This window comes from Bacillus rossius, assembly GCF_032445375.1.
Source record: "Bacillus rossius redtenbacheri isolate Brsri chromosome 4 unlocalized genomic scaffold, Brsri_v3 Brsri_v3_scf4_1, whole genome shotgun sequence".
NCBI lineage: Eukaryota > Metazoa > Arthropoda > Insecta > Phasmatodea > Bacillidae > Bacillus > Bacillus rossius.
Window position 1 is genome coordinate 5,381,344 of NW_026962010.1, and position 144,179 is coordinate 5,525,522.

At 39.7% G+C, this 144,179-nt stretch overlaps 2 protein-coding genes across 7 annotated transcripts in view; both read right to left on the bottom strand.

The window, feature by feature from the left end:
* Positions 1-9,353: 9,353 nt before the first annotated feature.
* On the bottom strand, positions 9,354-101,427 carry LOC134541481 (ero1-like protein). Of its 6 annotated transcripts, none has more exons than XM_063384962.1 (12): positions 101,349-101,427; positions 64,858-64,935; positions 57,546-57,665; positions 55,424-55,507; positions 28,756-28,827; positions 23,384-23,460; positions 19,669-19,907; positions 16,229-16,321; positions 14,340-14,595; positions 14,095-14,248; positions 11,890-12,038; positions 9,360-9,755 (listed from the first exon to the last, which is right to left on the bottom strand). In XM_063384962.1, the coding sequence occupies exons 1-12, from the start codon at positions 101,349-101,351 to the stop codon at positions 9,704-9,706; spliced, it is 1,377 nt and encodes a 458-aa protein (XP_063241032.1). In that variant the 5' UTR covers positions 101,352-101,427; the 3' UTR covers positions 9,360-9,703. The 6 variants fall into 6 exon arrangements, with proteins under 6 accessions (XP_063241029.1, XP_063241032.1, XP_063241030.1 ...); XM_063384960.1 differs by lacking the exon at positions 101,349-101,427 and adding an exon at positions 69,541-69,674; XM_063384959.1 differs by lacking the exons at positions 64,858-64,935; positions 101,349-101,427 and adding an exon at positions 60,528-60,957 and having other exon boundaries at positions 9,354-9,755.
* Positions 101,428-107,325: 5,898 nt separating this feature from the next.
* LOC134541655 (dystrophin, isoforms A/C/F/G/H-like) overlaps positions 107,326-144,179 on the bottom strand; it is a 935,715-nt gene continuing 898,861 nt past the window's right edge. Inside the window, exons 65-73 of the mRNA XM_063385245.1 lie at positions 140,058-140,242; positions 136,398-136,540; positions 130,451-130,562; positions 128,782-129,038; positions 121,882-122,019; positions 119,376-119,619; positions 117,830-117,944; positions 117,204-117,329; positions 107,326-110,435 (exon numbers count right to left, since the gene is read on the bottom strand). Of these exons, the coding sequence (XP_063241315.1) occupies positions 110,320-110,435; positions 117,204-117,329; positions 117,830-117,944; positions 119,376-119,619; positions 121,882-122,019; positions 128,782-129,038; positions 130,451-130,562; positions 136,398-136,540; positions 140,058-140,242 (1,436 nt within the window). The 3' untranslated portion in view covers positions 107,326-110,319. The remainder of the gene's footprint in view (positions 110,436-117,203; positions 117,330-117,829; positions 117,945-119,375; positions 119,620-121,881; positions 122,020-128,781; positions 129,039-130,450; positions 130,563-136,397; positions 136,541-140,057; positions 140,243-144,179) is intronic.

Below are 144,179 nucleotides of genomic sequence, written 5' to 3' on the forward strand. Positions count from 1 at the left end.
TCCTACACAAGACTCAGTCTGTATTTTGAAGTGAATGCGTATCCAGTTTTCTCAGTTGCCGATGAGCGACATCCACAATGTTTTTGTTTAGGCTGTTTTCGTATTTTAGTGTGTATTAAGCCAAGATGGAAGTAGCTCTGAAGACGTGACATTTTCGTACAGTGGAACAGGTATGGTTGGTTTAAATTTTACTCATTATGCATGGTTGGTTAAAACATAGTCAATTTATTGTTGCACTTGAATTTATTAATTTATAACATAAAGGTGTGCCGTTGGTCGTGCTGGTTTTCTCGGGGATCTCCCCATTTCCCCCAACCCTTTCATTCCAGTGTTGCTCCATACTTAATCTCATGTCACATCACACCAGCAATACAGGCCTAAGGCCTGCCTCCCTCGTGCTGTTTTACACGTTGGAGGCTCAGATGCGAGGCAGCAATAAGAACCACCCGACGCGCGCGCCTAGTGTCATTTCGCCCCTATGCGCCAGGTGCTAAACTGGCACGCAGTAATGCCATTGTATCGCTGGTAAAGCGGTCATACCATAATTTTATTGCTGGAAAAAAAGTATGTACTAAAGTTCACTGTAGGTTTAAGTTATTTCGTATCAACCTGAATAAGATATTTTGTGATATAGCTGTGCGAAAGGTAATTTTTAGTCATGTTGGAGGGCTCGGAAATAGCATTTCCAATGCCCATTAAGTTTTTTCAATGTACTTAATAACCCTTCTCTGGAATGTGTTTTTTTTTTATATACAGGTACATTGAAAAAAAAGTATAGCAACTCTCCAAATAAACTGATATTCCTAACCAACTGCAACGCAGTTCAAAAGCAAGGGAGACGGGCCGCTTAGGCACTGACCAAAATCTGTCATTCACTCACATACTTAAATAGAGTTAATGTTTTCTAGTGGAATATTTTTTAAATAACACATTTATTTCATTTTCTGTTTCTAAGAGGGAGAGTCGGTATAATATTGTGATTTTATACAGTTTTAAACTAACGTTAAGGTTGTTGGAACATGAAAAATGGATCTTTTTAATTTTGCACGTAATCGTGTTAGTTTTGCAGTCGTTGCTAGTGACTGCGATACTCCGAAAATTTTTAGCTTGCATATTATTCCCGTAAAAAGGCATATGTCAAAATCTAAATTCGCTCATTACAGCGACGCACCTCCACCAAAACCCATTGGCTTCATGAAATTAAATAATTTAAACTAGTATTAAATCTTATGGACTGTACGCTTAAAGTTAAAAAAAAAAACTCAAAAGAATATATTTTTGTAATTGTTAAAAAAATGTCTGAAAAACAAGTAAAATATTCGATATTTAGCAAATTTTTGCAAATGTCAAATCATCTAGCAGCTTGTTTTTATTACTTTTATCAAATAGCCTGTGTCATTATTTAAGTGAAAATTATTACAAACCAATTGATTATATTGGGGAAAAGGGGGGGGGGGGAGAATTAAGTCACCGTAAGGTACACATTTTAACTTTGACATGCCTTTACGATAAAAATAAAAGATCCTTCCTAATTTCTCTCAATGTAAGTTTTTTTCTCACTTAGTTCTACATTATTAGGCCCCTATTTAAAAGTTTTATAGAACTACTTTCTTGCACAAGGAAAGGATAACCTTTACAGAGTAGGTAAAAGTACTTAACATTTTTTTTTCAGTATGTGTTTGTTATCATATTCACAATATTTAAAAGCTATGTTAGCTTGTCTGTGTGTGGCCATCTATTCATAAGGAATAGATGCCGACCTCTGTGGTGCAATCCATGGCTCGTTGGTCTGGGTTGCCAGGGGTCCCCGGTTCAAATCTGAATCCAGGAAACAATGTTTGTGTTGTCCTTCACATTTTTACCCTCACAGGCTCTCAAGATATGGATTTGAATGGGACGTGAAACATTATTCTATCAGGAACATATTTAAAAGAGTAAAAAATATTTATTTATATAACTCGTGTGCGGGGGGTGGGGCCGGCAGGGGTATGAATTTTGGACACGGGCCTGCTGTTTTGAGTTTTCCATTGTTTATGACTAATCTATTTAAGGTCCATGCATTGTAGTGAAGAATGGAGAGATTTGGGCAGACAACTATTATTTCTAGAGCCTATGATGGTGATTGATATGTAGGATTTATTGTATTAACTTTTGAGCTTTGTAACAATTACCTAAATAAGTAGCTTTTTTATTTGTTTATAGGTGCATACCAATAAATGGCTGACAGAAAAAAACTTTCTGGAGCAGTTTCGTAAAAGAAAGGCCGAGAAAGAAAAATCAGCACTGAAGCAAGAAGGCTCATTTCTGAAGTACCTACTTACATCGTGAAATTTCAGACAAAGAGCATGAAAATTTAGATAAAGACTGTCAATATTCAGATCAACATAGTAAGCATTTAGGCAAATGTTCTGAAAATTCCGACAAACCCATTGTGGAATATACGAAGAAACCTAGTGATAACACTGGAGGAAATGATGCTGCTGTCTTAGAAACCATTGAAACTATGGCATTTGAAAATGAAAATGAAGAAATTTGTCACGCAGTTCATGATGAACAGAGTAAAGAAGAAATGATGGAATACCGTACCAGTTTTTCAATAGACTTTTGTGATCCTGCCACATGGGGAAAGTGTGATAATGGGTTGCGTCAAATTCTGGTAGAACATGGACCCGAACAAGTTAAAGAGTTCACATTTCCGCTAGATGGCAACAGAAGTAGGTTTTCAGTTGTTCACTACAAAAGGCGACTAATCAATGACGAATCTCTTCATCGTCCATGGCTTCAATACTCGCTTTCAAAGGATGCAGTGTTCTGCTTCTGCTGCGTAATATTTTTGAAAATCGGTACCGGTGTAAATGATTGGAAAAATTTGTCTGCTATCTTGGCAAGCCACGAAAAGACTAATGATCATATGACAAACTTTCAAGAATGGAAAGAACTAGAAACCAGATTGAAGAGAAGGAAAACTATTGATGAAGAACATTTGCGCCTGTCAACATAAGAAGAAAAGTTCTGGCATCAAGTCTTAGAAAGACTCATTGCATTAGTAAGGGTGCTTGGAGCACAAAACTTAGCATTTCGAGGTACACAAGAAAAAAATTTTTCCTATGGGAATGGAAACTTTCTCAAATTTGTGGAATACCTGGCTTTGTTTGATGCTATAATGCATGAGCACCTCCGAAAAGTTCGTGATAAGGAGACTCATATTCATTACCTGGGAAAAGATATACAAAATGAATTGATCCAAATTTTGAGTAATGCTGTCCAGGAAAAAATCCTATCTGCTGTCCAAGGTGCTAAATACTTTTCTATTGTGCTTGACTGTACATCCGACGTGAGCCATATTGAGCATATGACAATCATTGTTCGATTTGTTTTGCTAACAGATGCCAAACGGTCTGAAATAAAAGAACACTCTTTGGGATTCGTGCCTGTTTCAGATACTACTGGTGCTGGTTTGACCACAAAAATTCTTGAGAAGTTTGCGGATATGAACCTACTTATAGAAAATTTGCGTGGTCAAGGTATGACAATGGAAGTAATATGAAGGGCAAAAACATTGGTCTTCAGCGACGGATATTAGACATGAATCCATGAGCCCTTTTTGTACCCTGTAGTGCTCATTCACTAAATCTCGTGATAAACGATGCTGCTAAATGTTATCTGGCTGCGACTTCTTTCTTTTGTTTGGTTCAGAGCTTGTACGTGTTTTTCTCTTCTTCAACTCAACGCTGGGAAGTACTGATGCGACACCTGCCTTCTCTTACATTGAAACCTCTGAGCTATACACGATGGGAAAGTCGGATCGACGCTTTAAAACCACTCCGTTATCAGCTAGGGGAAGTGTATGATGCCCTTACCGACATTTCTGAAGACACCAACCTCACAGGATCTCATGGAAACATTTCACGAGTTGAGGCTGAAGGACTGGCAAAAAGTATAGGGAATTTTAAATTTGTGGTTTCCCTTGTTGTTTGGTACAATTTACTGTACGAAATCACATAACCAGCAAACTACTCCAGTCGAAGAACTTAGATTTATCTGCTGCCACAAAACAACTCCATATAACTCAGTTGTTCCTTGAAAACTGCAGTAGTGATGAAGGATTCGAAAAAATGTTAGTCGATGCAACAGAAATTGCAGAAAAACTTGAAATTCCAGCTTCATTTGCATCGGAGTCCAGCCCTGCTCGCTTGAGAAGAAAGAAAAAACACTTTTCGTACGAGGCAGAAGATGAACCAATACAAAATGTAAAAGACCAGTTCAAGGTGAATTTTTATTTTACAATTATTGATATTTCAATAAACTCATTAAATGAACGTTTTAGCCAGCATCAAGAAATCACATTACTATTTGGGTTTCTTTACAACATCAGCGCTTTAGAAGGAAAAACTTCCCAGTATGTTCTAGATGAATGTTTGAAGCTAGAAAGAGCATTGACTCACGAAGACTCAAAGGATATTGATGGTACAGAGCTGTGTAGTGAAATACAGTCTATTGCAAGAAGGGTGCCAAAGAAAGCAACACCTCAAGATATCTTGGATTTCATTTGTAGTTCCAGCTTACAAGATAGTGTGCCGAATTTGTTTATTGCATTAAGAATTTTGTTGACACTGCCTATAACTGTGGCTACTGGTGAGCGCAGTTTCTCAAAGTTAAAGTTGATAAAAACATATATCCGCTCTTCTATGAAACAAGAAAGACTAGTGGGACTCTCAACTCTTTCGATAGAACAGGAAATAGCGGAAACTATTGACTTAAGTTACTTGGTTTTAACTTTTTCAAAGCTTAAGGCAAGAAAATTGAAATAAAGCCTAGGGAAATTTAGATCATTTTTCTTGAGAAAATTGTTATTTTTAATGTATGTAATTTAAGAGTTAAACCATTGATGTACTGCCACTACCTTTACTGTGATTCTCTGGCAATTAATATAATATACTTTTTTTTTAATTTTGAAGTTGTAAAAAAATTACTATTTTCAATTGAAGTGTGTAAAAAGTATAAAGCTAAATAATAAAAAACAAGAGCCTGCTTACATTTGATTGTTGACAAAATCTTAGGCTTACGTGATGTATTTTGAGGCAAGGAAAAAAAATTTGGGAAGGCCGGTGGTGGGGGGGGGGGGGAAGGGGGCGGCATTAAGGTTTTTCGCCTAGGGCGCCAATTTACCTTGCACCGGGCCTGCATACTAGAGGACAAGGATGGAGCTATATTTCTAAAGAATAGTGTTCTGCATTACATCAATAATTTTCCTTGTTCTGAACGAGTTTATATTCATAGCTTTTCCGATCTCGATAAAGAACTTAAATTAAAAAACAATGATGATTTATGGAAGAATGAAGGCAATGGAAGAATCATTAACGTGAAAAGTGAGAATACATTCAAGCCGAATATACGTAGATCATCTGTACTTTGTAAAAATGATGCAATCTTAAAAAGGACGATTGAAGACGATGAGGAAGCTTTGACGTCAACGATTTCGAATTATTACAATAATCTGGGTGAATATGCTGACTCCGAGGCTGGTGTCAAAACCAAAAACTGTGATGAAGCACCTAAATTTGGCAAGATCGAAAGATGTGATGAAGCCATGAGACCAAAACTGCGGAAACAGCATGATAAAATAAATAATTCTGATCAAGCTTATGATGACGATAGTGATCTTAAAAATATTAGCGCACTCCAGTAGATGTAAACAAGATGTCAGTCTCCATCAGACGAAAATAAGATGGCGGATATGACGTCATACTAGCTTATGATATATACCTTGACATTAGTGGTGGGAGGTCAGTCTGCCGGCAGCTTCCGTGGAGGAAGGACCTGAGGTCATTTTTATTTTTGCCTTTGCTGGGTTTGAACCGAGGACTCCGAGCTCCATGTCGTAAGTGCATGGTTGAAATAATATTTCATTAAAATTTGATACCCTATATATTATTTTAATTTTAGAAATTGTTTCCAAATTTCTAGCATAAAAATTAGTGTTTTTCAAGATGGCGGCCGTAATGCTAATTGCAATGGTGACATCATAATCCATTATGGCGACCATAACTATATGTGCAACATTGGGTTATAACTAATATTTTATTAAAATTTATTTAATATTTTTTTATATTTTTAAAATGTTTCATTTAAATCAGATAAATTAAGATTTTCAAGATGGCAGTCGTAACGGAAATTTCAACTGTGACGTTATAATCCATGATGACGTCAGAGGCTTATCGGAGGCTGTAGACATGGATGCTTAAGCCTCAATATGGAATACGTTTTCTTTCTAAGGAAAAAAAGACTTTTGAGGTTTTTCTAAATCCTAATTTTTGAACTGTCGAATTTTTTGAGAATTGTTGGCAGAAAATGTGTCCAAAAACTGGAAAATTTGGTCAATTATGGTTTAATTTTGGGCAAATTTGGGCAATTTTTAAGGTCAATGTCAATGTCATCCAAGATGGTCGCCGTGATGTCACAATACAAGATGGCAGTTTGGCTCCCGGCTCCAGCGCCTGGCGCCTTCGCCAGTATCCCCCAAAACATACTACTGCTGCATCAGAATAAAATACAACGAGCATCCAAATACACCGGGGAGGAACTACTGCGCCTTACAGAGTCAGATGAGATGACTGGTACTCCGAGACCTATGCGATCAGCATCCAAAACGTATGCAGCACATACCACACGATGGCAATCAACACAACCAGAAGATGCAGGTAAGCAGCTGGAGGCGAGAATCTAGACATCCGCCATCAGCATGAACCGATAAAGCAGCAGAATAGAGGATAACCAGCAGAGAATCTCCTCGGGAACATCTGAAATTTTAACTCCTGCCCATATATGTCCAACAACAGTCGCAGCATCATCTCTATCCGAGCAGGTAGTTCTGATGCTTCGCTTTACGGTGCCTAATGAGATTTACCAGATGGAAGAACTGGCCAGCATAAGTAATACTCCCAACAGCTTCTTCATGTGGGATGGGTTTGAGTTTAGTAACTTTAACTGGCGATTGTAATACTAAATTTAAAAAAAAACTAAAATTAAGATAAAGTATTGGTGTATGAATTTAGTTGCAGTCCATCATACTGAAATGCTTCACATTTTCTGCAATGTATCTGTGCTGAATTTCCAGTAATTTTAATTTTTCTGTCCCGAATAATATAGAAAATCTTTGTCTCCCCTGTGCAAACCATTCAGAATGAGCTGGATATATGCCGCTTTGTATTGTTTTTTTTAGTTTGGTCATTAGTTAATTACCATATCTCATTACTATAATGCTAATATAATACCAAAAATGTATCATACAAGCTCTTACTAAACAACCAAGTTTATTGAGTTTTTTTTTAATATTAGACTCTGGCATGCCCCTTATAAGTATTGGAGTAATCCAGTTACAACATCCTATTGCTCAATATGCATATCATGTTTTGTTGCTATTGTAAGGATGTGTCAGATTGAGGTATATGCCAATCTTCATCCCCCTCAATACCACAGCTGGTGACTCTTAGCCAACATACTGTTCCTCCCTTTCCCCTCAGTGCGATCTGCACTCCCGAGTACTAGAGTGAGTGCAACAAGTGCATGGAAATGCAAGTAATGGGCCAGTGAAACGAGAGAGCGGTTAGAAGTCATGCGTACTTCGTGACTTGTGTGCAGTGTTGATGTTATGTAACTCTAACTTACTCTCAATGCACACACCATCGATCTGGCTGTGCTACACGCACTAGGTACACACCACCTGCCCCTTCTTGCCTTCCCAGCAAAGAAGGCTTAAGCCGGTTTCTATTCTGCAGTCTCGTCATTCGGACGCTATTCCGGTAACGAAGGGAACCTCAGGGTTTGCACCGAGTAAAGCAAGGACTTGAGTGGCCTTCAATATAAATTTTCCTGACCAGTTTAGCAGGAAAAATATGAGTATTTCTCTGGTTCGCCACACGAAGCGCTATTCTGTTTCTTGGCAGACCACTGGCCGCCCACGATGTTGCTGCAGGTCCTGGCATCTGCTATCTCTATCTCTCTCTCTCTCTCTCTCTCTCTCTCTCTCTCTCTCTCTGTTGCTGCTCGGCCAAGCCAGATCCCAGGGCAGGTGCAGACTGGAGGGTAACATGCACTGTTCAAACCGTGTGTTGCGCGATACGAGACACTTACTATCGGGCAGGCCCGTAACTACTTATAAAAAACTTGGGACATGAACTAACAAGATTCACATTGGAATGTTAAAAGAAAGGGGGTTGTCTGTAAAGTCGGTTTACGGACGATAATTTATTATACGTGATAACATCATAAGAAAACATTGATGAAAAATTGCATACTTTTTTAAATTTTGAAATATTATTTACAGTTTTTGCAAATTTAATTTAAATAATATGTTTGAATATAATCACGAATTAGTGTTAAAAAGCCCGTCTTAACCTGTTTGATATTATAGAAGATTTTCTCGCACGGTGGTTGGCTGGTTCTTGCACGCTCGGCTCAGGCGGAACGTGACAATGAGTCATGCTTTTTCGTGCGTGCAGCCCGCGTTCATCGATTTATAAGACGTAATCACGTCAAAAACAACTCAGATGGGATCCAAAGTATCAGGTTTATCACGTTAATCTAACAAATTGATTGGTAACAGAAATTTAAACTGTGCGAGAAACATTGAATGCTCTTTTGTAATAAAATACCATGTTCTATATAAATTAGTAGAAGACGAAAAATTGTGGCTTCCAAAATAAAGTGAATTAATTTTCACTGGTTTGTTTTCCTGATAATAGCTTATGCATTACTTCTTACAATCACTATAGCTACATATGTTAGTACTATATTATGAAAGCTAGTATCTAGTGGGCGGGCTCAAAACTACTTCACAAAACTAGGTCTCAGTCTCGGCAGGAAGAATTTCATCCCTCATGCCCTCAACCCCAGAGGCCCCCAGACTCCTCAAAGGCGATGATCGCTTATGCGATACGCTCATGTAAATCGAAATGACAACTATGAATAGCGGCGAGTTCTATAGGGATAAACTGCACCAATAATTTTCCGCAGTCTTTAACTATCTGTCTTAACCTTTTGAATGTGTCCCCACGAATTCTGATCTGTCTACCCAAATCCATCCTCGTCAGAAAAAAAAAAAGTAGTTCTCAGTTTACCCAGTTTTCCTGGTTACTTGACACATCACATTATAACAAACTTCCTGTATAAAAATAATAAACATCAATCATAAAAAAAATTGGTTTTACCTTTGTGAGAGTATTCAGAAGCTGTGAGCGAAGCACCAAGTGATAGGCCTAGGTTCTTCCAGTGCTTGCATGCAGGCTTGCGAGTTAGATAATGGAAATGTTTTGTTGAGTGCCAACATGGTTTATAGGTTAAATAAATTTTGCATTTTTTTTTTGTATTCAAAATTGAATTTTTATTCGTACAAACTAAATATATAATTCATTTTAATATTTACAGAAGAAAACATCCGCACAATAATACAAGTGGCGTGTCAATTCCATAATGTCCGCAATTTTATAACGAACACGCTGTCTTGTGGCCAGGACCTACTAACTCCAGGAAGTACACAAAGATAGAAGTACATATCAGTCTTAGGAACTGCTGACCATCCATCAAGGACAGGCCTGCCCCCATCTCACTAACACAAGTGGACGAAAGGTGCATTTATTTTTGGTTGCAATGTGATGTATAGTTTCTGAGTTGACAGTTCGAGATGCACGTCTTGCTCGTCTGGCTACCTCATCATCTTGCGGAATTTCTCCAGCTCGACTATACTTGTAGACAACCTGGAACACACACAGTCGATCACACTGCAAAACTGAAATGAATCACTACATAGTATAAAACAAAGTCGCTTCCCGCTGTCTGTCTGTCCCTATGTATGCTTAGATCTTTAAAACTGCGCAACGGATTTTGATGCGGTTTTTTTAATGCATAGAGTGATTCCAGAGGAAGGTTTATATGTATAATACATGCATAATATAGTAGAGAAACACTTATAATTTTAGAGGTTTCTAATGTGATGTCGTAAATAAACACATTTTTTTTGCGCTTACATTGCAAACGCTGGCTGAACCCTACAAGATAGATCATGTTGTTGATAATTGTTGATTATCTTTTGTTTTTAGTCGAACGAATAATAAGTAAAATATTTTTTATTCAATTATCGAAAATCGTAGTTTAAGGTAAGGTATTTAAGTTCAAAAAAGAACTGAATATAATAGGTATCTATTGTTGTTGATATTTGTTGATTATCTTTTGTTTTTAGTCTATATTTATATTTATATTTATAATTAGTATATTTAGTATCAGCATTGCACCCGTGCGAAGCCGGAGCGGGTCGATTTATCGAGATTCAGAATAAACAATTACAGCAATTTAGTACATAGTAAAATATTCATTTTTATATCACTTGTATGTCTGTCGTAAAGTTCAAACCTCCATTACAATCAGACACAATGATTTACTCTGAACAGAAGAGTTGACACGTATTGCCGGTAGACAAACAGCGGGTTTCCTGCCCAGTTGTTTTACTAACGCCAGCTTCTGCTCGGAGTAGCCTTCTGGCGAGTCTAGAATGATTACTAAGAATACTACTCTTACCGGAGGATGTTGTGAAGTGGCAGTGAAAAAAGTAACATTTGGCATGCTATTGAAATGTGTTCTGTGTGACATACAATTGGGACAGCAGAGTAGTGCTGCATTAAATAAATATACTACAATTTGCAGTATAAAACATATACCTAAATACTGTACATAAAAAACAATATTTTTTACTAAAAAAAATTCAAAAGTTATAGATGTAGAAATATGTTTGTTAATTTTTCAAAAGAGTTGTTTAATGCTATGATTGATTAGATAAATAATAATATTTTTTTTTAAATTCACAACCTATCAACCTACTGATAAAATAGCAACATACCCCAGTTTATAATGTGTGTTCTGTAATTGTAAACAATCACTGATAATTCGGAAGTGATCTGAGGTTTTAGCAAAATAATGGAACGTACTGGATACATTTAATAAGTAAAAGAAAGTAGCATTTTTATAGTGTAAATAGTTAAAAAAATATTTTGAAAGATGAGTTGTATTTATTATCACATGATTGACATAAGGATATTTTGTGTGTGTTTGTGAGGCTGGTCACCAATGTTCTTCATTACCAAACCATTATGTGCATGTCTAGTGTGTACGCACATGGGTGTATCGGCCACATTCTGACCTATTCACTTCACCATTTATTGGGTACTAAACTTCAGAATACATTTAATGTTGGCACACTCACATCTTAGTTTGCCTCTTTTTCTTAATAGGTAGTATACACTATAGCCGTTCGATATTTCAAACATCAAATTTTAAACTTTGAAAAAATATTTCTGATTGTATTGCCTCTAAAATATAATGGATTTTCAAGTCATGTATACAACTTAAAACAGGTACATACTCCTATGTTGTATATGGCTGACACCTTATACAAACACTACATAGATGGTTCTGGGGACAGGAAACTCAACTTGAGAGCAAGCAACACCTTCCTAAGAGAGCAACAGCTATCTATGCTTGGCTTGGCGGTCCTACGAGACACTGGCATCCTTCTTGCTGTATCCAGTCCAGCCTGTGAACCCTCCTTTCACTACCGATACATTTGCATGTAAAAGGGTAGTTATCGATCCAAACATCACCTCAACCACCCACAACCTACAGCAATTCATACTCTTTGCCATTCCAAAACATATTATTTCTTCTTTGTCACCTTTCTCTACACACGCAAGAATGCTGGAGCTCATGGTTGCCCCAAATTCATCTTATAGTGCAACAAATCACTCGACATTTCTCAAGAGAAAAATATGCAAGAAAGCGTTAAGGTTTGGTTCAACAATTTAATTAGGACATGTATCGTTAATAAATGCAAACTCTCACCTTCCAAAAGCGTTGAAGAGAGCCACTATTTCACTTCTCTTGAGTTGGAACTTGTTCCTGGAGACGTCGCTGAGATCACTTCCAAAAGGACCCATGGAGTCAAACTTACCAGAAAACAAAATCTTCAGCGCAGTGCCCAAGCCTTGGATCTGTGCAACACCAGATTACATTACCCAAAACAGTTAGTGCTAATTTTAATCACGTACTCTTTGTTCTCACTAAACCACAAAAGATAATACTTAACCAATCAATACTAAAAAAAAATATATTAGCTTCAGTAATGTTGATAATTATGCTACACAAACCCACCCATACCTATAACGTACACTCACAATGATAACCTTCATTACATGGTACACCTAGACACGTCATACATATAAAATATACAGAATGATCATTCCCAAAAGATCATGGCAGTTTGTCATAAAACACAATCAAACATTTTCTACTTAAAAAAAAAGTATTCATTGCATGAGACCGTTTATTGTTGGAATACAGAGGCAATTTAGGGCAGGTTTTTTGTGACTCTTATGCTCAGAATCATGCCAGTATTGACCAAAATTTCCTTCGGATCAGTCTCTGTTTCAAAGTTGGTTCATGAAAAAAGAGCTACACGCAATGTGTATAAGAAACATGGTTATTAACTATTAATAACGAAAATAAAATGAATAGTTGAGGTTATTTTTCAGAAGCGATATTGTGTATAATGGCATCTAAAAAATGCTACATGCATATTGTTACGCACGTGTGAGGCAGGCCCGCGACAGGCGCCATGCAGCTGAAAGGCCTGGCGTGTCTGCACGGCCTCTGACGTCATCGCGCATACCTTCGGGGATTAGGGCGGCCCGGCCTTGCCAACCTCACCCCCCCGGCTCACTCCTTCCTCGGCGCTGTTATCTATCCCTTAACGGCCTGGGAATCCCGCGGACTCACTGAGGCCGCCGCGTGGAGTGGCGTGAATGATAGCCGCTGTTCTGGATGCTTCGAGATTTGGGTCTGCCCGGGATGACACGATATGTCACGACCACTGCAGTACGTTCCAGAAAGGGTATAAAAGCGGTGACAGCGGCCTCCAACAGGCGAGTGGAGTGAAGTGCGAGTTCGGCGAGCGACGCAGACGCGGAGCGACGGGACCGTGAGAGTGCGACTGAGTGGCGCGAGACTGTGTGTGTGGACTGGTGAGCGGTAAGGAGTGAACCACTGTTGAGCCTATCTCCAGTGAGGAGTGTTAACTGTGGACTGACTGATAATTAGTGATTAATGAACAGTCATTACGGGAGGTGATCTAATTAGTAATGTAATTATTAGTAGCAAATGAAATTGTATAAAATTAATTGGGCTATCCTTACAAACCCATTTATCCCACTCGTAAAAATATATGATGCTAGAAATGTTTATAGAGATTATCGAAAATAAAAACATGTTGTAAGCATGGGACATAAAGGTGCACATGACGTAAGTCTGTGTACACCAAAACACCTGCTGTAAAAAACCAAGGAACTTGCTCGCTAGTGGCTATAAACAGTCACAAGTTTTTTCTAACTTCCTGGCGCATGTTCCACTGCAGAAAACTTAAACATGTATTTGCATGTTACCATAATATAACCTTTAAAATAGTTATATCAGGGTTATAAGCAAATACATAATGCACGGGCAAGTTAGGGAAAAGTGTTTGCTGTTCACTGCCAGCCATTTACATTCACGAGAGTTTAAGAGCAAATAAGAGGTGTGTAAGCACCTTGATTCCTCTAGCACTTCTATGATATAAACAGACTCACTTCCCCTACACCTGTTTAGTCACAGTTTAATTAACTTTATTTAAAATTTTTGAAGAAAAAAAGGGGGTTGTCTGTAAAGTCGGTTTACAGACGATAATTTTACGTGATAACGTGAGTGGAAGAGAGATGGATGCGTCACAAGCCGAACGCTTAGGCCGATCGTGCCTCTCTATCGCTTGTTCCGCGCTCTCGCTTGCACGCTCGGCTCAGGCGGAACGTGACAATGAGTCGTGCTTTCTCGTGCGTGCAGCCGGAGTTCATCGATTTACAAGACGTTATCACGTCCAAAAAAAAAAAAAAAAACAATTTTTAAAAAAAATTTTTTTTCATGATTACAAAATATTGGCCTTTTTAAATAAGTTGTCTGTGCAATACACGTGCTGCAAAGTGTATCACAATGGCCAACACTTGTAGGAAGCTGCTCTACCTGCAACTTGCCCCAGAGCCTGCACTTGTCGCAGCCGACACAGTCCATGATGCGCGATATGTTCCGGAAGTGCTGGCGGAACTCCTCCTTGAGCTCGCGCGCCTGCTGGCCGCCAGAGAACATCGAGCTCTCGTCGAAGTGGTCAGGAAACGACCTTCGAACAACAACAACAAGAGCTGCGAATACACGAGCGCCCAGTGTTTTACGCGCCAAACACCACAGACCGAGTGCCAGAGGAGTCGTACCTCACAACGGAGAGGAAGTTGTTGACTGCGAGCCGCACCTCTTCGTCCTCTTGTTCGCTGCCGGTGTAGTACTCCTCCCGCTCCAAGTAGGGGGCGGCCTTCGCCAGGGCCCTGAGCTCCAGCAAGTAGACGAAGTACAGGTTCCTGAGCCAAGAGGGACCTTCTCCGTCGGTGAGCTCCGGATTGAACCTGCGACGGAACTCTTCCAAGTTGGGACCCCACTTTCCGCCCGGGCTGCCGAGCAGGGAGGTCTCGTCTGCAACACCCCCGTCACAGACGATCACCCAAACTGCAAGGGGGTTGTCCGTGAAGTCGGTTTACGGACGATAATTTCACGTGATAACGTCATAAGAAAACATTGATGAAAAATTGCATACTTTTTAAATTTTGCAAATATCATTTACAGTTTTTGCAAATTTAATTTAAATACAAGATCACGAACAATTAGTTAAAAAGCTCGCCTTAACCTGTTTGATATTATAGAAGATTTTCTCGCACGGTGGTTGGCCGGTTCTTGCACGCTCGGCTCAGGTGGAACGTGACAATGAGTCATGATATTTCGTGCGTGCAGCCGGCGTTCATTGATTTGTAAGACTTTATCACGTCAAAAACAACTATGGCGATTTTATTTTATATCACTTACAATAACCACTCTTAACTATACAAATAAATATGCACTGGAGTGTCAGAAGGTCATAAAAACCAACACTAACTAATGAATAAATAAAATCTTTTGGTATTGCTGAAATAAAACTGGTTTAAATCCAGCAGTATCTAGCAAAGCAAATGTGACATAATTAATATGTTGGAACACATTTATTATCTACGGTAGAGTGTTTTTCAACGAGTAGGTACTTTTTAAAACCCATTAGCTGATACAAGTTAGCTTTAAATATATTAATTTTAAGAGCTGATAGCCATAATTCCTCAACACAATGTACAGAAAAGGGCAGCAAGGCCATTAGAGATGGAATCACAAGACGACCTAGATCATGAATGTTAGGAAAAGATTCGGCTATGGACTTTGGTAAGGACCCACCAGCCAATGAAAACTGAAATGTCTGAGCCGGGATTAGAACCTGGGTTCCTTGGGCCAGTGCCCTACCCCTGCACCCCTTCTCTCAGTAATATACAGCAAGTATATACTGGACATTAGTGAGCTATGCATCATATATGATTAAATAGTGATTTTATAGTATCCCTGTTTATAAAAACTATTAATGACCTTTCCATCCGATGATTCAATTAATTTATGTGTAAATTAAACATGGATATTGATGGTACTTTGAAATTGTTGAAACGGTTTGTATGTTAATCATCTTTAAGTTGCAGATTATAATGCTACAGACTAATTTTATGATGCTATGAATGCCCTTAGCATTCGTGATATAATTATTGATAAAATAATAGGATATTTTACCAATTGTTATTATATTAGGTCTTACAGTTATCTACTACTTCCCTAAACTGGTCTCAGCATATAACGTCGATCAGTAGAAAGGCATTTGGTACCTTGGATTGCCTAATACGTCTAAAAATTTCTGGAGACCTGTGTTAAAAAATATTTTTTCTGTCTATCATACACCCGATTTTCGATTACTGTGATACAGATTATGGCGAGTTTACCCAGGAACAATACAAAAACGTTACAGCGCATTACGAACATGTTTGTCAATTTTATTTATATTTGAAACATTTATGATCATATATCATCAGGTTATCTTGGCTAAAACTTTACAAATTATAACAGTTCCATTGTATTCTACTGGTTAAGAAAACATGAATACACAGTCCCTATTCTATTTAGCAAACAATTTTAAATACATCGGTGCATGTTGAATATATAATATGCAATAGATGAAAACATCATAAACATTAATGTAACTCACCAGACTGAAGGTATTTGGACAATGCATGAATAGTAATACTTGTGTGAAGACCAGATATCGTGCGGTAGAATACTCTTTTCTCTAAACACATGCCTGTAATCAAAAATTGACACCAAATAAGAGTTACATTATTTACACTAAAAATATTATGAAAACGTCTGTTGATAAAAACATTGAGTTTATATTAACAATTATAAACCAAAATTAATTTTTTATTTAAAACTTATATAACTAACGTTAAATTTAAGTATACCAACAAAGGTTTTGTGTGCATTGGCTCTGATAATTTCACTCCATGCAAGCTCTTAGTTGCTTGACCCTCAAGGTTCAAGTAGCATGGAATTTGAACCAGTGATTGCACGAAAAACATCACCTACAACACAGAATTTTAGTACTTTGTAGAATACAGTGGAACCCCTTTCTAAATAAATGTCGAACTTTAAAGGTGTCAAAAGGAAGTAAGTTTAGATTTATCATAACAATTTTAATATCTTCATAGCAAAAAAAGCTAAATGTAAAAATCTTAGCATAAATAAGGTAAATAATTAATTACGTAGAGTTCTTTGTGTGTATATATATATTTTTAAAGTTTGGAATCAGACACATACTTTTCTTTAAATGGTAAGATTTCAGTAATAATTTGAAATTGCGCGAGCGAAGCAAACGGGTTTTAAGGTAGTTAATAATAATTTTATAACCAAAAAGAGACGTTTGATATATTTGACTATAAAGTGCGAGCAAATAGCCTGCTCACACCTGAGCGCGGACGACTCTATGCAGGCTCACCGCTGAGCGCGGACGACTCTATGCAGGCTCACCGCTGAGCGCGGACGACTCTATGCAGGCTCACCGCTGAGCGCGGACGACTCTATGCAGGCTCACCGCTGAGCGCGGACGACTCTATGCAGGCTCACCGCTGAGCGCGGACGACTCTATGCAGGCTCACCGCTGAGCGCGGACGAATCTATGCAGGCTCACCGCTGAGCGCGGACGACTCTATGCAGGCTCACCGCTGAGCGCGGACGACTCTATGCAGGCTCACCGCTGAGCGCGGACGACTCTATGCAGGCTCACCGCTGAGCGCGGACGACTCTATGCAGGCTCACCGCTGAGCGCGGACGACTCTATGCAGGCTCACCGCTGAGCGCGGACGACTCTATGCAGGCTCACCGCTGAGCGCGGACGACTCTATGCAGGCTCACCGCTGAGCGCGGACGACTCTATGCAGGCTCACCGCTGAGCGCGGACGACTCTATGCAGGCTCACCGCTGAGCGCGGACGACTCTATGCAGGCTCACCGCTGAGCGCGGACGACTCTATGCAGGCTCACCACTGAGCGCGGACGACTCTATGCAGGCTCACCGCTGAGCGCGGACGACTCTATGCAGGCTCACCGCTGAGCGCGGACGACTCTATGCAGGCTCACCGCTGAGCGCGGACGACTCTATGCAGGCTCACCGCTGAGCGCGGACGACTCTATGCAGGCTCACCGCTGAGCGCGGACGACTCTATGCAGGCTCACCGCTGAGCGCGGACGACTCTATGCAGGCTCACCGCTGAGCGCGGACGACTCTATGCAGGCTCACCGCTGAGCGCGGACGACTCTATGCAGGCTCACCGCTGAGCGCGGACGACTCTATGCAGGCTCACCGCTGAGCGCGGACGACTCTATGCAGGCTCACCGCTGAGCGCGGACGACTCTATGTAGGCTGACCGCTGAGCGCGGACGACTCTATGCAGGCTCACCGCTGAGCGCGGACGACTCTATGCAGGCTCACCGCTGAGAGCGGACGACTATGTAGGCTCACCGCTGAGAGCGGACGACTCTATGCAGGCTCACCGCTGAGCGCGGACGACTCTATGCAGGCTCACCACTGAGCGCGGACGACTCTATGCAGGCTCACCGCTGAGCGCGGACGACTCTATGCAGGCTCACCGCTGAGCGCGGACGACTCTATGCAGGCTCACCGCTGAGCGCGGACGACTCTATGCAGGCTCACCGCTGAGCGCGGACGACTCTATGCAGGCTCACCGCTGAGCGCGGACGACTCTATGCAGGCTCACCGCTGAGCGCGGACGACTCTATGCAGGCTCACCGCTGAGCGCGGACGACTCTATGCAGGCTCACCGCTGAGCGCGGACGACTCTATGCAGGCTCACCGCTGAGCGCGGACGACTCTATGCAGGCTCACCGCTGAGCGCGGACGACTCTATGCAGGCTCACCGCTGAGCGCGGACGACTCTATGCAGGCTCACCGCTGAGCGCGGACGACTCTATGCAGGCTCACCGCTGAGCGCGGACGACTCTATGCAGGCTCACCGCTGAGCGCGGACGACTCTATGCAGGCTCACCGCTGAGCGCGGACGACTCTATGCAGGCTCACCGCTGAGCGCGGACGACTCTATGCAGGCTCACCGCTGAGCGCGGACGACTCTATGCAGGCTCACCGCTGAGCGCGGACGACTCTATGCAGGCTCACCGCTGAGCGCGGACGACTCTATGCAGGCTCACCGCTGAGCGCGGACGACTCTATGCAGGCTCACCGCTGAGCGCGGACGACTCTATGCAGGCTCACCGCTGAGCGCGGACGACTCTATGCAGGCTCACCGCTGAGCGCGGACGACTCTATGCAGGCTCACCGCTGAGCGCGGACGACTCTATGCAGGCTCACCGCTGAGCGCGGACGACTCTATGCAGGCTCACCGCTGAGCGCGGACGACTCTATGCAGGCTCACCGCTGAGCGCGGACGACTCTATGCAGGCTCACCGCTGAGCGCGGACGACTCTATGCAGGCTCACCGCTGAGCGCGGACGACTCTATGCAGGCTCACCGCTGAGCGCGGACGACTCTATGCAGGCTCACCGCTGAGCGCGGACGACTCTATGCAGGCTCACCGCTGAGCGCGGACGACTCTATGTAGGCTCACCGCTGAGCGCGGACGACTCTATGCAGGCTCACCGCTGAGCGCGGACGACTCTATGCAGGCTCACCGCTGAGCGCGGACGACTCTATGCAGGCTCACCGCTGAGCGCGGACGACTCTATGCAGGCTCACCGCTGAGCGCGGACGACTCTATGCAGGCTCACCGCTGAGCGCGGACGACTCTATGCAGGCTCACCGCTGAGCGCGGACGACTCTATGCAGGCTCACCGCTGAGCGCGGACGACTCTATGCAGGCTCACCGCTGAGCGCGGACGACTCTATGTAGGCTCACCGCTGAGCGCGGACGACTCTATGCAGGCTCACCGCTGAGCGCGGACGACTCTATGCAGGCTCACCGCTGAGCGCGGACGACTCTATGCAGGCTCACCGCTGAGCGCGGACGACTCTATGTAGGCTCACCGCTGAGCGCGGACGACTCTATGCAGGCTCACCGCTGAGCGCGGACGACTCTATGCAGGCTCACCGCTGAGCGCGGACGACTCTATGCAGGCTCACCGCTGAGTGCGGACGACTCTATGTAGGCTCGGTGGGCGTGCTGCGGCCGGAAGCAGTTCTCCATGTAGATGCTGTGCCAGACGCGGTGCGCGGGCTCGCCGCGGTAGCCCGTGTAGCGCTCCGGGTTGAGCAGCAGGTCCACGTACTCCGCCCCCTCGAGGTCGTCCTCGCCGTGGCAGAAGCTGTCCCTGGCGTCGTCGTGCGCCTGCCAGCGCGCGAACTCCGTGTGCGCGTCCGTGCTGCGAGCACAGCCGGTCACACTCTGCTGGTCGTGTCCGGTCTCGAGCAAGCTCTAGCCTTAGTCTTGGCACGAGTGGCACTGATTCAGGGTGAGACCAGGGGGTTTATTCTAAGTTTCTCGGAAAAGAGTTCACGATCGCGATTCTACGATTATCGGAAGCTTTCTACAATATGGTATTCCAAGTTACTTTCATCAACTCGGAACCTTTCGATTCTCGGAAGCCAACGATGGTATGTTTCGAGTATACAATTGCTGTCGAAAAGCCTTTGCCGATCGGGAATTAGCAGCCAGTTGAAATCATGGCGGATGCACGATTTAAGTGTACAAAAATAGTTATACATGGTAGAAAATAGTACATTTTTGGGCGTGATCTATATTTACGATATTTTACGTAGGAGTCAATTGTGTTTAATATTTTGTAAAAGGAACTTTTTTCCCAGTAGCATTGAATATGTATGTTTTTGGGTTCCTATTCAGTAGTTGACCTAACAGTCACGAGAGGGCAGCAGGGCTTGCGGTTGTGCGAGACAGTAGCGCGCTCTGCGGCGAATAGGACTACTACAACACTTAATCGGAATTAAGTTTCGCGTCCATTACCGTTTCCCAAGTGGTAGCAGTAATTACTGAAGATATTTGTACATGTATTATGGATCAATATTTTATACATAATAAATGTACAAATATCTTCAGTAATTACTGCTACCACTTGGGAAACGGTAATGGACGCGAAACTTAATTCCGATTAAGTGTTGTAGTAGTCCTATTCGCCGCAGCGCGCGCTACTGTCACGCACACCCGCAAGCCCTGCCATCTAGTAGCTGTTAGGCCAACTACTTGAATACGCCCCAAAGTCACGAAAGTATTTCTTCATATGGAAGCTACTTCGAACCATATACATATCACAATGCCGTTTTATAGAATGATTTGATATGACATATATAAGTAAAAGAAATGCATTCCGCTTTTTTTTTTAGTTTTGCCTTCTTTCGGATGAGTCCTTACCATGGTTACCGCTTTAAGTTACAATAATTAGTAATGTAAGTAGTGCTCCAGATACATAATAACTAAGTGGGAATGTAACGACGTTCTTTCTATAATAACAATATTATAACGAAGATTTTATGCAAGTAAATTGAAAAATAACCCAACTTCCAAAATACATATTCATAATTTATTCGCCTGTTTCAGATATCAAAAGTTTCAACAATAACTCAGCGTGTGTATTTTGTTGCAATCGTGAAATTCGATGAAAATTTTCTCCGCAAGAATTCGGGATGCTCCTCCATAAAATAAACCAACATTTTAATTTGCTCCTCACTCACACGAGATCGCCGAGCAGCCATTATTTCAATAATACAATGACCGACCACGTGCAAACAACTCTAAACATTTCACATCAAATATCCGGTAAAAATAATTTAAGAAATAAACATGTTTTCGCTTGCTCGAGCACTTTTAAAATTACTTAAGATTTTTATAAATACTTTTATCAACTTTGAAACATCTGGAAAGTATATTGTCTTATAAACTCAGTGTTTTTATTTATAAATTTGTTAGAAATATGAAGTGTTTTTTGTTGTTATGTTGCAGTTTTCAAATCTCATCTTCGCTGCCAGAAAAATTGTAGAGGGGGAAATCGTAACCCGAACTTTGCCGAGATAGTTAGGCCTCGTAACGATACCGCGTTTAGAAGAGCAATTTCAGTACCTTTCGATTACGATCGTTCGGAACCGTGTGTTGCCGATCGGCCAAAGAGCTATATGTCGGAATCGATATCGAAATGTTCCGATAGAAAACGCTGGAAACTTAGAATAAACCCCCAGCCTTCAATTTTAAACAAAATAGCCCACATAGCAAGGGCGTAGCCATGGGGGGTGGGGGGGGGGGTAGTTGCCCCCCCCCCTCCCTAGAGCCATAGAGATTCAAAAAAATTAGCCAAATGCAAAAAAAATACATACTTATCCCACAACTCCTCCCCCCCCCCCCCCCCCCCCCATGCATTCGGCTGGCCATCGGCTGGCGACGCCCTTGCTACATAGTTATTTTTGCAACTAAATTCGCATTCAGTCATGGTTTTCTTGATATTATTCGCTGGTCATGCTCGTTACAGATTTTACTTATTTGATGTTATATTAAATGATACACAACCTTAAAACAATATGACGCCATCTTATATCACACACTGTCTGTCATGGTTGCTGTGCCTACTACTAACTGAACCCATAACATGTCCCTGTTTTTCATCACCTTAAGTTTCCACTATACTTGTTGATATTGGTATTTCTGTTTCACCTTGACCCTCCTACCACTACTGGTCCCATAATGGTGTTTGCTTCCACTGTCTGTCAAGTCCCTAAAGTTGTCTCTTCCTGTGCAGCCTGGATGAATGAAAATTCGAGCAAGCTGCACGGCCAAGTGTTTAGATTGACAATATAAGAGAATGAACTTGTAGCATACAATTGGTATTCCCTTCCAATAGGGAGTTTAGAGTGCTGGGAGTGTATTCCTTTGAGTTAGAGAAGTCCATGTCCGTGAAAAGATAACAATTTATTTTATAAATCTAATTAGGGTAACATGGCAATATTGATGCAGGTACAAAAAATTGCAGGTAGAAAACACATGAATAAATACGAATTACAGTTTATGTCACAAAAACGTTGAGGGGGCATATAAGGCTTACCTTAAGATTTCAAGCCAACGTGCTATAAATTCTAGCCTTCTCATAAGGGCCTTTATAGATAACGTAAATACGCGTCATGCAGTAAATTGCCTCTGGGTGTCATACAAATGAATATATGCCCGATGGACGTAATACAAATACAGTGGTGATTAATTGTGGTGCCTAAGCTGTTACGTGAATCATCTATATCAAAGCACGCAAAGTATACTCGTATAACATAACGCAGCCAACATAACGTGTAACTCTTACGCCTTGTGTAATACTAAACTTCAGGCATTCCGGAGCACGCAAATTTAAAAACATAATGCAACAAATGAAATGACAGAATTTACAAACAATTAAAAACTCGAGACGATGCGTCGACTACAACTAGGGTGGCGCTTCGGTGCGGCAGGAGAGACAGTTAAACTAGCCATAACACGGTATAGGCCCGCACAGAAAGTGACGCATAAGGCATATACAGGCGTGGATAGCGAAGACGAAGAACATAATAAATAGCCAAGAAAAACACAGAAGCCAATAAAATTGATTTCCAGCTATGGCCCTGGAAAACGAAAATATGTTATGAAAGAATATGGGAGCAGATGCAAATAAATAGATACAACATAAGCTGGAGACACGCTCCTGGTATACCGTGAAGAGTTTTCAGACCTAGGAACCGATATGAGATAAATGCCTATTAGTTGGATTATTATATTAATAAATGGGCAAATGTACAATTTTGTATTGGGCGGAAAGCTACCGAAATAGTACAAGCTTTTATAAAAACACTAGAGGGGGGAAGTAATACTAACCTGATGGTGGTGTTGAGATAACCTAGCTCCTTGTTCAACTCTTGATCACACACAACGTTCTGTCCTGCTTGCGAGTACTGTAACATGGTATCAACATTTACACTCACACAATCTTGCTGCGTTTTAATGCATGTAGGTAACATGGGGTAGAGTAGGCATTCCAGCAAAGCAGTAACCAGATTTTTTCAACCCATCACTAAAAAGGCTTGTTTACCAACAGCCTTGTCAAAAACACCTGACAAGGCATGCATCAGGCAGATCAATGTTACTACCGAGCAAGGTATGACATTGGGAACGACACTGTTCCAACTCCAGGCCATCATAGCTCTGCCATTGCTTTCATAAAGTTATTGGAGCTACATGTTACCATTAAAATTGTAGGTCAGCTATTTTCGACTAAATAAAGGTGATACTGACATTTGCTACATTTCTGAACGCGATTCAAATAGATTTCCATAGATTCTTGGTTAAATCTAGTTTAAATAACATGGAAGATGAGGACACGTGAGGGAATGGTTCAGGTTTGCCAATTTAATGATGGATAAGGAGTTAAATGACAGGTTAGTTTAATTAAAAAAAGCAATGACAACTGTTGCAACTGTTTTCTGTTAACTATGATGAGACAATATCTGTGAATATTAGGACATAGCCTGTTCAGAAACTGGTTCATGGTTGAGATGCCGAGGTGCCGTCCACCAACTTGGATTGTGATGTCGTGGCGGCCATATTTAATTATGATGTCACTGTTGTACTTTTTCATTATGTTGCCTAGACATCGCGTCCGCAATTTAGAATAATGATGTACCACCCACTATTTTTAATTGTGACAACACGGTGGCCATACGGTAGGACCTTGACATTTGACCTTGTTCTTAATATTAACCTTGTACTTGAACTTTGACTTTGATCTTTGACCTCAATCACCATCTTGGCTTCCGCCAAATTAAATTCAGCAATATTGACATCGAGCGCCCAACTCCTTGAACATTGCACTTTTCGTTACGGTGAATAACGGTCTTGGCTCATGTCTACCAGACTAGACCATGTGTGGCATGCACTACCCATGCATGTCCTGTGTTTCAAGGGTCTCATTAGTTTTCAATGCAGACGATGCAGGTGACCAAATATGGTGATTTTTACCTGTTCCACATACATTCGGTGCAAACACTGACGTTTTCTCAGTAGACGAAAAAATGTACCTTCGTAGATTTTGATGTGGTTTTATTAGAATATCGGTTCGTCCAAACTAAAAGCCACACTTTCCACAACTTAGCATTTTCTGCAAATGGCTCTTTGCACAATTGCATTTCGCATGACGTCGGACACTGATGGTTTTAGTGAACGAAATGCCACATTACCGACACATGTATGGATATGTTGACGTTACTGCTTTTGAAACTATGCTGACTGCTCTTGATACATTAAAATCGTCTTCCATATTTCAAACACAAAATAATCCAACCAGGGTCGACACACTCACTTTCGAAAAATTGTCGGCGATATTATCTCTCTTATATGCGCACATTTTAATATTTGCAAGTAGTTTCGATTCTTGCCAATATATGTCGCCATATTTTGTGCTTAGTTGCATCATTATTTTGTTATGTGGGTTGCAGGAGGCTCTCTCACGGTCGCACGAGAAAGAGGATTTCGGTAGACCTCAATGGAAGGGATATCATCTTGCATGGCAGTGTTTCTCAGCTGTTTCAAGGATAGAAATCTATTAAGTAATTAATTTTTCTGTTTGAATTCCAACTGATTAAAATATTATTAGGTTTTATTTGGAAACAGGAATTCCCAAAAAAACGAAACTCTGAATTCAAATGCATGTCTCATATCGAAAGAAAAAAAAATACATTCACAGATTGTTTTCCTTGAAATAACCAGGAGCACACGGAGCACACAACCAGCAGTCTTGCCGGACACAATAAGGAGCGCACGGAGAAAACCAACTGATGTCTTCAAAATGTCCAGCTCATTGAATACATACATTTATACTTATGCTTGCATATTTCAAATAATAATAATATCATCATGCATACGTTTTATGCATATGCATGTTAGTAACAAATTAATGATAAGCATATTATTACGTTATGAAAACTATATATTATTCGTCTAAATGTAACATTCACTGAACTATAATTTTATGACATTTGTCTACACCATTATATTTATAACAATAAATAGTCCACTGTTGTAGTATACGTCGAACGTTTTACGTACACTTCACACATATGTATTACTGCAACATATTACACACGTTTTGTGTGTCTTTGCAACTTCATGGAGTAGTTATGTCCTGAATTGCCTCACTGTCAAGTGAGACAGATAGAACAAACGACTTGCTTTGTAGCCTCGTAGCCTCGTAGCATTGTGGTCTCGTAATAAAATGCCGATGTAGCCAGATGGAACCTTGTAGTCTCGTGGCATCGTAGTATTTTAGTATTGTAGCCTCGTAGTCTTGTAGTCAGATGGAGCCTTGTAGTCTCGTAGCATAGTAGTAGTGTAGTCTTGTAGCAATGTAACCATGTAGCATTTTAGCTTCGTAGTAAAATGCTGTTTTAGCCAGATGGAGCCTTCTAGTCTTGTAGCGTCGAAGTCTTGTAGTCTTGTAGCCTCGCAGCCTTGTAGCCTCGTGATAGTCTTGTAGCCAGATGGAGCCTTGTAGTCCCGTAGCGTCGTACCCTTGTATTTTCGTAGCCGTGGTGCCTCGTAGACAAATGGCGTTGTAGCCAGATTGAAAAACAATTGGAGACAAAATGTCATTGGAGCAGTTGTAGCCAAAGATAGTAAGAGCAATTGTAGCCAAAGGCAGTTGGAGCTAAATTCAGTTATAGCCACATTCAATTAAAGCAATTGGAGCAATTTGCGACTCGTGCAGTTGGAGCCATTTGAGCAGTTGGGCCCAAATTTAGTTGGAGCAATTGGAGCAGTTGGGGCCAAATGCAGTTAGAGTCACGTGGTTGGAGCTATTGTAGTCAGATGGAGCGTGCATTTGGATGTATTGTAGTCAGATGGAACCGTAACCTATTGTATCCTACCATACCCTGCGATACCCTGCGATCTTATCCTACTGGTGGGATCATATCATACCGGAATATGTGGATCGTATCCTAATTATGGGATCGTATCCTACCGTAAAATTTTGGCCTCATCCTAATGATGGGATCTTATCCTACCGTATCCTTTCGATCGTATCCCATTGATGGGATAGAATCCTAACGATCGTATCCTACTTATGGGATCATATCCTACTTAGTTGAATGTTCGTACAAATGTACGACCTTTTCGTTAAATGTGCTTAGTCAAGGCTGTAGTTATGGCGGAAGAGTTTATAGTTCAGCACTTCTTGGTCTTGAAGTAAGTGTAATACATTTTTCAAGATTCTTGGTCCTATAGTAAGCGTAAAACATGCTTAATTATTATGCCTATTTTCTTGTAAAAGGTTGTATTCATACTGTAGTTCTGGCAGTTTAGAGACTCTTGTCTGTTTGAAATAGGTATGTATTTTTTTTATATAATAACAATAATATACGAAGAAGGCCTCGTGGTTTGGATACACGTGGCCTACACGCCCGAAATTGTACATAACATGGTTGAAATGTATGCCAAATATAGAAAACGACCTCCTTGTAGGCGTAGTGATATCGAGTAACATATTTATTCAGTCGGCACAAGTCCTTGTTTGCTGAGAGGATGATGAATTATATAAATATTTAAGAACATAAATTACTTTTCTTATAGACCAATAATCGAGATAAGTACTGAAAGGAATGGAAACAGTGATTATATATTATGTGTTTATTTTGGTGATTTTAAATTTTTTCCCCGAATTTATAGGTTAATTATTACGAATCTTCAATATGGCGCTCATTATGTCATTATTGGATTACTGGAACTTAAGCCACTCTTAGGATTTTAATCATGATTTATTATTTTTTTTTTACCTATAATAAACATTTTTTACATCGAGCAATGATATAACCTAGGACAAGAATCGATCGAAACAATCAGTTTATTAATTGCAAAATGTGTGATGATTTTTTGAAATTTTTCCGAATTTCTAGTTAAATAATTACAAATGTATCGATGGTTAAATAATTACAAATGTATCGATGGCTTTGTGCTCTAACCCAGAGGTTCGAGCTGTCATTGTTCGAATTACCTCGCTTCTAATGTATTTTGTGTAAAAAAAATAATATATGTCGATAAGGACCATAGCAATATTAGTAGGTAATGGAACATCGACCTTACGCCCATGAAACAGCGCGATGCTGGCGCACTGTAGGAACAAAAAAGATAGCGGTATCCAAGATGGTAACCTCCAACAGAACAGAAAATAGATATGGCGGGTGTGACGTCATTCAATATGGCGGCCTCCAGCAGACTAAAACAATATGGGGCTGTGTCGACAGAACCTAAAAAAAATTATGTCATAATCCAAGATGGCCGACATTGCATAAAAATCCAAAATGGTTCAAGGTTCTTCTTAACGAAAAGAGCTTCGTTCTGGTAGTGGGGTACTCGATTTAAAGACGGCGGAAACCAAGATGGCGATTGGATTGAGGTCAAGGTCAAAGTCAAATGTCATGGTCGAATGTCAAGTGGCACGGTGACATCAACCAAGATGGCCATCGTGACATCAGAACCTACTGGGAACACCACATAACTTAGAAAGTCACAGCTTAGAACTGTCATAACTTAGAAAACTTGGGAAAATCCACGTAACTTAGAAACACACAACTTAGAACTGTCATAACTTAGAAACACACAACGCAGAACCACACAACTTTGAAACGTCATAACGTAGAAAGTCATAACTTATAACTGTCATAACTTAGAAAATTCTAAGTAATGTGTTTCAAAGTTATGACAGCACCCCGAACCTACCCAGCTCCCCTCGACAAACCAAGAGCTCATATATATATATATATATATATATATATATATATATATATATATGCATATATATATATATATATATATGCACGTGATATCAACGCAACATCCTGGGGAACTCTCGTCTGCACACATAGCACAATCACAGTTCGTCTCAGTCAATTTTAGGTGAATCAATTTCAATATATATGTTTACATTATATTTTTGTTTTAAATTTATATGCTTGTTAACATTTACCTCTATGATGCTCTGTCCTGACAGTATGATGTATATATAATTATTCCGTTTAGAAGCTTTCACGCCTGCGTTGCTTCACATATGGACCAGATACGTATTATGTTTACTTGGTAACTTACCCACTTTATTGCACTGTGTTAACACCCCTTAATGGTTCCATACATTTATCAATCATAAAAATTATAATAATAAATTTAAAATAATATTTTTTTTAATATACATTAAACATTACCTTAAAACTCATATCTTCTGTGACTGCAGCATTCTTTGAAGGAACGCCTTTCAGACCTAGTGGAATATTTTCCTGGGAAAAATACGTAACCCAGATAAGTTCACCAAATTCATAATGTGGCATAAAACATACCTAAATATATTTTAGGACTTGACTTGATCAACTTCCTCCTTGGTATACCAAAGAGTTTCAAATACCTTCTAATGCTGCAAATAGTTTGGCTCATAGAGACCTAATTCACCAATCTGAAGGCTTGGCACTTGTTTTTATATTTTTACATGTACAAGTCAATATACAGAATACGCGATCAAGCCAAGTTATTAAAATATAACACAACTAACTTACATAGACATTGCACCAATATGACCACTTGGTTTACGTAAAGCCCTGAAAAGTTACTGAAGAGTGTTGCATTCGAGCGACTAGGGATGGAATACAGTAGTTAGATCGTGTGAAATAAAGTGAATTACGAATGTGTGAATAAATCGCCAGTGACATTATGAACGTCGTTGTGTCATATGTGATGCTGCATCGAGTTCAAACAGAAGGCAGTAAGACAGCTGCTTCCTGACTCAAGCAGAAAGCCTCAAGCTCAAGGAAAGGAAAAAAATAATAACAATGTAAAGTAATTAGCAAAAAAAGCTGTTATTCCTTAACTTACGATATTTAAGAAAAGATTACGAGCCTTAAAATAATATTTATAAAAAAATGGGTGCGCGTACTTATGTACGCGCGTTAGAAGTTATATTTACTTGACGTAAAAAAAATCCTAACTTTAATTTTGCATACAAACAATTAAGAGTAATAAAATAATATAAGGACTGGAGTGATATTTTAAATACAGTTGGTAAAGTATAAAATCTATTAAAGTAAAAATAATTAAGAAATACATAGTATTCAATGATAATATAAACTCGCGTATAAAATTAATTATTTAATTTAGTAAAATAAAAAAAAAAATAAGTCATGAAAATAAATAAATATGCGGAATGTTTCTTCTATTTTGTTGATTTTAATTATTTATTAAATTATATAATAATTGTTTAATGCAAATACATTTAAAATATAGCTCACAAACACTCCTATGAAAACAGCCAGGAGACTACTAAACCTTCCACAGACACTCCCAGCCAGCGACAATGGAAGCTTACAAGCAACCTGACATCGTTAAACATAAACCTCACTTATATAAATAGCCTACACTTGAAAATACATTTGAAAAGGTTAAAAACAATTTATCACTACTATTTTCATTAAATAAATGTTTTTAACGATATGGGCCAGAATTAAATATGTCACTAAAGTATAAGATTGGAAAGCACATATATAATTTTATTTGTAGGTAGCCTTTTTTACATCCTGTGAAAATTTCATTGTATGGTGTGTGCGCATCGTAAAAATTCACACTTATCATCTATACTATTATTATAAAGCTGAAGAGTTTGTTTGTTTGTTTGAACGCGCTAATCTCAGGAACCACTGGTCCGATTTGGACAATTCTTTCAGTGTTGGATAGTACATTTATCGAGGAAGGCTATAGGCTATATTATATTATCAAAAACATTAGGGATCCTTACTAAAAGTCCAATTTAGAATCAAATGCGTTGGAGGGGGTTAGATACAACATGCAGTACACGTGCGAAGTGTGTTGACAATGCCGCAGGTGCTAGAAGTTTATTTCCTATTGCCTATTAACATTGTTACCACGCACTAGATGCCTTAACATTCTTAGTTTTCCCATACAAGTAAAAAAAAAAAAAACCACACGTGTGATATTAAGAACGAAGCAATCAGTACCCTCATAAGAGTTCAATTAGTATTTAAATACTTTTTATCACTTTAAATCGCAAACCTAAACTATTTTTTTTGCTCTCTCTGTGTTTAATATGTTTTTTTCTTTTAGTAGAATTATTTTTATTATTTTTAATTAATTTTCATTTTTCGGACCATCAATAATTTTCCTCTCCCGTTACAATTCTGACAAGGCCTTGTATATATATAAGCGAAATACCACTCACTGACTCACTCATCACGAGATATCTAAAACTATACACCCGATTGACTTGAAATTTAGCATAGTTACTCATTTTGTGATGTAGATGCTCACTAAGAACGGATTCTGCGGAAATCCTTTCCCAATGGGAGTTTCGGGGGTGTAATATATCAAAATTTCCAGTTTTTGGTAGGAAATCACCATGGCAACGGCTGTTGCTTTGTTGATGCTTCATTCGTCTCTATGGCAACGACTATTTCATTGTTAGTGCAGTCCTCATCACCGTTGAAATATTGCGGGTACTTTAAATATCAAAAATTGCCCTTTTTTTCAAGTATATTTATTTTACAGACTTGAAACTTCACAGTAATGTTCCTTATGTTACGGAGGATGACATTTTCCGAAAATTATATCCCATGGGTGGTTAAAACCAGGCAACAGTAGGTACTTTATCTGCATGAGAACAGGATTTTACATTGTTCATTCCTTCTGCATCTCCATGGCAACGGGCATCGCGCGGCAGTGGCGTACCCACAAGGAGGGGCATGTATAAAGAGCGGCGCAAGAGTGATCTGCCTGTAGACTGTCGTAGCGAAGTACGGGTACATCAGTTGTACGTTGCGTGCACGAGTCGGGAAACCATCGGTGCTATTCATTTTCTCTCCGGTACATTATACAGCATTGTAATAAATTTTCACTGATATTTTTTTTATTTACCATTACTGTAAATGGGAGATGTGGCTTAATTTTTTTCCATTAGTAGGTATAGCCGTGCGAAGCCGGGTCGGGCAGCTAGTTTTTTTATAAAACACCAAAAGAATTTTAACTAAAAAAATGTATAATGATGCTCTACCGAGCCATTTTTGTGGTACCCTTGAAAATATTTTTGGCCAAATACGAACATTATTTTATCTGGCAGACAATGCTAACAAACAAGTTTACACATTCGAAGCCAGATATATATATATCTTATATTGAGCATGTTTTTTATCATTGCAAATATCAACTTAAATTATTATATACACGGACATTAACGACAAAAGCTACTTCCTGTATCCAGGATTGATAGGCCTAGAGCCCCAGACTGAGTTGGAAAAAACCCTAATCCAAATATATATACACCCCCATGAGCAACACACTCACTCACTCAATTATTCAAATTCTAACCCCCTTTCAGACGAACTAGAAACCAAAATTTTTGACAATAGGTAGATCTCGTCCCGTAACCGATGGGAAAAATCCGAAAAGTTGAAATTTTTAATTTTAAACCCCCTAAATAATTAAAAAATTGGCTGTCTGTAAAGTCGGTTTACGGACGATCGTGTAACGAGACAACGTCATAACAAAACATTGATGATATGATTGCATACTTTTATGAATAAAATTTAATCATTTTTATTGAATTATCACTACTTTGTATGGATACAAAGAAGGTGTGAAATGAAATCTACAATTTATATGATAAATTTACTTTTATTTGCACTCATTAATTCAAATATGTTTATTACTTTAACGAAGAGATTATTTTAACTATAACTTTTATACATGTTAGCTATTTAACTTCTTCCAATCTGTGTTATTCTGCTAAGGATAGGACGATGATAGGAAAAATAGGAAACGAATGGGAGTGTTTCAAGGATGATGTGAAGGAAAATGGCTTACCCAACACCAAGATGCAGTGAAAAATAATAATATATTTGCGCCACGGACTCTGCAGCAATGCTAGGAGGAACGGGTTAGCAAAGAGCAATGAAAATGTTGCATTGAAATGCATGAAAACAGAATTACGCCACGGACTCGGTCGCAATGCTAAAGGGTTCAGGTTAGCAAAGAGCAATATAAAATTAGTGTAACGGGACACAACGAAACGGGACAATGTGCGTAACGGGGCACTTTTTCGTGCGTGCAGCCGGCGTTCATCGATTTATTAGACGTTGTCACGTCAAAACCTTCAAAAATCTATAAAGCCAAGCCATCGTAGTGTTGTTATAGAAGAGTTGTTATGACATCATCAATGTTTGAGATGATGAAAAATCGTCTAAACGATATAGCCAATAATAATTGCTTTAAACCAGTGTATTTATGATATATGATATCTTATTGTCAACAAAATGCTATAATACCAAAATTCTATAATATGACTAACCAGAAAAATTTAGCGACACAATTTTTCACGCTTGTTTTCAGGATATGACCAATGTTTGTAAGCCATGGCCATAGACATCTCGTATCCATCAAATCTGCGCCCTTCTACAGTACCTAACTGTATTTTGTTATGCGTGTCTGTAATGTTAACACTACTCACATATGGTTTTATTATTATTGACTTGAGAGCTTTGACTAACTAAATTATGAACAATATCACACTGATCATTAGAATCGTGTGTGTTTTGGTAGGCCAATGCATTGTAGTGCATACAGAAGTAAACCATATATATATTTATTCAAATAATAAACTGAACAACGTAAGTATCATGAAACTATTTTATATGTTGATTTTAATTCGAGCGTGCAATAAATTCCACAGTTTAGGTAATACTGAACACCAATATTATTCATTGTAGTATGATATAGCTTAGTAGCTTAGTATATCTCTTAATTCGTCTGTGCAATTTTCTTCAGAGATCATAAATTTACAACACAACATTAATTTACAAAAATAAAACAATAAGTAACTTTATGGTTGAACGACTGTTATCATAGTTAAAATTCCGGATTTAGCCTATGTCTGACGCATGAAAAACGATCATTCATTCAATATAATAAGTTTCATAAGCCTTTGATGAAATAACACAACATTGATAATGTTTAACATTATGTTTTAAATAATGTTTTCGCTTCGGCTAGTTTAGACTCAGCGGTAGTCGCAAGAAAACATTAAAATAGGACCATTGAGTGAGTGAAAACCAGAAAATTACAGATAGTGTTCAACTCCGAAGATTCGTTAGTTCACTCGTGAAAATATGTGTTAGTAAAGTTTCATTACTTAAATCACGTTTTATCGGTGTTTTATACTATCGTGATACATATATAACTAATAATACTGTTCATCCCAATATTGTTATGTGTGTATATAAGTGAGGAAAAGCTTTACAGAACAATGTACTCGCTTAATATGCCGCTCACTTTGCTATATTGAAGATAATCAAACTTTTCTATACATCAAAACACTTGAGACCATTCTTAGATCACTTTAGAATTGTTGCCAACTGTCAAATTGTTTATTTGCACTTGAAATGTAAAGGATTTAACACCACGTTACACAGCCTCACTTCACCATGTTAGACGCTATTACATTATTTTTATAATCATTTAAAATTAATAAATGCTGGTTTCTGATTGACTGGAATTCCGTGGAGTTAAATGCTTTTCAGTATTAATATAAAAACAGAAACCATCAACAAAGATGAGTTTAGTGTATAATAACACGGATTTGAAATAAAAAAAACATATTGAAAGGTTTACATTTCATAAAATAAAACTATTTTAGTTTTCAAATATCACGACCAATAGTCCTAAGAGGGGTCTGTGAATTGCAGTGACGTTCTAACAACAATAGTAATAGAGTTCTGAGTTTCATAGATACGGCTTGAATTTCAATGTAAAATACTGTTTATAATGCCAAAAGTAATAAATGCAGAAAATAAAACAAAAATGATTAAATATCATTTGTGCTGACACTTGTTTCAGTACACCATTCGAGACTACCAGAACGATGGTGTCAAAAGGCCCGTCTACAATAGTCTGAACCTGTGAGTGATCCGTGTCATTATCCTAATGTGCATGATAGCACACTGTCGCACGGAAACAGCCCAGTCTACAATAATTGTTATAGTAACGAATACATACGGGTACACTTTGCGATATCCGATATCCGATGTCCGAATCTACTGATTTCTAAAGTAGTCACCAGAGCGCAGTAAATATACAGCGCCAAAATAATTGTTTTTCGAATTTTTTTGTTTACTTTTTTATGTTATGTAAATGAGTATGCATTTATGTTTTGAATATTTAGTTGATATGTGAAATTTCCTGGAGATCAATATTATGTATTTATATTCTGTAAGGCAAAATAAATGCTAATAAATGTCCGTTATTTTCTATTACTTTTTAAAACAATACCACGAGTGTTCATTCTTGTATGCTACCAAAGGACACAGACTGGGACAAAGAGTTCAAGTTGAGCAATGTATTCGGACCATCGCCCACAACACGCATGACGTCAGAGGGTCACGTGGGCCAATCAGAGATCAGAGTTCTTCTGGCTACAGTTCAGGGCGTTGCAGCTGCAGACGGGCCTGCAGTCCCACCACTCGACGTGAAGGTGAAGCTTGGTGGCCCAGAGAGAGAGGGGAGACCTAAGATGCACATCAAGTTCTGCCATTCCCGATTACACCCGAACAATTCACCTTCGGCCAACTTCGGGATTTGTTTTATTTTTGCGCAGGAAAAATTAATTCAAATATTAAAAGTGGTCGGTTAGGTTAGCTACATTAAAACACTTTAAAACACTATGGACGGTTAGTTAGGTTGGTATAGCTACATTAAAATAAACAGAGAAATATAAATAAATATAAATAATCCCGAGGTTGGCCGAAGGTGAATTGTTCGGGTGTAATCGGGAATGGCAGAACTTTATGTGCATCTTAGGCTTCCCGAGAGAGAGTCTTCCAGTAGAAGAGACGCGGAAACAGGGGTGGTATGACCGACTAATGGAGGGGCCGCGGTGTGGTGGGGGGAGGCGCTAACCGCGTCAGGGCGGGCCAGAGTTTCCCCAGAAGCCGCGCGGCCTGGCCCTATCTCCAGCAGTCTCGCAACACTTTCATTTACTAAGCTGTAGTGAAACTACGTTTTTTTTTTGTAGAAAAATCGAGTAGATTAAGTTTTAACGTGTTCTAGTATTAGCACGAACGAATCAATCAGAGTATGATTATCAGGTATGTTATGTTTCAAGTTTTCTGTGTACAGCAAACAGCAGTGCAAAGTAAAGCAGAGCTACTGTAACCTTTTCAGTCCAGCACAAAGTGAATATTATTATTATCATCATCTTTGACATATAAAATGTACCTCATAATACACAATTATGCGATAAAAATGTTTTATCTTTGAACCATGTAAGAATCCAGCCGCAAAAATATATATATTTAAGTGAAAGTAAACTATCATTAATTTACACTATAAGACAAACGAAATTTTTAAAGTAAGACTTGGTAAATTCTTTCGAGAAATGAATGTGAAATGCATTGTAATCATGCCAAAACACAACTTACAAAAAATATTCCTCGTGTTATCCTTGTTAACATTTGAACAATAATAATTAGGGACAGGAAAAATTCGCGGGTTCAATGATCTCTAGCATGAACTCCATAGTTCTACGTACACTCGGTAAAATGTCACCCACTCATTGGCTGCTGTCTTGTGAGACGTCCCAACGTAGCAGCCTGTGATTCGATAAAGCTTTGGTCGGGTGTTTCTCATTGGCCCAGAGACATCCAGGTGAGTTGTGAGCCAATAACAGAGGCAGCACTGAGGTATAACTATTTGTATTTTAGCCTATCGCGAAATGAACACGCGATTTTTTCCGGTCTCTAATAATAATTAATTTGTTCGCATCATTAGTTTCAAAAATATCAATAATAATTACTAGGGGTCTGCAGCTTTCGCGAAAAGACTTCGAGACTAGATGAAAGTTTAAACACTATAGCATCGTCTGTATTTCGTGATTGGGTGAGTTTCTCCCAGGTACAATCGATTGTAACAACACCAATCACAGTGATTCAGTGCGGTAGCAAACGCGTCCTGAGTGGCTCGGTAAAATAAGGCAACGATTTCTCTCGTAGAAGGCCGCCAATCACAAGGAAGAAACCACAGGTGCGGGTATACCTTGTTGTAGTCTAATAAGTGTTCAGATCTTTCCGCGAAAAATGCCTGCAGTAGGTAATTATAGTATGTATGGGGACACCGGTGGGTGGTGGGGGAGCCGGGGAGCCACGGCGGCCATCTTGGTTTACGTCACTTCCGGCGACCATCTTGGATTACGTCATTTCCGGCGGCCATCTTGGATTACATCACTTCCTGCAGCCATCTTGGATTTGACCTTTACCTTTGAACCCGGAGGCCATTTTGTTTTTCTAGAACTTTCCTCCATTTTGTTTTCTTGATCATTCCGCCATTTTGAGTTTCGTCCGCCATCTTGAAAATCTTTATTTATTATCCGATTTTAATGAAAAAAATTTTAAATTTAAAAAAATTAAATAATCAAAATTTTAAAATAAAATTAAAAATATTATTTAATAAAATTTTAATTAAAAACCTACGCATCGAACACCCCACTCCTCTAAATTACAAATACATCATCTAGCACCCCCACCCCTCTGTTACAATGACATCGTCATCGAACACCCCACTCATTCCTGTTACAATTTTTCGTTACATCCACCATCTTGGAAAATCATAATTATTAACTTAGAAAATCAGGAAAAAAAATATACCATCGTTGTCTGCTGGAGGCAACCATCTTATTTAGTGGAGACTACCATCTTGATTTCATCTGGTGGGTGTCGTCATCGGTTGTAGGTTTCTAAAGTATGTTAGTGTATGTAAGGTCGAGTTACAATTCTCTACCAACATTGTTATGAACCTTATAGACCAAAATCCACAGAATCCACAAGATCCACAAAATCTAGTCACTTTGTTGTTGTAACCGACATTTTTTCTTAAAGTCTTATCACTTATAGGTTTTAACTAAAATATATGTTATCAATACTGTCGTTGTGGATGCGTTAGTTAAAGTAATGATAATTTAAAAAACATTTATTACTCCATCTTAGCTGACCAGAAATTTTTCATAGTCCTATCATACATGTAAACATACTAAATAAATTAATGTTTGTGTATTCGTGTTTAAAACTGCATGGAAGCAGATATTTAGGTGTTTGTGTATAATATCATTTCTTAGTGTTCGTGTTTGCGTTCCTGTGTTTAAAAGCTGCATGGAAGCAGATATTTTAGGTGTTTGTGTCTAATTACATGATCATTTTACGATATCAAATTAAGTATAAGTACCTTGAGGAATATAGGGCATTAATTAAAAAAAATAATAAGCGATATGTAGGTAAAATTATATTTACTGAATCAAAGAAATATATTGTACAAAACAAAACCCTCAAGGAGAGAAAAATATACTTGTCAAACGAAGCTATAAAAAAAACAGAAACTATATACAAAAACGAAAACTGTTTACAACAAAAAGACTGGAACTATACAACAGATAATTCATCTCCAACATAGCCGTGGGGAACCGTATGGATGCCATCCTCACATATTTGGCGCTTATCATCCTCCCATGTTATGGCCAGCTTATTTGTGCTCTCACTATAGAGCACCTGCTGCCTCGAGCGTATGGCCCTAACTGCTACTCGTCGTGTGTGGTGATCGTGCAGGGCATCCAGGTAGTCCCTGAATGTTATGCGGTTTTTGACCACACACCGCTGGATACCCTTGGCCTTCTTCTCAACTTTGTCACCACACTTGTATGCATACAGTTTGGCCCGCAGACCGACAAACTCACTCATCACTTTCCCCCCACACTCATCCTTAAACTTTCCGACAACCTTTTTGTTGATGGGGGAGAAGCAAGGGTGGTCGGAAGGGTAGCAGCTGGTGTCGAACTTCTCCATGAGTGTAGGATCGGCTTTGAGGTCATGGTAGAAATCATCGGTTTGTATCTCGTATACGAAACTATCGGTGTCCATGTATGCCAGATGAATGTTTTCTGCATATCTGGGTTTCATTGTGCTGTAATGGAAGTCGTACATGAGTGTTTTTGAGAGATCAAGTACTGCGAGTCCGGCATAGATTGGCTTATCGAAAATTATGGTCTCATGGTTCAGGTGGACTAGAGTCAAGTTCGGTTCATACATTGTGCGGTCCTTGAAGGATGGACGACACACCAGTTTCTTGAACCGCTTCTCGGAACATACCAACTCCATTTTGAGCCTCCGCCTCTTGTTCTCCATCAGTTTCCCGAAAGTACTGTTTACAGCGAGCTTAAAGAACTCCTTCTCGAATTCGTTGGCTGCAGCCTTGCGCTTATTGGTGTTGAGCTTAATGTATGGCTCCAACCACGCCGACTGCTCAAACTGGAGGACTCTGTGTACCTTAGTAACTATCAACCCATGTGATACTGCTTGCTGGAGGTTTCTGTAGTGTACAATGTAATGTTCCTTAATTTCTAGTGTTGTCATGAGCTTTGATTGTTTGGAGCCGGGCGGACATTGATTGATGGGGAGAAACGGAAGGTCTTTGTGACTTTCGTGGAGTTCAGTAGGGTACTCCACGTCACATTCGATAATGTACCCGATAGGAGAATTTTCTGGAATAGTCATGACATCAATAGATGTGTCTGACCATTTGAAATGTCGAATCGGAAGCGACAGCGACATCGCCCACCCGTACAAATTATTTGCATCAATGTACTGTAGATATGTGGATGGCTTGGACACATCATGTGTCTCAGGAACGTATTTGTTGTTACCCACACAATGACGTTTGATGCTTTGCGCTACACCCCCACGAATACCTGCTTCCACAAACATATACATATCGTAATCTGTCAGAAGCTCGAGTTGTACTCCTGTGGTGCGAAGCATCGCATCGAAAGCGAACCCAGGACAGGAAATGTAGTGTGACGGGTCTAGACTGTACGTCTCCAAGCAAAGACTGCGAAAATTCTCGAATACGTCCGCCAAAATCAGGACATCTGTCTTTAGGTACAAGTCAGCGTACTCCCCCAAAGTAGCACACTGAAACTTGTCCCAGACATTTTGTGCGTGAGCGTAATCCGCCTCGGAAATACCAGAATCAGTCAGAATATTAAAGAACTCATCGATAGATGGAAGACTAGTATCGTCTAGTCGAGCAAAAGAATCAACGAAGTCGTAGGGGAAGACTCCCTTGCGAGTAACCAACTCCAACTCATCAGGAGCGAAAAACTCAGCAGTACTGACAAACTTGTCTGCAGGCAAGAACTCTGCGAGCGAAGCAAGACCCCGACTCATGAAACGGAACGTATCGACAAACTGAATGCTGAACTTATCATGCAACTTCTTGGAAAAAGTTATCAACTTCTCTTCCAAATTAGGAATGATGAAGATGTCTTTAGTGTCGTACCCCAACTTCCTGATAATGAAGTTCTGGTCGTACGCCAGGTTGTGGAAGAACACAATCATCTTTTTTGGTCTGCGCCTGAGAAGGTTGCAGTCATTACATGCAGGTCCAATAAATTCGCCGGTGAAGTGATTATGATCACGAACTTTCTTTACGACCCCTCCAAACTTTCCTCCACAGTAGCAACAACACCTTGCTTGCAGAAAAGCAGTGTTTTGTGCATGTGTGAGCGGAGTCATAGGAACAGACATAGAAAATATTTTCTGCACGTCATGTCCAATCTCCACAATGCGGGATATGAATTTATCTTCTGCGTCACAACCGCGATACACTTCAGGCTGTGAAGGAAGTGAAGAAGTGAGGTGTACTGGAATCACGGAGTTATCTGCTTTCACGTAAATGCAGTAGCTGTACGCTTTATGCTTTTGATACTGCAGTGTGTATGCTTCATCAGGATTCGGGTGACATGTATGGATTTTCTCCAGAATAGCTTCAAAGTCGCAATATACCACGATGGGCATTTTATCACTGTGATGGAAGTTTTTGAACTTCAAAACAGGAGGCAAACCATTTTCATCAACCTGGGGCATTTCCATCCTAACAGCAGCATGCTGTTTACAGAGCTCACTGTGTTTTTCCAAACACTGAAGACCAGTAAGCCCGCTAACCCTATCCTGATCATCATAATGCTTGAAGCATCTTTTGCAAACATGAATAGCCTCAGTGTGTGTAGTGATTTGGGACCGAACCAGAGCAGAAAAATTATTGATGTAGGCGAAATGGGACGAATTGTCATTGACCAAGAGCAGAAGATCGAAATGATGTTCTTTTTCTTCAGGAGCGACTCGTGCAGGAACAACATTCAGATTCTCGTCGATACTGTAAATGTTGATGGAGACTCCGGGGTTCTGTTTTTCAAACAGCGGTATTTGCTTGATTGGAGTAGGGGAGTCAATGTTGTTGAAGTTGAACTTCCCCTCCAAGTCATGGTAGCGCTGGTTGACACGTTCAGGATGCTCACCTTCCACGTACTTAACAAGAATTGACCACTTGAAGCACATGTGGTCTTCGAGGTTTTGCGGATTGATCACAGCGTATTTGTCTTTGATGGAAGTAGGTAATTCAATGTAGGAGCTGGCACGGAGTGGATCAAGCTTGTTTATTCGGAGTTGAAGTCGCTTAACGGCCGACAAAGTCCATCCGGACCCCTTACCCATGTAATCTTCCTCCTCCTTGCAGATCTTGGAGATGGACTCGGTAACTGCCTCCTCCACCTCATGAACTGCGTAGAGGGGAACATTCATGGTTTTGAAGGCCCTCTTGTCTTCACAGGCATCTACTGGTTTTTCGTAGTCGCACTCAAGAACGACATTAAACTTCAGCGGTCCATTCTCTTCAATCTCCTCCTCAAGTTGGCTTATTATTTTTGCCTTGATGGAGTCCAGGTACGTACAAATGTCCTTGGCAGAACTTGACGTATTTACAGCAACATAAGTCTTCAAGTTGCCCTTGAATCCCACTTCGGCGGTGATGAAGCCATGGGTATTGGCCAAACCCGCGCCGGTCACCACCTTTGTTCGGCTGGTCGATGGTTTAGGCAGTACTGCTGGCTTAACTGCTGCCATTCTCTGCTTCTTTGTTGGAGGCGGAGCAGGCCCCTTGCACACCTTAATGTGGTTGCGAAGAGTGTCAGCCCTGACGAACTCTTTAGCACAGTTCGTGCAGGAATGTGCTATGCAGTTAGGGTTAAGACCGCAAGCCGACTTCTCATGTAGTCTGGCGACATCAGCACGGGCGAAGGCCTTATAGCAGAAGCTACACCGGGTGCCTGATGTCGTGGCGACAGCACCAGTACATGTTGACAGGTGCTGCTGCATCTTGTCGCTGCGTGCGACCATCTTGCCACATAGGTGGCACTGCTGGTAGTCACGATGCTGGTTCTCGGCACACTGTCGCTCGTGCCGGTAGCGGTTCTTAGCTGCCGTGAAGGTAGCAGAGCAGAAACGGCATTTCTGCGCGGTAAATGCCATCTCGACAATCGGTAGACTGGTCTCAACGTACGGAACACGCGAAGGAAGCTCGACGTACGGAGAACTATAACATAAGAATAAAGAAAACAATGTAGCTAGATGTTACATGAAAACACACATATCCTCAAAACTCTAGCCTCAAGCTTTCTAACCTAAACTACTAGCAATGTTACTAAATAAAAAAGTTGCAAACATAACCTCAAAACTCTAGCCCTCAAGCTTTCTAACCTAACTTGATAGCAATGTAATAAATAAAAAAGTTACAAACATAACCTCAAAACTCTAGCCATCAAGCTTAATAACCTAACTTGATAGCAATGTTACTAAATAAAAAAAGTTGCAAACATAACCTCAAATTTCTAGCCCTCAAGCTTACTAACCTAAACTGTTAGCAATGTTACTAAATAAAAAAAAGTTACAAACATAACCTCAAAGCTACTCCTTCATTCATGTACAATCCTAAAAATGGTAGAATATTTAAAGTACTGATAAAAGTCAAAGCTGAAAAATATTCAATGTTATCTAAAAATGATTGATTACATAACCTCAAAACTACTCTAATGCACAACCCAAAAATGCTAGAATTTTAAAGTACTGTTAAAAGTTTAAGCTAAACAATTCCTGGTTACCCACACATAAGTGTACAGAGAAAAAACTAGTTAGCTGATAACCTACGAAAAAGCTGAGAAACATTCAATGTTAACGAAACATGTAGCATACCTCAGAAAAAGATGAAGTGGAGCTGTAGAACACAAAGTAGCGTTGGCGGTAGAAATCGTGGTAGCAGCTAAACTCACACACGAACTAGCTCACTCAAACTCCAAGAACACAATGAAGCTCCGACAGCTAATCCCGGCCTTTTATAGCCGCGGACCTGCTTGTTCTTGGAAAAACCATTAGGAACATAGTATTTTTACCGAACCTACCAATAGGAATATAGTATGTGGAGGGGAAGTACCATTGTCTTCGGAAAAACCCAGCATGACTCATGCGCAGGTCGTAGCAGGTCTGTGAGGGGTGGGAGGTAGAAATGTAGGTAATAACTTAACATAGGAAACCACTCTCGGGTAAAACCACTAATGACCTAGGTGATGAGAGATTAGGTCGCGAGGCACTTCATGCATCGTGACTCATCACTCAGAAATGTCGTCTCGCAGTGCCGAGGGGACCCGAACAATAGACTTGACCGTGCATGTCACAACAGATCCATTAGTCGCCCGACTTTGTGGCGCCATGAGGCGCTCAGGTAGCAGTCATGGTCTACGGCAACAGACTCGTTAAAGTGTCATTACGAAGCACTCAAGCTGAGTTCGAGGAAAATACAGCTAAATATTCATTATAGATATGTAAGGAAATAAATAAAAAATAAATCGGGTAAGTTTAATACATTTGTTAAAAGTAAGAACACATTACAAAACTACAACATTTAAAATTTAACCTACATTTATTATGACCAACATTCGTTTAAAATTTTTTAGCATTTCATTGCGAACAATCAGTTGAACATCCACAGAATGACACATTTTGCTGATGTTCCAGGAACAAACCCTTTTCACAACCATTTAAGGAGACTTTCCTAAGCTCTCTTTTCATTGGTCAAATAAAACATCTCCCTCTCTTCCCCTCATACAATGATGCTGCTTCACCATCACGCTAAAATTCTGTAAGACCAAACAAAATATACTTCCCTTAAACCTTATGGTAGAAATTTCATCCTAGGATGCTGTTACTGCATCTAGAAATTAAAAATTATATTATCTCATACAGGTTTTATTTACATGTCAGACTTAACCATCCTACCACACACTGGCTCACACTTACACACACATGCGTGCGCATGCGTGCACTGAGATTAAATACATACTTGCCCACATAATGTACTTTTATTTACAAAGGCAACATATTAAAACACATAATATTTAAATTTTGTGTAGATTGGATGGTACCAGGAAACCATACTGCAAAACGAGCGGACAACACTTGAGTCTTTACTATGATTGGGCTGACGGATTGCCTCTGAACGCCCTTACCTTCAACGACTTAGAATTAATACTTTTATCCATCAAAAAACAAAACAGTTTTACTAAGCAAACATACACCCCACACCCCTCAAAAAATTGTTATTACACAGGGCATTATTTACATGGCAGGAGACCGCACATACGAAGTGCGCAGCTTCAGGTTAGAAATATTGATTAAAATAACTGCTAAAGATGATAATTTGTTTATGAAAAAACTGCACATGAAATACAGACACTTGGTTATTTACACACACATACATACATACATACATACATACATACATACATACATACATACATACATACATACATACACCCTGCATCGCTTCAGATGGAAGTACGATATTTTGAAAACCACTCAAGACTTACATCTGTTTATGAAAAGGAGCTAAAAATTAAAAATTTTCAAAGTTAATTTTAGAGATGAAACATCATGTGCAAGTCCTTGCATGCGAGAACATTTTATTACGCAATTATCTTCATTTTTCCCAAACCATAGGTCTGATGTCTGGATACCACACAAATCTCATACTTAACATATGCACTACGAGATGACTGCGCGCCAGTCCAAGCCCCCTGCGCTTAGAGACGAAACTGCACTAGAAGCATTAGCAAGCATTGCAATTATCTCGCTTCAGTAATGCAGATTCACCTCTGACTAGGTGGACCTCCTGAAACACTAAACATAGGACAGTGAAACACATTAAAATAATGCATTTCAAAATAATTGAATAATATAAAACACTGCATATTTCTCTAGAATCACCACGCAACTGACAGCCCTTTCAATCACAATTCTGCGAATGCTATCACAGAATGCTATATTAAGAAAGAAAGGATCATTCATTCCTTCATTATGGAACACAGTAATACATCACATGAAGAGAAACAAAAAAGGAACACACTTCGTTCTTAGACTCGTGCCGCCTCCTTGACAGAGAGAAAAGTTTTTACACATAAAATAGTATATATTTCTTTTCCAGCGATGAAGCTGTACTAATATCACCTTGACAAGCTTAGATGATCTAGGGAGAGACAAAGTAAATTAATTAACAATAAAAAAGTCGACTAAAATCATTTACAAACAATATACTTAATATTTCTTCGATTACATATTTTTCTCAATTTAATAAATGTGTGAACACAAAAATTTCCTTAAATCACTATTTATCAATTTTAAACTCTCATGTACATCAGGAAAAAATATATAGTTTCAGGCATTATTAGTTGTAATGTAAAAAATTCAAAACAGTTTCTTTGTGGGATGTGGAATGCTCACTCACGATCGAAAAAAGGAGGTGCTTCGCTGTAACACAAGGGGAGGGGGAAACCATCTTTAAAGTTGTCGTTGCTCATATATTTGGATATATAGTAATCAAGCAAGTAATAACATTTGGTGGTATAATCTCCGGCTGATTAAAGTTTATTTGATAACATGAATTCACAAATTAAACGAATCTCTAAGTACATTTGCTTATCTTTTATAGAAAAAAAATGCACAGATTGATTTTTTATCATGAATAACCAGGAGCACACTAAAAAAACCAACGAAATTCTCGCCAATAATAACCAACAGCACACGAACAATAGAAAAAAAACATTTTCTCAGTAATCACATACAGCATGCGGAGAAAATCACCAAAATATTGTCAAGAATATCCATTAATACATGTAGAATACCAATAAAGTCTTGACATAAAAAAGGCTGAAGTGCACGGACAAAAATCATCAAATTCTTGTCAGGTAAAAAAAGCAGAAGCACATGAAAAAAAAAACCCAACAAAATTCTAACACAGTAAAGTTGAAGCACACGTAGAAATCTATCGAAATTTCATGTGAAAAAATAGGAGCACTCAGAGAAAACCATCAGGGAGAAGATGTTTAAAAACATTATAAATTATGAATTGTTTAAGAAAAAGTTCAAATTGAATCCTGCCAGATCTCTTTGCTTAAGCAACATGAGAGTTCTAGCACAAGTCAGCTTGTGAACTCTTTGCTTAAGCAACATGAGAGTTCTAGCACAAGTCAGCTTGTGAACTCTTTGCTTAAGCAACATGAGAGTTCTAGCACAAGTCAGCTTGTGAACTCTTTGCTTAAGCAACATGAGAGTTCTAGCACAAGTCAGCTTGTGAACTCTTTGCTTAAGCAAAGAGATCTGGCAGGATTCAATTTGAACTTTTTCTTAAACAATTCATAATTTATAATGTTTTTAAACATCTTCTCCCTGATGGTTTTCTCTGAGTGCTCCTATTTTTTCACATGAAATTTCGATAGATTTCTACGTGTGCTTCAACTTTACTGTGTTAGAATTTTGTTGGGTTTTTTTTTTCATGTGCTTCTGCTTTTTTTACCTGACAAGAATTTGATGATTTTTGTCCGTGCACTTCAGCCTTTTTTATGTCAAGACTTTATTGGTATTCTACATGTATTAATGGATATTCTTGACAATATTTTGGTGATTTTCTCCGCATGCTGTATGTGATTACTGAGAAAATGTTTTTTTTCTATTGTTCGTGTGCTGTTGGTTATTATTGGCGAGAATTTCGTTGGTTTTTTTAGTGTGCTCCTGGTTATTCATGATAAAAAATCAATCTGTGCATTTTTTTTCTATAAAAGATAAGCAAATGTACTTAGAGATTCGTTTAATTTGTGAATTCATGTTATCAAATAAACTTTAATCAGCCGGAGATTATACCACCAAATGTTATTACTTGCTTGATTACTATATATCCAAATATATGAGCAACGACAACTTTAAAGATGGTTTCCCCCTCCCCTTGTGTTACAGCGAAGCACCTCCTTTTTTCGATCGTGAGTGAGCATTCCACATCCCACAAAGAAACTGTTTTGAATTTTTTACATTACAACTAATAATGCCTGAAACTATATATTTTTTCCTGATGTACATGAGAGTTTAAAATTGATAAATAGTGATTTAATGAAATTTTTGTGTTCACACATTTATTAAATTGAGAAAAATATGTAATCGAAGAAATATTAAGTATATTGTTTGTAAATGATTTTAGTCGACTTTTTTATTGTTAATTAATTTACTTTGTCTCTCCCTAGATCATCTAAGCTTGTCAAGGTGATATTAGTACAGCTTCATCGCTGGAAAAGAAATATATACTATTTTATGTGTAAAAACTTTTCTCTCTGTCAAGGAGGCGGCACGAGTCTAAGAACGAAGTGTGTTCCTTTTTTGTTTCTCTTCATGTGATGTATTACTGTGTTCCATAATGAAGGAATGAATGATCCTTTCTTTCTTAATATAGCATTCTGTGATAGCATTCGCAGAATTGTGATTGAAAGGGCTGTCAGTTGCGTGGTGATTCTAGAGAAATATGCAGTGTTTTATATTATTCAATTATTTTGAAATGCATTATTTTAATGTGTTTCACTGTCCTATGTTTAGTGTTTCAGGAGGTCCACCTAGTCAGAGGTGAATCTGCATTACTGAAGCGAGATAATTGCAATGCTTGCTAATGCTTCTAGTGCAGTTTCGTCTCTAAGCGCAGGGGGCTTGGACTGGCGCGCAGTCATCTCGTAGTGCATATGTTAAGTATGAGATTTGTGTGGTATCCAGACATCAGACCTATGGTTTGGGAAAAATGAAGATAATTGCGTAATAAAATGTTCTCGCATGCAAGGACTTGCACATGATGTTTCATCTCTAAAATTAACTTTGAAAATTTTTAATTTTTAGCTCCTTTTCATAAACAGATGTAAGTCTTGAGTGGTTTTCAAAATATCGTACTTCCATCTGAAGCGATGCAGGGTGTATGTATGTATGTATGTATGTATGTATGTATGTATGTATGTATGTATGTATGTATGTATGTGTGTGTAAATAACCAAGTGTCTGTATTTCATGTGCAGTTTTTTCATAAACAAATTATCATCTTTAGCAGTTATTTTAATCAATATTTCTAACCTGAAGCTGCGCACTTCGTATGTGCGGTCTCCTGCCATGTAAATAATGCCCTGTGTAATAACAATTTTTTGAGGGGTGTGGGGTGTATGTTTGCTTAGTAAAACTGTTTTGTTTTTTGATGGATAAAAGTATTAATTCTAAGTCGTTGAAGGTAAGGGCGTTCAGAGGCAATCCGTCAGCCCAATCATAGTAAAGACTCAAGTGTTGTCCGCTCGTTTTGCAGTATGGTTTCCTGGTACCATCCAATCTACACAAAATTTAAATATTATGTGTTTTAATATGTTGCCTTTGTAAATAAAAGTACATTATGTGGGCAAGTATGTATTTAATCTCAGTGCACGCATGCGCACGCATGTGTGTGTAAGTGTGAGCCAGTGTGTGGTAGGATGGTTAAGTCTAACATGTAAATAAAACCTGTATGAGATAATATAATTTTTAATTTCTAGATGCAGTAACAGCATCCTAGGATGAAATTTCTACCATAAGGTTTAAGGGAAGTATATTTTGTTTGGTCTTACAGAATTTTAGCGTGATGGTGAAGCAGCATCATTGTATGAGGGGAAGAGAGGGAGATGTTTTATTTGACCAATGAAAAGAGAGCTTAAGGAAAGTCTCCTTAAATGGTTGTGAAAAGGGTTTGTTCCTGGAACATCAGCAAAATGTGTCATTCTGTGGATGTTCAACTGATTGTTCGCAATGAAATGCTAAAAAATTTTAAACGAATGTTGGTCATAATAAATGTAGGTTAAATTTTAAATGTTGTAGTTTTGTAATGTGTTCTTACTTTTAACAAATGTATTAAACTTACCCGATTTATTTTTTATTTATTTCCTTACATATCTATAATGAATATTTAGCTGTATTTTCCTCGAACTCAGCTTGAGTGCTTCGTAATGACACTTTAACGAGTCTGTTGCCGTAGACCATGACTGCTACCTGAGCGCCTCATGGCGCCACAAAGTCGGGCGACTAATGGATCTGTTGTGACATGCACGGTCAAGTCTATTGTTCGGGTCCCCTCGGCACTGCGAGACGACATTTCTGAGTGATGAGTCACGATGCATGAAGTGCCTCGCGACCTAATCTCTCATCACCTAGGTCATTAGTGGTTTTACCCGAGAGTGGTTTCCTATGTTAAGTTATTACCTACATTTCTACCTCCCACCCCTCACAGACCTGCTACGACCTGCGCATGAGTCATGCTGGGTTTTTCCGAAGACAATGGTACTTCCCCTCCACATACTATATTCCTATTGGTAGGTTCGGTAAAAATACTATGTTCCTAATGGTTTTTCCAAGAACAAGCAGGTCCGCGGCTATAAAAGGCCGGGATTAGCTGTCGGAGCTTCATTGTGTTCTTGGAGTTTGAGTGAGCTAGTTCGTGTGTGAGTTTAGCTGCTACCACGATTTCTACCGCCAACGCTACTTTGTGTTCTACAGCTCCACTTCATCTTTTTCTGAGGTATGCTACATGTTTCGTTAACATTGAATGTTTCTCAGCTTTTTCGTAGGTTATCAGCTAACTAGTTTTTTCTCTGTACACTTATGTGTGGGTAACCAGGAATTGTTTAGCTTAAACTTTTAACAGTACTTTAAAATTCTAGCATTTTTGGGTTGTGCATTAGAGTAGTTTTGAGGTTATGTAATCAATCATTTTTAGATAACATTGAATATTTTTCAGCTTTGACTTTTATCAGTACTTTAAATATTCTACCATTTTTAGGATTGTACATGAATGAAGGAGTAGCTTTGAGGTTATGTTTGTAACTTTTTTTTATTTAGTAACATTGCTAACAGTTTAGGTTAGTAAGCTTGAGGGCTAGAAATTTGAGGTTATGTTTGCAACTTTTTTTATTTAGTAACATTGCTATCAAGTTAGGTTATTAAGCTTGATGGCTAGAGTTTTGAGGTTATGTTTGTAACTTTTTTATTTATTACATTGCTATCAAGTTAGGTTAGAAAGCTTGAGGGCTAGAGTTTTGAGGTTATGTTTGCAACTTTTTTATTTAGTAACATTGCTAGTAGTTTAGGTTAGAAAGCTTGAGGCTAGAGTTTTGAGGATATGTGTGTTTTCATGTAACATCTAGCTACATTGTTTTCTTTATTCTTATGTTATAGTTCTCCGTACGTCGAGCTTCCTTCGCGTGTTCCGTACGTTGAGACCAGTCTACCGATTGTCGAGATGGCATTTACCGCGCAGAAATGCCGTTTCTGCTCTGCTACCTTCACGGCAGCTAAGAACCGCTACCGGCACGAGCGACAGTGTGCCGAGAACCAGCATCGTGACTACCAGCAGTGCCACCTATGTGGCAAGATGGTCGCACGCAGCGACAAGATGCAGCAGCACCTGTCAACATGTACTGGTGCTGTCGCCACGACATCAGGCACCCGGTGTAGCTTCTGCTATAAGGCCTTCGCCCGTGCTGATGTCGCCAGACTACATGAGAAGTCGGCTTGCGGTCTTAACCCTAACTGCATAGCACATTCCTGCACGAACTGTGCTAAAGAGTTCGTCAGGGCTGACACTCTTCGCAACCACATTAAGGTGTGCAAGGGGCCTGCTCCGCCTCCAACAAAGAAGCAGAGAATGGCAGCAGTTAAGCCAGCAGTACTGCCTAAACCATCGACCAGCCGAACAAAGGTGGTGACCGGCGCGGGTTTGGCCAATACCCATGGCTTCATCACCGCCGAAGTGGGATTCAAGGGCAACTTGAAGACTTATGTTGCTGTAAATACGTCAAGTTCTGCCAAGGACATTTGTACGTACCTGGACTCCATCAAGGCAAAAATAATAAGCCAACTTGAGGAGGAGATTGAAGAGAATGGACCGCTGAAGTTTAATGTCGTTCTTGAGTGCGACTACGAAAAACCAGTAGATGCCTGTGAAGACAAGAGGGCCTTCAAAACCATGAATGTTCCCCTCTACGCAGTTCATGAGGTGGAGGAGGCAGTTACCGAGTCCATCTCCAAGATCTGCAAGGAGGAGGAAGATTACATGGGTAAGGGGTCCGGATGGACTTTGTCGGCCGTTAAGCGACTTCAACTCCGAATAAACAAGCTTGATCCACTCCGTGCCAGCTCCTACATTGAATTACCTACTTCCATCAAAGACAAATACGCTGTGATCAATCCGCAAAACCTCGAAGACCACATGTGCTTCAAGTGGTCAATTCTTGTTAAGTACGTGGAAGGTGAGCATCCTGAACGTGTCAACCAGCGCTACCATGACTTGGAGGGGAAGTTCAACTTCAACAACATTGACTCCCCTACTCCAATCAAGCAAATACCGCTGTTTGAAAAACAGAACCCCGGAGTCTCCATCAACATTTACAGTATCGACGAGAATCTGAATGTTGTTCCTGCACGAGTCGCTCCTGAAGAAAAAGAACATCATTTCGATCTTCTGCTCTTGGTCAATGACAATTCGTCCCATTTCGCCTACATCAATAATTTTTCTGCTCTGGTTCGGTCCCAAATCACTACACACACTGAGGCTATTCATGTTTGCAAAAGATGCTTCAAGCATTATGATGATCAGGATAGGGTTAGCGGGCTTACTGGTCTTCAGTGTTTGGAAAAACACAGTGAGCTCTGTAAACAGCATGCTGCTGTTAGGATGGAAATGCCCCAGGTTGATGAAAATGGTTTGCCTCCTGTTTTGAAGTTCAAAAACTTCCATCACAGTGATAAAATGCCCATCGTGGTATATTGCGACTTTGAAGCTATTCTGGAGAAAATCCATACATGTCACCCGAATCCTGATGAAGCATACACACTGCAGTATCAAAAGCATAAAGCGTACAGCTACTGCATTTACGTGAAAGCAGATAACTCCGTGATTCCAGTACACCTCACTTCTTCACTTCCTTCACAGCCTGAAGTGTATCGCGGTTGTGACGCAGAAGATAAATTCATATCCCGCATTGTGGAGATTGGACATGACGTGCAGAAAATATTTTCTATGTCTGTTCCTATGACTCCGCTCACACATGCACAAAACACTGCTTTTCTGCAAGCAAGGTGTTGTTGCTACTGTGGAGGAAAGTTTGGAGGGGTCGTAAAGAAAGTTCGTGATCATAATCACTTCACCGGCGAATTTATTGGACCTGCATGTAATGACTGCAACCTTCTCAGGCGCAGACCAAAAAAGATGATTGTGTTCTTCCACAACCTGGCGTACGACCAGAACTTCATTATCAGGAAGTTGGGGTACGACACTAAAGACATCTTCATCATTCCTAATTTGGAAGAGAAGTTGATAACTTTTTCCAAGAAGTTGCATGATAAGTTCAGCATTCAGTTTGTCGATACGTTCCGTTTCATGAGTCGGGGTCTTGCTTCGCTCGCAGAGTTCTTGCCTGCAGACAAGTTTGTCAGTACTGCTGAGTTTTTCGCTCCTGATGAGTTGGAGTTGGTTACTCGCAAGGGAGTCTTCCCCTACGACTTCGTTGATTCTTTTGCTCGACTAGACGATACTAGTCTTCCATCTATCGATGAGTTCTTTAATATTCTGACTGATTCTGGTATTTCCGAGGCGGATTACGCTCACGCACAAAATGTCTGGGACAAGTTTCAGTGTGCTACTTTGGGGGAGTACGCTGACTTGTACCTAAAGACAGATGTCCTGATTTTGGCGGACGTATTCGAGAATTTTCGCAGTCTTTGCTTGGAGACGTACAGTCTAGACCCGTCACACTACATTTCCTGTCCTGGGTTCGCTTTCGATGCGATGCTTCGCACCACAGGAGTACAACTCGAGCTTCTGACAGATTACGATATGTATATGTTTGTGGAAGCAGGTATTCGTGGGGGTGTAGCGCAAAGCATCAAACGTCATTGTGTGGGTAACAACAAATACGTTCCTGAGACACATGATGTGTCCAAGCCATCCACATATCTACAGTACATTGATGCAAATAATTTGTACGGGTGGGCGATGTCGCTGTCGCTTCCGATTCGACATTTCAAATGGTCAGACACATCTATTGATGTCATGACTATTCCAGAAAATTCTCCTATCGGGTACATTATCGAATGTGACGTGGAGTACCCTACTGAACTCCACGAAAGTCACAAAGACCTTCCGTTTCTCCCCATCAATCAATGTCCGCCCGGCTCCAAACAATCAAAGCTCATGACAACACTAGAAATTAAGGAACATTACATTGTACACTACAGAAACCTCCAGCAAGCAGTATCACATGGGTTGATAGTTACTAAGGTACACAGAGTCCTCCAGTTTGAGCAGTCGGCGTGGTTGGAGCCATACATTAAGCTCAACACCAATAAGCGCAAGGCTGCAGCCAACGAATTCGAGAAGGAGTTCTTTAAGCTCGCTGTAAACAGTACTTTCGGGAAACTGATGGAGAACAAGAGGCGGAGGCTCAAAATGGAGTTGGTATGTTCCGAGAAGCGGTTCAAGAAACTGGTGTGTCGTCCATCCTTCAAGGACCGCACAATGTATGAACCGAACTTGACTCTAGTCCACCTGAACCATGAGACCATAATTTTCGATAAGCCAATCTATGCCGGACTCGCAGTACTTGATCTCTCAAAAACACTCATGTACGACTTCCATTACAGCACAATGAAACCCAGATATGCAGAAAACATTCATCTGGCATACATGGACACCGATAGTTTCGTATACGAGATACAAACCGATGATTTCTACCATGACCTCAAAGCCGATCCTACACTCATGGAGAAGTTCGACACCAGCTGCTACCCTTCCGACCACCCTTGCTTCTCCCCCATCAACAAAAAGGTTGTCGGAAAGTTTAAGGATGAGTGTGGGGGGAAAGTGATGAGTGAGTTTGTCGGTCTGCGGGCCAAACTGTATGCATACAAGTGTGGTGACAAAGTTGAGAAGAAGGCCAAGGGTATCCAGCGGTGTGTGGTCAAAAACCGCATAACATTCAGGGACTACCTGGATGCCCTGCACGATCACCACACACGACGAGTAGCAGTTAGGGCCATACGCTCGAGGCAGCAGGTGCTCTATAGTGAGAGCACAAATAAGCTGGCCATAACATGGGAGGATGATAAGCGCCAAATATGTGAGGATGGCATCCATACGGTTCCCCACGGCTATGTTGGAGATGAATTATCTGTTGTATAGTTCCAGTCTTTTTGTTGTAAACAGTTTTCGTTTTTGTATATAGTTTCTGTTTTTTTTATAGCTTCGTTTGACAAGTATATTTTTCTCTCCTTGAGGGTTTTGTTTTGTACAATATATTTCTTTGATTCAGTAAATATAATTTTACCTACATATCGCTTATTATTTTTTTTAATTAATGCCCTATATTCCTCAAGGTACTTATACTTAATTTGATATCGTAAAATGATCATGTAATTAGACACAAACACCTAAAATATCTGCTTCCATGCAGCTTTTAAACACAGGAACGCAAACACGAACACTAAGAAATGATATTATACACAAACACCTAAATATCTGCTTCCATGCAGTTTTAAACACGAATACACAAACATTAATTTATTTAGTATGTTTACATGTATGATAGGACTATGAAAAATTTCTGGTCAGCTAAGATGGAGTAATAAATGTTTTTTAAATTATCATTACTTTAACTAACGCATCCACAACGACAGTATTGATAACATATATTTTAGTTAAAACCTATAAGTGATAAGACTTTAAGAAAAAATGTCGGTTACAACAACAAAGTGACTGTAGATTTTGTGGATCTTGTGGATTCTGTGGATTTTGGTCTATAAGGTTCATAACAATGTTGGTAGAGAATTGTAACTCGACCTTACATACACTAACATACTTTAGAAACCTACAACCGATGACGACACCCACCAGATGAAATCAAGATGGTAGTCTCCACTAAATAAGATGGTTGCCTCCAGCAGACAACGATGGTATATTTTTTTTCCTGATTTTCTAAGTTAATAATTATGATTTTCCAAGATGGTGGATGTAACGAAAAATTGTAACAGGAATGAGTGGGGTGTTCGATGACGATGTCATTGTAACAGAGGGGTGGGGGTGCTAGATGATGTATTTGTAATTTAGAGGAGTGGGGTGTTCGATGCGTAGGTTTTTAATTAAAATTTTATTAAATAATATTTTTAATTTTATTTTAAAATTTTGATTATTTAATTTTTTTAAATTTAAAATTTTTTTCATTAAAATCGGATAATAAATAAAGATTTTCAAGATGGCGGACGAAACTCAAAATGGCGGAATGATCAAGAAAACAAAATGGAGGAAAGTTCTAGAAAAACAAAATGGCCTCCGGGTTCAAAGGTAAAGGTCAAATCCAAGATGGCTGCAGGAAGTGATGTAATCCAAGATGGCCGCCGGAAATGACGTAATCCAAGATGGTCGCCGGAAGTGACGTAAACCAAGATGGCCGCCGTGGCTCCCCGGCTCCCCCACCACCCACCGGTGTCCCCATACATACTATAATTACCTACTGCCTGCCCCTAATAATTACACGAAAGAGTTAGTTTTATAGTTCCTAATTACCTACAAAAGGGTAAACCTTACCTCGACACAAGGTTCCACGTGGCAGTAGCGGATGGTACAGCGACTGTCATCAGGCCAGAAAGGACACTCCTGCTTCAAGTTCACCTGAGACACAACATTCATCAGTATTATACACAGCTGTCATCTGTAAACTGTCGCGTAACTTACTAGAAACATTCAGTAGGAAGCTTACGACACATTTATAATCTAAAAAAGGGGGTTGTCTGTAAAGTCGGTTTACGGACGATAATTTTACGTGATACGTCATAAGAAAACATGATGAAAAATTGCATACTTTTTAATTTTCAAATATTATTTAAAGTTTTAGAAAATTTAATTTAAATAATTTGTTTAAATATAATCACGAACAATTAGTTAAAAAGCCCGCCTTAACCTGTTTGATATTATAGAAGATTTTCTCGCACGCTGGTTGGCCGGTTCTTGCACGCTCGGCTCAGGTGACTTTACAGACAACCCCCCACCCCCCCCCCCTTTTTATTTTATTACCATTTTCATGTACATTTCATTAAGACACCATATTTAAGACCAAATATATCGGAGGAACATTTCCTATTTTTAGAGAGAGTAATTCGAATACAAAAATGTAATATTTTATTCGTGAAGTTTTTACAACTTTTATGTTGACAATAATTTTTATCGAGTTTGCTAAATTTCATAAAGAGGTAATAAAATTCTACTTTAAAGGATATGCACTACAAATCAGCTATAATGTGTGAACAGCAATCTTCTTCTTGATTCGAAACAGATGATGACAGTAATTTCCAATTTACCTTATTCGCAAGCAGGTCAAAAACGTATGCACAACTAACTAAATTCTGTTTTTTGGGGTGATAAAGGTGGATGGGGGGGTTAGAAATCTTATGTTTACTGTTTTGAAAGTAAAGTGTGCAAAATTTCATCAAGCTCAGAATAAAACTGTAATAAATTGTATTAAAAACATGCATTCAAAAAAACATATACTCTTACTTGTCTGTATGTCCATATATAGATACGCATATTCGCATATTCATAATCAATAGTTTCTATGGTTTTTGTAAAAATTATTTTAATGTAAGTTAAAATTAAATTTTGTGTGCCTACCTAGCATAAAATAACCCAGCTAACGGACATAGTTATGTATTACAGTTATTATAAAATTAGCTAAACGAACAACAATAATTATATATTTTTAAACTATAATAAATTCAATAATGATTTATACAAGAAAAAGTAAAGAATGTATCATCCAGTGACGGGTTGGAACCTACAACTTTGTAAACGTAACCACGAACTTTATCAGTAAGCTAAAACAACCATGCAAAATTTCGGATTAAATTATTGGTTATTAAAGATGTAATCCTGAGATTAAAGTGTATTTTAAATTTTGCGATTGTTTCTTTTTGTGACTATTAAAGTTGATAAGTTTTCAGGATAGTTTTTCTATCACACTGATTTGGTACACCGGCTTGGTGATGTTCACGCAAGCAAATATGTACAGGTTAATTCCGTCACACGCGATCGCCTATCTGGACGAATTCGGCTCGCAGGTACAGCAGAAACGAGCATGCGTTATAGATTTCATCAACTTCAGTCCGTGGTGCGCACGCACAGCTTCGTATTTCCGTTTGCTCACTAAAGATTCGCCCTCAACGTTCTTAAAGCTGTATAACATAAAACATTGTGTACTACTAACTGAATGTAACTGAATTAAAGATGTATAATTTAAAACATTGTTTACTACTAACTGAATGTAACTGAATTAAAGATGTATAATTTAAAACATTGTTTACTACTAACTGAATGTAACTGAATTAAAGATGTATAATTTAATAACATTGTATACTACTATCTGAATGTAACTGAATTAAAGATGTATAATTTAAAACAATGTTTACTACTAACTGAATGTAACTGAATTAAAGATGTATAATTTAAAACATTGTTTACTACTAACTGAATGTAACTGAATTAAAGATGTATAATTTAAAACATTGTTTACTACTAACTGAATGTAACTGAATTAAAGATGTATAATTTAATAACATTGTATACTACTATCTGAATGTAACTGAATTAAAGATGTATAATTTAAAACAATGTTTACCACTAACTGAATGTAACTGAATTAATTTATCATAAGTACTTTGAAAAACCTGAAGTAATTTTTGTTGAGTAGACTGTGTAACCTTGGGTACACCTTGATGTTGTTGAAGTGGTCTACTGTGTCCACGCTGCAACCACAGTCGTCTATCCTCCCTTTCAGCTGGAAAATAAAAAAATATTATTTAATCAATTACAACCTAATAACTTAATGCCCACGTGATAACAGAACACTGAGACAGATTGTAATATATTATCCAGGGGATAGTGAAAAGAAAAACATACTTGAACCACTGAAATATGTCGGTATCTAAAACATTTTAAAATACTACCACACTTAAAACCACTAGACTTACTGTGCTTCACTGTTCCCTTCTATTTATAATAATAATAAAATTGCATTCTTTCTTCAGAACCGAAAACAAATCCACAAAAATGCCATATCGTGACACTTTCTTGTATTGTATACATGATATCGAAGGAAGACCAAATAATTGTATGTGAAATATGTAACCAGGGTAGAATGGGGTTTTTCGTTCATGTTTGCAAATTCAAAACGGTGGGTAGTTTTGTTTGTTCGTAACAAAATGTTGCCAGTGTTGAACAGTTAGACATGAGTTCAATAGCCTGTACCGGCGCGTGGCAGCCAAGGAAGCACAGCTGGCGACCAGATCCGTGAGGACTTGGCGGTGGACACACCAGCACCAGCACCAAGGCGAGCGCGGGCGCGAACAGCAGCAACACACACCGCCGAGCGCGCGAGCTGCGAGCTGACCGCACATGCTGGGCTGTGCAGTTGTGAGCAGTTTGGACGAAAACATGCATTCTGAAATCACCGAACGACTTATAGAATTTGTAAAAGTGAATGAAGCGCTGTACAATATGTCTATGGAAGGATAGAAAAACAACAGAGTAACAAACAAGAAATGGGATGAAATAGGAATCATACTAGGAATGCCAGGTAATTATTTAATTATTATAGGTAGTTATAGAAATAACAACAAAATTGGTACACATAACTACAAGGTTTTTGCAATTCAACGTACTAAGTTATATAGGAAATTTGTTAGTTATCATTGTTAGCATTAAAAAAGGAAACAAATCTGTCGCGAATCTCAAATGCATAATTTGCAGGCCTTCTAGGAAATATGTTCTGATTTTGAAGGGCCCCAAACTCCCCAATTACAGGCTCTAAAATATGTTCTAGACGTCTTTCACCTTGTTCCCGCGCTGCCTCTGTTCGCTTTGGTGTGTGCTGGGTTCGATCGCCAGTCGTTCGCGCCCGCGCTCGCCTTGGTGTGTCCACCGCCCTACTCTCATCACAGCAGTTCCGGCAAGCTTATATGACCTTTATGGCTGCATGAATAATACATATTTAAAAAAAAAGGGGGTTTGTCTGTAAAGTCGGTTTACGGACGATACTTTTACGTGACAACGTCACAAGAAAACATTGATGAAAAATTGCATACTTTTTTAATTTTCAAATATTATTTACAGTTTTTGCACAATTTAATATAAATAATTTGTTTAAATATAATCACGAACAATTAGTTAAAAAAGCCCGCCTTAACCTGTTTGATATTATAGAAGAATTCCTCGCACGGTGGTTGGCCGGTTCTTGCACGCTCGGCTCAGGCGGAACATGACAATATTTCGTGCGTGCAGCCGGCGTTCATCGATTTATAAGACGTTATCACGTCAAAAAACCTTTAAACACGCTGTAATAATCAGTGCCACGTGACAGTGAGCGGCTGTGAGCCGACACGCACCAGCGCTCCCTAGACTTCACTGCACATCGCAGCTTACTGCTTGTTCACGCGGCAGGACTTGACGCCCGTCACGCAGGTCAGTGAAACCAGAGCGCAGAGCACGAGAAGCAGGACAGACTACGTTCTGAAAGTGAAGCCATCTTTTCACACGGCCTTTGGAGACGTCTGTTTAGTGAATTTAGTTTTGTTATACGATTTACTATTGTTTCTATTGCTTTTATCTTATGCTGTTAACCATTTGGAAAATTTCCAGCGTGTAGAGTTTCGCAATAATTATTTTGTAATCAGAGTATTAGTTGTACTGTAAAACGTTCATTCCAGTAACAGCCAATTTTTGGATACCTTTGGGGTTAATAAATATTAGTTTTTCTGGGCAAAATTTTTGATGTTGTGATCCTGGTACATCCGATAGTATTGTTTTGGTCTTTAGTAAAAGAAGTTTGGAATATCGCGACAACTGCAAAAAACTTCTGGATTTATTTATCAAAATATTTTTGGTGAGTTTAGTTCTTTGAGATCTCCCAGCAAGGTTGTCGGTTTGCGGCGTTCCCAGTTAATTTGTGTAAAGAGACGCCTCGCAGGTAATTAATAGTTAAAATCTGCTTAAACATGACTTACAAGATACATGATGGTCTATAAGCTACACGAAATTTACACACATATTGCACTGCCTTATTGACGTGACAACGTCTAATAAATCGATGATCGCCGGCTGCACGCACGAAAAAGAATGACTCATTGTACCGTTACGCTCATTGTACGCTTGCGTCGCATCTATCTCTCTTCCACTCGTTTGGAATAACCATCGATTTGACTTTTTCGAGGCACATTAAACTTGAAACACTCCCATTCGTTTCCTACTTTTCCTATCATCGTCCTATCCTTAACAGAATAACACAGATTGGAAGAAGTTAAATAGCAAACATGTATAAAAGTTATAGTTAAAATAATCTCTTCGTTAAAGTAATAAACATATTTGAATTAATGAGTGCAAATAAAAGTAAATTTATCAATTAAATTGTAGATTTCATTTCACTCCTTCTTTGTATCCATACTAAATAAGTAGTGATAATACAATAAAAATGATTAAATTTTATTCATAAAAGAATGCAATCATTTCATCAATATTTTGTTATGACGTTGTCACGTTAAACTATCGTCCGTAAACCGACTTTACAGACAACCAAAGAAACAACCAAAAAAGTTTTATACATCCAACTTACACAATTTCATATTCCTAGTATACTTGTACTTACCTTGCAGTAACAGTGATCACCCACTTTCGGTTCAGAAGACAAGAACGGAAATACAGCAGAAATTAAAAATACCAACAGCCACATGCTGCAATTGTTATAAAAATTCGTATTAATGGTAAGCATTATTTTGATGAAAATATGACACCAGTAGCGCGAAGTCGCGTGTTGTTGGTATCAGCTCGAACGGTGAGATGAGGTTAAAACCGAAGAACGAACGTAAAGAGAGGAGAAACAGTTATCACATCCGGTCACTGCTTCCGGGAAGCCATCGCCACGCCACAGTCACACCTCACACCCGTCATATTCCTCGCAGATGACACACTGCCCTCGTGTGCGCGCGTCCAGACACGTACTCTCGTCAGAGACTGCGCTCTGGGGAGGGGGAAGTGAGGTGGGCTGGCTAGCAGCCTGGCGGGAAACGACTAAGGCTGTGTTCAAAATAATCCGCACTCGCACTTGCACTCGCACTTGCACTCGTGCTCATACTCACACCCACCATTCCTTGCGTGCAAAGTGCATGCTCCATGCGTGCTCGCCATTTGGAACACAACCATACTCCAAAGTAAACACACCCATGTGTATGAGGTTTCCTACAACAATGTACAATGCTAACAGCTTCATTAAGACATGTACGTTGGTTTATCCATCACCTAAATGCATGTATGTATATGTTTATGTTTCATCATGTTAAAATTAACTATCCTAACCTGTACCTCCGAGTCATGCTATTACCGGTATCATACTTGTTAATCTTTGCTGCATATTTGTTCCTCGTCTTACAGATCACATGAAGACATCGCGTGTTGTTTAATTACGAACAGGTACTTACAATGAAACGTGCATTGTTCATTTGCCATTGTTTTAGATCAATAGTCCAGACGTAAACGTAAACAAACAATGGTTACGAGAGTATGCAACGAGCATGCATTCAAACGCACTCGATATGCGCACTCGACTATATGGAACAACACTCTCGTGACGTCTCTTCCGAGAGCGAGTACGTGAGCACGCATTTTTACCTATTTGGAACACAGCCTGAGTCGCCCCCGAAACAACCAGTGCCACCCAAACCAATGCGGACAGCAATGTGCAAGCCCCCAACCCCCCGCATGGTAGACTCTTTTCTACTCTGTCCAACTCTTCTTCCAGATCCATCCTTTTGATTTCCCGTTAGCCTCCTGCTTGATATTAATGCATGATATTTTGCATCCCGCATGTCAGAGCCCAGGGTTTACCCTGTGTCTATGCAGGTTTTACCTGGGCCCCAACTTATCTAGTTTTAGTATAGTATAGTCAGTGAGGGGAGTTAGTCATGGCGCCAATCGCTGCCATGGCTGGCTAATCCCCTCCTAGCTCATGATGCATGCTACCCCTCTTGCATGGCTAACAACCTGCATGATTAGAGCGTATGGGCTTCGGCCTGAGACGCACTTAGTCTCCCTCACTAACCCGGACCCCTCCCCAACACAAATTAATTAATTAATTAATTTAGGTTAGGAAAAAAAATTACTCCCGACAAGAGTCTAGCGGCAGGAATGTTGCTTGCTGCAACTGGCTGCAAGTGCCGCGCCGCTCATGCTTGTTCCGGGGCCAGCGGCTAGCTCGGACCTGGAGCGAGCGTACTGGCGTGCATGCAGGATCTGTTAGGGGCCCGCCTCGTCAGGGGTGTATGTGTGTTAGTGAGGCGGGATGATAAGCGCGACGCTCGCTGGTGCTTCCAGCGCGGTATAGCCTCTAAGCGCAAGTCTCTGAACTGGCGCGCAGTCTTCTCGTCGTCAATTGATAACTGTGAAATTTGAGCGGCGACCGTAACATTATATGGTGGAGAAATGAAGAGAAATGTGTGATGCAAGCCCCTTAAGTGCTTTCAAGAATCTGTACCACTTTTTTTACACCTAAAAATTACTCTGAAAACATGCGTTTCAGCCATTTTAACTCTTCTATAAATACAGTTTAAAAACATGATCCAAAATTAAAAGTACTTTTCGGGCCTCAGCGAACTCTTAAATGCTTTTCGTAAACACACCCCACTCGGATATCTTGAGTAGTTTTGAAATCGCGTTGTTTTTCCTGAAGCTCTGCACACCGTGTGTGTGACCAGGTAGGCGGGCCCCTTAACATGCCGTAGTCTTTGCAATTGTAAAAACATATTTTTTTCTAAAGTTGTAAGTAGTATAGTTTGGTTCCTTCTGGCACAGGGTTCAGGGTGTGGAGCGGGAGCCGTGGAGCCGGCCGATTGCTCTAACGTCACGGCGGCCATCTTGGACTCAAAAAATCCTCAATAATGACTCAAATTGACTCAAAATTTTCCGTTTTGAGGGGGAAAAATCTCGTTTTCTTCCACAAAAAAAATTAGGATTTCAAAAAAACTCAAAATACTTTTGTCTTAGAAAGAACACAAATTCCTAAAAGAGGCTTAAGCATCCATGTCTACAGCCTCCGATAAGCCTCTGACGTCATCTAGGAGTATGACGTCACCGTTCCAATTTCTGTTGCAGCCGCCATCTTGAAATTTTTTATTTATGATTCAATTTTAATTTTAAAAATTTTAAAATTCATAAAAAATTCAATTAATAAAATTTTAATAAAAATATTAAAAAAAGCACATTTACGACATGGAACTCGGAGTCCTCGGTTCGAACCCGGTGAGGGCAAAAAAATAATAAAAATGGCGACTGATCCTTCCCTTATGGTGGCTACTAGCAGACTGACCCCCACCACTTTTTTCATAGCATATATCATCAGTTAGTATGACATAATGTCCGCCATCTTGAAAATCCGTAATTTTAAAGTTAGAAAATCAGGAAAAATTGTAAAAATTATAAAAATATATATGTAGCTATTAATTAAATTTTAATAAAAATCTTTTAAAACACCGTTGCACATTTCGTTACGGCCGCCATCTTGTAAATCTGTAATTTTTATGCTGTAAATTTGAAATAAATTCTAAAATTCTAATAAAATTGTATTAATCACATTTTAATAAAATACTATTTAAAAACACATGCCTTGATGTCCTCGGTTCGAACCCAGTAAGAGCAAAAAAAAAATGTCGATAGGTCCGTCTTCCATGAAAGCCACCTGCCGACTGACCCACCAATACCAATATATATATATATATATATATATATATATATATATCATCAGCCGAATATAAATATCATCGTCCGAATGAGCGCTGCTTTTCTGGACTGTTCGGGCGCCGGGTCGGCTCGGGATGACGCGACTCGTCGCAGCCGCTCTCGTCGCTTCGAGAAGGACGGCCCTGGGTACCTGAGCCACGACGCCAGCCTCCGCGACACTTCCGAGCGGATCCCGAGCGAAGGGAAGTGCGACGGCGGCGAAGAGGGTGAGAGACCCCCCTGAGAGTGGCGCAACGAGGTGTTTGACTGGGCGACGGAGTTGAGCGACAGAGTTGAGTGACAGAGTTGAGTGACAGAGTTTGGTGACGGAGTTGAGCCGCGCGATTCCCATGACGGTGAGTGCTGCGAGGAAAGCGAACTGCGGAACTTGCAATCATTGAGTGACTGGATAAACATTTTCAAGTGTCAGTGATTTGTGTTTAGTGTAAATATTTGTAATCAATATAACTGTGTAATAAAACAAACTTAATCGGGCTATCCCTGTACGTACCCAGTAGTCTCCCCACACATTATTATAAATCGTAACAATATATTATTTACTCATTACATGTTTACTCTCGCCGGGAATCGAACCGGTGATCGAAATCGATCAAGTAACTAAACATTTGAAGTAAGCATTTTTTTCTTTTGGAATTTTTTTTTGGATATCTTTGGTCAAAAATTAAAGAATTATAATTTTATGGTAAATGTCTAGGTCATCCAAAATGACCGACAGAGGCTTAGGCTGGATTTTCGTTGGGGAATTTATGCCTGTTTGGGGAATTTTGGTTCTTTTAAGGTAAAACCTCTTTTGAGGTTTTTTGAATTCTGAATTTTGGAATTTTCGAGGAATAAAACGGGAAATTTTCCTTCAAAACTGGAGTTTTTCCCTCGAAATAGGTAATTTTTTTTTTAGAAATATTCATTTAGTGTCATTTTTTAGGAATCTGAAGGAAATTTGACACCAAAATTGTCGCCGTGACGTCACAATCCAATATGGCGGTCGGCTCCAGGGTCCTTCACCCTAGACGTCTGTGTCAGTATCCCCTTTTCTATACTACTGACGTGTGAGTACAATGCACTTGGTTCGGAAGAAAGCCTGTATTTATGTGGGCTACGTATTTCCAGTTCCAGGCACAGGCGGTTAACAGAGGTGTGTGTCCTTGATTGCGAGGTTACCGCGGACTTGGAGCCGCCTGCACACTCACCAGGCAGAAACAGGACGAAGCGACGTCATCAGGAGGCGACAGCAGCGAGGCCAGGACGAGAATGTATGTTCCCGTTGCCTGCAACAGACGAGTGAGGCCCTTGTCACATGTTAGCTCTAAGCACTGTTCACACAATCATGCCAATACTACTGTCACGAACGTGAGCAGGGCCGCGGCGCGCGCAGGTTCGGAGCTGGCTGGCGGCCTAGCACGGCCACTGGCGTCACGTGACCGCCGCAACGTGAGACGTGCCGCACGCGGATTACAAGGGTTGTCGCTCCGCCCTCCTTCTCACCGCTCCCCGCGCGGTGCCCTGCCTCGACGCCTTTACCTGGCACCTGGCAGCTTCGGGCGTCGGCCTGTCAACTCAACCTTTCTCGACGCTTCAGGCATCACACAGAGGGACCCGCCCTGTGGTGCCAAACGTTAATCACGGGAAATTGAGCGAGTTGGCATGACACTGCACATACTGGAGCAGCTGATGGATAGGCTGTTTCCCAGGGACCCATCACCCGGGTCTAGGAAAGGTCACTACAATGGTTATGACGATTCGAATGCCCCACTCCAGGTCAGGGGTCCTATCATTACACCAGCCCCAGATGTTGACGACCCCAATTTACCGGCCTCCAATACGACAGCGACAGTGGAGTTTCCCAAGGACACCATGGAGGAAACAGACTCTATTGTACGCTCTCACCAAACCCACCACTCACCCGAACTACTCGGTGATTCAGTTGACCCAGAGGGGGTTATCATAGTTCCTATTGATGAGGAAGAAGTCGGAGGTTGGGCCCAGCCCACTAGTTATGACCCTGAGCAGGACGAACTCGAAATCCCCGAGGCACCCCGCCGTTCCACCCGACAACGTAGGGCCCCAGCCCGTCTTCACTACTTCCCATGGCCAGGTGCTTTTACTCAGCAGACGATCCCCACTCATGCCCTAGGCCCCTCCATCAGTGACACCAAGATGCCCGAGTGCTTCGTTATGCAGTGCGTGTGACCAAGGTGTCAATGGGCAAAACGGTCTTGGAAGAGGGGGGGTGGGGGGCATTTGACGTCGCCCCAAGTGCTCCTCCCAGTCGCTTAGACCGTTGTTGCACATTGCCACCTCTCTGCCCCGATGTGCACGTGTGTGGAAGAGTGTGATGAAGGGGGGAGCTGAGCCCCAGGTGGAGGGGAGCGAGCGCAGCAGTCAGACGGCAGACGGCGGGAGTGTGGCTGCAGGCAGCAGGAGGCGCCGCCACAACCAGGCGAGGAACTCCTCAGGTTCATCTCGCTCCACGACGGGAACATGCGGTGCTCTCCGGGACAGCGACACACCATCCCCCAGGCCACGAGGCTCGAACCCCTCTACCAGCTGCCAACCCTGAGAAATACAAAATCTTGTGGATTTTTAATTTGTGAATATTTGCTGTGTTTTCGTGAAAACGCTTAAAAATATCAAACAACATACAATATTATAGGCACTTATGTGTAATAAATGCATATTTCACGTCAATCACTTAAAACTGTTTCCAAAAATCAATAAGAACAAATGCAAACAACTTACCTACATTAGAAGATCATAAATGTAAACCTTCACAGTTCACACGTAGGTCTGCACACAAAATTATGTTATTTTAACTCGATTACATTTGTAGTTTGTTAGAAGAAACCTCCATATGTACAAAAAATATTGTAACTTTAAACTAATTTTGATTATAAAATTGTAAATTGAGGTTGGCTTAGTATTTTAGCACATGTATGGGCCTAAAAATTAAATAAAGATAATTTTCACTTCTTCAATGACATGCATGTTGAAGATTTAGCCTTCTTTAAAAAATTTTCATCAAAATTCTGTTCATAACAAAGTCTTCTCTGTGATGATTTAAGTTTGACCAGTTTTTCTAGAGTTGCATCACACATTGATGCTCTGAATTGCTGCAGCTATTTCAGCAGCTAAATATGTTAGGTAGCAAGGGCATCCAATAACAATTAAGTTTGGCATTTCTTGCTTCAGGTCAATAGCTACGTCACTTTTGTTACCAATCATCACTGGTGCATTATCTGCACTTAGAGCTAGACAGTTAGAAAGAGGGATGCCATTTTCTTTCAAATCCCTAAGAAGAAGGTTGGCAATATTTAAACAAGTCGAATCACACTCTTAAACTGGGACAAACAACAGATTACTCACCATTGCAGATGTCTCTTTGTTGTAGAAAGTAACCACGATAAGATACAGCTTTGCATCACCCTGATTGCTTCCATCCGTCGCCACTGAACAAACTTCACTTTTCAAGATCTCAATATTAGTTGCATGAGTTTCCTTTTCCATTTCTTCAATTATAGCTGATGTTTTCGTTATTGCGCAGCTGTATTTTTTTTTGCAATTTCGCTGTCCGGGAACATTTTCATGAACGAGCCCGCGTGATCAGCACAAGTTATTGGCAAATTGTGTTCCACGATAAAAGACGTAACAAAACATTCTGCACGAATTATACGGTTCTCAGAATTAACGGAAACAAAATTCAGCTTCTTATTTGAATCAATGCACTTTACGCTATCAACAATTTTTTTTTGTTTGGCAGTGTTTAAACACGTCGTTTCTGCCAGCATGCGCGTGATTGAAAAATCACAACGGCACGCAACACAATACGCATAATTTTCACCTTTACGATACAATATGATGTGCGGAAACTCTTTTGCATATAACTTGTTGAAAGTTGTTTTGTAGTGTTACTTCACGCCGCACTGCTGCGACATCATAAACATAGAATATAAACGCTAATCCACTACATAACCAACAACACATCTAGAAACAACAACGGCCGCCTTTAACGATCAAAAGCAACTGGTCGAAAAAAGCAACAGGTCGAAGTTATTCGATCTTGAATCGAAGTCGCAAGCGATATATCTCCAACCAATCTAATGCGATACGATTGTATAGATACAGTTACAACCTATTGACACGAAAACGTACACGGTACCAAAAAAAAAAACGAAAAATCGTGAGGAAGGGATGTTCCATCGTGAGGGCGTGACATATATCTACAAATACTGAGCCTCACGCCAAAATCGTGAGAGTTGGCAACTATGTACCACCCATCTGAGCAGCCGGGACTTCAACCACCACCACAGGGATCAGCCCCGGCGACGTCAAATGAAATCGATAATTCTTCCCCATGTGAAAATTGTGGTGTACCAATTTGTTGACCTGATAACTTGAAAAGACATTTAAAGATATGTAAAGGACTCGCTTTGATTCGTAAGTAGCAGATGCAGAAATCGAGAAATGCTGACGACTTTAGTAATTTGCTTGGGTTATTTTGTACTTGTAGTAGTGTAGAATTTATGTATTAAATTTTATGTTTGTAAAAGAACTTGTGGTGTTTTATTTCACGAAGCTGTCATTTTTGTGATAATTCTAATTAAATTTCTTTTCTTTTGCATTGACCAAGAATCGAAGCAAGGACAGGAAATCAATTCAATCAGTATATTGAGTGATTTTTTTGATGATGTTGAACTTTTTCCCGAATTTCTAATTCAATAAATACACATTTTCAAGATGGCAGACATATCGGCTTATAGGGAGCTGGTATATGATGAACTTCCACCTCTTTTAGGATTTTGATCGTGATTTATTGAAATTGTTATTTTTAAAGTAAAATTAATTTTTTTGCATCGCCCAGGGATCGAACCAAGGGCAGGTACTAATCGAATCAATCAGTATATTAATTGAAAATTTATTTAATTAATTTTGAACTTTTTCTCGAATTTCTATATAATAATTACACAATTCCAAGATGGCACCCAAATTTCTAAATGGCGGGCACCTTAGTAATAAATTAATACTGCACTCTTGTGGACAAAATTAAACTACCATGATGGTAGCACACTCTAGCACACGAAAAGAGGATGGCGGACATTATGTCATACTAACTGGCGAAATATCGCTTGGGATAAGTGGTGGGAGGTCAGTCTGCCGACGGCTTCCGTGGAGGAAGGATCTGGAAATATTTTTATTTTTGCCCTCGCCATGTCAAACCGAGCACTCCGAGCTCCATGACGTAAGTGCGTTTTTAAATAATATTTTATTAAAATTTGATTAATTATTTTGTTTAGAAATTTTAGAAATTTTTTCATTAAAATCAGATAATAAGGGTTTTTAAGATGGCGGCCATAATTAAATTGCAACGGTGACATCATAATTCAAAAAGCCGAATTCAAAATAGTGCAAAATTCTAGAAAACATGATGGCGGAGATGACATCAACCAAAATGGTAGATCTAAGATGGCCATAAATGTCGAGGTCAAGGTCCAAGAACATGGTCATCCAGAATGGCCGTCGTGACGTCACAATCCAATATGGCCGCCGTGAAGTTACAAAATCAAGATGGCGGTCGGTAACTCGACACTTCAGCCTGGCACCTGTGCTCGGACATACATTTATATACTACTAACGATATATCCAACTACAGCTGTAGCAGTTCCTACACTACAATGATGCAGTGACTGATGGGTGACAACAAGCTCCAATAAGACCATGCAAACAGGGAATAAGCAACAACTATGAGAGCAGGGTAAGATATATCCAACTACAGCTGTAGCAGTTCCTACACTACAATGAGGCAGTGACTGGGGGTCTCCAACAAGCTCCAATGACAGCAAGCAACAGCTGTGAGAGCAGGGCAGGAGGAATGTTACCGTGAGGTTGTGAGGCTGCCAGGCGGCCGGCTCCATGTCACAGCTAGTGCAACTGGCGGCGCGCGGGAACTGCGCTACTTGCCCATGGAGCGACGCGACCTTGAGCTGTGACGCGCCGCTGCCACACGTGCGTGACTGTCACTCGCAGCGCTTACAACCTCGCCGCGCCAGTGTCATCACTTTGTTCACTGGAACTGCTGCGGCTATTGTTCCTCCATGCACTCTCCCTGGTTGTGGTGGCCACAAAACGTATTAGTGAAGGAGAAGGCATCATAGCCAGTCATGGGGACTGTCAACAGAAGTGAAAACTTAAAACTTTGTTTTTGAATGTGTAATATAACATCAGTTCTAAGTCAAATGTACGTAAGAAAATGATTTTGGTATTATATCAGTACGATGATGGTATAAGTAGTATATAATAGCCGGTCCTGAAACTGGCTTCTGGCTGTGGATGGTGCGGATTGTGATTGTCTGTCCGCCATCTTGGATTGTGACGTCACGGCGGCCATCTTGGACGAGCGTAACGGGACACAGCGTAACGGGACATAACGTAACGGGACATAACGTAACGGGACAAGTAGATCATGGCAGCCATCTTGGATCCGCCATCTTGGATCCGCCATTTTGGATGTCGTCATTTTGTTTTCTCGAACTTTCCGGCATTGTGTTATCCGTCATATTGGATGATGACGTAACCGTTGCAATTTCCGTTACGGCCGCCATCTTTAACTTTTTTATTTATTATCCGATTTTAATGAATTTTTTTTTTAAATTTATAAAAAAATTTAAATAATATAAATTTTAATAAAATATTTATAAAAAACAAACATTATCGTCACGGAGCTCGGAGTCCTCGGTTCGAACCCGACGGGTGCAAAAAAATTAAAAATGGCGACCGATCCTTCCCCCCCACGGTGGGTGCTGGCATACTGACCCCCACCACTTATGTCAAAGTATACATATCGTCACCTAGTATGACGTCATGTCCGCCATCTTGAAATTTGGACGCCATCTTGAAAATCTTTATTTATTATCCGATTTTAATGAAAAAAATTCCAAAATTCATCAAAAAATAAATGTATTTGAATTCTGTTTGATTATATCGATGTATGTCCTTGGTTCGATTCCCGACGAGAGTAAACGGCGATCCTTCCTCCATGAAAGCTACCTAGACTGATCTACCACCACCAGTACCATGGTATATATCATCAACTGGTATGACATCATGTACGCCATCTTGTCTTCATCCGCTGGAGACCACCATCTTGTTTTCGTCTGCTAGAGTGTGACGATACCATGTAGTATAATTATCTGGTCACCATACTTTTGTCCTCAACTGTTAACATTTAACATTGACCTTGGCCTTTGACCTTGACCTTGGCCTTTGACCTTGTCCTTGAACTTTGACCTTGACCTTGAAATTTGACCTTGACCTTGAAATTTGACCTTGACCTTGAAATTTGACCTTGACCTTGAAATTTGAACTTGACCTTGAAATTTGACCTTGACCTTGAAATTTGACCTTGACCTTGAAATTTGACATTGACCTTGAAATTTACCTTGACCTTGAAATTTAACCTTGACCTTGAAATTTGCCCTTGACCTTGAACTTTGACCTTGACCTTGAAATTTGCCCTTGACCTTGAAATTTGACTTTGTCCTTGTCGACCATCATGGATCCGACATTTTATGTTCAGTACATGCTACCAGGAGCTACCACCTGCTAGAGTACACCATCTTGTGTGTGTACTCGTATTATAGAGTACATTTCCATCTGGATAATTTTATTCTAACCCGCTAGAGTGCAGTAATCATTTATTACCGAGGTGCCCCCGCCATCTTGAAATTCGGCCGCCATCTTGAAATCGTGTAATAATGTAGCTAGAAAAGCGGGAAAAAATCCAAAATTCCTCAAAAAAATCACTCATTAACTTACATATTGATTCGATCCGCTCCAGTCCTTGGTTCGATACTCGAACGATGCAATAATGTTTAATTTTATGAAAAAAAAATAATTTCAATAAACCACGTTCAACATTCTGAAAGAGACTTTAAATCCTCTACTACCATCATCCTATCAGACATCAAGACCACCATATTGGAAATTCGTAATTGTAATGCTAGAGATTCGGGAAAAAGTTATAAATTCATTAAATAAATTTGCAAACAATATACTGATTAATTAGGTCGTCTAAGGTCCTTGGCACGATCCTGGACGAAACTAAAATAAATTTAATTTAAATACCAGAAAAGCGTAAGGTTCGAGAAATAAAACACCACAAAGTCTTTTACAAACATAATATTTATTACACAATTTCTATCCTACTACAGAATCACTTGCGAAAGCCAGCAAACTTATAAACATTTAGCTTTGCATAGACGTGCAACGACTACTTCTTAGCTCCAAATGCTCCAGCAGCTCAAAATGCTCCAACAGCCTCCAAATGCTCCAACAGCCTCTAAATGGCTCCAACAGCTCCAAATGCTCCAACTACCTTTTCTTTCAACAGCTCCAATGATATTGGGCTACAATGCTACGAGTCTAAGAGACTACGAGGCTACAAGGCTACGAGTCTAAAAGGATCTAGCTGGTTCCGAGTTATACATGACGGAGAGACTGTATGACTAAAAGACCGCATGGCTACGAAACTACATGTCTATGAAGCTACATGGATACAAGTCTACTCGGCTCCAACACGCAATGTACACACAGTACACACAGGAAACTGAAAGTACACACAGTACACACAGGAAAACGGAATTTACACACAGGAAAACGAAAAGTACACACAGGAAAACGGAACGTACACACAGTACACACAGGAAACGAGACGTACACACAGGAAAACGAAATGTACACACAGGAAAACGAAATGTACAAACAGGAAAACGAAATGTACAAACAGGAAAACGAAATGTACAAACAGGAAAACGAAATGTACAAACAGGAAAACGAAATGTACACACTGGAAAACGAAATGTACAAACAGGAAAACGAAATGTACAAACAGGAAAACGAAATGTACACACAGGAAAACGGAATGTACACACAGGAAATCGGAACGTACACACAGTACACACAGGAAACGGAACGTACACACAAGAAAATGGAACGTACACACAGTACACACAGGAAACGGGACGTACACACAGGAAAACGAAATTTACACACAGGAAAACGAAATGTACAAACAGGAAAACGAAATGTACAAACAGGAAAACGAAATGTACAAACAGGAAAACGAAATGTACAAACAGGAAAACGAAATGTACACACAGGAAAACGGAATGTACACACAGGAAATCGGAACGTACACACAGTACACACAGGAAACGGAATGATCACACATACAGTAGCGGAAACACACCCTTATTTGGAAATCAGGATACAAGAAATAAATCATACTTTTTTAAAATATAAATAATTCATTTTATTTTTCATTAGTACACACATGACAGTTAATCAAATGATTATAGTATGTAGCCAGCGTTCCGAAGTTCTTTAAGTATGGTCGATACTTCCACGATATGCGAGTAGTTCCCTCTACGAACAGATGCCACCATCAGTCTTAGCCGGCCAACCAATACTTTTGGATATTTCCATGATGTGGAATCAATCTCTTCTGCCACCATCTTCATTGCTTGTTTATTATAAATATTATGATCTCTGGTGTCTTCCGTTTTAACACCATCCTCAGGTTTACTTTCATCATCTAGCCAGCGATCATCACAAGATTGATCAGATTTATTTATTATAACACGACGTTTCCATCGCTTCGGTCTCAGGACACCACCACATTCTTCGATCTTGTCAGCTTTAGGTTCTGCATCACAGTCTATGCTTTTGTAAACAGCCTCAGAGTCACTGTAGCAATCACCGTAGAAGACAACGTCTCCACCCAGATTACTGCAAGAACTCAATATCGTTGATGTCGAAGTGTCTTCATCGCCTGTATGCTTCCTTTTCAGGAGTCCACCATTTATACAAAATATGGAGGATCTGCTAAATATAGGCTTGAATGTATTCTCACTTTTCACAGTGCTGATACCTTCATTAGTTTCAGTCTTCCCGATACCATCAACATCCTTCAATATTTGTTTCTCGTCACGATCGGCGTGCTAAGGCTTTCATCTTTTCTATATTAATAATATTATTTGTCTTAAAATCTCCGCGTCCGTGTCACTATCACAGATGTAAATCATCATCATAGCTGTCATCAATATTATCATGAGTTGCATCAATATCACTCATTTTATGATATCGTTTCCTCATTTCAGGTGTCAGAGATGTACCACAATCTATGATCTTGTGAGCTCCATTCTCATTTTCTTTAAAAGCCTATGTGTACAGTTTTATTATTTAATCCTTCAACCCATCATCCCAAACTCAATTAAATCATCTTAGTATATAGAAAAAAAAATCATCAAAGTTCCTTTCATTTAATCTTAGGAACCGCATCATCCTTTCCACATATAGTTTAGTTTCTTGAGCCCAAGATTCTTTCATTATATATACCATGCAGTGTTCTTCAAGAGATGTGGTATACTGCCAGTTCTACATACAAATCCATCCTATCAATGATTTGTTTACACAGAAAAAAACCTTCACATTATTTTTACGTGTTTTACTAAATTATCACTTCGACTAAAATAACTACCACACCTAGTAATTTCTACAAAGGACACTTTGTCCAAGACATTTTAACCATCATCTGTCTGAAAACAACCATGTCCCATCTATATCACAAAGTAAACGAGGGGTAGTCGAGATAGGTCAAACAAGTGCTAGTCACTCATAGGGTAAGATCCATGTGTTCGATACCTATATCAGTCAATGTAGCATCTATGTATTTTTCTTACCTCATGTAGAAAAATATGTTCCAATGCATACGAATTTAAACTTATTCACGTGCGTCTAGTCAAAAGTACATAAATTTAATCACGTTAACCTCAAAATAAATATTCTCAAGGATAGAGACAGAGACTACACGATCGAGACACGCCTACCGTCACCCGCAAATGAACATTGACCCCTCGCGCGGGAGTTGCAGGCTAGCAGAATGCTGCGACAGTCATATGTTTGCTCGAGACATACATACATCACGTCGCTAGCCTTCCAACCCATTTCACGTAAAACTCCAGTGAAATCGTAATCCAGCATACACTTGCTGGAACCACTTCAAAGTATACATCACTGAACCAGAGCAGAAAATTAGCTTACACATGTATAACTTGCTACCAACAAAAAAAAATTGTAGCACATATACGAGAGGAGTCGAACCCTACATACCATACTGTGAAAGTCGATACTCCGATAATTATAAGCGGCAAAATATTTTAAATCAAGACCCCGGCCAGTATATATTATTTTTTTCATGTTTTAAAAATTCATGTTAGTAATCAGCAACGAAGGAGTGAGTAACTTGGACGAAGAACCGTTTACCAAGTATCCGGAATCTTACTGATACAACCCATCCAGTGCACCAGCTTACTCCGAAGTGTGCGCAATTGATTATCATTATTCAATTTTTTAATATCACGTCCGTAGTGTACACCAATATATGACAGGTTACGATTTAAGACCATAAATTTCCCACAAGTCTGTTAGTTTTATTTCGGGGAGTAATAAATTATTCCTCAAAAATAATAAATCAAGTTCCTATCAGATTTGCTCTAATGTTACGACATTACCTGTACCTGCACATTACCAAAACATCTCCCATAAAAAATCTTAAGAATGCAGATGGCATACTCAGACAAAAATAATTTTAACAAAAAAAAAACAGTCTTCAGCATTATTGATAAAAAAATAATACACACAAACAAGACAAAACGCGCATTACAAATTCGACCTAAATTTCGTGTCAAATTTAGTTTATTACATTAAGATAAACGATGTAGGTTAGGAAAAAATATATAAAAAATTCTTTAATTCAATAATTTATTTAAAATTGTACATTTATACACAATAAAATCTGACATGGTATATATATCGTATACATTTCTCAGTTCATGCGACATTCATTTTTATTAAAATAAATTATTATAGTTCGTTTTTAGAGTGACAAAATAAAAATAATTCATACAGATCTCGATACATCAGTTCAGGAGTGTAACACATTAGAGGGCCAGAAATTATGCTAGAAACCCGTCTTTACAAAATTTATAATGTTTTTTTCAAGTAAAATTTTCGTGTAACCTGTACACCACACTTCTCACACAGAAATGTTACACGGTCAAGATTTCTTCTGCAGCCATGATTTTCATGGATGCGTGTACTTCGTAGTCGTTCAAATCGTTTACCACAGTAGCGGCACTGATACAGATACTCATCGCAATTACCATCGCTTCCCCGATGTTCAACTTGCAAATGAACTTTGCTTTTACAATGCCTAATCAAATTACTTTTGTTTGTGAAATGTACACCACATGACTCACACGGAAATGTCACACGATCAGCGTTTCTTCTACAGACATGATTTTCATGTCTTTTTGCATGTTGACGGTATTTAAAACTTTTGCTACAGTACGTACACAGATGTCGTGTCGTTAGACCTTGAGTCACCGACGGCTCGGAAAGTATCTTACTTTCAATGTGCACTGCTGTTGTAGGTGACGAAGTCCCGTATGTTGCATGAGCTGGAGATTTCCCAGTCGACATTGACAGATCATCTGTACTGGATGCCAAAGAATCTGAAGTATACACGATTGATGCAGAAGCTGGGAATTGCTCACAAAATGTTTTATTTACGAAATTCGGTGTATTTGCAGGTATCGGAGTCTCCTCTGCTTTCGATAATGCACACATTGAAGTCTCTTGGAGTGAAGAGACAGTAGATACTGCCATACATCGGGATCTCTGGAGATGGTAGCTTCGTTACCATCGGAATCTCTGGAGCTTCTCTCATCGTTGTCATAGGGATCTGCTTCATCATCATCACCTCCGTCGTCAGGGACCCCGGTGAAGACACGAGACCCTCCGTCAAGATCTCTGCAGTCGTTGACCCCGCTACCATTAGGCTTTGTACCGATTTCAACGTTGCTACCATTGAGTTCGTATACACATCAATATTCATATACAAGACTTATATGCAAACGAGCCAATCCATCAGATCTCCACTGTACCACTACAAGAGGTGGACTGAGGGACCTGCTGTCTAAGACTCGCTTAAATAACCATGTTCGCTTGTATAATACGCAAGTCAATACATCATTCATTGTTATTACTTAAAAAAATTAGGAATTTCAAGGAATGAGAATTTAAATTATATACAAACATCTAATCACACATCCTACATACACGGTTAATTTAGACTTAATAGAGGAGCAAGAGTCTGTAATCAATGGATCTCTCACAACCCAAACAAAATTTAAAGTAGGTACCCGAATTTAAATATTATTATGTAGAGCTACACATAACATCCAACTGACTCCAAATGACTTCAACACATGACTAAAATAATTTATACGATACCAGGCTAGGTCCAAAGTCATTTTGTTTTGTACCTCTCATCTACAGTTCAGAGGACCTTCAGTGATGATATAGCTACAGCCAAGACATGTCCAGTACCATACATCTTCAAAGCCTTCAAAGTCGATCCATGTTAAGCCTTACGACAAAAGTCTCCGAAACAAGAGACCTATTCTACAAGTTTACTAGACATTTTAAGCTTGTCATAGCACACATCGATAAAAATCTTCGTAAATAACCCAAAATATTATCAGACCACTAGCATTCGATTTATGCACATACAGTAGGTCACCAACATATTCGTCAACACATGATCATTCTACATTAAGCTCCTCACTTACTTGTATCAGCCTACTCGACTACACTCTGCACACATAAACTAAAAGAAGTCAAATAACATCCTATTATTTATTTACATTCGAATATTTAACAGCATGCCGACTGCTAATTAAATAAGCCTGACAGTGAACATGTTAGCAAAGTTTACTTTTATATAGGACCAGGAATCCATTGAACCTTCAGAACCTAGCTACACATACTCAGTGCAGGATGCAAGGAATTCTACACTCATTAGCCATCATCGGCACTCATTTTCCATCATCGTCACTCAATTCAACACTCACTTTTCATCATCGACACTCAATTCAACACTCACATTCCATAATATAATCTCAATTCGGCACTCATTTTCCATTTTCGACACACAATTCAACACTCACTTTCCATCATCGACACTCAATTCAACACTCACTTCCCATCATCGACACTCATTTTCCATCATCGACACGCAATTCAACACTCATTTTCCATAGTCGACACTCAATTCAACACACAGTTTCCATATTCGACACTCAATTCGACACTCATTTTCCTTAATCGACACTCAATTCAACACTCATTTTCCATAATCGACACTCAATTCGACACTCAATTTCCATCATCGTCACTCAATTCGACACTACAATTTCCATCATCGACACCCAATTCATCACTCAATTTCCATCTTCGACTCTCAATTAGAGACTTAATTTCCATCATCGACACCCAATTCGACACTCAATCTCCATCATTAACACTCAATTCAACACTCATTTTCCATCATCGATACTTAATTCTACATACTCTTTCCTTCTTCGACACTCATTTTCCATCATGTACATACAGAAAAATGGAAATTTTCCTTCATCCACACACACACAGATACATATATAAATATATTCATACTCAACTCAATTCTTTAAAGTAGCATACACATGAACTTTATTAGGGCATGAATAACGACTCATTTTAATAACAATTTTTAAAATTATATTTATATCAAAAATACAAAAGTATAAAATTTCATCAGTCAATACACATTACTAACTTATTATATATACCCGAAAATTCTAAGTTCATCAAGAATAGTCCACGTTTCTTTGATAACTGATACAATTTTATCATCTTACGAAACAAGTAAAAGTCGCAACCTGTTCGTTAACACGTTCGGGTCTTTCCACGATATATAATCAATTTCACTTGATGCCACCATCTTCTTCGAATGTTTGCTGAACATATTCTGAAAATCGTTATAATAATGATTATGATAATTTGTATCATCATCATCATCGATGCTGTCCACATCTTTATCAAACACACTGACATCTTCATCTTGCATATCCCAGTATTTCGAATTTTTTGTCATTGGAGTACCATCATTGGCAACAAGCTTACTTGCTAATTTTCCAAAAAAATATTCCAAAGTCCGTAGAAGTCTACTATACGACGCCTTGTCACTTTTTATGGAGATGCTACTTTCATTATCTTCTACCTTACTTATATCTCCATCACCATTTAAGCTATATCCTTTCTCAAGACCTGGAGAGATTTTAACACAATCGCTTTTAAGACTAGGTCGATCAATTTCATTGTAAGACATACTGTCCCCGAGCATATCGTCTCCATCTTCGTACTTTATCTCCTGATCGAGCTTAGCTTTACAAGTTTTATAGTGAGTAGTATATAAATGGGGCTACTGGGACAGGCTTCTGGTTGTGGATTGATGATTGTCTGTCCGCCATCTTGGATTGTGATGTCACGGCGGCCATCTTGGATGAATGTAACGGGACACAGCGTAACGGGACATAACGTAACGGGACAAGTATATCACGGCAGCCATCTTGGATCCGCCATCTTGGATCCGCCATTTTGGATGACGTCATTTTGTTTTCTCGAACTTTCCGCCATTTTGTTTTCCGCCATATTGGATGATGACGTCACCGTTGCAATTTCCGTTACGGCCGCCATCTTTAACTTTTTTATTTATTATCCGATTTTAATGAATTTTTTTTTTTAAAAATTATAAAAAAATTTAAATAATATAAATTTAATAAAATATTTATAAAAAACAAACATTATCGATACGGAGCTCGGAGTCCTCGGTTCGAACCCGACGAGGTCAAAAAATTAAAAATGGCGACCGATCCTTCCCCCTGTGGTGGCTGCTGACAGACTGCCCCCCCACCACTTTTTTCAAAGCATATATATCGACAGTGAGCATGACGTCATGTCCGCCATCTTGAAATCTGGACGCCATCTTGAAAATCTTTATTTATTATCCGATTTTAATGAAACAAATTCCAAAATTCATCAAAAAATTAACGTATTTGAATTCTGTTTGATTATATCGATGTACGTCCTTGGTTCGATTCCCGGCGAGAGTAAACGATCAATCCTTCCTCCATGAAAGCTACCTAGACTGATCTACCACCAACAATACCAAGGTTTATATCATCAACTGGTATGACATCATGTCCGCCATCTTGTCTTCATCCGCTGGAGTCCACCATCTTGTTTTCGTCTGCTAGAGTGTGCCGATACCATGTAGTATAATTATCTGGTCACCATACTTTTGTCCTCAACTGTTGTCATTGACCTTGGCCTTTGACCTTGACCTTGGCCTTTGACCTTGACCTTGAAATTTGACCTTGACCTTGAAATTTGACCTTGACCTTGAAATTTGACCTTGACATTGAAATTTGACCTTGACCTTGAAATTTGACCTTGACATTGAAATTTGACTTTGTCCTCGAAATTTGACTTTGTCCTTGTTGACCATTATGGATCCGACATTTTATGTTCAGTAGATGCTACCAGGAGCTACCACCTGCTGGAGTAAGCCATCTTGTGTGTGTGTACTCGTATTATAGAGTTCATTTCCATCTGGATAATTTTATTCTAACCCGCTACAGTACAGTAATCAATTACTACTGTGACACACGACATCTTGAAATTTGGACGCCATCTTGAAAATCCGTAATTTTAATGCTAGAGATTCGGGAAAAAGTTCAAAATTCATTAATTAAATTTGTAATCTATATACTGATTGATTGGATCGACTAAGGTCCTTGGTTCGACCCCTGACCGATACCAATCAACTTTAATTTTAAAAAATACCACAAAAGCGACAGGTTTGAGAAAATAAAAAACACCACAAGTTCTTTTAAAAACTTTTATTACATACATTCTAATCTACTACAAGTACATAATAAACACAGACAAAGTACTAAAGTCTTGTGGATTCCTCGATTCAAACAGTCTTCTTATTGTACGGACAAAGCCTTTTACATGACTTTAAATGTCTATACGATCCGTTCATCACCGCAGCCAGAGACGGACTGAAGTTCATATCACCAGGGTCCCACTTATATATTCTCATTTGCTGGTACAACACACGAGTCAAAACAATAACCATGTTCATTATACTTCTCGGAGCATTTTTTATAATGAAGATGTAAGCTATCAAGACGTGAAATTAGTTTTTTGCACTTATTGCACTGAAATTGTATTCTTTTAACATTATTAGAACAACTGCTTCTTTCATGTCTGCGAGCATTTGAGGTAATAGTAAATGATGCGTCACAGTATTTGCACCGACGCAATGTATGCTTTTCATTAGTGGAAGAATCCATTGCTGACGATGAAACTTCGGATGATGGTGGTATCACATCTGTTGAAATCTCCTCCAATGTTGACGTCGTCGTTGCCAACGGGATCTGCACCTTCTCCATCGTAGCTGTCGTCAAGGTTCCCGTAGACGATGGTACAACCTCCGAGTTCGACGTTAAAGACGGTAAAGATGCCATCGAGGTCTCAAGAACAGCTAATTGACACGTCTTATGCACCAGAAGAAACAAACTAGGTGATCCTTACACCGCCGACGTCAGTAACTAACTGAGCGTCCTGCTGTCTAGGACTCGCTTATATACATGCACCGGATGGAATAATAATACGCTAGTCAAATCAAGAACCATTTACAATAATACTAGAGTCAAATCTACAAATTAAAAAAGAGGATCATTTGATCGAAAAAAAAAATTCGATCTCTCCAATATACGCCAGGCTCCAAGAGCTACAATTCACGTCATCAGATCCATCTAAATTTTGCTCCTATGCTTCAATTGACCATTAGCTGCAAGTGCTCCAACAGATCCATCAGCTCCAACACGTAATGTACGCAATGTACGCACAATACATGCAATTTACATGCAATAAATGTAATGATCACTCAGTACACACAGGAAACGGAACGTACACACAGTACACACAGGAAACGGAACGTACACACAATACACACAGGAAACAAAACGTACACACAGTACACACAGGAAACGAAACGTACACACAGTACACACAGGAAACGGAACGTACACACAGTACACACAGGAAACGAAACGTACACACAGTACACACAGGAAACGAAACGTACACACAGTACACACAGGAAGCGGAACGTACACACAGTACACACAGGAAACGGAACGTACACACAGTACACACAGGAAACGGAACGTACACACAATACACACAGGAAATGGAACGTACACACAGTACACACAGGAAACGGAACGTACACACAGTACACACAGGAAACGAAACGTACACACAATACAAACAGGAAACGAAACGTACACACAGTACACACAGGAAACGAAACGTATACACACAGTACACACAGGAAACGGAACGTACACACAGTACACACAGGAAAAGGAACGTACACACAGTACACACAGGAAACGGAACGTACACACAGTACACACAGGAAACGGATCGTATACACAGTACACACAGGAAACGAAACGTACACACAGTACACACAGAAAACGGAACGTACACACAGTACACACAGAAAACGGAACGTACACACAGGAAACGAAACGTACACACAGTACACACAGGAAAGGAAACGTATACACACATTACACACATTAAACGGAATGATCACACATACATTAGCGGAAACACACAGGCTTAGTTGGAAATCAGAATACAAGAAACAAAAACATTAAATTTTTACTTTCAATATTTAATTACTTCTCAACATTACACAAATACAAGTAAAAGAAACCATTATTGTATGTAGCCAGCTTTCCTCAGTTCTTTGAGTATGAAGGATATTTCTTTGATGCACGAATAGTTTCCTGCACAAAGCGAGTCATGTAGAAGTCTTAGCCGGTCAACCAATATGTTTGGATCTTTCCATTATGTGTAATCAATCTCTTCTACCACCATCTTACTTGCTTGTTTATTATAAATACTGTTAATATCACAATCGTCCCTGCGATCATAATAAGCATTATCAGATTTATTTTTTATAACACGACGTTTCCATCGTTTCGGTCTCAGGACATCGCCACATTCTTCGATCTTGTCAGCTCTAGGTGCTTCATCACAGTCTATGCCTTTGTCAACAGCCTCAGAGTCACTGTAACAATCACTGTAGAAGACATCCTCTTCACCCATATTACCGTATGAATTCGCTATCGATGATGTCGAAGTGTCTTCATCGTCTTCATGCTTCCTTTTTAGGAGTCCATCATTTTTACAAAGAATGGAGGATCTACTGAATATAGGCTTGAATGTATTCTCACTTTTCACGGTGTTGATACTTCCATTAGTTTCAGTCTTCCCGAAGCCATTAGCATCCTTCAATTTATGTTCTTCCTCACAATCGGGTGAGCTAATACCATCACGCTCAGGACAAGGAAAATTATTGACGTAATGCAGATCACTCTTCTTTAGTCTAGTGGATTCATCGGTGTCCTCTATGCCGTAAGTAGTCTTGACTTTACATGTTCTACCATGTCTTTTTAAGCTGTCAATTCTTGTTAACAACCTGCTACAACGATTACAGCTTAACATGTTGCGTAGTGGGTTTCTAGCACAATCATTCTTCTCATGACGTCTAGCATTCCTTCTCATGGCAAAATCCTTGCCACAGTATCTACAGCGGCTTCCTTCCGATTCAGCTGCAGATAACAAACCACGATCCATGGTAGCTTCTGTGACTAATGTTAGATACAAACTGTCAGTTTTCTCCAATTGGAACCATTTCTTAAATAGAGTTTTAGAAATGTTTCATCAGCGAGAGTTAAGTTATCTAATGCAAAGAAAATTGATGCAAGTAGTTCTGGCTGTCGTCAACAGATGTCGCTACGTGTTGCTTGTAGGTAAATAATATCTATTTCATTAATGTGGGATGCGTAACGCTCACTATCGATCGCAAAGGGAGGTTGGCTTCGATAGTATCCAAGGAGAAAAAAAGTTCGTCCGTGCTTCTCAGATTTCTCACGGTACACCATCTTGGATTGTGACGTCACGGCGGCCATCTTGGATGGGTGTGACCTTGACCTTTGACCGAAACCTCAGGAATGATCGCAAGCACACGGATTAACCATCAAAATATTGATAAGAATAATCAGGAGCACACGGAGAAAAACCATCATAATATTGGCAAGAATAATCAGGAGCACACGGAGAAAACCGACACAAGTTTTCTTTGATATCATAAAAATATAAAAAAAAATTAATAAAAAATTAAAAATAAAAACGAAAAAAAAAAATCAAACATTCTGGCTTGTACTAGAACTCTATCTTTGCTCAACAATGAGAAGTTCACAAGCCAGAATGTTTGATTTTTTTTTTCGTTTTTATTTTTAATTTTTTATTAATTTTTTTTTATATTTTTATGATATCAAAGAAAACTTGTGTCGGTTTTCTCCGTGTGCTCCTGATTATTCTTGCCAATATTATGATGGTTTTTCTCCGTGTGCTCCTGATTATTCTTATCAATATTTTGATGGTTAATCCGTGTGCTTGCGATCATTCCTGAGGTTTCGGTCAAAGGTCAAGGTCACACCCATCCAAGATGGCCGCCGTGACGTCACAATCCAAGATGGTGTACCGTGAGAAATCTGAGAAGCACGGACGAACTTTTTTTCTCCTTGGATACTATCGAAGCCAACCTCCCTTTGCGATCGATAGTGAGCGTTACGCATCCCACATTAATGAAATAGATATTATTTACCTACAAGCAACACGTAGCGACATCTGTTGACGACAGCCAGAACTACTTGCATCAATTTTCTTTGCATTAGATAACTTAACTCTCGCTGATGAAACATTTCAAAAACTCTATTTAAGAAATGGTTCCAATTGGAGAAAACTGACAGTTTGTATCTAACATTAGTCACAGAAGCTACCATGGATCGTGGTTTGTTATCTGCAGCTGAATCGGAAGGAAGCCGCTGTAGATACTGTGGCAAGGATTTTGCCATGAGAAGGAATGCTAGACGTCATGAGAAGAATGATTGTGCTAGAAACCCACTACGCAACATGTTAAGCTGTAATCGTTGTAGCAGGTTGTTAACAAGAATTGACAGCTTAAAAAGACATGGTAGAACATGTAAAGTCAAGACTACTTACGGCATAGAGGACACCGATGAATCCACTAGACTAAAGAAGAGTGATCTGCATTACGTCAATAATTTTCCTTGTCCTGAGCGTGATGGTATTAGCTCACCCGATTGTGAGGAAGAACATAAATTGAAGGATGCTAATGGCTTCGGGAAGACTGAAACTAATGGAAGTATCAACACCGTGAAAAGTGAGAATACATTCAAGCCTATATTCAGTAGATCCTCCATTCTTTGTAAAAATGATGGACTCCTAAAAAGGAAGCATGAAGACGATGAAGACACTTCGACATCATCGATAGCGAATTCATACGGTAATATGGGTGAAGAGGATGTCTTCTACAGTGATTGTTACAGTGACTCTGAGGCTGTTGACAAAGGCATAGACTGTGATGAAGCACCTAGAGCTGACAAGATCGAAGAATGTGGCGATGTCCTGAGACCGAAACGATGGAAACGTCGTGTTATAAAAAATAAATCTGATAATGCTTATTATGATCGCAGGGACGATTGTGATATTAACAGTATTTATAATAAACAAGCAAGTAAGATGGTGGTAGAAGAGATTGATTACACATCATGGAAAGATCCAAACATATTGGTTGACCGGCTAAGACTTCTACATGACTCGCTTTGTGCAGGAAACTATTCGTGCATCAAAGAAATATCCTTCATACTCAAAGAACTGAGGAAAGCTGGCTACATACAATAATGGTTTCTTTTACTTGTATTTGTGTAATGTTGAGAAGTAATTAAATATTGAAAGTAAAAATTTAATGTTTTTGTTTCTTGTATTCTGATTTCCAACTAAGCCTGTGTGTTTCCGCTAATGTATGTGTGATCATTCCGTTTAATGTGTGTAATGTGTGTATACGTTTCCTTTCCTGTGTGTACTGTGTGTACGTTTCGTTTCCTGTGTGTACGTTCCGTTTTCTGTGTGTACTGTGTGTACGTTCCGTTTTCTGTGTGTACTGTGTGTACGTTTCGTTTCCTGTGTGTACTGTGTATACGATCCGTTTCCTGTGTGTACTGTGTGTACGTTCCGTTTCCTGTGTGTACTGTGTGTACGTTCCTTTTCCTGTGTGTACTGTGTGTACGTTCCGTTTCCTGTGTGTACTGTGTGTATACGTTTCGTTTCCTGTGTGTACTGTGTGTACGTTTCGTTTCCTGTGTGTATTGTGTGTACGTTTCGTTTCCTGTGTGTACTGTGTGTACGTTCCGTTTCCTGTGTGTACTGTGTGTACGTTCCGTTTCCTGTGTGTATTGTGTGTACGTTCCGTTTCCTGTGTGTACTGTGTGTACGTTCCGTTTCATGTGTGTACTGTGTGTACGTTCCGCTTCCTGTGTGTACTGTGTGTACGTTTCGTTTCCTGTGTGTACTGTGTGTACGTTTCGTTTCCTGTGTGTACTGTGTGTACGTTCCGTTTCCTGTGTGTACTGTGTGTACGTTTCGTTTCCTGTGTGTACTGTGTGTACGTTTTGTTTCCTGTGTGTATTGTGTGTACGTTCCGTTTCCTGTGTGTACTGTGTGTACGTTCCGTTTCCTGTGTGTACTGAGTGATCATTACATTTATTGCATGTAAATTGCATGTATTGTGCGTACATTGCGTACATTACGTGTTGGAGCTGATGGATCTGTTGGAGCACTTGCAGCTAATGGTCAATTGAAGCATAGGAGCAAAATTTAGATGGATCTGATGACGTGAATTGTAGCTCTTGGAGCCTGGCGTATATTGGAGAGATCGAATTTTTTTTTCGATCAAATGATCCTCTTTTTTAATTTGTAGATTTGACTCTAGTATTATTGTAAATGGTTCTTGATTTGACTAGCGTATTATTATTCCATCCGGTGCATGTATATAAGCGAGTCCTAGACAGCAGGACGCTCAGTTAGTTACTGACGTCGGCGGTGTAAGGATCACCTAGTTTGTTTCTTCTGGTGCATAAGACGTGTCAATTAGCTGTTCTTGAGACCTCGATGGCATCTTTACCGTCTTTAACGTCGAACTCGGAGGTTGTACCATCGTCTACGGGAACCTTGACGACAGCTACGATGGAGAAGGTGCAGATCCCGTTGGCAACGACGACGTCAACATTGGAGGAGATTTCAACAGATGTGATACCACCATCATCCGAAGTTTCATCGTCAGCAATGGATTCTTCCACTAATGAAAAGCATACATTGCGTCGGTGCAAATACTGTGACGCATCATTTACTATTACCTTAAATGCTCGCAGACATGAAAGAAGCAGTTGTTCTAATAATGTTAAAAGAATACAATTTCAGTGCAATAAGTGCAAAAAACTAATTTCACGTCTTGATAGCTTACATCTTCATTATAAAAAATGCTCCGAGAAGTATAATGAACATGGTTATTGTTTTGACTCGTGTGTTGTACCAGCAAATGAGAATATATAAGTGGGACCCTGGTGATATGAACTTCAGTCCGTCTCTGGCTGCGGTGATGAACGGATCGTATAGACATTTAAAGTCATGTAAAAGGCTTTGTCCGTACAATAAGAAGACTGTTTGAATCGAGGAATCCACAAGACTTTAGTACTTTGTCTGTGTTTATTATGTACTTGTAGTAGATTAGAATGTATGTAATAAAAGTTTTTAAAAGAACTTGTGGTGTTTTTTATTTTCTCAAACCTGTCGCTTTTGTGGTATTTTTTAAAATTAAAGTTGATTGGTATCGGTCAGGGGTCGAACCAAGGACCTTAGTCGATCCAATCAATCAGTATATAGATTACAAATTTAATTAATGAATTTTGAACTTTTTCCCGAATCTCTAGCATTAAAATTACGGATTTTCAAGATGGCGTCCAAATTTCAAGATGTCGTGTGTCACAGTAGTAATTGATTACTGTACTGTAGCGGGTTAGAATAAAATTATCCAGATGGAAATGAACTCTATAATACGAGTACACACACACAAGATGGCTTACTCCAGCAGGTGGTAGCTCCTGGTAGCATCTACTGAACATAAAATGTCGGATCCATAATGGTCAACAAGGACAAAGTCAAATTTCGAGGACAAAGTCAAATTTCAATGTCAAGGTCAAATTTCAAGGTCAAGGTCAAATTTCAATGTCAAGGTCAAATTTCAAGGTCAAGGTCAAATTTCAAGGTCAAGGTCAAATTTCAAGGTCAAGGTCAAAGGCCAAGGTCAAGGTCAAAGGCCAAGGTCAATGACAACAGTTGAGGACAAAAGTATGGTGACCAGATAATTATACTACATGGTATCGGCACACTCTAGCAGACGAAAACAAGATGGTGGACTCCAGCGGATGAAGACAAGATGGCGGACATGATGTCATACCAGTTGATGATATAAACCTTGGTATTGTTGGTGGTAGATCAGTCTAGGTAGCTTTCATGGAGGAAGGATTGATCGTTTACTCTCGCCGGGAATCGAACCAAGGACGTACATCGATATAATCAAACAGAATTCAAATACGTTAATTTTTTGATGAATTTTGGAATTTGTTTCATTAAAATCGGATAATAAATAAAGATTTTCAAGATGGCGTCCAGATTTCAAGATGGCGGACATGACGTCATGCTCACTGTCGATATATATGCTTTGAAAAAAGTGGTGGGGGGGCAGTCTGTCAGCAGCCACCACAGGGGGAAGGATCGGTCGCCATTTTTAATTTTTTGACCTCGTCGGGTTCGAACCGAGGACTCCGAGCTCCGTATCGATAATGTTTGTTTTTTATAAATATTTTATTAAATTTATATTATTTAAATTTTTTTATAATTTTTAAAAAAAAAAATTCATTAAAATCGGATAATAAATAAAAAAGTTAAAGATGGCGGCCGTAACGGAAATTGCAACGGTGACGTCATCATCCAATATGGCGGAAAACAAAATGGCGGAAAGTTCGAGAAAACAAAATGACGTCATCCAAAATGGCGGATCCAAGATGGCGGATCCAAGATGGCTGCCGTGATATACTTGTCCCGTTACGTTATGTCCCGTTACGCTGTGTCCCGTTACATTCATCCAAGATGGCCGCCGTGACATCACAATCCAAGATGGCGGACAGACAATCATCAATCCACAGCCAGAAGCCTGTCCCAGTAGCCCCATTTATATACTACTATAGTGTCTTTTTAAATTCTCTCTTCGTGTCATCCGCCCACCACACTTGTCACAACTTAGTATTTGACGGAATGGACTTTTAACACAATCGGCCTTTTCATGTCTACGAGCATTATAGCTTTTATCAAAGTATTTGCTACAGTATGTACAATGTCCTTCAGATCGAGATCGATATTTGAGTATCGTACCTTCACTAGACTGTATGTACTCCATAATGTTTGAATAGCCACTAAAAGTATTATTTAGGTACTTCGTATTTTTATGTATGAACATTCATCAATTATTTACGAAAAAAGATTTTTTTTTTTTCTCATTTTGAAAACAAAAAATCATGTTTCACGTAGTTTTACTACCCACCTTCATATTTCCTCATATGTTATGTTGTAAAAGCATCCAAAGTTGGTTGTAGGTTACGGAATGCTCACTCACGATCTCTTGAAAAAGGTGTGCCTCCCTAGATCTCAAGAGGAAGAACATTGACCTTATTTAAAAATTAGTGAATAATATCATGGCCTAGCAAGAATCACAAGATAATCTATTCACATATTAGCAACCATCATGTATCAGTTGTCTGTATAAACAGTCAATGATTTGTGTGGGATGCAGGATGCTCCCTAACGATCGCAACAGAAGGATGGCTTCGCTAGAACTCAAGGGGAAGGGAAATCTTCGTGTGTGATAGCGTTTCTCAGTTGCTTCATGACGTAGTAATCGTCTGATTAATGAACTTTTGTTTTTGCCTGATTTCCACCTGTTAAAATTATTTTTTAAGTGTTGATTTGATAATATGACTTCGGAAATTTATACGAAACTCTGAATAAAATTACCTGTCTTAGACACCAAGGACAATGCAGTTTGTCCTTTATGTTAATGCTTCTCAGCTGTCTCAAAGCATATTATTTTTCTGAGTAAGGTTATTATTTTTTTAATCCACCTGATAAAAATATTGTATGTGCTGATTTATTGACAGAATTTTACTAATTAAATGTAACTCTGAATAGAAATGACATGACTCATTATGTAAAAAAATTCTTCATGCAGGGTTAGATTTCTCACAAATAATCAGGAGCACTCGGAGAAAACCATTAGATTTCTCCCAAATAATCAGGAGCACTCGGAGAAAACCATAAGATGTCTAGTCAGGTATAATCAGGAGCACACGGAGAAAACCACCATAATATTGTCAAGAATAATCGGAAGCACACGGAGAAAACCACCATAATATTGTCAAGAATAATCGGAAGCACACGGAGAAATCCATCAGGGAGGATGTCGTTTATAAACTCCATAAATTATCAATTTTTTTTTTAAAAAGTCCAAATTTAATCCTGCTTAAGCAAAGAGTTCACAAGCTGACTTGTGCTAGAACTCTCATGTTGCTTAAGCAAAGAGTTCACAAGCTGACTTGTGCTAGAACTCTCATGTTGCTTGTTCACAAGCGGGCTTGTGCTAGAACTCTCATGTTGCTTAAGCAAAGAGTTCACAAGCGGGCTTGTGCTTTAACTCTCGTGTTGCTTAAGCAAAGAGTTCACAAGCTGACTTGTGCTAGAACTCTCATGTTGCTTAAGCAAAGAGTTCACAAGCTGACTTGTGCTAGAACTCTCATGTTGCTTAAGCAAAGAGTTCACAAGCGGGCTTGTGCTAGAACTCTCATGTTGCTTAAGCAAAGAGTTCACAAGCGGGCTTGAGCTTTAACTCTCATGTTGCTTAAGCAGGATTAAATTTGGACTTTTTAAAAAAAAAATTGATAATTTATGGAGTTTATAAACGACATCCTCCCTGATGGATTTCTCCGTGTGCTTCCGATTATTCTTGACAATATTATGGTGGTTTTCTCCGTGTGCTTCCGATTATACCTGACTAGACATCTTATGGTTTTCTCCGAGTGCTCCTGATTATTTGGGAGAAATCTAATGGTTTTCTCCGAGTGCTCCTGATTATTTGTGAGAAATCTAACCCTGCATGAAGAATTTTTTTACATAATGAGTCATGTCATTTCTATTCAGAGTTACATTTAATTAGTAAAATTCTGTCAATAAATCAGCACATACAATATTTTTATCAGGTGGATTAAAAAAATAATAACCTTACTCAGAAAAATAATATGCTTGAGACAGCTGAGAAGCATTAACATAAAGGACAAACTGCATTGTCCTTGGTGTCTAAGACAGGTAATTTTATTCAGAGTTTCGTATAAATTTCCGAAGTCATATTATCAAATCAACACTTAAAAAATAATTTTAACAGGTGGAAATCAGGCAAAAACAAAAGTTCATTAATCAGACGATTACTACGTCATGAAGCAACTGAGAAACGCTATCACACACGAAGATTTCCCTTCCCCTTGAGTTCTAGCGAAGCCATCCTTCTGTTGCGATCGTTAGGGAGCATCCTGCATCCCACACAAATCATTGACTGTTTATACAGACAACTGATACATGATGGTTGCTAATATGTGAATAGATTATCTTGTGATTCTTGCTAGGCCATGATATTATTCACTAATTTTTAAATAAGGTCAATGTTCTTCCTCTTGAGATCTAGGGAGGCACACCTTTTTCAAGAGATCGTGAGTGAGCATTCCGTAACCTACAACCAACTTTGGATGCTTTTACAACATAACATATGAGGAAATATGAAGGTGGGTAGTAAAACTACGTGAAACATGATTTTTTGTTTTCAAAATGAGAAAAAAAAAATCTTTTTTCGTAAATAATTGATGAATGTTCATACATAAAAATACGAAGTACCTAAATAATACTTTTAGTGGCTATTCAAACATTATGGAGTACATACAGTCTAGTGAAGGTACGATACTCAAATATCGATCTCGATCTGAAGGACATTGTACATACTGTAGCAAATACTTTGATAAAAGCTGTAATGCTCGTAGACATGAAAAGGCCGATTGTGTTAAAAGTCCATTCCGTCAAATACTAAGTTGTGACAAGTGTGGTGGGCGGATGACACGAAGAGAGAATTTCAAAAGACACTATAAAACTTGTAAAGCTAAGCTCGATCAGGAGATAAAGTACGAAGATGGAGACGATATGCTCGGGGACAGTATGTCTTACAATGAAATTGATCGACCTAGTCTTAAAAGCGATTGTGTTAAAATCTCTCCAGGTCTTGAGAAAGGATATAGCTTAAATGGTGATGGAGATATAAGTAAGGTAGAAGATAATGAAAGTAGCATCTCCATAAAAAGTGACAAGGCGTCGTATAGTAGACTTCTACGGACTTTGGAATATTTTTTTGGAAAATTAGCAAGTAAGCTTGTTGCCAATGATGGTACTCCAATGACAAAAAATTCGAAATACTGGGATATGCAAGATGAAGATGTCAGTGTGTTTGATAAAGATGTGGACAGCATCGATGATGATGATGATACAAATTATCATAATCATTATTATAACGATTTTCAGAATATGTTCAGCAAACATTCGAAGAAGATGGTGGCATCAAGTGAAATTGATTATATATCGTGGAAAGACCCGAATGTGTTAACGAACAGGTTGCGACTTTTACTTGTTTCGCAAGATGATAAAATTGTATCAGTTATCAAAGAAACGTGGACTATTCTTGATGAACTTAGAATTTTCGGGTATATATAATAAGTTAGTAATGTGTATTGACTGATGAAATTTTATACTTTTGTATTTTTGATATAAATATAATTTTAAAAATTGTTATTAAAATGAGTCGTTATTCATGCCCTAATAAAGTTCATGTGTATGCTACTTTAAAGAATTGAGTTGAGTATGAATATATTTATATATGTATCTGTGTGTGTGTGGATGAAGGAAAATTTCCATTTTTCTGTATGTACATGATGGAAAATGAGTGTCGAAGAAGGAAAGAGTATGTAGAATTAAGTATCGATGATGGAAAATGAGTGTTGAATTGAGTGTTAATGATGGAAATTGAGTGTCGAATTGGGTGTCGATGATGGAAATTGAGTCTCTAATTAAGAGTCGAAGATGGAAATTGAGTGATGAATTGGGTGTCGATGATGGAAATTGTAGTGTCGAATTGAGTGACGATGATGGAAATTGAGTGTCGAATTGAGTGTCGATTATGGAAAATGAGTGTTGAATTGAGTGTCGATTAAGGAAAATGAGTGTCGAATTGAGTGTCGAATATGGAAACTGTGTGTTGAATTGAGTGTCGACTATGGAAAATGAGTGTTGAATTGCGTGTCGATGATGGAAAATGAGTGTCGATGATGGGAAGTGAGTGTTGAATTGAGTGTCGATGATGGAAAGTGAGTGTTGAATTGTGTGTCGAAAATGGAAAATGAGTGCCGAATTGAGATTATATTATGGAATGTGAGTGTTGAATTGAGTGTCGATGATGAAAAGTGAGTGTTGAATTGAGTGACGATGATGGAAAATGAGTGCCGATGATGGCTAATGAGTGTAGAATTCCTTGCATCCTGCACTGAGTATGTGTAGCTAGGTTCTGAAGGTTCAATGGATTCCTGGTCCTATATAAAAGTAAACTTTGCTAACATGTTCACTGTCAGGCTTATTTAATTAGCAGTCGGCATGCTGTTAAATATTCGAATGTAAATAAATAATAGGATGTTATTTGACTTCTTTTAGTTTATGTGTGCAGAGTGTAGTCGAGTAGGCTGATACAAGTAAGTGAGGAGCTTAATGTAGAATGATCATGTGTTGACGAATATGTTGGTGACCTACTGTATGTGCATAAATCGAATGCTAGTGGTCTGATAATATTTTGGGTTATTTACGAAGATTTTTATCGATGTGTGCTATGACAAGCTTAAAATGTCTAGTAAACTTGTAGAGTAGGTCTCTTGTTTCGGAGACTTTTGTCGTAAGGCTTAACATGGATCGACTTTGAAGGCTTTGAAGATGTATGGTACTGGACATGTCTTGGCTGTAGCTATATCATCACTGAAGGTCCTCTGAACTGTAGATGAGAGGTACAAAACAAAATGACTTTGGACCTAGCCTGGTATCGTATAAATTATTTTAGTCATGTGTTGAAGTCATTTGGAGTCAGTTGGATGTTATGTGTAGCTCTACATAATAATATTTAAATTCGGGTACCTACTTTAAATTTTGTTTGGGTTGTGAGAGATCCATTGATTACAGACTCTTGCTCCTCTATTAAGTCTAAATTAACCGTGTATGTAGGATGTGTGATTAGATGTTTGTATATAATTTAAATTCTCATTCCTTGAAATTCCTAATTTTTTTAAGTAATAACAATGAATGATGTATTGACTTGCGTATTATACAAGCGAACATGGTTATTTAAGCGAGTCTTAGACAGCAGGTCCCTCAGTCCACCTCTTGTAGTGGTACAGTGGAGATCTGATGGATTGGCTCGTTTGCATATAAGTCTTGTATATGAATATTGATGTGTATCCGAACTCAATGGTAGCAACGTTGAAATCGGTACAAAGCCTAATGGTAGCGGGGTCAACGACTGCAGAGATCTTGACGGAGGGTCTCGTGTCTTCACCGGGGTCCCTGACGACGGAGGCGATGATGATGAAGCAGATCCCTATGACAACGATGAGAGAAGCTCCAGAGATTCCGATGGTAACGAAGCTACCATCTCCAGAGATCCCGATGTATGGCAGTATCTACTGTCTCTTCACTCCAAGAGACTTCAATGTGTGCATTATCGAAAGCAGAGGAGACTCCGATACCTGCAAATACACCGAATTTCGTAAATAAAACATTTTGTGAGCAATTCCCAGCTTCTGCATCAATCGTGTATACTTCAGATTCTTTGGCATCCAGTACAGATGATCTGTCAATGTCGACTGGGAAATCTCCAGCTCATGCAACATACGGGACTTCGTCACCTACAACAGCAGTGCACATTGAAAGTAAGATACTTTCCGAGCCGTCGGTGACTCAAGGTCTAACGACACGACATCTGTGTACGTACTGTAGCAAAAGTTTTAAATACCGTCAACATGCAAAAAGACATGAAAATCATGTCTGTAGAAGAAACGCTGATCGTGTGACATTTCCGTGTGAGTCATGTGGTGTACATTTCACAAACAAAAGTAATTTGATTAGGCATTGTAAAAGCAAAGTTCATTTGCAAGTTGAACATCGGGGAAGCGATGGTAATTGCGATGAGTATCTGTATCAGTGCCGCTACTGTGGTAAACGATTTGAACGACTACGAAGTACACGCATCCATGAAAATCATGGCTGCAGAAGAAATCTTGACCGTGTAACATTTCTGTGTGAGAAGTGTGGTGTACAGGTTACGCGAAAATTTTACTTGAAAAAAACATTATAAATTTTGTAAAGACGGGTTTCTAGCATAATTTCTGGCCCTCTAATGTGTTACACTCCTGAACTGATGTATCGAGATCTGTATGAATTATTTTTATTTTGTCACTCTAAAAACGAACTACAATAATTTATTTTAATAAAAATGAATGTCGCATGAACTGAGAAATGTATACGATATATATACCATGTCAGATTTTATTGTGTATAAATGTACAATTTTAAATAAATTATTGAATTAAAGAATTTTTTATATATTTTTTCCTAACCTACATCGTTTATCTTAATGTAATAAACTAAATTTGACACGAAATTTAGGTCGAATTTGTAATGCGCGTTTTGTCTTGTTTGTGTGTATTATTTTTTTATCAATAATGCTGGAGACTGTTTTTTTTTTGTTAAAATTATTTTTGTCTGAGTATGCCATCTTCATTCTTAAGATTTTTTATGGGAGATGTTTTGGTAATGTGCAGGTACAGGTAATGTCGTAACATTAGAGCAAATCTGATAGGAACTTGATTTATTATTTTTGAGGAATAATTTATTACTCCCCGAAATAAAACTAACAGACTTGTGGGAAATTTATGGTCTTAAATCGTAACCTGTCATATATTGGTGTACACTACGGACGTGATATTAAAAAGTTGAATAATGATAATCAATTGCGCACACTTCGGAGTAAGCTGGTGCACTGGATGGGTTGTATCAGTAAGATTCCGGATACTTGGTAAACGGTTCTTCGTCCAAGTTACTCACTCCTTCGTTGCTGATTACTAACATGAATTTTTAAAACATGAAAAAAATAATATATACTGGCCGGGGTCTTGATTTAAAATATTTTGCCGCTTATAATTATCGGAGTATCGACTTTCACAGTATGGTATGTAGGGTTCGACTCCTCTCGTATATGTGCTACAATTTTTTTTTGTTGGTAGCAAGTTATACATGTGTAAGCTAATTTTCTGCTCTGGTTCAGTGATGTATACTTTGAAGTGGTTCCAGCAAGTGTATGCTGGATTACGATTTCACTGGAGTTTTACGTGAAATGGGTTGGAAGGCTAGCGACGTGATGTATGTATGTCTCGAGCAAACATATGACTGTCGCAGCATTCTGCTAGCCTGCAACTCCCGCGCGAGGGGTCAATGTTCATTTGCGGGTGACGGTAGGCGTGTCTCGATCGTGTAGTCTCTGTCTCTATCCTTGAGAATATTTATTTTGAGGTTAACGTGATTAAATTTATGTACTTTTGACTAGACGCACGTGAATAAGTTTAAATTCGTATGCATTGGAACATATTTTTCTACATGAGGTAAGAAAAATACATAGATGCTACATTGACTGATATAGGTATCGAACACATGGATCTTACCCTATGAGTGACTAGCACTTGTTTGACCTATCTCGACTACCCCTCGTTTACTTTGTGATATAGATGGGACATGGTTGTTTTCAGACAGATGATGGTTAAAATGTCTTGGACAAAGTGTCCTTTGTAGAAATTACTAGGTGTGGTAGTTATTTTAGTCGAAGTGATAATTTAGTAAAACACGTAAAAATAATGTGAAGGTTTTTTTCTGTGTAAACAAATCATTGATAGGATGGATTTGTATGTAGAACTGGCAGTATACCACATCTCTTGAAGAACACTGCATGGTATATATAATGAAAGAATCTTGGGCTCAAGAAACTAAACTATATGTGGAAAGGATGATGCGGTTCCTAAGATTAAATGAAAGGAACTTTGATGATTTTTTTTTCTATATACTAAGATGATTTAATTGAGTTTGGGATGATGGGTTGAAGGATTAAATAATAAAACTGTACACATAGGCTTTTAAAGAAAATGAGAATGGAGCTCACAAGATCATAGATTGTGGTACATCTCTGACACCTGAAATGAGGAAACGATATCATAAAATGAGTGATATTGATGCAACTCATGATAATATTGATGACAGCTATGATGATGATTTACATCTGTGATAGTGACACGGACGCGGAGATTTTAAGACAAATAATATTATTAATATAGAAAAGATGAAAGCCTTAGCACGCCGATCGTGACGAGAAACAAATATTGAAGGATGTTGATGGTATCGGGAAGACTGAAACTAATGAAGGTATCAGCACTGTGAAAAGTGAGAATACATTCAAGCCTATATTTAGCAGATCCTCCATACTTTGTATAAATGGTGGACTCCTGAAAAGGAAGCATACAGGCGATGAAGACACTTCGACATCAACGATATTGAGTTCTTGCAGTAATCTGGGTGGAGACGTTGTCTTCTACGGTGATTGCTACAGTGACTCTGAGGCTGTTTACAAAGGCATAGACTGTGATGCAGAACCTAAAGCTGACAAGATCGAAGAATGTGGTGGTGTCCTGAGACCGAAGCGATGGAAACGTCGTGTTATAATAAATAAATCTGATCAATCTTGTGATGATCGCTGGCTAGATGATGAAAGTAACCCTGAGGATGGTGTTAAAACGGAAGACACCAGAGATCATAATATTTATAATAAACAAGCAATGAAGATGGTGGCAGAAGAGATTGATTCCACATCATGGAAAGATCCAAAAGTATTGGTTGGCCGGCTAAGACTGATGGTGGCATCTGTTCGTAGAGGGAACTACTCGCATATCGTGGAAGTATCGACCATACTTAAAGAGCTTCGGAACGCTGGCTACTTACAATAATCATTTGATTAACTGTCATGTGTGTACTAATGAAAAATAAAATGAATTATTTATATTTTAAAAAAGTATGATTTATTTCTTGTATCCTGATTTCCAAATAAGGGTGTGTTTCCGCTACTGTATGTGTGATCATTCCGTTTCCTGTGTGTACTGTGTGTACGTTCCGATTTCCTGTGTGTACATTCCGTTTTCCTGTGTGTACATTTCGTTTTCCTGTTTGTACATTTCGTTTTCCTGTTTGTACATTTCGTTTTCCTGTTTGTACATTTCGTTTTCCTGTGTGTACATTTCGTTTTCCTGTGTGTACGTCCCGTTTCCTGTGTGTACGTTCCGTTTTCTTGTGTGTACGTTCCGTTTCCTGTGTGTACTGTGTGTACGTTCCGATTTCCTGTGTGTACATTCCGTTTTCCTGTGTGTACATTTCGTTTTCCTGTTTGTACATTTCGTTTTCCTGTTTGTACATTTCGTTTTCCAGTGTGTACATTTCGTTTTCCTGTTTGTACATTTCGTTTTCCTGTTTGTACATTTCGTTTTCCTGTTTGTACATTTCGTTTCCCTGTTTGTACATTTCGTTTTCCTGTGTGTACATTTCGTTTTCCTGTGTGTACGTCCCGTTTCCTGTGTGTACTGTGTGTACGTTCCGTTTTCCTGTGTGTACTTTTCGTTTTCCTGTGTGTAAATTCCGTTTTCCTGTGTGTACTGTGTGTACTTTCAGTTTCCTGTGTGTACTGTGTGTACATTGCGTGTTGGAGCCGAGTAGACTTGTATCCATGTAGCTTCATAGACATGTAGTTTCGTAGCCATGCGGTCTTTTAGTCATACAGTCTCTCCGTCATGTATAACTCGGAACCAGCTAGATCCTTTTAGACTCGTAGCCTTGTAGCCTCGTAGTCTCTTAGACTCGTAGCATTGTAGCCCAATATCATTGGAGCTGTTGAAAGAAAAGGTAGTTGGAGCATTTGGAGCTGTTGGAGCCATTTAGAGGCTGTTGGAGCATTTGGAGGCTGTTGGAGCATTTTGAGCTGCTGGAGCATTTGGAGCTAAGAAGTAGTCGTTGCACGTCTATGCAAAGCTAAATGTTTATAAGTTTGCTGGCTTTCGCAAGTGATTCTGTAGTAGGATAGAAATTGTGTAATAAATATTATGTTTGTAAAAGACTTTGTGGTGTTTTATTTCTCGAACCTTACGCTTTTCTGGTATTTAAATTAAATTTATTTTAGTTTCGTCCAGGATCGTGCCAAGGACCTTAGACGACCTAATTAATCAGTATATTGTTTGCAAATTTATTTAATGAATTTATAACTTTTTCCCGAATCTCTAGCATTACAATTACGAATTTCCAATATGGTGGTCTTGATGTCTGATAGGATGATGGTAGTAGAGGATTTAAAGTCTCTTTCAGAATGTTGAACGTGGTTTATTGAAATTATTTTTTTTTCATAAAATTAAACATTATTGCATCGTTCGAGTATCGAACCAAGGACTGGAGCGGATCGAATCAATATGTAAGTTAATGAGTGATTTTTTTGAGGAATTTTGGATTTTTTCCCGCTTTTCTAGCTACATTATTACACGATTTCAAGATGGCGGCCGAATTTCAAGATGGCGGGGGCACCTCGGTAATAAATGATTACTGCACTCTAGCGGGTTAGAATAAAATTATCCAGATGGAAATGTACTCTATAATACGAGTACACACACAAGATGGTGTACTCTAGCAGGTGGTAGCTCCTGGTAGCATGTACTGAACATAAAATGTCGGATCCATGATGGTCGACAAGGACAAAGTCAAATTTCAAGGTCAAGGGCAAATTTCAAGGTCAAGGTCAAAGTTCAAGGTCAAGGGCAAATTTCAAGGTCAAGGTTAAATTTCAAGGTCAAGGTAAATTTCAAGGTCAATGTCAAATTTCAAGGTCAAGGTCAAATTTCAAGGTCAAGGTCAAATTTCAAGGTCAAGGTCAAATTTCAAGGTCAAGGTCAAAGTTCAAGGACAAGGTCAAAGGCCAAGGTCAAGGTCAATGTTAAATGTTAACAGTTGAGGACAAAAGTATGGTGACCAGATAATTATACTACATGGTATCGTCACACTCTAGTAGACGAAAACAAGATGGTGGTCTCCAGCGGATGAAGACAAGATGGCGTACATGATTTCATACCAGTTGATGATATATACCATGGTACTGGTGGTGGTAGATCAGTCTAGGTAGCTTTCATGGAGGAAGGATCGCCGTTTACTCTCGTCGGGAATCGAACCAAGGACATACATCGATATAATCAAACAGAATTCAAATACATTTATTTTTTGATGAATTTTGGAATTTGTTTCATTAAAATCGGATAATAAATAAAGATTTTCAAGATGGCATCCAAATTTCAAGATGGCGGACATGACGTCATACTAGGTGACGATATGTATACTTTGACATAAGTGGTGGGGGTCAGTATGCCAGCACCCACCGTGGGGGGGAAGGATCGGTCGCCATTTTTAATTTTTTTGCACCCGTCGGGTTCGAACCGAGGACTCCGAGCTCCGTGACGATAATGTTTGTTTTTTATAAATATTTTATTAAAATTTATATTATTAAAATTTTTTTATAAATTTAAAAAAAAAATTCATTAAAATCGGATAATAAATAAAAAAGTTAAAGATGGCGGCCGTAACGGAAATTGCAACGGTTACGTCATCATCCAATATGACGGATAACACAATGCCGGAAAGTTCGAGAAAACAAAATGACGACATCCAAAATGGCGGATCCAAGATGGCGGATCCAAGATGGCTGCCATGATCTACTTGTCCCGTTACGTTATGTCCCGTTACGTTATGTCCCGTTACTCTGTGTCCCGTTACGCTCGTCCAAGATGGCCGCCGTGACGTCACAATCCAAGATGGCGGACAGACAATCACAATCCGCACCATCCACAGCCAGAAGCCAGTTTCAGGACCGGCTATTATATACTACTGGTATATCATTTATCCTTACATCATTTTCAGTCACAACAGATGTCAGTGGTAAGTAAAAATTATGTAAAAATTCATTACCGAGCTGTGACATACCAGTGATGTCAGACCTACGTCACGTATTCACGTGGTCAAATTAACTTCACTCACTGCTACTACAGCATGTCGGTGATGCGAACTCACAAGATTTTACCCATCCAAAAAAAGAGTCCAACACTCACATGATACAGTCGAGTATATACAATGTACCTATTAGTGGATATATGCAATGCAAGTACACAGGCTGCTGCGATTCGCCAGTCTGTCGCAACACGTCACTAGCATGTCGGTGACGCGAAACCATAAGTTTTGCCCCTACCAACAATCGCTCAACGCGTTTAAAGAAGTTTTCACATCAAAAATATTTGAAGTGTGACTACAATAGCAAGAGTAGCTCTATGCCAAGTTGTTTGGCTTTGCACTACATAACAAACACGCATGCATGTCACCATATACAGGCACCTTTAGAATATCCGTTAGCGGCCAAAACAAGCTGAGTGTACTCTACCATCGTCCTTACGAGCAGGAGCGCTGCACTCGTGTTGGCTGAGCGCTGAGCGTGGAACTGAAAGCCTTGTGTCCTCACCTGCAATCCACCCACCGTCGCGGACAACATTTATCTTATCGCCGGCTGTCACTAGATATCACAGTCACTTTTATAGCTCCTCGATGCGTGTTTCAGATTGTTGCCATTTCACACAGTTAATGTATCACTGCAATTACACACGTCAATATACACGCGTCGCATGGTGAGTGAGAGTGGCGTATTATTGCTGCAATGACACTAAAGACGCTAAAGACAAATTAGCGTTGATTAAAACTCATTCTTGCCCGTTTTTAAATGTAAGATAGATGGAATACCTAACACTAGATTGAGTTATAAAGTTAACTAATTTTTTTTTTCTTGGTTGATGTGGATATGCAGTGAATAAAACGTGAGGTGAGACATTTACCTAAATATGTCATTTCGTTTGAGTTCAAGCTCGTCTCACTTCGACTGCCGTGGGTGCGTGTTGCCAGATGGATGCTGCTTAGCGACTTTCATTCCGCCAGTAACTCACTCAAGCAATGGATGCATTAGCTTAACTCTATTTCCATTTAAATAATTAAATAGTAGATCCATGAATACATTAAGTTTTAATCTTGAGTGTCACACTGATTAGTCATGTTTAAAAAAAATGGAAATTCAAAATAACCATCAGTTTTTTAATATCAGTTGTATAGAAATCTATGTCCGGGCACAGGCTTGAAGCTTAGGTGCTGGAGATGCCGGCCGCCATCTTGGATTGTAACATCACGGTGGCAATCTTGGATGAATTTGATCTTGACCTTGAACTGTGAACTTGACCGCCATCTGGAATTCCGCCATATTGACATCGAGTGCCCCACTCACGATAGTTGCAATTTTCGTTACTGTAAAACCTTCCACCATATTGAATTCTGACACCACGTCCGCCAACTTATTTTCGTCTGTTGAAGGTCGCCATCTTGGATGATGTCACAGCTGCCATATTGCCATCTTCTGAGGTCGCCATCTTGGATGATATCGACAACCTCATGTTTTTTGTTTTGTTTTGGACGTCGAGATTTTGAATACCACCATCTTTGTTTCTGCTGTTCGTTTCTAGAGAGCACCAGCATCGCTCTGTCCCATGCACATAAGGTCGATGTTCCATTACCTACCTATTTTTTATGGCCCTTATCGACATTTAATTTAATTTTGTACACAAAACACACTGGAAGCTAGATGGTTCAAACGAAGACAGTTCGGACCTCTTGGTTGAAAAACATGTGCCTTTGACCACATGGCAATCGAGACATTTACCAGGCTGAAAATTAAATAATACACATAATAGACTTGTATTTTTATTTTGAAGGAATAATAGCATGGCCTGCCAAAGGTGATGCCGCCATATTTATTTTTAATACTTGCTACTAAGAGTGCTGGTGAACACATTATCTGCCAGAGGATGCTGCCGCCATCTTGTTTTCAATACTCAGTATTAAGAGCATAGGCGTGCGCAGGACTTCAGTATTGGTGGTGCCAGATTACACAACTGCCCTGTGATTCACGGACCACGAGCTTAAAGCGGGGGGTCCGGGAGTTCTCGCCCGGAAAAATTTGGACTTGAAAGCGCAAAATGGTGCTATTTAAGGTGTTTCCGAACAAAAATATTAAATACACAGATGTAAAAATTTTAACATTTTTTATGACGAACTATGGCTTTGAACGTTATAATCACCAGGAAAACTACTAAACTATTTACAGTTTTAAGCTTTGTTGAGCCATAAAGTAAATTGCACAAATTGTTTGCACGGAATTCATGCTGGTGGCTTTGAAAAACCGTACTTATATGTTTTCTGAAGACGCCAAATAAATGCTAGAAAAAACATTCTCAAATGTTAAGTTTTAAAATCAACAAATCAAGGGAGTTTTTGTAACATACCTTAAATATGTAAAATATTAAAATAATAAAAATATAAAAATAAGAGTGGGCAAAAGTTTTAACTTTTGGAATACAACAAAAATGTTTTGTCGGCGACTGCATATAAGTCATCGAGTAAGCCTATCCTTTTAACTAACTAAACTCTCTCTCTTTTTTTAAATAAACCCTGGCGGACGGCAGCTATTATTCCGTGCGCCTGCCGAGTGGAGTGAACAGTGGACACCGAGCGCGCATTCTATGTTATTCGAGGAGAACTATGAGAAGTATTTACATTTCAGAAGTTTCGTAGCCGCGGCCCGCGTGTACAACACAAGTAATTGCAACTGGCTTGTTTCCGTGTGTATAGTTGGTTCGATTGATAATTGATATACTGATAGTGTTATGAGCACATATCTGTAACTCAACACGATTGGAATTTTTTTTGGAAATAATACGGATTTATGTAAGTATGTATTATTTCTGCTTGTAAAAAACAAAATAACGTTAACCCTAATGGTGGTGCCAAGGCACCTGTGGCACCTACCGTGCGCACGCCTATGAATTTAAGAGTGCTAGCGTACAATTCTGCTAGATGGCGCTGCCACCATATTGGTTAACATTTTACTTACTAGAGTGTGGTAGTTTTATTACCATGACGTTCGCCTATTGTCGGCCATCTTGACCACCATCTTGAAATTCTTAAATTCTTAACCTAAAATTTCAGAAAATATTACACTCACCATCAAAAAACTCACATTTTAATTTATCTATTTATTCTATTGATTTCAGTCCTGGGTTCGATCCCTGCTCAATGCAAAAAGTAAATTTTAGATAAAAATTCTTATTTCATTAAATATTGTGGAAAAATCCTTTTTAAAAAGGCTTAAATTCCTAAAATGATATCCTCTAGTAAGATGCTAATGACACATTGGCCGTCATCTTGAAATTTTGTAGTTATTAATTACGAAATTCGAAAAATTCCCAAAAATCATCAAAAATATAACCTATTAAATAATTTTTCCCATTGCCTTTCGACGAGTTTATTAATACCTACCTAACTCTCACTACGAGCAAGACTCTATACGAGACAACTATTTGACGAAATAAATATGTTCCTTGATATCACTATGCCCACCATAGAGGCTGTATTCTTGTAGAGTGCCAACTACAAACACGAACCACGAGGTCTTCTTCGTCGGTTACTTGGCTTTCCTTTCATACAAATATGACTTCAAACAGGCAATACAAGTCTCCGAACTGTCAGACCTACAGTATGTACATAATCTACTACAAGCAACTAGTTCAACTAACTAAGCATGTATTATGCTCACTACGGGACCAAGAAACCCTGGGAAAAAAATGTGTTATGCTTGCCACAAGACCAAATGGTTTTCAATCATTAAATATTTAGTTCTGACAACAGAATTGTCTATGCACATTCAACAAAAAGGAAGCACACGTAAGTTTATTTAAAAAATGACACACATTTGTAAACACATTTAAAAAGGAAGCAAATTTGGAAGGACACTCAAATGAGCACAATTAGAAGCACACTGAACGATAAGGATGCAAATTTAAAAAAAAGCTTATTTGGACGCTCATTCAATTTTATAGTATCGATCGCTAGGATATGTTCGCCAGAATACAAAAGGATACGATAGGATACAACTACAATAGTTCTAGATGCTCCAGCTGCATTAGGCCACAAATGCTTTTAATTGCATTTTGTTTGAAAGTAGTGAGGACAGTCGTCGTGCCCTCCTAGACGTAGAGGCCGTGCCTGTCCACCGACGTGGGTCTAAGGGAGGTATTGTCCCCTTAGTGCACGGTCCGTGTAGTGTATACGATCAGGGACGCACCTGCGTGCGCCCTGGCACGTCCGCAGACAGTAATGTGTTTGTAAATATTTATACTTTCTATCTGGTAATTGTAGTGTCATCATGTACGTTTTTAATTAATCACGAGCATCCACGTTGTATATAATTTGTCTATGTTTGTACAAATACTTAACTTGACATTTAATTCTTAACTAATTAATTTGTGTTTACGTTTTGTCATTTAACTCTAGATTACTTATAATTTCGTTTTTCTTAAATAATTATGTAATTTCTTTCAAGTGCTATGCTTAGGAAATTGTAAACCGCAACCTGGCCCGCCGCGAGACGAGTCTCTCCCACGCCGGCCTATTTCCCCTCCCCCTCCACCGCGGCCCAAGCACCCGGCGTGCGGGAGGCGGGGGAGGCAGTGGCTAGCCAGACTCGGAGCCGAGCAGACGTGTGCTCGCCCCGCTCCGCTCGAGACGCGCGCAGTACGGAATCACATTCGCTACCAGCATGGTTCGTCACGGGACTGCCTCCGCAGTCACATCAAGTCTCGTTCCCGTTGTTACCAGTGAATTTCCGGGTCGCGGCGAGGGAGGACGCTCGTCCCGCAACGCACCGGCCAGGCTGCGATAGGGCTTTCAACGGAATAAAGGAGCTCGTGAAAACGGACAGCAACATCTTCTCCTTGCTACCTTCTACATTTCCTTCTACCTATGCAAATTTCCCTCCTGGTCCCATGTTTCATGGTCCCGGCCACGTTGGCCTGGAAAATAAAATTCCTAAATTACTATAAATTTCCCTTTTTTGAAGGAAAAATTCCCATTTTTAGGGAAAAATCCAGAGGGGTTCAAATTTACTCGGAGTGGGACAATTTTCCTCATAGTGAAGCAATTTTCTTAAGAGTGGGGAAATTTTCTTCAGAGAGGGGCCTTTTTCCTCTAATCTCCCTGTAACCTTGAAATTATTCAAATTTTGACCAAAAAATATTGAAAAAATTCCAAACATTATGTCATGGAGTAGAATTTTAAATTTCTTTGAAAGTTCATTGTCCTCTATTGTGGAGTTGTATTCGTTCCATATATTCGCGCATATTGTGACACCCGGGCTTTGGAATTAATGTTTCCGTTGCACTAGTAAGACTGTGTACGTTGCTAGATAATCTGGGATCTGCTTGTGGCGCGGCCGGCTGCTGGTTGTTTTTGCGTCATTCCCTCCCGGGTGTTCTGGGGTGCATTGGCCGGCCAGTTTTAGTTTGTGTGGTGTTGGCAGTCCTGTGGTCGCGCGCGGTTGGCAGCATGCAGTGTGGGTCGCAACCATGAAGGTAATAGTCTATGCAGTGGAAGCAGGTGTACTTTTCAAGGCTAATCAATGAAGCCTGTACCAGAAATAAAATCTTTGGACTGCGCATGCGAACGACGATTGTTTACATGTACCGCCATATCGTGGGTGACAAAAGAATAGCAGACAGCAATGTAATTTGTATGATGCTTTAGGAAATGTGCGTGCAAAAAATTTAAATATGAAACTATTCTTTTTATATTATTAGTAATAAAGAACCACGCAGGAGGGCTAGCATAGCTTTCACAAATTAAACGGTATTATAAGTGCTTAATTAGGAACGATTTAATTACAGACTATGAGTGTACGAACTGCCAATACCACATTCAAGTATTTACAATTGATTCTGCATGTTTGTTTAATACAATGAGCAACAATAATACTTGGTTTTTAACATTGTCTTGATATTGTTTTTTTACTGTGAATATTATTATTGATGTACTGCGACGACTGATGCGAAGTGTTATGAAATCGACACTATACTTTAGATTACAATTAACGAATGTTCAATTCAAATGAGTTTTTTGATTCCACGAAATGCTATGCTGCAAACTGTAGTCGAATAAAACATTTTTTTAAAAACAGTTAATGAGAAAATTGTACAAAGGTTGCGAAAGTGTAGAGTAAGTCACAGTGTGTGTTGGTGTTTACACGTAAAATCAAAAAAACGTAAAAACGTATTGAAAGACCTATGTTAAGGTAAAGAGTATGAGAAAATTTTGGTTCTTTATTATTCTGACGTTTTAGGCGGGAAAACGTGTTAAGCCGTGACGTCTTATACGGGTTTTACTGTATACACACTAGGAAGGGAGAAGCACAATTTCCTTTCATAACATAATGTAGTCATAAATCACAAGTAATTTATTAACTCAAGGCAGGTCAAAAAAACAACACAGAGTCAGTATTCGTAATTAATTTTATTAACAACTTTCGTTTTCTACACACAGACTATTGCTGGTGTTGGAGCCCCACCGTAAAGTTAGGTAATTATTGTACGAAACTAGAAATATGCTAACAAGATTACCCATGATTATTACATTTGTAACAAGTTGAAAAGTGTTCACCTACAGTCAGTTTATGAATAAAAAAGATGAAAGACAATGATAATTTCTCTTCTCTCAATACATAATGTAGGTTTTAAAAATAACTAATTGAAGTAGTAATACAAGTTTTTCTTTAATCTAACCTAAAAAAAAAAAACAGTAAATACTTTGTTTCACATGGTACAAAGAGAAAGATATGTGTGCCCATAGTTGATGAACTTATCATCTTTAAAACAAAAATTGGTTTGCTTGACACAGAAGCACCAAGCACGCGCTCCTTGTAGCACAAAGTGTTTTTCTTTTATATTTTTAATTACGACTTAAAAACAAAAGCACACGTTTTGTACATTTTTAAACTACTTCATTAATGGTATGTTAATACGGCATGCTTACTTGCATTGTCTTAGACAAAATTGATTTTGTTTTGAACATTTATAAGTATTTCCCCCATACTTCTAAAAACATTACACACTTTCTTCTGGATTTCTCCATACCGATATGTTTACATTTGCATGCCTGAGGTGCATGTAAGTTCTTTATATGTTTGTGTGATATGACTTGTGCCAAAATTCTCCTTTATATTTTCTTCTTATTCTTCAAAACACAAATGTCCTCACCCATTTCTGAAACATTATTAAAGTAATTCAAATACGTAACTACTGTACAGTAACAACTTGATGACAGAAGAATATTCATTTCTACCTGACAAGAGTGCAACTAAATGTATCACCTATAAGATATGAAGGATAGTAGCTTGGTCTTGTAAACCTTCTCGTTACAATTGCATACAGAGGCAAGATGATATGGTAAAATGGTGCAAGCTGATGCTGAACCATTTATTTTTTAAACTTAATAGGTTTCTACCTATATTGACAATTTTTTTCCATCTCTAATGACATAGCAGTTAACACAACAACAGCCTTCCCCCCATTTAAAATTTTAACAATTTATCTATGTACTGCATGTAAATGTTCATTCTACAGCTTTGCACTTGCACATGGGAATTCTTAATATAACCTTTGACCATTAGATTAATACAGTAGACTCCCGATTATCCGGTGTAATGATTGGCAAAGGGTCCACGGATAACCGAAAAACATGGTTAAAGCAATGTCAAAAAATAAACTGATTACAATTTTTTCATCCAAACTATCTAGAAAAATACTTTAAAACCCTGATTTGTTCCAGTAAAACAGAATGTTAATCAAAACAGCGCAGTCAAATGTGTTTTTTCCATAAGAGAGTATTTTAATCAAAACAATTCATTTTTCAAACAGGTAGGCTAAGTATGCTTCCTGACTACCAATTGAATCAAGACACTACTCCTGTTAAAATTAAATTACAGTGCAAATATATATCTAAATACATTTGGAGTATATTTAAATAAATGTTGAGTACAGTAACATTTTGAGATTAAACAACATAAATATAAAAATTCATGAACTGCATTGTTTAGATCACAGGGCTTGAGCATAACGTTTTGTTTTTCCTATGTAGATGCTACCAACATTTCTGAGTTACAAAATAATAATGTTATTGGTATAAGAGATATTTTTTAATTCCAAAGAGAATTTTAAACAGATAAACTTAATATTTTCTATTATTAAACAGATATTTTAACCTGTTAACGTAATTCCCGACTCTGATTTTTACTAAATGCGTGTCTGCCACAATTTGCCACTAGTTCATCGTAGTGGCGCAAGGCAAACTAGCTCTAAAAGCTTCTGGCTTTTCTCTCCAGAGCTGCTGTTAACATGCAGGATGGCTGAATATAAACATTTACACAACACTTGGGCATCGTCAGAAATAATTATGCAATAAACGAAGCAAATAGCTATTGAGACAAGAGAAAAATATTTGTTGCTTCGCCACATTATTCGTTTAAATTACTAATTCATTGCATTGTATTTAATGCTAAACAGGTACCATTGACAGTGTGCACGCACGAAAATAAAAATTCCTTAATATTTTTTTTTTTAATGGTTTATGAATGTGAAATATGGCATGGTTAACCCACAAACAGAATAACCCACACCCGGATAATTGGGCGTATACTGTAGAATATATGTTTATAGCATGAACATTAAAGAAAACATTTTAATAGTGGAAAAAAAAATTACCTTCTCGTACAACTCAGCATAAATCAAGTATTGGAGTAGGCCTGGTCAATTTACATTATTTTTATTTTGTATACATTAGTCTATTTTTTCTTCCAACTCGCTTGCAATGATTGGAAGTATATTGTAACTTCCAAATATTCAGGTGGATTTTTCACCACAATAAACTTTAAATGAAATTAATTAACATGTTTCCTGGCAGTTTTTTTTCCTTCTCGCTCGCATTATGGAACTTCATAAAAAAAGGTTGCGAAAAGTAAAAATATTAAATGAGCATACCAACATAAATAATGATTTCCGTACAATAATTCCACTCTTACTATAATGCAAGCAGGATATTTTACTTATGCATCAAAAGTGCATGGCCTTGATATACATAGTGTTTTAAGGGGAAAGGGGAAAGCAGTTGTTTTAATGTTTTAATTATAATTAGAGAGACAACTATAAAAAAAAAGCAATTAGGTAGATTTTTGGGTATGTGTAGCATTTAGAAACTTGTAACTTGGACTGATATAGTTTTGCTTAACTCATAATTTTGTTACAGACATAATGAATGGTTTTATAATTTTTCACCACATGATCTTGCCTCTAGTATTGTTATGAAAAGTCTCTTCTGGAATGCAAAGCACTGTTATTTTCTTGTAAAAACTGTCTCAGAATGTTTTACCATCTGTGTCTGTTGCCATTTGAAAGGTTACGCTGGCAAGGAACTTGTTATGGAATATAAAACCCCTATTTGGGGTTGTATCTTGCGGGTGGAGGGGGGGTCTCTTCGTCGCTGGGCGTGGCCGATCGCTGGTCGTCCGTCATCACCGTCACTAGCTCGCTGACGGCTCGCCCCAGGTCTCCTGGACAACCAGACATTCCATTTGTACAGGTCACAAGCAGGTCATGTTGAAAGTAAAAGGCAGTTAATCATTTTATTTGCCATGCAAAAAGACTCATCAGGTACATAATTTGATCAATCAAGAACGTAAGAAGGGACATATCAAAAAACACGAACGAGGACGGACAATGACCCTAATAAGGAACCGTCCGTAGCGCAGTTGAGAGTGACACTAACACATGCCTGGAGGGTTCATGCATGCACAGTTGAGCATTATCCTGACATAATAAATTAGGGAACGCATACCATTACATTTATATCACTGCCTGTTGCTGTTAATTTACATGCAATTTTTTTTTATAGGTAACTTAAGTTTAGGAAAATCTTTACACAATAAAGAACCACAGGAACACAATATAAAAATTTGATTGTAACTAATAACTCTGTTTAAATTTATATTGGAAACCGAACAGAAATATGTAGTTTTACCAGTAAAGACTACCGTACCCAACATTACAAGCCTATTAACAAAATGTATCTTGCAGCTTTGGGTAGAAGGTATATCCCCTCCATCTAGCACAGCCACACATGCCAAGCTGGGGGTTTATTAGCGGCAAGGAGACAGACTCTGGAGCATACAGAACACTAACTGAACTGTTATGTCCTGTCTCGATCATCCACACACTCGACCACTGGAGAGCGCGTATGAGCAGGAAGGGGTGTATTGGTGGGGGAAACGAGTGCATTGAGGAAACCCACCAAGAACCCTTGAGGATTGTTTTATCATACCCTGACGGAAGGCTGGCGTACTAACGTGATGATTATTGAAGCTCTATGTTATTTGAGAGTTTAGCCACAGATCCACAATGTGTACATACTAAGTGATCAATTCTGATACGTATTTATTTAAAGAATAATAATACTCAAAACTTGTTGGTAGCACATTCTAGTTGTATTGCAATGAAGATCCATACAATAAAATTAGGATTGCAAAGTAAAAAACTGAAAGTATGTAATTTCTATTAAATTTTTTTTATATACACACAGAAAACTTGCAGTCCACTTCCAAAAACTTGAACAAGTCAGAACTAACAAAATTTTAAAATTAAAGTTGATTCAGTACTAAAGAATGGAAGCATACACAATAATTTTAGATTTATTATAACAGTTTGTTGTAATTAAAACAATGCTAGTTGGAATACACTAAAAAGTACAAATGTACTAGGTGATTGATGAGTTTGTGAGAGCAGTTATAAAAAATAACTATAAAAACTAGATCTTGTAGAGATATAAAGGAAACTGCTATGTATAGTAAACAAATGTGCTAGGCAGCTATTAGTGTTGTGTGCATGTATCCAAGAGCCATTTAAAAAGCTCAGCAACTCCAAGGGTTGGTAGCACTGACTGTATGCAGCAACTTTTTAAGTGTAAAATATATTTGTGTTTAAAATGTTATGGTAATTATTTATTTCAGCACATGCTTAGTAACCAAGTGTAAATTTTTATGATAAATCAATAACCTTGTAACCAACAAACCCAAAATCTCCGAGGATGGCCAAGGATTTCTGAGACATAAAAAGAGAACAATAATATGTTAAAGAAATAATTTTACAAGTAGCCATTTGTGTTGATTTTTAATTAAACAAGTTAAGTGAGCCTTGTCATGAATAATTTTTTAAAATATAAAATAATATTTGTAATAATTTGAAACAAGAACAATTTATACACAGAAATCCACATAGAGAACTCGCTAGTCTAAACTATCAATTTTTTTTTAATTTTCAAAATCTGGCTATTTGCATTTAGGTATTTTAGTATCTAGGTGTGACAGTGCCATATATATATATATATATATATATATATATATATATATATATATATATATATATATATATATATATATATAGTTACAATCACCCAGATGAGCAGAAGCCTACGCTCTTGGAACAAATAAATTTTTGCGAATTTTAATGCTTTAACAACAATTTTATTAACTATTTGTGTAAATGATCTAACCTTACCAACCTATCATTTTAGTTACAATCACTTTTAAAAAAAAAAATTCATTACATAAACTAAAGATGCAGGCATTGACTCTGGGTCAAAGCATAGCAGGTTTCCTAGTGGTTCAGCTGTAGATGATAAGGATAGATAGTAACCAAACTATAGTTGGAAAAACTAATTGTGTTCTTGCAATTTTTGGTTCCAAAATCAGTAGGTATGCCAAGTTTTTGGAAGTGGATTATCAATACATATTTTTTAAACGAGGGAAAACTTTTTTAATTTTCACTAAAAACCACTGAAATTTATTAGCTTTATCACAAATGCAAAAAAAAAAAAAAATGCTGTCAATATTATTCAGGGTTAACTTAAGAAATTTTTTGTAAGGCCTATGTCATTTTTCAAGTGTCAAATATATAATTAATAATTGTATTATTTTGTTTACAGTAACAATTCACTCACATTTTCCCTACTAAAAAAAATAATTAATTACCAAACACAGCATTTTGTAACCATATGATGCAAACAATTATTGTAATGATACTCATATACCTACCATCAACAGTATTGAAAACTAAATATGTGCAAAATTTAAATTTTTTACCAATACACACTAATATACATTAAGCACTTAATAAAATTAAAATAAATCTAGAAATAAAAAGATAATCTGTAAGACCTTTTTGTTCCTACCCTGTGCAAAAATTGTATTGTACATATTAAAAAAAAAAAAACTGGTAACTGTTTTGAAATGCTGTTAGTAAACAAAATTTTTTTTAAATTTATGATACAGAAAATCTTTAAGCAAGTGGTACTTACTGCTAGCTACTAGTTTTTTAGTGTGCAAAAATTATGCATGACAAACATACAGCAAAGTAACATTGAAAACTAAAAAAAAAAGAAGAAAAAAAAGAAAGATATACAGCTTCTACAAGTAGATGAAGAAAAAGAACTAAACTACAGACAGCATCTACAGTGTCAGATAAGAAAGCATAGGAACGAGGAAACGGACTGACCTACATCCTTCCAGCTCCTGCGAATGTAGAAGATAACAGACGTCATGAGTGCGAGTCACATGCAACAACAGACAGTTTCACAAAACAGTTCTTGGGAAGAGGGTTGACATTCCTTCAGGCATTACGTTCACCTCAGAAGGAGAAGTGTGGAAGTAGCAGCAGGATTTAGTGGAAAGTAAACAAAATGATACAAAACAATGTGTGTGTGTACGATACCACCAAATACCAAAAAAACATTACCATAGGTTAATAATACAAGTTTATTAGCTTATGTTCTAGATCACACGTTAGTTTTCTTGTATTTATTTCATCGGCATGCAAGTATCACAATTCCCATAAAAAATTTTATTAATTCTTTCATAGTTTATGCACATACATGTGGGTCACAAAAATTGCTAGGTAGTACGAATTTGTAACTGAATAATATTTCTAAACTACAACCATTTATTTTCATTGTTACCTAATAATCTAAAAATATTTAAATAAAAATAATCTATTTCTATTAGTATCTGTCGCAAAGTAAAATCAGAGCCCTTTGCCAATTAAGTTTTTCCTGGCAAAGTGGCTTGATTATTTTTACAGAAAATTTAATTGCATCAACAACACTACCTACAAATATTCGAATGTGCATATTTTACCAAGATATAACAATAGATGAAAACCCAATTTTTAATGGAAAAAAAAATTACATTTATAACACATTTACAATTAAATTAAAAGTTTCTATTAGAATTACATAATTTATTAATCAAAAAGATTTCTATTTTTACATAGGTTCATTTTTATAGTGAAACCATGATTTGTGTAGTGTCCATAATTGTGCAAAATGATGTCTGTAATGAACACAGTGAAAAGGTTTCAGATTGCCTGACTGTAGATTCTTCTTGTGGAACCAGAAGATATGAATAACTCAAACAGCAGACAGTATCCAACGAGAAGTCGAGGGTACGAACTTTCTAGCAATCATCCAGAAATGAACTATGACATAAACATGAGATAGATTACATGCATTCCATAAACCATGTGCATTCATTGTATTTATTGTCTTTTATTCCTGTGCAGTGATTTTAGATACTTGTAAATAAATATTACTTGAAATCAGCATGTTATAACTTTTTAATGTGTAATAGAACTTTACTTTGACATAAAACCTAAAGAATTAAAAAAATATATATCAGTCCTCCAAGTGAAGAAAAAACAGTTGAAGGGTTTGAAAGACATGCTTTAAGAACTAACATTTTAATCTTTTTTCCCCATGCAACAGTTTTTTTTTTTTTTTTTTACTTTTTTTTGTTTAGCATTACCAATTAATTTAGTTTTAATTACTATGCATTTTCATCTCAATTTCACATTAACCAATGTGACAATATATTTTATATTGTATTTGCCAAAAGTAAGACATTAGGCATAGTTACAAATATTTTATAAGCAATGGTATAAAGATTTTGTAACACTCATTAAAATTGTGAAAATCTGTTCTTGAAATACAAGTTTGCATTTAAAAACAAACTTTATGAATGCTACAGAAAAAAAAGTGAAGAAAACTGATAAATTCTGTTTGGATCAAAAAAGACATTTTTCTTCTAACTGACCTTACAGCTGTCCCTTCTACGCAGCTTAGCATATGCAATGCTCTACTTTGATCAATCATTTTATTACTTGAGTTAATTCCATTTATTCACCAAATTTTGAGCATAGTAAAAAAAAAAAAGTACGGAAACACACAAATATTCCCAATTGAAAAGTTTTGCAACAGGCGATGAGTTGATAACTGAGGATGTTGGAAAATTAAGTAATTTTTTGTGCTGCAAACAGATTATCACAATGCATATTTTCTGTCAGCTGTCACATCAAAAATTTATTTATAATGTAAATGTGTGATCTCCTAGCTATAAAATTTTTTTTATCTACATACATACTTTCAGAAAAACCAAACAGTCAGTAACTAAGGTGGGGCTTGGTTTCAGTTATGCATTTGAGTCAGTATCAATTTTTCTGTCTCTACTCTTTCAGAACTTGTTTAGTAATTGTTACTTGTGTAAATTAGTATTTTGAAATTATATTTACTAAATACAGTAAACTGTTATTAAAGTGAAAGAAGATTGTATTTCAAACAAGTACATGTTGAATGTTGTTGTTCTAGTTTCAGAGCCGATACAGGCAGGCTGTCCACAAGGAAAAAATATTTCGTACCAATTTAGGCGAGAAAAAAGTACTAGATTTGAAAAAAAAAAGTACTAAATTATAATTTGTTAATGGTTTTTAACAATTTAGGAAGTTATTGTGACATTACAATGCTCTAACTTACATATCACACCACACACACATGTAACGTGTGTACCGTCGTACACACTCAGAATCTACAGCACCCCTAACATGTCTGTGGATGCCGCCCGCGCAACACTGAGCACGGAGGGGTTTGAACGCTGCGGCTGGTGGTCGGCGTCATCGGTTGCGCGCCGATCCGCCGGAAAAGGAAGTTGGCCATTGTTCACTCAAACGATAGAGACCATTCTGTCCTAGCCCGGTAAGGAGTTCTGCACGTATAAAAGGGCAATGCTTCGAGTCAACAAAGGCAGATCAACTGGGACTTCACCGAGGCAGGCCGCCGCGCTGCTCGAACACCGCTCGCCGCCCTACGCTGTAAAACTTCGTGGAATCGCCGCCGCCGAGAGACCCCGACGGACTTCGTTTTGGTGAGACTATTTCATGTCATGAACATTGATAGAGACAAGTTAAAGAAGGTAGTGTCGCTTTGCAAGCATAAAACTCTGAGAACAGTTAGAAACTGAATTAAAGTCTCTAATAAGAAGTCATAATTGGCGAGTGTAAGGCAACTTCCATGAGGGCAAGCGAGTGGGGCTTCAGAAAACATGAACAGAACACTATACATGAATGCAAATACTAATGTCGACTGCTAACACTGTACATAATGAACACTCGCAAACTTAACACCACGCTCACAAGACAATTTGCAGCAGCTGTTTTCAGTATTAACACACGGCACGAGTGCATAAGAATAACTACGTGAAATACAAGTGATTTGTCTGTCAACAAGACATTTTTGTCGACAGAATAGAAACTTTAGCCAACTTCTACAGATACCATATCAGTCATTTTATTTTGTGTTTATTATGGTAGTAATTAATTTTAACCACAGGCAGTACTTGTTATTGATTGTATAAATATATTTTTATATCCCTTTTAAATAAATTCTATATGTACTGGGCTGCAAATATTTCAATGAGAATTTGTTCAATTGTTTATTATATTTTTGTAAATGTCACCCAGTTAATCTATGGCCAGCCACCGTTGTGATTGACAGTGTATACGCAGTAGGTTGAGCCGAGGCTAGCTCAAACTTGATTAAAGGTGCTGCATTGATATTTTTATTAGATTGTTAATTTTTTGTGTTTTTGTTATAGTTGACCCGTAATGAGTGTTCAACCCCACCACGCAAGGGGTACAGCTTCATAACGATGTCAGTTCGAGAATGAGATGAGATATTCGTTTGTGAGAATATTTCTATTGATAAATTGTTGTATTTACGAATTCTACTGGGCACCAAATTTTCTGACACACTCGCATCCATTCCTTCCTGCCTTGTTAGGGTTTCCTGTTCCTTTAGTGATACCCGTGACACACATACATTCCATGGTTTTTAAAAATAATTACGGTTAATAATAAAGCATATAGGAGTTACTGTAATATAAAGTGCTAGATCTGAGCGTGAATGCTCCAGACCAGCAGTAGGACACCCTGTAGCCACCCACCTGCTATGTGCAGCAGGTTGCCCACGCTCTGCCCGGTGCCGGCCGGGGGCGGGGGAGGGGGGGCCGCCCCGCCGTGCGAGACGGGCGGGGGAGGGGGCCGGGCACCGCCGTCCGCCCAGCGAGCACCTGGGACAGCACACACACACCACCGCATGCCCCCACCACCACCGCATCTACCCCCACCACCACTCGGCAGAACACAGCTCTACACACCAGATATCCATGCTCCTCGATCCCATGCACACTATCACGAGCCAGATTGTACCTTCCACTTCAGTGGTCCACAAACAAATTATTTTGATTAACAAATATGATTTTATGGAAAGAACGTATTTGATTAACACTGTTCTGATGAGAGCTCTGATTTACTGGAACGTTTTACGGCATTTCTTCTTCGGGGGGCTGGTGTATCACCCACAATCAGAATGCATGTGAAATATTATTCTGAATGTGTTATGAACTTAGGAGGTACATGGTCATCAATATCTCCCAACATTTTATAGTGAAATAATTAAGATGGCAACTAAGCCCATCACGACAAATGGTTTTAACGGGAATGATGACATCCTACATTGCTAGGAAAGAAAAGCAACTCCTACAGAATCAGAGAACTGCCAGGTACTCACTTCCTCCGTCGTGATAGTGGCCGTTTATTTTCGCAGGCGAGTCGGTTGCGAGCTGAGAAGCCGTCACGGACCGGGTCTGCAACGTTCCAGTCTTGGAGGGGGACCCCGAGCTCGGCTGAAACACCGCGCACTCAGCGATCAAACAACCCTGTGGTCAAAGAACATTATCAAGTTTGAGTAAAGAAATGTTCCTCAGATATATTTGGTCTTAAATATGGTGTCTTAATGAAATCTACGTGAAAATGGTATATAATTTAAAAAAAGTGGGTTGTCTCTAAAGTCGGTTTACGGACGATAATTTTACGTGATAACGTCATAAGAAAATATTGATGAAAAATTGCATAGTTTTATTTTTCAAATATTATTCACAGTTTTTGCAAATTCAATTTAAATAATTTGTTTAAATATAATCACGAACAATTAGTCAAAAAGCACGCCTTAACCTGTTTGATATTATAGAAGATTTTCTCGTGCGGTGGTTGGCCAGTTCTTGCACGCTTGCCTCATGCGGAAAGTGACAATGAGTCATGCTTTTTCGTGCGTGCAGCCGGCGTTCATCGATTTATAAGACGTTATGAATTAAAAAAAAAAAGTTTTGAAAGACTGGTATTAAGATTATGTTTTTCTTTATAATTTCTTTATAATTATTATGAATAACTGATCGCATACAATGAAACTGGGTGATTGGTAGCTGCAGACATTCTTCATTTATAGGTACTTCAATCTTAGTACAGCCCTAATTTGTTATAAATATTACTATCATAAAAAGACACTATCTGGCTACGCACAGGGGCTAAAGGTGATGCGACATTGACATGACCATGACGCAATGACACCAAAGACTCTGACATAGTAGGTGTTTCTTCCGTTGACGTAAATGGCCAACCCACGGTGGAGACTGAAGTGAAAAAGGGGGGTATGGTGAAATGTGGTGTTCGCATGTTCTACGTTGCACACACGACAGGCTGGCTGCCATAGACTCCGACACTAGGCCAAGTTGCAGAGGCACTGTGAATCTGAAGCTTGATAGGTTATGCATCCACGGCTTTAAACACAGGACTGAACAGTGTGGTAAATCCATACTTCCGAACAGAAGACACTGTTACGTTGTGGCAGAATAAGTAAAAAAGAATAAATACAGTAGTGCGTAGGTACATATCTGAAGCAGTACTGGAAGTATCGTCAAGTGAAGTAGTGAAGCAGTACTGGAAGTATTGTCAAGTGAAGCAGTGCGTAGGTACATATCTGAAGCAGTACTGGAAGTATTGTCAAGCGAAGCGGTGCAGCAGTACTGGAAGTGTCGCCAAGTGAAGCAGTGAAGCAGTACTGGAAGTGTCGCCGAGCGAAGCAGTGAAGCAGTACTGGAAGTGTCGCCGAGCGAAGCAGTGAAGCAGTACTGGAAGTGTCGCCGAGCGAAGCAGTGAAGCAGTACTGGAAGTGTCGCCAAGCGAAGCAGCGCAGCAGTACTGGAAGTGTCGTCAAGCGAAGCAGCGCAGCAGTACTGGAAGTGTCGCCGAGCGAAGCAGTACTGGAAGGAAACAGGTACCTCGTCCAGCAGCTGCCGAAGCCTCTGCAGCTGAGCCTCGAGCTGGCGGTTGTGGTCCTCCAGGATCTGCATGCGGGCCTCCAGCCGCCCCTTGTGCTGGCGCAGCAGCTTCGCCTCGGCCAGCAGGTCGCTGTCGTGGGGCCGAGGGGCCAGGCCGAGCTCCTCGGGCGTGGAGCCGGGCGTCTGCTTGGAGCGCAGGCGCTCGTACTCCGCCTGCAGGCCGGCGTTCTCCTCCTCCAGCTCCCTGCGGCCCATCACGCACACGTCACGCTTCGCACACGCCACCCGTTCAATAACACCACCGGCCCTTAACATCCTCCATGAACACACATGCCTCAGTCATTCCCTGCAGGATAACAATCATGCACACATACCGTGTTTTCTCGTATAATCGTCGCACATTTTATACTTAAAACAAGTTCGAAAATTAGGGGTGAGACGTTTATGCGGAAAATTTTTTTTTCGTTCGGTAAAGTTATTCATAAAAACAAAACCCGGTCATGGAAAGTATGTTTATTTAAAAATAAAAAAAAGTGAAGTATACAATAGCATGTTTAACAATTTTATATTAATAACTCACGCAATAATAATACCTTAGAATAACAAAATCTGTGACCCAAACGCGAGCCACTTGAATCTGTGACGTTAACTAATGCGTGACTATCATCGTAGTGCACACCTACCACGAAAGAGTGCGGGCCATCAAATGTAGTTAACTCGGCACTAGACAGAGAGTGCGCGTTGCACGAATCGGCGAGATATCGATATTTGATTACGTGTGCGCCCTCTATACGGGAAGCAACATAACCAAACATGACTGATGCCAACTAGCGCTGGCTACGTTTTTATAAGCGGTACACCATAGCGACGCAGATGAAAAGATAAAGGTTATAATGTTTAAAAAGTCTTTAAAAGAAAATTTACACGTCAGACAACATCGTGTTTCCATTAATTAAATAAGTAAGTGGTAATGTCTGAATAAAAATTAGATTTCTACTTTAAAATAAATTGTTTTATACGGAAAAGATATCTACACAAAGCGCTCGGAATCTAATAGCGCGACCAAAAACATTATGCGACGTTTACGTGAGTGCGACGATTATGCGATAAAACAGGGTACTTCAATTGTGATAAACTTCAATCTTATTATGAATCTTCACCGTTAACCTTGCAACATTTTGTATTCATTAGTAACGCGACAACTAAAGTGAGAAATATTAATGTGCTTGTGTTATTTTTGCAGCTGCATCCACTGTTAAAACAAAGTGTCCAAAAAATAAGAGCCCATTTATAAATTTTAATAGTATCGACTATAAGCATTGTAGTGTATTGGTTCAAGGTCACAATTAAAGAGTAACTCTAACTGTTTTAGATAAACGCATGCACGGATACTGCTTTGTTATTTTCTCGCTTGCAGCGCCACCTACGTAAATGGCAACTCCTGAGCGTAAAGTGTTTTGTGTCCTGCAATTTGCTAAGAGTGAATACGTAATTTTAGTTCATCGTGCATTTCGTTTGAAGTTTAATTGTAATGTACCTAGTAAAAATATCCACCGCAGGTATAGACAGTTAGAGACAACACAGGTTATATTTCGATGGTCTCCACGTTCACCTAAGACAACGCCAGGAATTTTTTTCCTTTGGGGCTTTAAAAAAGTTTGTATCTACGTTTCGCCGCAACCCAATGATTTTCCAGAGTTGAGACACAGAACTGAAGAGGCTATTGCTTCCAGACTTGTTAACCAAAATGTGGAAAGAATTGGACTTTGGGTTGAATGTGTGCCATATAACTAAAGGTGCATATATTGACCATTTGTAAGTAAAACTAAGTAAATCTACCTTGAATTTGATGTATGATTTATTGTAAACAGTCTATAATTTAAACTGTTGTAAGTTGTAATATACCACTGAAACTGGGACATTATTTTATGGACATCCTGTACTAACCTTTACATTTTATGATCCAACAGTTATTACTGTTATGCTCTAAACCTTTTTTAATTAATATTTTTTTCTCTGGATAATAATATCCTGCTTGTGTTTCAGGCTTTTCAAAGCTGCAAAATTTTTTTGACGTGATAACATCTCATAAATCGATGAACGCCGGCTGCACGCGCGAAAAAGCACGACTCATCGTCACGTTCCGCCCGAGCCGAGAGCGCGTGCGAGGACAGGCCAACCCACCGTGCGAGAGAAAATCTCCTATGATATCAAACAGGTTAAGGGTGGGCTTTTTAAAAGCAGCAATTTAAAAAATAAAAAAAAATTTGATTTATTTTGTCCAATTTTGTCATTTCAAACTGACAGTTTAAAGACACCGATTTGATTTCAGTTTATTTCTATGATTGTTAGTGATTATTTAAACAAATTATTTGAATTTAAATTTTGCAGAAAGTTGTAAACAACATTTGAAAATTAAAAAGTATGCAATTGTTCATGAATGTGTTCTCATGACGTCGTCGCATGAGCCGACTGGAGGGGGCTTGCAGGCAGGGGCCGGACTGACCGGATCATGGCCTCCAGCTCCTCCCGCTGCTCCGCGTCGATGGCCGCCATGATCTGCACCGGGCTGCGCGGCACCGGGACGCTGTCTCCTCCGTTCAGCGACTGGCAGTACTGCGCTATCAGCTGGTGCTCGTCGTCACTGCACACACGCGCCCGCCCGTCACACACACACTCTCCCGGCGCAGTGACAGCTCGGCCAATATCCATCATCCACCAAGCACACACACACACACCGGACAGAAAAAAAGAAGGGAACATTCTAGGCAGCTGGTGTTCCCACTCTTTAGTTAAAACAAGCCAAAAAATATAATCCACAACTGTTAAGAGGCCACTCCAGTGTTTCAGGGGCACTACGCAACCCACGATAACCTCACAAGATTCAATGCTATTTTCATTTTGCTTATAACTTATTAACTAATATAGATTTCGAAATGATGCTTTCTTGATATGTAAGACAACGATGCTCTTATCAAAGCCCCTTTCTTTAAAAACGTGCATAAATTATGGTTCAAACCTAGACAATACACTTATGCATATTAGTAAAGATTAGTATAAAACCATAATTTATGCATGTTTTTGAAGAAAGGGGCTTTGATAAGAGCATCTTTGTCTTACATATCAAGCAAGCATCATTTCGAAATCTATATTAGTTAATAAGTTATAAGCAAAATGAAAATAGCATTGAATCTTATGAGGCTAACGCGGGTTGCGTAGTGCCCCTGAAACACTGGAGTGGCCTCTTAATATAAATAATTATTTATTTTCGCTTAGAGAAAAAAATTCAAACAAATAAAATTAATTTTTTTCATACCTACATCATATTTAACTGACGTCGACCAGGGCTACCTTCAGATACAAAAAAATATCACAATTACCAAAAGATGACTTTTTGCAAAGTTGCTTTTATTTCTAAACATATAATAATTTAAGCCTAGGCGTGTAAAAGTCTGTGTTATTATAGCAGGAGACAATCTAAAATGTACTAGGGAAGAATGTAAACTCAAGAATGTATAAACGTACCGCGAATTTCGGGAATATTACGACTTTACGAGGCTGCTTGTAAGTTGTGATACTATATGTATGTCACAACAGCCGAAATACTGGTACGAGACATGAACTTCACAAGATAAAATGAGCGGAGTTTTGGTAACTGTTTTATATGTATTCTATAATTTCGGAAATATTGTACAGTTGACGCATATTTTTTAAACTGACCATTTATTTCTGGGGATCGTAAATAATTATTTATTGGTATCAAGACATCAAGATGAACGTAAACTTGAACATGTTACGGCAGCGAGAAAACTGGTGCGTTTACCAATAAACTGGTATTAGAACTGGACAAAACTGGTACACGGGAGGTGGAGCTTATATTTTTTTCCGCTAAGCTCGCATCTATTGGCTGGCTGCTGATGGAAGGTCACGAGTCTGGGCGGAGCGTTGAGTGAGTTATACTGCGCATGCGCAGCTCAGAGAACAGAGAGAGCCAGCAGGCGGCTACGCCGCGCCGTAACAACAGCTGATTAAGTACAATAACCTTTCTCTGCGCACGGCGCGCTATTGACGGTAAATTTCCAATTTGCGGCCCTTTTTTTAAACTTTTTTACTGTGGTCCAATGCGTATGTGTAATGTAGCCCGTATTTGTTATGAACGCTGCAGGATGCGACTGTATTTTAATTAACATAAACGTAATTCTTACTTTTCCCTTTATTTACACTTTACCGCTTTTTACACTTTTTTACCTTGTCCCCATGAAAAGTGCAAATAAGTGGTTTTGCTGTATATTCAAAATCACTCTTCACATCTCTAACCTGATTTCTTATTGAAATCAGTGGGGTGACACTGCACACCATTAAATACATTATATTTAACGTGTGAGTAGTGATAGTTATTACATTGTGAGCCTGTGTAATGTCTTGATTAACATAAATTAGCCTTGAGTTTATTTATCAGATTGATTTTTGCACTCCTAAATTTCAAATAGATAATACCGTATTTACTCGCATATAGGTCGCGGCAATTTTACCACATTTGATGGGAAAAAAATGAAGTGCGACCTATATGTGAAGAAATTTTTTTTTTTTTAATTTTTGAGGAATTTTTTTTGCAATATTTTGCTTTAAAATGCGAAAAAGAAGTTTATATAGGTAAAGGCAAATTTATTTACAATGTACACATACAGCGAAACCCCTTATTTACTTTACCGTTATTTACGTTTTCCCGTTATTTGCACTATATTCTTCAGGTCCCGTTTAGTTCCCATTTAGTCCAATACAATACTTTCACGCAAATTAAGACTCAAAAATCGAATCCATCCCGCTATTTACGTCACGTAACAACCATAAACAACCAGAAAATACCGTGGGTACTTTAAGAGTAGATAAGATTAGCTAGTAGGCCTAAAAACATCTTGAAAAACGTAACGTTATTAGTCGGCAATGAACATTTTAAATCACAAAATATACATATTTTATAACATGAAAAGTTGCTTTTATTTCTAAACATGTAATAATTTCAGCCTAGGCGTGTAAAAGTCCGAGTAATAATAGCAGGAGACAATCTAAAATGCACGAGGGAAAAACGTAAACTCACGAATGTATAAATGTGACTGCTTATAAGTAGGGACCCCAGAAAATGGTAAATAAAACTGGCTCATTTCGGTGTAAAAAAATGACAAAAGCGGTGCAAAAAATCTGTGTAAAAAAAGCAAGTGTTGCAAAAAATCGGTGTAAAAATAAGCAATCAGTAGAGACCCTAAAAATGGTGAGAAAATTATGCCATTGGCGGTGTAAAATAACCTCATAGCGGATAGGCACTACAAGTAGCAGACTCTGCCTTACATCGGCCCACTTTGTCTGTCGTTTCATCACACAAGAATACAATCTGTTAGTCTTCTACAGCGTGCCTTACTGCTTCCTTATTTGCCTGGCCAATTTTTGGGACATAAGTTTCTCCAAGAGTGTTGGCTGATGGCAAATCACCTGCACCTAAAATGTATACATAACTTACAATATACTTATAAATAGGTAGCATTTATAAGGTTATCGCTGAAAATATTAAGGGGCTAATTTACTCAAAACAATTCTAAGCCAAACCTAACCTAACCTGTTCGAGATTACTGCTGGATTACAGAGTCAAAACATCAATCAATCAGTCAAAAATATCTTGTGGTGTGCTCACCATTTCACAATGCAATCCATCGTATTTATGTGTTTGTTAATCTGAGGTACTTGCATATTTATTTGAAGTAAAGGTAAGTTGGGCCTAAAGGTAAGTTAATCGATAATATTGTAGGCCTACATATGCTTATGAACTTTTATTAGAGGGGGAAAACATTTCTAAATAAATAAGGCTAACCTTCTTCAACATGGGTGTTAAACCATTCCCTCATAGCTGGATGATCAGCTTTTTCCAAAGCATCATATTAACAAAATCAGAAACAAATTCTTGTTTTCTGCACTTAAAAGCTTGTTTGCTTTATTCACGCTGTCGCCTATCTAGATTTGTTTAGACACGGTAGAATTTGCTTGACAAAATAATTGTCTTTTCTGTTTTGTTTTGTGTGTGTCATTTGCCACATGCTTTTTGCACGTGTCTTTGTGTGTCCTATCAACCCGCACGTTGCAGAACTTGCACATCATATTTTGTCCCGCTGATCAAAAATATAAAATCCATCCGATTTCATCCATCTTTCGCGTCGAAGTTTTCGGCATCTTAGTCATAAATTCAATTGTATCACAAAACTTACAAAATGTGGACGGTATTTGTAAACACTCATAGATATGTGTACGCAAAAATGACTGCCATCTTAGCTCCATGCGATTAAATTAGGTTAGGAAAATCGACACCAGTGCGCCTTGCGGCAGAAACGACCATTATTCAACACGAAAACTGTGGACAGTCAATTTTGTTATGTTGGTAGTGCGCATATCGATTGTTGACATTTGTTACATTTTGTTTTCATTTGCGTTGGCAATATTTACTGCTTGTAAACAGAGTAATAAAAATACGTGGATTTCAGTAACGTATCGAAACGAAGATAATATCAGGGCATTAGTCTTTCAGTCTATGTTTATTTCACGCCTATGTTTATGATGGCGTAAATAAATTGAACTTGCGAAAATGCGTGAATTTCGTGCGAAAATTCGTGAATTTCGCGACTATGTCGAAATCAAAGGAAAGTCGCAAAATTTGTTTAAAGTATAAAATTTTCGCGTTATTTCGTGAATTTCGCGCTTCACCATTTTTCGGGGTCTCTACTTATAAGTTCTGATACTGTATTTATGTCACAACTTAGCCGAAATACTGGTACGAGACATAAACTTCACAAGATAAAATGAGCGGAGTCTTGGTAACTGTTTTATACGTATTTTATAATTTCGGAAGTATTGTACAGTTGACAAATATTTTTTAAAATAATTTATTTCTGGGGATCTTAATTAATTAATTATTGGTATCAAGACATCAAGATGGACGTAAACTTGAACATGTCACGGCAGCGAGAAAACTGGTGCGTATACCAATAAACTGGTATTAGAACTGGACAAAATTGGTACACGGGAGGTGGAGCTTATATTTTTTTCCGCTAAGCTCGCATCTATTGGCTGGCTGCTGATGCAAGGTCACGAGTCTGGGCGGAGCGTTGAGTGAGTTATACTGCGCATGCGCAGCTCAGAGAACAGAGAGAGCCAGCAGGCGGCTACGCCGCGCCGTAACAGCAGCTGATCGAGTACAATGACCTTTCTCCGCGCACGGCGCATGGCGCGGTAATGAATTACCGGTGCGACCTATATGGGGGGAATCTTAAATACCAAATTCAAGACCTCAAATTATGGGTGCGACCTATCTGCGATGGCGACTTATTTGCGAGTAAATACGGTACTATCACGTGTGGTTTGAATTCACCCCAGACTACGGTGATACTAAAGTACCTTGCACCTATGTTATATGATAAAAAAAATCACATCAAATCTGGTAAAAGTCGAAGGGACGAGAGTTTTATGGCCTTAAGATTTTAGATCTTTTTAAATTGGCCGTCACGGTTTAAAGGTTGGTCACCAATGGCTTAACCTATACATGGTGCTTGTTACATTCATATTGTTTTACAGTTTACAATAAAACAAATCCATTGTTTGTTATTGAAACTGAATGTATTGTAACAGTTACTGTTGAAGTGTTAAAAATAACTTCTGAGAAATGTAGATATTAATATGATATGATAAAAAATTTTAAGACATAAATGTGATTTGGTAAACACCACCCAACTATAATTTTAGGTTATTTGTTTCTTAGGGTACTCAGAACTTCAAAATTTCCTAAACATTTACTATGGCATTTTATTTGATCGCAACAAGCTACATAAAAACATGTACAGTAGATAAGTTAAACAGAATAAAATTTACTTAGAGGCTACGCATTCACTAACAACTAATTTTTTGTTTTCTAAAATCATAGCTACTAGCAATATCAGTGATAGGCAGTTAAAGCCGTAAAAATATTAAATATACATGAATAAATTTAAAACATGAACAATGTATTATTATAGCTATCAGTGTTACAAATAATGGCAATGTAATTAAAATATTTAGCACATTTATTTGCAAAAGTTAGGTACTATAAAAAAGCCACACGAACAATTATTATGCGGTTTACAAATATGTCAGTTTTAAATCTAACAATGTTAAAACCACTACAAAAAAACTATTCAATTTCTATTTAATGAATTCGTACAGTTGACTAAATAGGAAAAATTTAAAAAACAACACTGGTTAATACTTAACCGATAAATTAAAGTTATTAATGTTTACATCTATTACATGCAACAAAAGTCACAAAAAGCAGAGTTACAAAAAGGATGTAAAAGAAAGTCACAATATAAAACGTTAAAACTAAAGCAATGTGCCATTTTCTTAACACACACACGTGATCATATCCACTTCTAAAATTTAAAATTTGGGTACTTCACTATAATATGATAATATGAATGTTAGACTGTTATTTCGCAAATATGACACCAGTAGAAGCCTTGATTTATCATTTTTTCTGTTCAAGTACTCGTCATTAAGGGGGTGCCTCCCATTTCAGGTCAAGATTTTATATTTATATTAATCACTGATCAACTTTTGGAGTTTTCAAATTTTTTACCTTTCACAAAATTAAAAATATATACAGCACATACTTTTTGCATAATTAGCTGCCAAAGTTACATTATTAACGTTTTTTTGTTGTACAAATAAGAAGAATTTAATTTATTGCAGAACTGAACCTTTTTTAGGTATAACTACAATTCCACTGGCTACTTCAAGAAATGGTTAGAATTTCATTCAGAAAATATTAATTCATTTTACCTGGCTTTTCAAAATTCTCAAATTTGTTTCGATTTTGACAGCCAAGAAACATGAAATGGGTTCTTGTGATAGAAATGCAAACCATATCATGAAGTAGCCAGTGGCATTGCAGTTAAACCTAACAAGTTTCAGTTCTGCAATAAATTAAATCCTCCTTATTTGTACAACCCAAAAAACGTTAAAAATGTAACTTTAGCAGCTAATTATGCAACATGTATGTGCTGTGTATATTTTTCATTTCGTGAAAGTTAAACAATTTGAAAAGTCTAAAAGCTGATCAGTGATTAATGACCTAAAATCATGACCTAAAATGGGAGGCACCCCCCTTTGAGAACGGTTCCTGCAGACTCGCTCGCCATGTTTCAGCGATGAACGGACGGTGATAAAGAGAGGCTCCACTGCGGGCACACGGGAGGAAAGGTTCGGCATTCCGGCAACTGGCTCACGCCTACTGCTGCAGTCAACTAGTCACTACGCCAAGTCAGAGCAGTCAACACTCAGGTTGCGAGAGGTGTGGCAGACGGGCAACCAACCCGACGTGCGTGATACATACGAGTCAGGGGTGGAATTACTCCGGGTGCGCAATTCCACCTCTGCCAGCCGCGATGCGTACATTTCTAGTCTGGAGTGCATGTCCTGACTGAGGGTGGAGTGCTGAGGGGAGGGGGCGGGGCTCTCCAGGGCGTCGCCCTCCAGCACCGTCTGGACGGGCAGGTAGCCCACCCGCGGGTGCTTCTTGAAGTAGCGCTTCGACTTGAACTTGTTGCGGAGCGCGCGCGTGAAGTCCCGCACGTCTTCCCCGGACGTCGTCTGCAACACACACACCCTCTAGCACACACCTGCACCTTAGCTCTGGGCTCGGCGGGGCCCCACTCTGCCTGCCACACCACAGCGGCCACAGTCTCCACACACACCGCTTGTGATTACAAATACTGGCAAATTTCATCAACACTTCTCACTAATTTATTCACAGATTTTAACACCATTACACAATAAATCATCATAAATTTACTGACGTGATAACGTCTTATAAATCGATGAACGCGGTCTGCACGTACAAAAAATTGTCACGTTCCGCCCGAGCCGAGCGTGCAAGAACCGGCCAACCACCGTGCGAGAAAATCTCCTGTAATATCAAACGGGTTAAGGCGGTCTTTTTTTAACTAATTGTTCGTGAATGATTTAAATTAAATTTGCAAAAAAAACTGTATATAATATTTGAAAATAAAAATGTATGCAATTTTTCATCAATGTTTTCTTGTGACGTTATCACGCAAAATTATCGTTCGTAAACCGACTACAGACAAACCCCCCCCCTTTTAACCCGAGTTATAAAAAAATATATTCTGAATTTTGCATTTTAAAAGCATTTCACAATTATTACTACTGATAAAGACAGCCCCACAAGATACCAATTTCCTATCAGTTTTCATACTGATTTTCTGTAAGTGCATCTGCTGGTAACATTTCAGCACCCTTCCAAGGGGTCTGACTCTGGGAAAAAAGGGGGTTGTCTGTAAAGTCAGTTTGCGGACGATAATTTTACGTGATAACATCACAAAAAAACATCGATATTTGACATTTTTGACATGTGTAATGAGCATAAAAACATGTACTAATATTTTGCAAGCACTTTATAGGAAAACTTCTTGTTTAAATTTCCCACACAAAATATTTCCTTAAGTGTTAAAATTTTGCATTGTTACACTGCCCAGAAAACGAAAATCATGGTATTATCACTTCAAAACACTCGAAAGAGATACCACATTAGAATGAAAGGCCCACAGTACATCATAGATTCACAACACAGCAAACAAACTTCTGAAAGAAGATATTTTTGTCTGAAATGTAATTTTTTTTCTTCCAAAGCATCAATAGATAGCTAGTACCGATATTCAATACAAAAGCTGATCTCGTATTGTATGCCAAAAACTACAATAAGTATATTATAAACATTTTAAATTTTCTTAATAAAATGAGCTTTAAAAGCACATCAATACACAATAACAGTTGTATAACACTACTATTTATAGTAACCAAACAATAACTATTTTAACATCACAACCTGCAACCATATAATGTCAATACGAAAAGTATTTTAATGAATTGGAAATTAAAAAAAACTCATTGCTCTTTAAAAAACCCACAAATATTTTAATGAAACTATACAAAAACATGAAAACAAAATAATCCACATTAGAAAAATGCCTTTGAAAACTTACTGCTGTACAATATTCCTGCATTGGGTGCGTAAGCTTGTGGTTCTTGGCTTTCCGACCAGAGAAGAAACAATTTTGGCACATGTCAAAATTGAAACATTTCAGGCAACGATATCTGAAACAGATCAAATATGGCTTTGATTAAACAAGAGCATAAAAATTAAAAAATAAAGTTAAATATATTCAAATTTATTTAGCATCACATACCATTATAAAAATTCTCTTTCTAAAAAAAGAGATAAAAAAAATATTGGAAAAAATTTTTCAAATTTCTGCCATATTAGTTAAAAAGTTACTAATATGCTGATAATGATAAAAAAATATATTAATTCTGATACTTTAAATTATCTTGACTAATTAAATTAAGAATTGTAGGAATACTTGAATTGTTACCCTTTTAATAAACTACACATAAAAAGACTACAAGCACTAAACACTTAAGGCACCTGTTGAAGAGTAAATTTGTAATCATCAAGAAAACTGTAAGAGAAATGACTTCCTCGTTTTATTGTTGTAGTCTATGCTGTTTTCCGGTAGCCATGTTGTAGCTAGAGGAATGTGTTGTAAGGTAGTCGTGAAATAAATATCCTCTAAGGAAAAGGGTCGTATGCTTCCACAGTAAAATAAGGCTCCACAGCATCTCTATGAAATGCAATACAGGTGATGTCTCTGGGCCTAGCAAGCTGGGCAAGGGGTGTTGTCTCTGGGCCGAGCGGGCTGGGCAAGATGTGTTGTCTCTGGGCCGAGCGGGCTGGGCAAGATGTGTTGTCTCTGGGCCGAGCGGGCTGGGCAAGATGTGTTGTCTCTGGGCCGAGCGGGCTGGGCAAGGGGTGTTGTCTCTAGGCCGAGCGGGCTGGGCAAGGGGTGTTGTCTCTGGGCCGAGCGGGCTGGGCAAGATGTGTTGTCTCTGGGCCGAGCGGGCTGGGCAAGAAGTGTTGTCTCTGGGCCGAGCGGGCTGGGCAAGGGGTGTTGTCTCTGGGCCGAGCGGGCTGGGCAAGGTGTGTTGTCTCTGGGCCGAGCGGGCTGGGCAAGATGTGTTGTCTCTGGGCCGAGCGGGCTGGGCAAGATGTGTTGTCTCTGGGCCGAGCGGGCTGGGCAAGGGGTGTTGTCTCTGGGCCGAGCGGGCTGGGCAAGGTGTGTTGTCTCTGGGCCGAGCGGGCTGGGCAAGATGTGTTGTCTCTGGGCCGAGCGGGCTGGGCAAGGGGTGTTGTCTCTGGGCCGAGCGGCTGGGCAAGGTGTGTTGTCTCTGGGCCGAGTGGGCTGGGTAAGGGGTGTTGACTCTGGGCCGAGTAGGCTGGGCAAGGTGTGTTGTCTCTGGGCCGAGTGGGCTGGGCAAGATGTGTTGTCTCTGGGCCGAGCGGGCTGGGCAAGGGGTGTTGTCTCTGGGCCGAGCGGGCTGGGCAAGATGTGTTGTCTCTGGGCCGAGCGGGCTGGGCAAGGGGTGTTGTCTCTGGGCCGAGTGGGCTGGGCAAGATGTGTTGTCTCTGGGCCGAGTGGGCTGGGCAAGGTGTGTTGTCTCTGGGCCGAGTGGGCTGGGCAAGATGTGTTGTCTCTGGGCCGAGCGGGCTGGGCAAGGGGTGTTGTCTCTGGGCCGAGCGGGCTGGGCAAGGGGTGTTGACTCTGGGCCGAGTGGGCTGGGCAAGATGTGTTGTCTCTGGGCCGAGCGGGCTGGGCAAGGGGTGTTGTCTCTGGGCCGAGCGGGCTGGGCAAGATGTGTTGTCTCTGGGCCGAGCGGGCTGGGCAAGGGGTGTTGTCTCTGGGCCGAGCGGGCTGGGCAAGGTGTGTTGTCTCTGGGCCGAGTGGGCTGGGCAAGATGTGTTGTCTCTGGGCCGAGCGGGCTAGACAAGGTGTGTTGTCTCTGGGCCGAGCGGGCTAGACAAGGTGTGTTGTCTCTGGGCCGAGCGGGCTGGGCAAGGTGTGTTGTCTCTGGGCCGAGCGTGCTAGACAAGGTGTGTTGTCTCTGGGCCGAGCGGGCTGGGCAAGGGGTGTTGTCTCTGGGCCGAGCGGGCTGGGCAAGGGGTGTTGACTCTGGGCCGAGTGGGCTGGGCAAGATGTGTTGTCTCTGGGCCGAGCGGGCTGGGCAAGGGGTGTTGTCTCTGGGCCGAGCGGGCTGGGCAAGATGTGTTGTCTCTGGGCCGAGTGGGCTGGGCAAGATGTGTTGTCTCTGGGCCGAGCGGGCTGGGCAAGGGGTGTTGTCTCTGGGCCGAGCGGGCTGGGCAAGGTGTGTTGTCTCTGGGCCGAGTGGGCTGGGCAAGATGTGTTGTCTCTGGGCCGAGCGGGCTGGGCAAGGGGTGTTGTCTCTGGGCCGAGCGGGCTGGGCAAGGGGTGTTGTCTATGGGCCGAGCGGGCTGGGCAAGGTGTGTTGTCTCTGGGCCGAGCGGGCTGGGCAAGATGTGTTGTCTCTGGGCCGAGTGGACTAGACAAGGTGTGTTGTCTCTGGGCCGAGCGGGCTGGGCAAGGTATGTTGTCTCTGGGCCGAGCGGGCTAGACAAGGTGTGTTGTCTCTGGGCCGAGCGGGCTGGGCAAGGGGTGTTGTCTCTGGGCCGAGTGGGCTGGGCAAGGTGTGTTGTCTCTGGGCCGAGTGGGCTGGGCAAGATGTGTTGTCTCTGGGCCGAGCGGGCTGGGCAAGGGGTGTTGTCTCTGGGCCGAGCGGGCTGGGCAAGGGGTGTTGTCTCTGGGCCGAGCGGGCTGGGCAAGGTGTGTTGTCTCTGGGCCGAGTGGGCTGGGCAAGATGTGTTGTCTCTGGGCCGAGCGGGCTGGGCAAGGGGTGTTGTCTCTGGGCCGAGCGGGCTGGGCAAGGGGTGTTGTCTCTGGGCCGAGCGGGCTGGGCAAGGTATGTTGTCTCTGGGCCGAGCGGGCTGGGCAAGGTGTGTTGTCTCTGGGCCGAGCGGGCTGGGCAAGGTGTGTTGTCTCTGGGCCGAGCGGGCTGGGCAAGGTGTGTTGTCTCTGGGCTGAGCGGGCTGGGCAAGGTGTGTTGTCTCTGGGCCGAGCGGGCTGGGCAAGGTGTGTTGTCTCTGGGCCGAGTGGGCTGGGCAAGGTGTGTTGTCTCTGGGCCGAGCGGGCTGGGCAAGGTGTGTTGTCTCTGGGCCGAGCGGCTGGGCAAGGCGTGTTGTCTCTGGGCCGAGTGGGCTGGGCAAGGGGTTATGTCTCTGGGCCAGGCGGGCTGGGCAAGATGTGTTGTCTCTGGGCCGAGCGGGCTGGGCAAGGTGTGTTGTCTCTGGCCCGAGCGGGCTGGGCAAGGTGTGTTGTCTCTGGGCCGAGCGGGCTGGGCAACATGTGTTGTCTCTGGGCCGAGCGGGCTAGACAAGGTGTGTTGTCTCTGGGCCGAGCGGGCTGGGCAAGGTGTGTTGTCTCTGGGCCGAGCGGGCTAGACAAGGTGTGTTGTCTCTGGGCCGAGCGGGCTGGGCAAGGTGTGTTGCCTCTGGGCCGAGCGGGCTGGGCAAGGTGTGTTGTCTCTGGGCCGAGCGGGTTAGGCAAGGTGTGTTGTCTCTGGGCCGAGCGGGCTGGGAAATGTGTGTTGTCTCTGGGCCGAGCGGGCTAGACAAGGTGTGTTGTCTCTGGGCCGAGCGGGCTGGGCAAGGTGTGTTGTCTCTGGGCCGAGCGGGCTAGACAGGGTGTGTTGTCTCTGGGCCGAGCGGGCTGGGCAATGTGTGTTGTCTCTGGGCCGAGTGGGCTGGGCAAGGTGTGTTAAGGTGTGTTGTCTCTGGGCCGAGGGGGCTGGGCAAGGTGTGTTGTCTCTGGGCCGAGGGGGCTGGGCAAGGTGTGTTGTCTCTGGGCCGAGCGGGCTGTCAAGGTGTGTTGTCTCTGGGCCGAGCGGGCTGGGCAAGGTGTGTTGTTTCTGGGCCGAGCGGGCTGGCCAAGGTGTGTTGTCTCTGGGCCGAGCGGGCTGGGCAAGGGGTGTTGTCTCTGGGCCGAGCGGGCTGGGCAAGGTGTGTTGTCTCTGGGCCGAGGGGGCTGGGCAAGGTGTGTTGTCTCTGGGCCGAGTGGGCTGGGCAAGGTGTGTTAAGGTGTGTTGTCTCTGGGCCGAGGGGGCTGGGCAAGGTGTGTTGTCTCTGGGCCGAGTGGGCTGGGCAAGGTGTGTTGTCTCTGGGCCGAGCGGGCTGGGCAAGGTGTGTTGTCTCTGGGCCGAGCGGGCTGGGCAAGGGGTGTTGTCTCTGGGCCGAGGGGGCTGGGCAAGGTGTGTTGTCTCTGGGCCAAGCGGGCTGGGCGAGGTGTGTTGTCTCTGGGCCGAGGGGGCTGGGCAAGGTGTGTTGTCTCTGGGCCGAGCGGGCTGGGCAAGGTGTGTTGTCTCTGGGCCGAGCGGGCTGGGCAAGGTGTGTTGTCTCTGGGCCGAGGGGGCTGGGCAAGGTGTGTTGTCTCTGGGCCGAGGGGGCTGGGCAAGGTGTGTTGTCTCTGGGCCGAGCGGGCTGGGCAAGGTGTGTTGTCTCTGGGCCGAGGGGGCTGGGCAAGGTGTGTTGTCTCTGGGCCGAGGGGGCTGGGCAGGGGATGTTGTCTCTGGGCCGAGCGGGCTGGGCAAGGTGTGTTGTCTCTGGGCCGAGCGGGCTGGGCAAGGTGTGTTGTCTCTGGGCCAAGCTGGCTGGGCAAGGTGTGTTGTCTCTGGGCCGAGTGGGCTGGGCAAGGTGTGTTGTCTCTGGGCCGAGCGGGCTGGGCAAGGGGTGTTGTCTAAGGGCCAAGCGGGCTGGGCAAGGTGTGTTGTCTCTGGGCCAAGCGGGCTGGGCAAGGTGTGTTGTCTCTGGGCCGAGCGGGCTGGGCAAGGTGTGTTGTCTCTGGGCCGAGCGGGCTGGGCAAGGTGTGTTGTCTCTGGGCCGAGCGGGTTGGGCAAGGTGTGTTGTCTCTGGGCCGAGCGGGCTGGGCAAGGTGTGTTGTCTCTGGGCCGAGGGGGCTGGGCAAGGGGTGTTGTCTCTGGGCCAAGCGGGCTGGGCAAGGTGTGTTGTCTCTGGGCCGAGCGGGCTGGGCAAGGTGTGTTGACTCTGGGCCGAGCGGGCTGGGCAAGGTGTGTTGTCTCTGGGCCGAGGGGGCTGGGCAAGGGGTGTTGTCTCTGGGCCAAGCGGGCTGGGCAAGGTGTGTTGTCTCTGGGCCGAGCGGGCTGGGCAAGGTGTGTTGTCTCTGGGCCGAGCGGGCTGGGCAAGGTGTGTTGTCTCTGGGCCGAGGGGGCTGGGCAAGGTGTGTTGTCTCTGGGCCGAGCGGGCTGGGCAAGGTGTGTTGTCTCTGGGCCGAGGGGGCTGGGCAAGGTGTGTTGTCTCTGGGCCGAGCGGGCTGGGCAAGGGGTGTTGTCTCTGGGCCAAGCGGGCTGGGCAAGGTGTGTTGTCTCTGGGCCGAGCGGGCTGGGCAAGGTGTGTTGTCTCTGGGCCGAGCGGGCTGGGCAAGGTGTGTTGTCTCTGGGCCGAGCGGGCTGGGCAAAGTGTGTTGTCTCTGGGCCGAGGGGGCTGGGCAAGGTGTGTTGTCTCTGGGCCGAGCGGGCTGGGCAAGGGGTGTTGTCTCTGGGCCGAGGGGGCTGGGCAAGGTGTGTTGTCTCTGGGCCGAGCGGGCTGGGCAAGGTGTGTTGTGTCTGGGCCGAGCGGGCTGGGCAAGGTGTGTTGTCTCTGGGCCGAGCGGGCTGGGCAAGGTGTGTTGTCTCTGGGCCGAGGGGGCTGGGCAAGGTGTGTTGTCTCTGGGCCGAGCGGGCTGGGCAAGGTGTGTTGTCTCTGGGCCGAGCGGGCTGGGCAAGGTGTGTTGTCTCTGGGCCAAGCGGGCTGGGCAAGGTGTGTTGTCTCTGGGCCGAGGGGGCTGGGCAAGGTGTGTTGTCTCTGGGCCGAGGGGGCTGGGCAAGGTGTGTTGTCTCTGGGCCGAGTGGGCTGGGCAAGGTGTGTTGTCTCTGGGCCGAGCGGGCTGGGCAAGGTGTGTTGTCTCTGGGCCGAGCGGGCTGGGGAAGACTTGTCGTCCCAGGGCTGAGTGATCACTGAGGCATCACCGGAAGCCGACGATGGGGTACTCCTTGCAGATGTTGCACTTGGCCTGATGCTTGGCCGTCTCTGCAGCCGACAGACGGTGCAGCACAGGCAGCCACACCATGCTCTGGGGCTCCTGCTGCAGCCAGTTCAGGAAGTGTATTGCCTGCGGACACACAGCCGACTCTTACACTCTTACTAGCTACTACACTAACTTCTCGACTTGAGAGTAGAGTTCTTTGTAATCAATGAGATAAAACTTGACAAATATATTTTTTTAAACTTGACACATATTTGACATTCGTAATGAGCAAAAAACATGTACTAATATTTTGCAAGCACATTACAGGAAAAATTCTTGTTTAAATTTCCTGCACAGAATATTTCTGCACGGGGGGAATTCATTTTTGAGAATAATTTTCTACTATAACTTCATCTATCCACTTTGAGTACATTGCAGAATTGATCTTTATTGAACAAATTTCTGCCCAGTAAATTGTAATACTGTTTGCGATGTACTGGAAATCCGACATCACGTGATAACGGCAAACCCAATACTTTTATTTTCTAATTAAAATAACTTTGTCAAAACTGACTTCCAAGTAATACACAATACAATGCTACTTCCAAACATCGAAAAAGTAATTTTATCACGTTCAGCTACAAGTTGGGCATTCAATACTTTGATAATCATTAGTACTGCGTTGAGCAAAGTATCGTACTTATAAACATAGGTTGTATTGAAAGATTTAATTAGCATTTCTATTTTTTACGCCAGCTAGCAAGGAAATCCTGAGTGTTTTTTTTTTTTTTTTTTCCAGTTAATGTTGAGTTTGTATGGTTGCTCTGGTGGACTTGTCAACCAGAAAAGAGACTCAATCCAAGTAGAGATAGGATGTTGTGAAAATAATGCCATTATTCCACAAAACCAAAATGACATAATAATTAAAACATCTTTTGTGATGTTACAGTTGTGTTTCATTCTCCCTGCTATGTAAATATAATATATTAGTGTTTGCTGGCGGCGATGCGCCATGTTTAGAAGCTGTAATGTAAGAACGAGAAAGACTGAAGTGTACGTGACCTGCCATAAAATATTTTAAAAAAAACTCACAGAGCGACACGTGGTACGGAAGTACAGAAAAATGTTTGTTCGAGGGCAAAGTAGAATGTTCTAGGCATAATAACTGCTGTGCCCACCGGGTAGATAAACCCATCCGCCAAAGGAAGTCCGATCTAGGACGAAGCCACCTATGTCATAACGCCGTCCGAGCAGAAACTGTGGTATGATAAACACTTCAATATTCTACTTTGGACTTGAAGAGTATTTTAGAAGAGTCACAAGTTGGTAACATAAAAATTATTGTGGAATAAGATATCAATTTAATTTTTGTTGGCTACACAATTTAAGTGGAAATTATGTAGCAAGATGGTGTTGCATTTTGGATGTATGATACTTTAATGGCGAGGCATAAGCAGGAGCGTGGCAGCTAGACACACGCAGCAGAATTAACCATAACATTTGAGCTAAGACTCCAATTTTTTTACTGGAACTTGTTGGACTATTTTCATCACGGCCACGTCACGTAACACTAGGAGTTGCGCTCATGTTTAATCTGGAGTTAAGAAAGGGAAAGAAGGTGCAAGTATCTGAACAGTGAGCTGAGTGTGTGGCTAAGTTCAGAATAAGAAGATTATACGTTTGAGTTATAACAATTGGGCTCGAAAATTCCAGGAGAGAGTTAGCAACGGCGAGCAAATACCCAATACCCCAAGGTTTATGCATCCAAATCACATTCACCATAAAACATTTTTTGCAGAGGATGTAACAACAACCCAGATTACAGGCTACCCCATGCAATTCAGTAATAATACAGTAAAACCTCCATTAACGAATATTCTATTTAACGAAAAACCCCATACAACGAAATAAAATTTTGGTCCCGCCGAACCGCCATAAGATCAATGCTGTTTTAACCTCTAAATACCGAATTTTATTTGTTCCGAAATAGTGAAATTCCCTTTACAACGAACTGCCGCTTTGAAAAAACACGCAAAAATAAACATCTCCTACAAGACATCCACTAATTTTTTTGCATTCACTGCTTAAAAATACGTGCGTATAACCTTAAAATAATAAGCAACATCGCGGAAGGCAATAAATAAACAAAGCATCATGGATAACACACGTCGTGTATACATGCCACACTTTGTTCAAAATGGCGGGTACATTTAGCGCTAGTGGCGGAAACCTCTCGTACCATCGCTCTGGCAAGACGAACAACTAGTGTATTTTGCGTTTCTATGGTTAAAGATGCACACACGCAAATATTTTTAACTATGGTGTAGTACAATTTCCGTTTTTTCAGTTTACACTGTTGTTTATTTATTTCCACACGTAGTTACGGAAAACAACACGTTACTACTGTAAAATGAATTCTAATCCTAAAAAGCAGCGACAGATTAACGTTAAAATAAAATTAGAAATTTTAAATGCAGTTGATGAAAGTGGAAAAAAAAGTGATATAGCTAAACGTTTCGACATCCCGGCGTCTACACTTTCGACCATATTATCCAACCGGGAACAGATCGAAAACAACGCTTCTCTGGTAGGGACAAATCGAAAACGTGTGAAAGTATGTAAAAATGATGATTTGGACAAGATACTTTTTGACTTGTAAATGGAGGCTAGGGCATCAAACATCAACAAAGGCATGCCAGGAAGCACTGGGGATGGGAATTGATAATTTCTAAGCAATGGTTGGCCATTAAACAAGTGTATTCTATGTACTTTTTCATGTTTAATTCCTCATATCGTATTAAACAGTCAGAAAGACAGTTCTAGCCATTTATGTGAAGCTTTATGGTGACTAGAAATATATCGTGCGAAACCTCCATTTAACAAACCCCTTTACAACAAACACTACAAATTTTGGTCCCTTGAGATTTGTTAAATAGAGGTTTCACTGTAATATGTTATTAATTATTTGTCATATTTCAGGTTAGATGTAAAAAATTTTCCTTTCAGAAGTTATAGTTGATGTAATTCACCGGTTTTATTGTTTTTATTTTTAAAATGCATAAGTTTACTTTTGCTGGCTTCTTTGTGTGGGAAGGCGTGCTGACGTAATTCTCCTTCATTATTTCCACGACCGAGGCTTTGTTTCACACGCTAGGCGTGAGTGTCACGGTCACGGGAGTGGGAGAGAGAGAAAATTGCTGCGTCATGGGAACAGAAGTAAGCATTTTGTGGAAGCTTCTGTTGCCATGTGCCGTGATTGGCTGAGAATTACGTCAGCGAGCCCAGGACACTGCCCGCACGAAGGGAAGGAAGGCTGTAAGATCAGTCATTGTCCGAGCACCGGGCCGAGCAGTCGTTGTTCGAGCGCCGGGCCGAGCAGGCCGTGGTCGGGCAATGGCTCTGTGTTTTCTCCTTTCTTGTGTTTATTTTTCGTGTTCTGTTGTGCTGAATATATTGTGATTATTACATGAATAAAAAAAAACACGTAATATATAAAACATTGCGTACAAATTTCTTCGTGACCTGCTACCAACCTGTATGTACACTCATCACCTAATTTTGAGCTAGCCGGAGGTGGTGAGTGGTAACAAAGAAGTGCCAGCTTATCCTGGAATAAAGAGCCTAGTCGTAGCCATCAGCAAAGAGGGTTGCGTCGGTTTACCTCGATATAAGCTTTATCCTTGCCGGCCTTCTCGAAGCAGCTTCGCACCGACGGCTCGATGTTGGAACCTCCGAACGCCGCCACCTCGCCCAGCTGCCGAGGCACCTGGATGCAGTCGTGGAGGAGCAGCCCCAGCTTCCGCTGGTCCACCAGGCGGTTCGGGTCCGCGATCAGCCGGAACAAGTCTGCACGGAGAACACACACAATCCCGTACAAACTGAGGACATAACTGCTCACCCGAGGCTGTTTGTAGTGGGCACGTGGACCCGGCTGAGACTCCCGGTCAGGGCGTTACGTGGCCCGTGTGAGGCGAGATACTGGTCCCCTGATCACTCGAGCTAATTTATTAAGACCCGGCCCGCTCTAGGCGTCTGGCACGCCGCACTGATTAACACACACGGATACCACGGGGTTGGCGACACGTGGCCACACGTCTCGAGTGACTACGCGAACGTCTGGTCTCAGCCGATGACGAAGAGGAACTGGGGTGGGCAGCAAGCAGCTTCCCGCCGGAACAAAACCGTTATTCTTATTATATGATCCTGCACCAAGGTTTAGTTTCAAGGAAGAGACAAAACACTCTTATAATTTATACAATCCCTCATCCGGGCTCAGAACCTTAAACATCAGCTACTTTATATATTAATACTTAAATAATAATTGTTGTTGGTTTCTGGGTGACGTCGCACTGCCGCTAAGCGCCCTCTTGCGGTAGTCCGTGGCGCGCAATTTGAACACACGCGCGTCTACATACGTCGGCGGTACGAATGCCGGGAAGGAGGGGAACTGGACAGTTGAGTCGGACCAGGCTTGCGAGGCGAAGCCTCGGCTGACGTCAAAACAATGTTTTATAATTTACTAGCTAACACATCCGTTTATGGCTTGGTTCAGTTTTATTTCAAAGCAATTTTTATGCTTTCAGAAGTGTAACACATTATTTCTCAGTATTTATCAAGCTACGAAACATAACTGATACCTACAGTGTGTATTTTTAGTACCTACGTAACTAAACACAATGACTGTTAATAGGTAGGGGCCTGTTCTTTTCGCAATCGCGATTTAACGACGATAAACGCGAAATCACCGTTAAATACAGTTTTAACGCGAAATCGCCATAACACAGCGTTTTTACACGAAATTTTGTATTAAAATGCGAAATCGCAGTGTTTTTACGCAAAAGTTAAATACTGGTTAAAATACGTGTCTCGTCAATGGTAAACGAACACCGCAACATGGCCGCCAAACATTTATTCATAAATGCACTAAAGCAAACAAAAGCTTACACACGCTCACGTTATAATGTTAAACCCAAAAATATACTGTAAAAATACGCAAAACTACGGCGTTTATTTTCCTTTCCGGCATAATGTTTGGATAGATAAGACAAACAGGCAAAGTTTTAAAGCGTACGCACACCGCTCGGGGCACTAACGTCAGCTTGGAACAGCGACACCGGATAAATACAAAAGCAAGCAGATGATTGGGCAAACGGTGTTTGGAACAGCCTTACGTGAGTGGCCATATCATGTCAGCCGGGGGCGCTGGCATTTAGTTGGAACAGCGTCGTAGTATCAAGCAGATTAAATCGCGCCAAAATGCGGAAAAATGTAAACAAACATTAATTTTCGAATGGTGTGACGATGATGATTAGTTGGCCAACAGTTTTTATAGATTTTGTTGGGTCGTTACAACAACGCAGAAATACCATAACGCCAAATGTCAAAAATGACCACAAAGCCGAAATAACAAATGAATGAATTTGTGTGTGTTTCTTAAATGTACCTTAACGCCGAAATACCACAATCAAACCTAACCTTACCTTACTTACCTTACTTACCTTACCTTACCTAGCCTAGCCTAGCCTAGCCTAGCCTAATCTAATCTAACCTGACCTGACCTGACCTGACCTGACCTGACCTGACCTGACCTGACCTGACCTGACCCAACCTTTGTGGCAGCCCTGTAATGACATTTTTCGGCATTGTGGTACACAGCAGTTTTCTAGCTGTCGTCGTTGTGATCAATTTGGCATTTCGGCGTTTTGGTGCGTCCTCGATTTTGTTAAAGGGATTAATAGTTTTCCAGATTAGTTTATGGGAACGAACTAATAATCAGTGTCTAAATCAAAAGTATTGTAATATAAATATATGTAACCTATTTGTTTAGGGTATTCAGTAATGAGTAGGTTCAAGTAAAATTATTTAACTTAAATAATTTTAGATATATTTACGGTAACACGCACTTTTTTTTTTTTTTTTTTTTTAAGTTTTTAGCACCGCTTTTGTGTTTTTAAGTGAATTTTAGCACAGCTTTTGTGTTTTAAAGTGAATTTTAACACCACTTTTGGTAATTTTTAATGACGAAATCTGAAAATTTTATTTACCACTTTCAGGGGGCCCTATTAATAGGTTTCAATAGTTTTTTTTTGTGGTTTTTCTTTTAGTACAAAAGTTTACAATCAAAATATTTTTATTTTAAATGTAAACATTAATTTAAGTTATTCTCCCCCCCCCCCCCCCCCCCCCCAATTTTATCAAATCCGTACAAGCTAAATGTCATAAAGAAGTGCTCATTTAAAATAAGATCATGAACCAAAAATAAAAAAAAATTTTTTTGAATGTTCTTGCGATGAGGAAGACATTTTTAAAACAATTCTTGGACATGTGACAGTGCTGGTTTACAATGAATGTCATAGCAAAACCCTAAGAATGGACAGTAAGGATAAATGCATAAATACAAGGAGAGCAAGCAGCCAAAATCAGCTGATATTAAATGATAAATGCCTAGACAGCACCCAGAATTCCATAAAAGGAATTTAGTCACAAAAAAGAATAATTATATACATAAATAAATTACATCATAGACTAACACAGTGTGCTGGCAGAGGAGAGACAGTTGCAATAAGAACAGTAGACACAGACATATAACAATCATATATCTGTGCCTGATGATGGGAGAAAATGTCAGTTCCCGAAATATCGCAGCTGCTTTATCCTAGGAAGCCTACAGTGTTAAACTGTGCTGCCGTTATGGTATTGTGCACATAATCTGTTTAGTATCGTCGTTGGGTTTGTCTGTTCGTCACTTCCATACTGGGAAAAATGAAGTAATATTTTCATAAGCGAACACTACAGTGACACAATCTACATCGCGGTTGGTAAAATATTGTAATATCCCCACCATTAAATATTCTAACTAAATATACTAATGATAATATTAATGATAATATTAATACTAATGATAATATTAATTATCTCATATTTACAGCCGTTATGGAAAGATTGTACTGATAATTAACCAATCAGGTGAGTTGTCTGTGTCTGTGGCCAGGGTTAGAGTCCAAGTCTACCCTCGACATCACTAACTGATGAACTTGGGGTAGGGAACCAATTAGGCCAGGCCACTCTTAATATCGGAGATCTTGCCACCGTAAGTATCAGTGCAAAGCTGTGTGATATACTACCCAGCATTTACCTTTTTACCTTTATTTTTCAAGAATGTGATGCAAACATTACAAAAAATTTAAAGTCTTTTTTTATAATTGTAAACATATTAAAATTTAGGCATAATTCAATTATTATTTTGTAGATTTAACTGATAACAACAAGGCTCATCAAAGTTTTCTGTATCTTTGAACCACAATCTAATGGTGTTTAGGTTTAAAGGATTTAAGTTATTACTAGATTACAAGCCAAAACAATTTGGTTCTTAACTGATCTGCATTTCACAAAAGTGTGAACATTTTGTTACCTGAATGTAACGGGATTAATTAGTTATTAATTTTAATCAATACTCTTTGAGGTAAATTGTCACGTTGCACACCACAACAAAAACATAAATATTACCTAATAACTAGGGACAGGAACTTTTCGGTGAATAAAATTAGTGAAAAGCGGTGAGCGAAAATACCAAAAGCGGTGAGGAAAAATGCCAAAAGCGGTGAGAAAAAAAAGCGGCGAAATGTATCCAAGCATACCTTTTTTAAGAAAAAGTTAAATGAACTCAATTAAGATTGATCAAAATGTTTAAAACCAACATTTAGAAGTGAAAAACCCTTCAAACTTAAAAGCTTTAAAGACCAGGAGATTAGCTACTCTTCCATAAAGTCAAAACTTTTGGGGT

Bases quoted from the DNA above. Each gene is read 5' to 3' on its own strand.
- LOC134541481 (XM_063384959.1), bottom strand. From the start codon at position 60,650: ATGCTTACCATTAATACGAATTTTTATAACAATTGCAGCATGTGGCTG. The intron at 57,666-60,527 runs GTAAGTACAAGT...TTTATTTTCCAG, and splicing joins GTGATCACTGTTACTGCAAG to CTGAAAGGGAGGATAGACGA. The intron at 55,508-57,545 runs GTACTTATGATA...GTTGTGTCTCAG, and splicing joins ATTACTTCAGGTTTTTCAAA to GTGAACTTGAAGCAGGAGTG.